General features: G+C 39.5%; 2 protein-coding genes and 1 long non-coding RNA gene across 13 annotated transcripts; 2 read left to right on the top strand and 1 right to left on the bottom strand.

Annotated features, from left to right (window-relative positions):
* Positions 1 to 27,195: 27,195 nt before the first annotated feature.
* On the top strand, positions 27,196 to 141,220 carry ATF7IP (activating transcription factor 7 interacting protein). 10 transcript variants are annotated; one of them, XM_055712550.1, is made up of 16 exons: positions 27,196 to 27,357; positions 85,198 to 86,258; positions 97,679 to 97,768; positions 101,595 to 101,740; positions 102,912 to 103,049; positions 104,909 to 104,974; positions 105,681 to 105,754; positions 106,273 to 106,361; positions 107,692 to 108,327; positions 109,917 to 109,984; positions 111,442 to 111,657; positions 126,408 to 126,486; positions 133,478 to 133,627; positions 134,539 to 134,724; positions 138,398 to 138,510; positions 139,952 to 141,220. In XM_055712550.1, the coding sequence occupies exons 2-16, from the start codon at positions 85,205 to 85,207 to the stop codon at positions 140,366 to 140,368; spliced, it is 3,522 nt and encodes a 1,173-aa protein (XP_055568525.1). In that variant the 5' UTR covers positions 27,196 to 27,357; positions 85,198 to 85,204; the 3' UTR covers positions 140,369 to 141,220. The 10 variants fall into 10 exon arrangements, with proteins under 10 accessions (XP_055568525.1, XP_055568521.1, XP_055568524.1 ...); XM_055712546.1 differs by having other exon boundaries at positions 111,439 to 111,657; XM_055712549.1 differs by having other exon boundaries at positions 27,197 to 27,357; positions 111,439 to 111,657; positions 133,481 to 133,627.
* On the bottom strand, positions 53,487 to 76,784 carry LOC114016415 (uncharacterized). 2 transcript variants are annotated; one of them, XR_008732575.1, is made up of 3 exons: positions 76,594 to 76,784; positions 75,727 to 75,890; positions 53,487 to 70,856 (listed from the first exon to the last, which is right to left on the bottom strand). It is a non-coding gene; the product is annotated as an uncharacterized LOC114016415 (long non-coding RNA). The 2 variants fall into 2 exon arrangements; XR_008732574.1 differs by lacking the exon at positions 76,594 to 76,784 and adding an exon at positions 76,123 to 76,503.
* Positions 111,664 to 120,519, top strand: LOC129736249 (uncharacterized). Its single transcript, XM_055712551.1, has one exon. The coding sequence runs from the start codon at positions 111,748 to 111,750 to the stop codon at positions 112,879 to 112,881; it is 1,134 nt and encodes a 377-aa protein (XP_055568526.1). The 5' UTR covers positions 111,664 to 111,747; the 3' UTR covers positions 112,882 to 120,519.
* Positions 141,221 to 144,179: the final 2,959 nt, after the last annotated feature.

Genomic DNA, 144,179 nt, shown 5'->3' with positions numbered 1-144,179 from the left:
GGACAAGTGCCGTGCGTGGGGAACCTCCCCCAGGGACACCGCGGCCAGGCCCCGTGGCGCCAGGCCAGCTGTCCGACATGCCCAGCACAATCCTTCGGGCACCCGTTGTGCCTCTTCCTGCCCAGCCCGTCCTTCAGCTCTCTGGGCCCGTTTCGGGCCTGTTTTCAAGGCGGGTCCCCACTTCCTCCCCTCCCCCACCACCGCTCCCTTCCCCTCCCCCACTCCAACGGCCGTGCTCCGAACTCTCTAGAGGCTCCTCGTGCCCGCAGCCCCCGTTGCTAAGCAACACGGCTTACCTCATGCGCGTTGCCAGGGTGACAGCTCCCCACGCCCAGCCCCCGTCGGCGGCCCGACAAGGCGGCCCATCGCCGGGAGGCCCCGGGGGCCCTGCAAGGGTGCCTGGCGCGGCCCGCACCTCCGGGCCTGGCAGCCGGCCGCGGGGTAACCCTGGCTGCCCTCCCCTCGGCCTTCTCGCCAGAGGCGCCAAGCCCAGGCGGCACTCCCGGCGCAGCCCTGCACAGTTTCAGGGCCACCAGCTGCTCCGCAGCTCTGAAAAAATACATGAAAAAATGATGTTCACTAAAAGCAGAGACTGGGAATTCAGGCAGGCTGTGCAGCAACCCTTCACCAGCTTCACTGTGGTCATGGTTCAGCTAACAGGCAGACATACTTTGGTTTACTTCCATACATGCCTGATGCGAGAAAATATAGTGAAAAACCTAAAACTCTGCAGGCAGGAGTTGTATAGATAACAGGAACCATCAGCAGGCAGGCAGGATCTTCACTCTCTGCTGAGAGAAGGTCTGGGGCTCGGCCCACTCAACACTTCAAAAGGGACAGTTAGTACAGGTGCAGGTGAGCTCCACAAGAATGTAAATCAGTAGCCTTCTGACAAGGGCGTGCTAATTGCTAAAAGAAAAACCACTGAAGTGGTAAGACTCAAGGACACTAGGATAAAATAATTGTGGTAGTGGGAGATCACAACCTCCCACTCAAATGGCCCCCTCAAAGAGAGTGAATCCCCCGCTCGGGGAGCATGCCCAGTAAATTTAAAATTAACTGTACCTTTACACTGAAGCGAGAAAGCAACTAACCAATAATTAGTTACTATGTGTAGGCTTTGGGCAGAACTAACCAACTTCCCTGTTGTATTGTGAGTACAGCTAGGTGTGCAAGTTAGGTGGAGCGATCCCCCTTGCACCCAGCGTCGCAATAAACGTACCTGCTTTATAACTTATCCTGAGTTATACAGTTTAATTCCACACATCAATTTGGCACTCCAGATGGGACACCTCTCTGCCTGACTGCAAAGTTGGTTGACAGGGGGACGGCCTAGGCTAGGCATGCCCCAGGGATTCTCTGAGGGAGTCCCTTGCTCCTCCAGCTGCTGCAAGGGTAGATAAGGACCATTTACAAGCAAATAAGGTATGTGAATTTTAAATACCTGCAGGGGGGGCAGGGGAAGAACCTATGTTCTTGTGGAGACGTCCCACTTGAAGGTGAGGAGTCATATCGCTGGCCAAGACCCTGTAAGACTTGAGGAGGTATCCCATGTGGGTTGAGGAAGCAATATTTCTCATCCCTTGGTTTTGTTGGGCCCGACAGAATGAGGACCACGCGAGGTGAGGGATCACCGAAGATCTTGTAAGTCGTGGGGGAATGGTAACTTGGGGACTCCTTGCTGGGATAGCTGGAATACTGTGCGGGATAGCTATCATTCTATACATCTGTTACAAGTGTTCGGTACCATGTGTATTTTAACATCAGTGAAAATGCATCTTAGTATCATAAATCCAACACCAAACTGAATAGTGAAAGCACTTTTGTGTGAGAGTGTGTGATAGTGTGGTTGAGACGTGCAATTAAGCACAAAGTGATTGTGGAGTTCTGATCCACGGTTCAGTTCTCCTGTGAGGGAAACAGACGGAGATGAATGAAGCAAGAGGTCATTGTTTAGTGTCACAGATGTAATGTCTTTCTTGTTGTTTAATGTATAGTGGGGAATCAAATGGAAATTTAAGACTTAAATACCAGACACAGGACATGGACTTAGGTGCTTAGGGTGTGGAGAGGTTTTATATCGCTGCTCCTGTGCTCAGTATCTGTCATCACGCTCCCCTCCTTAACCCCGCAGGGATCAGATTGGTATTATAACTCTACTCTGTGGGTGAGAATCTGAATATGATAGGCCACCCCCTATAACAGCACAGGAAAGCTCCGAGGAGTCAAACTCTGATAGCGCCCCTGGAATGCCTGTGGTGTCCCATACTCGGGCCAGGAGAGAGTTAAAATCTGAACCTGAATCCATCTAGACACCCCTGATAGAAGTGGTTGGGCCGGATGGAGGTGCCATAATAATAAAGGTACCCTTTACCTCTTGCCTCGTTGGATTTAGGGCTATAGAACAGACCCTGTAGTGGTGACAAAACATTTCCAGTACTCAGTCAGACAACATAACCCTGATTGAAAAGATATTCAATTAGTGCTAGATCATGGAACTGAAACAAAAAACCAATTAATATTGAAAAAGGCCGAGGAGCTGGCTGAGGACCAACTTAAAAGGTCAAGGGAAGATGTAAAAGATCATTTTCCCCTACAAGACCCCCACTGGGACCTCAGTAGAGCTGTGCAAATGCAACTATTGGAACAATATCGAAATTGGGTAACAAAAGGAATACAGAGAGCTATCCCCAAAACAATAAATTGGTCAACATTATATAGAATTAGATAGAGGCCAAACAAATCTCCATCAGAATTCCTGGAAAAACTTTGGAAAACAATGAGGCAACAAAATCCTTTAGATCCTGAATCAGAGATGGGAATTCAACAGTTAGTCTCGCTTTTTATAGCCCAGTCAGCCAGATACACATGAAAAAACTACAGAAACTGGGAATGCCTGAGGGGCAAAACTTAGAAAAACTTCTCGACCAGGCTTAGAAGTTATTTAATAATAGAGAAGAAGAAGAAAAGAGGAAAGACTGTAAAGCCATGGAGGAGGACAAAAAAGGAAGCAAAAGAGCCTTTATAACAGTTTTACAACGAGGGGGTCCTGAGAAGAAGCAAAAAAAAATAGCGACGACCCCAGAAGGTGGGGACTTTTGGAAACCCCGTTGGGGATGAATCAATGTACATGGTGCAAATGAACAGGACACTGGAAGAAGGATTGTCCTCAAAGGAGACAAGGAAGCAAGAAAATCGTGAACACCCTGAGAACTCAGGCCCCTGTGACAGTAAACTGTGATGATTGATGGAAACCTGGGGAATCTACCCTAGAAGATCCACTGGTTATATTGAAAATAGTGAAACAACAACAAGGGGTAAAATTTTTAGTAGATAGTGGGGCAATGTTTTCAGTCTTAAATCAGGCTTTAACACCTATTAATAATGATTTTGTAACGGTAAAGGGAACTACTAGTCAAAGTGAAAAAACATATTTCCTCCACAATTAGGAATAAAATTTAAGGTAGAGAATAACCAATTAAATCTTTGTAACCACTGGGGTTATATGTTGTAAGTGTACGGTACCTTGTGTATGCTAACATATTGTCTGAGTGATTGAGGGCTAGCCCAGAAAGAGAGAGAGTGTGTGTGAAAGACACATTTTATTGCGAGACAAATATTTTGTGGTCCTTGCGAGGGAGTCTGTTGTTATTTGGAAATAATGGGAGGTAAACAGAGTAAAGGAATATTAAAGAAAAGCCCACTGAGATACATTTTACATCACTGGAAACAAATTGCCGGTTCCCCAGGAGGATGATCCAAAAGGGAAGATCTGATAAAATACTGTAATCAGTAGTGGCCTCTACTTGGAGATTGGAGAAAAATGGCCAGTAAATGGAACTTTGAATTATAATATGTTGTTACAGTTAATGTTGTTTCTAAGACAAGAAAGAAAATGGGATGAAGTAATGTATGCTGATATGTTTTTCACATTAAGACAACGTCCAGAGTGACAGAAAAAGTGTGGAATTAATTTCGCTGCAGTGGATCCTTTAGTTTTGACATTAGAAAAAGATAAAAAGAGCAGTAAAACATTGAAAAATGTTGCTCTTCCTGAAACATAGGGCAGAGGTGTCTAAAATTAACCCGTGAAAAAATAGAAGATTTGGAAATATTAACTGCACCTAGGTTGCAAGTTACAAATGAAAATAATAGTATATGGAATTAGAAACAGTAGGGGAACGGACCCGTACATCTACTCCTGTTTCTAAAAGAACCAGGAGTCAACAACCATCAATAGTGAAAGATCTTTCAAAATCAGCGATTCAAGCCCCTTTGTGGCAGGCGGCAGGGAATGATGGTCCAATGTTTATAAAAGTACCGTTTTCGATTATTGATTTGAGTAATTGGAAAATAGCAGCTGGAAATTATAGGGATGATCCAGAAAAGGTGGCAAGTGCATCTGAAATGATGATTAAAACACAAAACCCAGATTGGCAAGATATAGATGCAATACTGCAGGTATTATTTGACAGTACAGAAAGAGATATGATTTGAAGGGCAGTACTACATTTCCCTTTGACAGATCCCCGATGGAACACTAATGATCAAGATGATAGAGAATTGATAAGACGATATCAAAATTTGGTATTATTTGGAATACGTAATGCCACCCTGAAAGCTGTCAATTGGTTGAAATTATATGAAATAAAGCAAGATAAGAAGGAGTCCCCAACACATTTCTTAAATCAATTAAAGGAAGCAACAAGAAAATATACCACTTTGGATGTTGAATCAGAAAAAGGAAAAGAGCAGTTGACTACTCTGTTTATTGGGCAAGCATCAAATTATATTAGGTGGAAACTGCAAAAACTCCAAGGAATAGAGGCGAGAGATACTAGAAAAATGTTAGATGTTGCATAGACAGTATATCGAAATAGGGATCAACAAAGGAAAAGACTAATGCCAAGTTGATAGCCTTAGAGAGCATTCAGAAGGAACAAGGGAATGATGCTTTCAGAGGAAACTTGCAAAGTAGAATGGGGGCTAGAGGATGAGGAAATGGAGTGTTTGATTGATACTGGAGCTACATATTTGGTTTTGAATACAAAAAGGCATAAATTGAGATCTAACATGATAAAAGTTATTGGTGCCATGGGGGAAGTGAAACAATGGCCTTTCTTTAAACCATTGAAATTTAAAATTAGAAAACAATGGATAACTCATGAATTTCTTACTTACCAGAAGCTCCAAAGCCCATAGGCCAGGATTTATTGGAAAAACTAGAAGATCAAATAATGTTTAAAAATAGGAGTGAAACATGTTACGTAAGTTATAGACGCCCCTTCTATTTCCTACTACCAGGGGAGAATAGAGATAGTTTAGGAGTTAGGATATATGATGACTTTAATCAATATCGGCGGTCCGTTGACACTTCTGTAACAGGTGGTAGTGATCAAACTTGGGGCCAAGGGAAGTGGACCCCTCAACATAACACAACATTATGGACCTGCTACTTGGAACCCCACTGTGTGACTTAACAGTGCTCAAGAACCCATCTGTATTCTAAATCACATTATTCGATTGCAAACTGTCCTAGAGACCATTACTAACAAGACAACACATGCCCTTGATCTGTTGGTGGATCAGGCTGCACAAATGCAATCAGTAATATTGCAACATCTCATGGTTTTCGATTACCTGCTAACAGAAGAAGGATGTGGTTTTGGTAAACTGAATTATTCTAATTGCTGTTTAAAATTGATGATAGTGACAAAATTGTTAAACAGATTACTACAGGAATCCGAAAGCTGGCCCACGTCCCAGTCCAAACCTGGAAGAGCCCAGATTTTGGTAAATGCAAAAGGTTATAGAAATTTTGTATAATCTATACACCATCTAATCGGTCAACGGTTATAGACATTATCTGGGATGCTTTAATTTTTATCTTAACTTTTCATACATCAATATAAGGTTTTAATATTATAGATAATTTTAGGTATTTTAGGTTGTTGTTTGTAAGTATCAACAACTTGCGAGATAAGCCATAAGGTGGGAAAGAAGACAAGAAAGATTGATGCCTAGGCCACGTGCATTTTGTGGCAGGGGTGGGGAAAGCTGTTTTCTTACTGCGCATGCAGACTCCATTTTCAGAATACAGGACCATAACGAGTGGTAACCATCGTCACTCCGCACACCAAAGGCCGAGATGATGGTTGATGCCTTTGAAGTCACCGTGGTAGTGCTCCTAATCCTGATGGTCATTGCAGCAATAATACTATTGTTTACAGCTTCTCTATATATTGATGATTGTAACTATTTTAAGGAAAAATGCTGGTTTTGCTGTCCTGCTTGCACTTCTGTTTGGGAATCCTCTCCCCTCCCCAAGTTATCCCCATGAATTCAGTTACTAGTTAATTGTTGTTAAAGCATTAATTGTGATTGTTGAAATAGTTAAGAGTTCTAGTTGATTGTTCTTATTTTTGTTGTATTGCAGGGGTATAGAAAGCCATTCTTCTGCTGCACAATCTTCAGGGCTTGAGGCACAGTGACCACCAGCTTTGCCCTCTGGTGATGGCACAGAACCAGATGGACTTACCTGCCAAGACCACATCGATGCCTGCAGCTGTGACTACCATCGCCAATCACTGGCTTACATTTGGACTGTTAATAGGACTTAGTCCACATTACATTTCTTGGGTTTCTTGTTCAGGAATTTCCCCCCCCCCCCAACACCCAAAGTTTATACCTCATTCCCTCCTACCTCTGAACCCTTGGAAATGTGAAGTTTATAACATGTTGATATTGAAATACAATTGTTAACTGTTGTTAAATATTATAAAGATACTTAAGAATTTTCAATAATCGGTGCAAATTGTATAGCAAATGCTACGTGTATTTTCTCTTTTCCTTCTTTCTCTCTCTCTCTAACTCTTCTCCTTTCCTTCTTCTCTTTGTCTTCCTCTTTTCTTATCATTTATGCCACCACAGACCACTGTCCCGCAGACAGTAATTTGAGCCACAGGGTGATGTAAGAAGCTGTATCGGTTGTTTATCTCAACATTACTAGGATATTAAACCACAAACCAACACCACTGCCATAGCAGCGAAGCAATGGTCTAACCATCAGACTAGGGGTCTGCTGAGCCTGAATGCAGAGCTGGTTCCAAGAACTCTAACCTAACTCTTACGCATGTGCCCAGACCCCAAGGTTTGGAAGATCAGGCAAGGGGGTGGGGGCAGCGACCCTCGAAGACCACCCAAGACCCCAAGTGATGGTGGTGGACATGCGCAGCACCGCTGGGTGGTGGGTGTGGTTATGAAAACCAGCTTGTGGAATATGCAGAATGGTTCTTCCCCTGCAGCTCGTGGAATATGCAAAATGGTTCTGGAAAAGAATGAATATAGCTGCAGCAGTGATGTAATGTTAATCGGACTGTCAAGAAGCCACAACTCCGAACTGGTAGCCATTACTGTGAACTCTTCTTTCTTTCTCTCTCTCTCTCTCTCTCTCTCTCCTTCTCTCCCCCTCTCCCCCCTCCCCACTTCTCCCTCTCTCTCCCTCTCTTCCCCTCTATCCCTCTCCCTCGCTCCCTCTCTCTTTGCATTCGCAGATTTCTTATTGCTGTGTTAACAAAACCCAAAATATTATATCAAGTATCCCTAGATGATACTTCCTGTGGATTTTATGACCTCTAGAAAAAACTTACTTGTTGGCCACCTAATTTTATGTGACTGAAACAGCTCTTTGTTGTAGTTGTCATAATTACGGTATTAAGATTATTAATTTATATTATGTTATGATGCTTTCTGTGAATGTATAAAAAAAGGGAATAATTATAAAAATGAAAGAAACATAGACTAAGACAAAAGCTAAAAGATGAAAAATATTTTACCAGAATCCATACTACAAATGTTATTGTTTAAGCAAAAGAATTTGCTAAGGAAAAAGAAAATTAGGGGGGCTTGATGCGAGAAAATATAGTGAAAAACCTAAAACTCTGCAGGCAGGAGTTGTATAGATAACAGGAACCATCAGCAGGCAGGCAGGATCTTCACTCTCTGCTGAGAGAAGGTCTGGGGCTCGGCCCACTCAACACTTCAAAAGGGACAGTTAGTACAGGTGCAGGTGAGCTCCACAAGAATGTAAATCAGTAGCCTTCTGACAAGGGCGTGCTAATTGCTAAAAGAAAAACCACTGAAGTGGTAAGACTCAAGGACACTAGGATAAAATAATTGTGGTAGTGGGAGATCACAACCTCCCACTCAAATGGCCCCCTCAAAGAGAGTGAATCCCCCGCTCGGGGAGCATGCCCAGTAAATTTAAAATTAACTGTACCTTTACACTGAAGCGAGAAAGCAACTAACCAATAATTAGTTACTATGTGTAGGCTTTGGGCAGAACTAACCAACTTCCCTGTTGTATTGTGAGTACAGCTAGGTGTGCAAGTTAGGTGGAGCGATCCCCCTTGCACCCAGCGTCGCAATAAACGTACCTGCTTTATAACTTATCCTGAGTTATACAGTTTAATTCCACACATCAATTTGGCACTCCAGATGGGACACCTCTCTGCCTGACTGCAAAGTTGGTTGACAGGGGGACGGCCTAGGCTAGGCATGCCCCAGGGATTCTCTGAGGGAGTCCCTTGCTCCTCCAGCTGCTGCAAGGGTAGATAAGGACCATTTACAAGCAAATAAGGTATGTGAATTTTAAATACCTGCAGGGGGGGGCAGGGGAAGAACCTATGTTCTTGTGGAGACGTCCCACTTGAAGGTGAGGAGTCATATCGCTGGCCAAGACCCTGTAAGACTTGAGGAGGTATCCCATGCAGGTTGAGGAAGTTTAATTCCACAAGTCGCACCATATGTTGGTGGAAGTAGTTTTCTCCAAAGGTGCCTAAGGGAGTTGAGGAGCGTGTTGTGTGCATGCATGCACATGCGTTTGCATGGCCAAAGAGGAGCCATCATGAAGGGATCATTCTGAGTGGGAAATAAAACCCTAAAAGCATTCAGTTTCCTATTCCAGGAAACCACTCTCACCACGGTACTAGTGAACTAGCAAGTAACTAGCAAGTAAAACCATGGTGCTAATCCTTAGCAAGAAGCAGAATGGTGTAATGGAAAACTAAAATCCTTCTAGCAAACGGCATGTTACTTTTGAGTAATTGGAAGAAGCCCCTTCAAAATCAGAGGGAGCAAGGCTGCTAAAAAGAGAAAAAACTGCAAAGCAGAAGAAAATCACTCCTTCAAGCATAACCTGAAACAGGACAAACTTTTTGCCCCTTTGTAACAGGTAGGCAGCTTTCCTGCATAAAAAGCATTGCCTCCTTTTGAGTATTACTGTAGAATAATTCTAATTCTCACAGTTATGCTGGATATACATAAAACAATTCTGATTTTCTGCTGTTCCTCCAGTGCTGTACCTTACAGGTTTGCCAACTGGTAGCTATGTAGTCCCTCACTGGTTTTGCTGTTGCATGACCAAGAATGTGAGTGAACCTGCTCTTTTCTCAACTGATTAGAGAAGCACTGAACACTTGCAAATCTCAGGGAGAAGTGAAAGCCGTGGACAGGCTAGGAAAGGGTAAAGCAAAAGAGAACCTGAGCCTGGAGCAGCTGGAACAGGTGAGACAGAAACAGCACATGCCCTAGGGACACACCTCAGGAGTGAATGAGCTGGACATAAGCAGGAGACAGGTACAAAAGCCAGAACTACACAGGAGACTGGAGAGCTATGCACCTAAAAAGCTCAGTAATTTGGAAGGAGTTGACTATTCACTTGAGGGTTTCATGTCTTTTGTTCAGAGCTTTGTCCCTTGACAGTGACTTATACCCTGAGCTACCTTAAGGAAACACTAAAATGTCAACTTGTAAGACTATAGTAGAATAACACAAACAAAACAAGAGCCAGTAGCAACTTGTTGTAAAAGGAACTGATGTTTCAGCATTTTTATCAAAAAAGCAAAGAATAAAGGAAAATATACAATTTATTATACAATAGGAACTTTGGGCTCTTTTTGGTTTGAGATGGGGGAAGGTGGGAAGGTGTTGGTTTAATTTTTGTTTTTGTTTCTCCCCAAATCTATTTTAATTGGCAATAAATTAAATTAATGTTCCCTAGGTCGAGTCTGTTTTGCCAGCGGCAGTAACTAGTAAGTAATTTCACTGTCTCTATTTTGACTATACTAAGCTTGTCTATCCTATTTTTTCCACCTGTCCTGTTGAAAAGGGATAGTGAGAGAGTGCTGGGTGGGTGTCTGGCTGCTAGACAAGATTAAATCAGCACAGTCCTTTCTGGTGTCTAACATGGTGTTCAAAGAATTTGAGATAATGACAGTAATTGGGAGAGACAATGGACAAAACTCAGACCAGACATTGCCAGGGAGTGGAATAATTTGGGGGAGCTTTGATACTGGTGTTGGGATTTTTTGTTGTGGTGAAGTGATAAGCGGTAGAGCTTTATTGTGTGTATATATTGTTCAGCCTTGTCAGTGTCGTGATGATGTTACTTTGATTTTCATGTGGGGAATTTTTTGTTGAAAGTGAAGTTTGTGAAGGATGTGTGATGAATGTATATTTTAATGATAAAAATTTGTTTCACAAAGGCAAGGGGAAGAATATATTGCACTTAGGTGGTAAGGTTTTGGTAGCAAGGCAGCTGCAGGGGTGGCTTCTGAGAAGAGGTAAGGGACTGCCCTTGCCGGCCACAGCTTATTCCGACCAGCTTTCCCACAGACCCACTGCAGGACACAGCTGAGCCTGTCAGCCAGCCTGGTGGTAGCTCTGGGAAAACATTCTTAAGAAAGGGTAAAACACTGTACAGCAATAGGAGTGAGGAAAAAACACTTGAGTGTGAGAAACAAGCCTGTGAACACCAAGGTCAGAGAAGAAGGAGGGGGAGGAGATGTCCCAGGCCCTGCAGCCCATGGAGAACATGGTGAAGCAGGTATTTCCTGCAGCCTATGGAGAGGACCATGGTGGAACAGATATTCTCTGGAAGCCCATGGGAGATACCATGGTGGAGCAGGTATCCACACTGCAACCCATGAAGGACCCCACACGGTAGCTGGTGGACTTTTTCTGAAGGAACTGCAGTCCATGGAGGACCCATGCCAGAGCAGGTTTATCCCGAAGGACTGCAAGCCATGAAAAGACTTACACAGGAGCAGGGAAAAAGGGTGAGGAGGAAGGAGCAGCACAGAGGAACCGTAATCCTCCATCCTCCCTGCACCACTAGGCAGGCATTAGAGGACTGAGCCTGGAAAAAAGAGGGAGGAGGAGGTATTGGGCGGTTTTTTTGTTTTTGTTTCTCACAACACAAATATATTTTAATTGGCAGCAAATTAAATTAATTTTCCCAAAGTCAAGTCTGTTTTGCCTGTGAGAGTCACTGGAAAGCAATATTCATCTTTATCTTGACCCATGAGCTCTTCCAGCCAATTCTCTCCCCCTGTCCTGTTGTGGAGGGGGAGTAAGAGAGCAGCTGGGTGGACATCTGGCTGCTGGCTACAGCTAACCGACCATAGCAGAGTAGCTTGTGCAGTCATGTCTTGGAATCCAGGACTAAGATTTTTAAGTACTTTCATAAAGGCACACTTAATAATTCCATGTTTTATTTTAATACTATATGCTATTAGAAATTATAGAAAAATTATTTATTATGTATGTATTTTAGACTGGTTATATTGAATAAAACAGCTGCTATACCTGTTCTGTGGCAACTATTTTCTTACCACAGCTTCAGATCAGGTTTCAGCAGGTATTTTCGTAAATAAAATCTTAAGATGCTTTTGCAGGATAGTAGGATAGAAATAGCGTTACGTATTTTCAACTTTAACTCTGACCAGTACCATTTCTGAAGAATGGAAACTAGGAATCTGAACAACACACCCATAGCCATGGAGGGGATAAATCCAGTCCACAACAACAACAAATGATTGATGAACAGCTCAGAATACCCTTTCCCACCTGCTCATGATATTTCAGTCACAAGCAATGGACTGTACAGTTGTAGAGCAGATAACGTCTCATAGCTGTTACGAAAGCAAAATAAAAAAATTTGATAAATAGGTGTCATAATGAATCTTGTCCCCTGAACAATGGAACTGATTGGGAGCAAGGGAAAACAAGCTTTGGTAACACACTTGATTCAGGGCTTACAAGGTATGCAGCCCCTGAACATGAACTGGTAATAGCACTTGCAGATTCTTACCATTTTAGCACGTTTGAGGAACAAAGGCATGCACAAGATTGTCAGAAAAGGAGAAAGATTACAGAATGGAGAAGTGGAAAGAGTAGAAGGAAAGTAGCTTGCAGTTGTGGCAGAGGATGAGGACATTAAGTGTTGGGGTAAATGGAATGAATGGAAAAGATAAATGCTTGGCAGCTCTATTTTCAATCCTACTATTTGTTGTAACCCACTGGTCCCCCTCCTTTTAATTTCCACTCTTCTTGTGTCATAGGCAGGCATCCATCCACTATTCCCAGCCTTCAGAGCCACAGGGAATGGCTGGTATAGAACAGACGCATCTCACACAAAACTGGGAATGGAGAAGTGATTTCAGGTGCCTGTATCATAGGCAATGTCTCATTGAGAAGGCACTGCTACACTGGCAGATGGATAAGACTGTTTCTATGTGTACATGTTAGCCAGATTCTAAGAAGGTATTCTCATCAGTGACTCTTTCATTCAAATTTTGAGGACCATACCTCCCTGGTGAAAGGGGAAGAAGAGGCAACTTAAGCTTCCCTCCCTTCCTCCCTCCCTTCCTCCCTCCCTTCCTTCTTTCCTTTCCTTCCTCTCTCCCTCCCTCCCTCCCTGTATGTGTATATATTACGATATGTAGAACCCCTACCTCAAAAATACAGGAAATACTTTCTCACTTACCACAAGTAAACCAGCATCTGGAGGAATCATCTAAAATTATTCTGCTAAGTCATCGAAATTAAATATGTTATTAAGTAAGATGGTAGTAACTGGCAATGGGTAGGTGCTGAGTTCTCAATTTGTTAATGACTTTAATCAGGATCCGTGAATATCATGTGTTATGGTTAGTTACCTGCCTCAGGATTGGAAAAACTGTTTGATATTTTCTAAGCTGTATTTATACAAGAGATGTTGATCTTGTTTTACCACATAATAAAAAGCACTTATAGAAGGAAGCACTCAGAATGTGGCAAAACATACCAGATGACAACTTAAATCAGTAAAAAACTTGAAAGGCAAGACAATGACTTCTAGCAAAAATAATGGACAACTTAACACTGACAAAGCAGAAAACTTCAAAAGGTTCCTTTTTATTTTTTTTAAGTATGATTGCTCTTTTAGGTTTGGCATAAATATAGTGAGGCTTAAGTTGCCCTTCATTTTCACTTCAAGTCACTGTGGAGAAAATTCAACACAAGCAGGAAATACAATAACGAAATGAAAAGTAATAAATAAATAAACCTAAACAAGCACATTTTTACATTCCACCCATTTTCTGACAGCCAAATTTTTATTTACAAAGCATCCAGCAAGCTAATTCAAGGCTGATCATCCTGTGTTTAAAACAAACAAAAAAAACCCCCAGAGAGACACCTTTCAAAATCTAGTTGAGGAATGTCTGTGGTTTAACCCCAGCCAGTATTTAAGTGCAACATAGCTGCTTCCTTACTCCCTCACCCAGTGTCCTGGTTTCAGTGGGGATAGTGTTAATTTTCTTCTTAGTAGCTGGTGCAGTGCTGTGTTTTGGCTCTGATGTGAGAACAATGTTGATAGGTCACTGATGTTTTTAGTTGTTGCTGGGTGATGTTTATACTAAATCAAGGACCTTTCAGTTCCTTGGGCCCTGCCAGCAAGAGGGCTTGAGTGGCACAGAAAACTGGGAGAGGATATGGCTAGGACAGGTGACCCAAGCTAGTTAAAGAGGTATTCCATACCATATGACATCATGCTGGGTATATAAACTGGGGGAAGAAGAAGGAAGGGGTGGGGTGTGCATCTGGTATTATGGTGTTTGTCTTCCTGAGTAACCCTTACACGTGATGGAGCCTGGCCGTCCTGGGGATGGCTGAACACCTGCCTGCCCATGGGAAGTGGTGAATGAATGCCTTGCTTTGCTTTGCTTGCATATGCAGCTTTTGCTTTACCTATTGAATTGTTCTTATCTCAGCCCTTGAGTTTTACATTCCTTTCCAATTCTCCTCCCCATCCCTCTGGGTGGGGGGGAGTGAGAGGCAGCTGTGTGGTGCTTGGTTGCTGGCTGGGGTTAAACCACGACACCCAGGGGTGTGGGGAGGAGAATCAGAAAGGAATGTAAAACTCCAGGGCTGAGATAAGAGCATTTAATAACTAAGATAAAATAAAAACAAAAGAACAATAATAACAATAACAACAACAACAGTTATAATAAAAGGAGGGAGGGGGGAGAGGAATGAAATCCAAAGCAAAGGGAGAAAACAAGTGATGCATAATACAACTGCTCACCACCTGCTGACCGATGCCCAGCCAGTCCCTGAGCAACAATCAGCCAGCCCCGGCCAGCCCCCACCAGTTTATATACAAAGTATGGCGTCTCATGGTATGGAATGACTCTTTGGCTGGTTCAGGTCAGCTGAACTGGCTGTGTCCCCTCCTGATTTCCTGTGACCCTCCAGCCCTCTCGCTGGAAAGGCCTGAGAAACCAAAAAGTCCCCAACCTATTACAAACACTGCCCAGCAACAATCAAAAACATCGGCATGTTATCAACACCATTCCCATACCAAATCCAAAACACAGCACTGCACTAGCCACCAAGAAGAAAATTAACTCTATCCCAGCTAAACCCAGGACAGAATCCACCCCTTATTTCATACCATTTATGTCATGAAATATTTTCCAATATATAATCACCTCTCCTATCTTTTGACATGAATACACAGATGTCATTCCCTTAGTCTATGGACCATCCCTCTAAAGCCTGTTGAGTTCAGTTAGTCCATGACATTGAGCTCCGTCTGTTATAACAGCCTTTTTAGGCAGGGAAAATGGTACAAGGTGTTGGACTGTTGCATTTTGAAGCCTGTTCTGAGTCTAGTACAGCTGCACTGATCTGGTTTCACCCAAGTCATTTTTCATTGGTGTGGCAGTTGGAAAGGAGTCAGGTTCAGATCTTCCAATCCAAACTGGTAGAGATAGGCACCACACGATGCCCAGTGTACTAATAGGCATATAGAAGTGACAATATACAATGTTATGTAACAATTAACGTAACACAACTCAATTCATTGGCTATTTTCACCCCAAATCAAATCCCCTTGAGACACACGTTGAACTTCCCCATCCTCAAATATTACCCACCAAGCGCACCCAGGTCCTTGAGCAAAAGCAATCCCACAAATAGTTTGCCTTTGTCTGAGGCAGGAATGACCCAGACTCTTTTCCAAGCATATTTTTAAGGTGCACTACCAGAACTTTTCCCCCTTCTACAGTATGTAAAAACTTTGATTGGGCAGGACCACCTCAGCTGGCAGATCCTCTGGTGTTGACTAACCGGGTGGCCTTTGCTCGATGTGTATCCCAATGTTTGAATGTTCCACGACTCGTTGTTTTCAGTGTAGCCTTTAACAGTCTGTTACATCATTCAATTTTCCCAGAGGCTGGTGCATGATAGGGAATGTGGTATATCCACTCAATGCCATACTTTTTGGCCCAAGTGTCTATGAGATTGTTTCAGAAATTAGTTCTTTGTCTGATTCAGTTCTTTCTGGGGTGCCATGTTGTAGAGGAATTATAGAGGACCGTATGAAAAATGTATTTGTAAAAAGGTTGTAATGGTTGTTAAAAACACGAGGTATGAAATGTTAAAAAAAAAGAAGGGGGGGAGGGGGATTGTAGAGGAATGAAGCTGAGTTAATTAACATTGATAATATACAACTGTGGGTTGGTTTCAGAGGCGGTGGGTTGGCCAATGTAGATAAGGTGCAGGTGTGGTTGGTTCTGTTAAGATGTTGGGCAGCCAATGAAGAGAGAGGCAGTCAAGGAAGAAGAGAGAGCAGAAGAAGCAGGAGGAGAGAGAAAACATGCCCTGGATGAGGAGAAGGCAGCAGAGGGGCTGTATGAAGAGTATGCTGGTATGAGATGGTAAAAGACCTTGTCGCAGCTTGATAGTTTGGAGAGTGCTGCAACAATTGGTGCCCTGTGTGAGGCCATTCAGATTATGAGACCAAGTGTAATGAGCAGCAACAGCAATAATGGCTGTGCTGGGGGATGTTTGAAGTTTTGAACAGTGACGGTGGCGCCCAACGTAGCGGAAACAGGCGGGGATAGCCTGTGATCCAGATCACATTGAGATAGGAGGGAAGAGCCTGGGGATCTGGATCAGACACTGGTAAAGGTGAGCTGTTGGGATCAAAGAGAAGGAAGCCTGACTGTTGTGGAGTTAAAGAGACTGAGGCTAACAGGCAATAGCGGCAGAGTACACGGCCAGATGTGGCAGCAGGTCCAGAGCAGGCCTAGCTAGACAGCAGTGATGGCTGTGCTGGGGGAAGGCGCGGGCTCCTGCCATTGCTGCTGCTGCTCAGCCTGGTGGTATTCTTGCCAGCATTTATGTGGTCATCGAAGGTGTCTGCACTTGTAGAAGAAATGGACGACCACAAGGATGTTAAGAAGTTTTTCAGGACACAGAATGATGTGTTAGTGCTGTATTCTAGATCTGCTGCTGCTGAAAGCTCACTCAGGTTACTGTCCAGTGTGACCCAAGAGGTGAAAAGACAAGGCATTATAAGTTCATCAGAACCCCCTTCTGAAGAAATCAAAATCCCAGATGCTAAGAAAGATAAAAAGAAAGGTGATCAACCTGCAGAAGATGAAAACCCCAAGATAAAAGTGAAGAAGGAATATGTATATGAGTTCAGGGACAAGTTGTCCGAACTGTGTGAAAAGTTTATTTGTAAAAAGTTTGTGATGGTTGATAAAAACATGAGGTATGAAATGTTAAGAAGAAAAAAAAACAGTTCAGGGACAAGTTGTCCAGACTGTATGAAAAGTTTATTTGTAAAAAGGTTATGATGATTGTTAAATACCTAAGGTATGAAAAGTTAAAAAGGAAAAGAAAAAAGGGGGGAATTGTAGAGGAATTATAGAGGAGTGTAAGAAAAATTTATTTGTAAAAAGGTTGTAATGAGTGTTACAAACACAAGGTATGAAATGTTAAAAAAAAAGGGGGGGGAATTGTAGAGGAATGAAGTTGGGTTAATTAACATTGATAATATACAGCTGTGGGCTGGCTTCAGGGGTGGTGGGTTGGCTGATGTAGATAAGGTGCAGGTGTGGCTGGTTCTGTTAAGGGGTTGGGCACCAATGAAGAGTATGCTGGTATGTGGTGGTAAAAGACCCTGTTGCAGCTTGATAGTTTGGAGAGTGCTGCAACACCATGTCACCACAGGACTTGTCTTTCAAGGCCCAGGATAGTGTTCTGGGCAGTGGCATGGGGCACAGGATATGTTTCCAGCCATCCAGTGGCTGCTGCCACCATTGTAAGCACATGGTACTTGCCTTGATGGGTCTGTGGAGTATAATATAATCAGTTTGTCAGGTCTCCCCGTATTTATATTTTAGCTATCATCCTCCATACCAAAGAGGCTTTAAGTACTTGTCTCACTTAATTGCAGCACATTGTACAGGAAATCCATGAATGTATAATAGTGTTCATGGCTAAGTCTACCCCTTGATCCCAGATCCATCTGTATGTTTCATCTTTTCCTTAATGGCCTGAATTGTCATAGACCCACTGAGCTATAAATAATACATCTCTATGCTGGCCGTGCAAACCTACCTGAGCCACTTCAATCTTGGCTGCTTGATCTGCCTGCTTGTTGTTTAAATGTTCTTCAGTAGCCTGATTCTTGGGTATGTGAGCATCCACATGGCATACTTTTACAAACCAGGCTCTCCACCCGAGCAGCGACATCTTGCCGTAATGTGGCAGCCCAGATGGGTTTACCTCTGCATTGCCGATTACTCTGCTTCCATTGCTATAACCACCCCCACAGGGCATTTGCCACCATCCATGAGTCAGTATGGAGGTAAAGTATCAGTCACCTTTCTCGTTCAGCAACATCTAAAGCCAGCTGGAAAGCTTTCACCTCTACAAAACAAACTTGATTCACCTTCTCCTTCAGCAGTTTCTGTGACTTGTTGTAGGGAACTCCATACAGCTGCCTTCCACCCCTGATACTTTCCTACAGTATGACAGGACCCATCAGTCAACAAGGCATATTGCTTCTCATGTTCTGGCAGTTCATTATACAATGGGGCTTCTTCAGCATGTGTCACCTCAGGTGACATCCCAAATTCTTTACCTTCTGGCCAGTCTATAATAATTTCCAGGATTCCCGGACAATTGGGATTTCTTATTTGAGCTTGTTGTGTAATTGGCACAACCCGCTTGCTCCCTGTAGCATCAGTTGCATGATGTATGGAGGAAACCCTCCTTTTAAACATCCAGCCCAGCGCTGATAACCAGAACACCAGAAGGAGTTGTGCTTCAGTACCAATCGCTTCCAAAGCAGCTCAAACCCCTTCATAAGCTGCCAACATCTCTTTTTCAGCTGGAGTATAGTGGGCCTTAGAGCCTCTGTATCCCTGGCTGCAAAAGCTCAAGGGTCAGTCTCAGGTCTCCCCTGGTGCTCTGTGCCAGAGGTTCCAGGTAGGGCCATTCTCCCTGGCCGCATGCAGTGTAGAGCACATGCTTTACATCTTGCCCAGTCCAAACTGGCCCAAGGGCCACTGCTTGAACTATCTCTTGTTTAATTTGTTCAAAGGCTTGTCACTGCTCCGGGCCCCATTTAAAATTGGGTCACGTGATGAAGAGGGCTCACAATCATGCTGTGGTTTGGAATGTGCATTCTCCAAAAGCCCAAAACACCTAAGAAGGCCCGAGTTTCTTTCTTATTAGTTGGTGGAGATATAGTTGTTATTTTGTTGATCACATCCATTGGGATCTCACAACATCCATCCTGTGATTTGATTCCCCAAACTTGGATCTCCTGTGCAGGTCCCTTGACTTTACTTTGTTTTAAGGCAAAACTTTCATACTGGCTCTATGGAGCTATTAAAGGGTGAATGGGTCTTGCTGATTGCTCCTTGGCTCTTCAGTCAGCAAATTAGCTTATGGATGGGAATTAAGGAGTCTTGGTTGGTGCAGCATTGCCACTGGTGCACCATTGCAGGAGCGATTGACACCTGTCGTTCTTCACCTTTCAGGATTTCCAGCACAGAGGGGTCTTCTGAAAGGCCAGGCAAAGTAGACAGATGCTTAATTTTCTGTTTCCAAAGCAGCTATACTGAAAGACCACTGATACTCTTTCAGATCCTTGAAATACCCTCTTCTAAGATAGTCTATACCAAGGATACATGGAGCCTCTGGGCCAGTCAAAATGGGATGTTTTTGCCACTTATTCCCAGTCAAGCTTATTTCAGCCTCCAATGCAGTTAGCTGTTGAGATCTCCCCCTGTCACTCCAGAAATACTAATGGGTTCTGCCCCTTCAGAGTTTGGTGGCCTTAAGGGTACACTGTGCACCAGTATTATCTACTAGAGCTTTATATTCCTGTGCGTCTGATGTGCCAGGCCATTGGATCTACACAGTCCAGAAAACCTGGTTATTCCTGTCCTCCACCTGGCTGGAGGCAGGGCCCCCCTAATCCTGGTCCTAGGATTCCCCACCAGGATGGCAAGTGGTGCAAAACGGATGTAGCATAGAGTAGTTCCAATCACTTGCCAGAATGTATTAGAATTCATTTTCACAGGACTGAGAGTGAAGTCAACCTTATCACTCTGTCTGGAAGACTACCCTCTGGAGACTGGAGCAGCAACCTTCCTGAAGACTCCCCATTTGTGATTGTTTTTCCTTGTAGTTCACACACCCATGCCTCCAGGTTTGAGGTAGCTTTTCCATCCCACCTCCTCATTTCCTCTCTGTGGTCCTGCAGGTAAAACCACAGGGTACCCCATGATGTCTCCCTCCCAAACAGAAGGGCATCTATGGTTGATAGCTGAGACGTGGGTCTGTACAGATGGAGAGTGGGATATATCCTCATCAAGTCGCTGGACCAGCCTCTCCGCAGCTGAGATGATGGAGGTAGAGATGCTGTCTTCATAGTCCCAAAGATGGTGAACCACTTCATCCACCATTGATGGTGCGTTGTCTTTCCAACCCATTAATTGCCAATGAGTCAGCATATGGTGATGGTGCACTCTATATCAATTTCTGCCACATGGGTCATGGGCATAGGACTTCATTGGGATCCATGGGCGACTGTGGACTGTCTTGGTCATAATAAATCATCTATTTCATGATTAATTCCGTCAATACTGGATACCTTTCTCTATTGCAGTTTACTTGCCTGGGTGACATGTAATGTTCTCCCTGTAGGGATACTTGTCCTTAATGCTTGACTGGAGTCGCCTCCAGAGGCTGAGGGCTTGTGTTCCCTTTCAAACTGCCTTGTCAATGACCCCTTCTTTAGAAAGTGGTCCCAGGTGCTTGGCTGCCCTACCCTCTAATTCTACACTAGGAGCCCCATTAACCCAGCATCGAAGCAACCAGGTCATAATGAGTTCACCTGATTGATGGGCATAATCTTTCCACATATCCCGCAGTTCATTCAGAGATAGGGATTGAGAGGTTATGTAGAGAGCTTTATGGCAAGTGCTGGAGGCCTTGATGCCTGTGAAGGACATTGACGGCTACAGAAGAAAGTAAGATAAGGTTGGCTGAACACCAGGAAGAAAAACAGGATATGAAGCAAGGCTGGAGTGGATGTGTGATGCCACGTTGGTGGCTGGCTGAGTACATGAAACTCACAGAGATAAGAAGGAAGAGAGAAAAAAAATGCAAGAAGTTCAGTGTAGCCAAGAAGCATGTGAACAGTATTGATTAACCAATGATATTTTAGTATGGTGCACATAAACAGTGAACGAGGATATAAAACCATGGGTTTTGGACTAATAAAAGGTCTTCTGGTCGGATTCAGGAGTCCATGTCTTCATCTCCTCAGGGTTACCTCTTGTTTGCCTTCTTCATCTTGATCCTGTGACGGCCCTGCTTCATCCTCCCCCTTTCCCAAGCAAGCTGTTTTCTGTTTCCATTTCTTCTTCTGTATAGGGGCCAATGATATTGACACGGGCTTGTCTTCTGCATCACTCATTGTGGGGACCAAGGTAGCTGCAGTGCCCGCCACAGGGGCTGAAGCAGCCGCAGAACCTGCTGTGGGGGCTGGAGTAGCCGCAATGCCTGCCGTGGGAGATTGGAGTAGTTGCGGTGCTAGAGCAGCTGTTGTTTCTGCCACGGAGCCTAGAGTAGTTACAATTAGTCGCTTAAACGTCCACCAGGTCCAGGAGATGAAAACCACATTCAGCATTCCTAGCACTAGGGTCAGGACCTGCACTATGGTGCTTCCAATCGACCAAAGATATTCAGAATTTAAAAAAATCCTAAATGCTTCAGTAATTAGCCCTGGGAAGAAGGGGTGTGTGTGGACCCCACCCATAGGCTGACTCTGGAAAAACAATGCTCAATGGCGCAGTTGTTGGCATTTCCTGACAAGGACCACCCGACACACAGGGGCAACAACACTGTGTACACAGTCCAGATTAGCGTTATGACCAGTGAGTCTATCATATCATAAACCAGTATTATATAGTACAACACTATGATAACTTCAGCCTAGGTCCCAAAGAGAAAAAACAGCACAATGGGGAACACATACTGCAAGTAAATTAAATAACGCAACCCTGAGACCATGGGCAGCAACTTCAAGAGCAGAGAAATCAGCACTAATGAATTTATCAGTGGCTAATGATTATAATCTGATCCAATGAATACCAACAACATTTTCATTCTAACACAGTCTGGTTGGACCTATCATTATCTCGACCCTTTGTGCCCCACGTTGGGCACCAAAAAGAACTGTCATAGTTTAACCCCAGCTGGTAATTAAGTGCCACGCAGCCACTCGCTCACTCGCTCCCCTCTCACTCAGGGGGCTGGGGACTAGAATCAGAAAGGGACCTAAAACTTGAGGGTTGAGATAAGAACACTTCAATAACTGAGATAAAATAAAAACAAACGAACAATAATAACAACAACAGCAGTTATAATGAAAAAGAGCGGCAAAGTGGGAGGAATGAAATCTAAAGAGATCTAGTGTGTTACAGTGTAGGTGGAAGGTAGTAAAGGGAGAGGACAACTCAGAAGAAAAAATGACTGGTAGGCATTTAACCTAAACATGTCTGCTCAGTAAATAAATAAGTTAGCTAATATACCACAGAGTAAGTTTGATAACAAAGCAGCTGAGTAGCAAAATGGTAACTTCATGCTTGGTAAAATTCATTTAAAAAAACTATTATGAAGTAAGAGAGGAATGGAGTAGATTTAGGAACTTTCCCCAAATCCTCTTATTACCCTTAAAGGTAATAGATAATACTTTACAAAAGTCACATTATAGGAAGGTAGTTACTCTGTAGTGAAAAGTAACCTAATTTAAAATGCCTTAAATAGCTTTGATTTGTTAGAGTAAAATTTCCTCAAGTATTTTGGTTACATTTACAATGTTTGTGTTCTTTGCCCATTGTTAAGTTTAGGTTTTTAAAAAGTTTAGGAAGTGTCTTAACATATTTTCATAGATTTTTTCCTGCTGGCTGTGCTTTAAGTTTCTGTATTTTTAAAAACGTGCCCCTATATGAAAAAGGAATTTAAATACTCTTGGTTTTCTTCACCAGAAAAGATTCATGCCATCCCTTTTTCAGTGGCATTTTAAGCCTTCCTAGTGAAATTCTTGAAGTCTCAAATGGGTCATTAAATCACAGATTATGTTGTCAGATACTTTTTTTTTTTCTTGCCAGAAGTATTTCTGTTAGTGAAATTACTTTCTGGTATTATGGTGTTCTTTTTGCGCTGTGTAGGAACTGTTTATAATCAGAGAAGCTGTAATCATTCCATCCTATTAGGCTATTACGATGCAATAAATACTTATTAAACTAGTCAATTACCAAGAAAAATTAACATAAATCTTACCGGCTCAAAAGTGTCATCCATATAGCAAGGTGACTTCTTGTAAATACACATTTTCCAGCAATAATTTAAAAATAAAATGTACAAATATTTTTTTCTTTTTTCCACTACTACTATTTCTTATGATTGTATTCTGTTTTCATTAAAAGTCAGTAGTTGTCAGTACATAAAAAGCATATTTTCATACTGAGAACTATACATTCTTTGTGCATCACTTTCCTTTTTACCTTTTAACATTCCCATTTGTGAATCCGTGATGTCTCCATTAGTGTCATTTTTCTAACATAATCTGACATACAGAAAGAACGATCATGTAATCAGCTTACTAGTGATATGTCATTCATAGGTTAGGAGCTGTCCTATGACAGTACCTGGAAATAAGAAAATGAAATGTTGTATGCATACTTCAAGCCTTAAGTTCGGTGGAGAATTGACATCAAGAACTCTCTGTTGCACATAAAATACTCTTTTTCTTTTATTTTTGCAAAGTGCATTGGAATTGATTGTTTTTTTCTGTGTTTACAGCTACAATGCTGGAAAACATTAGCAGAGTCCTCAGACAGGGAAGTGAACTACATGGACATTGACTTTTCTCTGGTGTTACAATTTTAGCATCTTGTCAGTTTTACTCCAGTGTAGTGTTTGCTTTACACATCATTTCCACAGCAAAAAAATAAATGTTGCAAATAAAGCTGCTGAGGTTGTACTTTCTCAACATTTTTTTAATTTTAACTTTCTTCTTGCAAAGAGTCTGAGCAAGATAAACTGATAGCATTACTTTTTCCAGATTTATGACCAGTCTGACTTCAGCAAGAGCACTTGGCAGAAATCTGGACTTTTGCTTCCTCTAATTACTAACCTGATAATTCCAATATGGTCACTGCTCTTCAAATTTAAGGATGTTAGCGTACTGCTTACACTGGTATCTAAAATGACATAGCAGGGCACTTACTTGCTGTAACAACTATATTAATATAACTTTAGAGTTAACACAACTGTGGAGTATGTGAATAAAGTAAATAAAATACAGGCTGTTTAGGGGGTTTTTTTTCTGCTTTTAAGGCTGAACAGGAATACCGCCTGAGAATGAAGTTGAAAAAAGAATACTGACATTAAAAAAAATTGCGGGGTGCATTCTTTAGTTTTTCTACAAACCAATTTTTAAGCAATAATAAATCATTTGATTTGTATTTGTAATGATAGATAATGGCTTCGATATGATGATGAACATATTAACATTATTTGTGCTAAGTAAAGCAAGGAGGAAAATAAATTTTCCATTTTAAAATTGTTTTGATGCTGATTTTCTGATAACCCTTATTGTCCTCAGTGATCAACAACAAATAGTTGCGAAAGCAAAAATAACTGATTCCATTTGTTTGCTTTTTAATAGTTTGTCTTTCTCTGACTGGTTTGGAGCAAAGTTACTATATTCCACTTCTGTCATTGTTGTAAAGCTTTGGTGAAGAACAGGATCACGTTCTGTGTTTGCAGAAAGAACTCATAGACTAAGTTAAATTTCTAGGCAATTCTATGTAAAACTTTGAATGCATTTGTTTCCTGTCACCTTTCAAGTAAGCGTTCAATTCATTAATCATTACAAAAAAACCCAACACCACAACAAAACAAAACACAACACCCACAAAAAATACCTTTCTAAACAGCATTTGAAATATTTATGTGTAATTCTTAAAAAATAGCCATTGGTCTGCTGGGACCTTGCAGAAACTTTCCCATGCTATTTAAATGTGAGATTTCAATGGCAACTTTCATGTTGCTGTATTTTGTTACAGAACTGACTCTCTGGACTACTTTCAGAGGTTTCTTAGTTTCTGTCCTCATGAACAATATATAAAGTCTGGACAGCTGGATTCCTCTGCATTTGAAAGAACAGTTTATAAGCATGTTTATAAGCAGACTTATAAACTCTTCAGAGATTGTCAGCAATCTAGAGGCTGGGGATAATCCAATCAACAGCACCCCATCTCTTCTAGTAGTAATCAATTGATTCCATCAGTTGCTGATTAAAGTGTGTCTTATCACCAAATGGAGATAGATATTAGGCCTGAAAAATAGGATTTTTTTTTAAGCACTCAATTTTTCAGTACTATCTTTTCCTCAGAGATGCAAGAAAGATTTTTGTAATCATTTCTTGGTGTGTTTCTATTTTTTCTATTTATTTGTAACGAAAAAACCATCAAGCTAATAGTAGCAAGTTCACACTAAAATGCAGACTTGACAAACTGTGTATCTTTAGGATGACAAAACTTCTTCATTCTCCCTTTATGTGCACAAAATGCACTGCAATGGACAAAATAGTATGTTGCTGTAATGGCTTCCATACGCAATTAAGTTTGGAATAACACCGATTGTTATCCAAAGAGGTGGCTGTACTAATACCCAGCCTTCTGAAAACACATTTTTTTAGCCACAAAGCATTCACTCCTGATTGACTGTCAAAGGATGTAAATGCATGCACCCTGTAAAAGCAGTTCACCAGCAGTGAAATTTCAAGTTAAACAACAGGCATGGCTAGGAACTGCCCACTTCTGGATAGTTCCAGGCTTTTCTTTCTGAAGTGCCTTGTCCTTTGATTGTATGCAAAAGCTCAGAAGAGAACTGAAATTCAAGTCTTCTTTTTTCCAAGACAAAACATTCCAGTATTGTACTGCAGTGTGATAAAACTAGCTATGAAAGTTTATGAAATTACTGTTGCAGGGGTCTGCCATGCTTTCTCTTAGAAATTGTCATACCTATAGCAAAGACAGCACAGCAAGATGTCAGTTTACATTTCAGCACAGCAGGTTCCCAGGCTAGTACACCTGCTTAAAGCACTGTTGCAGATGCGTTTGCACAAATTTATGGGCATATGTACACATTTCCTTTTTCCATCTTGGCTGTGCAATGGAAATGTAGTAGGGAGGTCAGGCAAACCACTGGGAATGGCAATGTCCTAAAACACTGCCCCTGAGTCTGCCAAGCACATCTGACAGCACTCTCACAATGGTTGTATCATAGGTACTGTTTCACAGCGTACAGGAACAGAGCATCCTGTTGGTCCGCCTGCTCTATATACAACAGACAAAAACTGAATTCATATTTAACATTCTCTTGAAGTGGATAAATCAGGATGCCATTTTTCATGCCTTCAGTAGGAAGATTGCGAACGTTATTTTATATGTATATTAACGAGAAAGGAATGGGACTTGCCATTACAGGGCTAGTAGGAGACTGTTACTTGAATCTCAGCACTAGATTAGCATAAGCAGCATATAAGCACTTCTGCCAATAAAAGCTATACATGTCCTATGCTCTTGTACCTCCTTGCGTACCCAAGGATACAGCCACTGGTCCCTCTGCTAAACCTGACCTGTGCCTCGTGGGACAGGCCAGCTGTTGGCAATGGTCATTCCTGCCTTTGGCTGTGGTACAAAGGGTTAATCTGACTCACATTACAGCAGGTCCTGTAGTTTTTCTCCCCCTCCCACCCGCACCCCTGAAGCAGAAATGGAGCATGGGTGGGAAGCAGCCACTTGCGGGTTTGACTTGCAGCTCATCTGGATAAGCCAGCAGTACTGTTTGGCTTAGTGGCACTCCTGAAACCCAAAGCTGGTTATTAAAAAAAACTCCAAACCCCTGTGTTTTGGTCAGGTGCAGCTTGTCGTAGAGAAAACTTTTAAGTTACCCTGCACACAGCCCAGAATCTAGGCAAGAGGAGTGGTAAGGGAGCTGCAGTGAGGAATACAGGAAGCTGATAATACAAGTTATTTTCAGAGGTACCCAGCAGACCTCGGGCTGACTGTTGAAGATGTCAGAGAGGCTCCAGAACCACACAGCCCACAGCCGCTGTGGCGGGAAGCTGAAAAAGGATGAGGGGAAGGAAAGGAAGAATGGAAGGAAGGAAGGGCCGGTTGCTGCGGCTGCTCCCGCCCTGTCCCTGAGCCCTGCCTCTGGGCCCTGCCCCTGGGCCCCGCCACAGCGCCCCCTGGCAGTGACAGCGGCAGCGTGACCCTCAGCCCCGGCGCGTTATAGCAAATAACCGTCCGCCACCGCCAGACAAGGGGCGGAGCTACCTGCTAATTTAAATAACTCGGTGGTTCATTTGCATGCTGCCAAGATGGACGGCCCTGGGATTGGCCGGCTGCGAGGCAGCCCCCACTGCCGGCCCCTGTGCCCACGGAGGGGGCGGGGTCACCCGAGAGAGGGGAGGGGACATTGGGCTTATTTGCATAACGGCCCCGCGCGTGCGACGGTGGGAGGCGGCGTTGGTGCCTGGAGCGAGTTCCGATTTTGAATCTACGGCGGCAGCACCTGGAAGGCGGGAGCTGCGGCGGGCGCCGAACGCAGAGGCAAGAGCTGCTGCGGGACGCGGGAGCACAGGTACCGCTCGCCCCCCGGGGCCGCGCGCGGCCGGGCAAAGCAGCACTCGGTGCGGAACGCTGCCCCGCGCGGAGGTGGCGGCCGCGGCGTGCGCATGCTCCGGGGCCGCAGCTTTGCACACGCGCCGCTGCGCGCACCCACGCTCGGTCGGAAGCGCAGCGCAGTTGGGGCGCGCTGCATGGGAGCACGTGACCCGGCTCCAGTGCAGGCGGCGGCGCGCATGCGCAGTGCTGTTTTCGCGCAGAGGTGGCAGCAGGTGGGGAGCGGGGAGCTGGGAGGCGCCTTCCTTCGCCCCCCACGTGTGGAGGGATCCCCGCGGCAGCTGCTGCAGGTCACAGGTAGGTCTGGCGTGGGGCAGGGCACTGCTGGTGCACTCTGCTGAGTCCTGCAGGCGCAGAGAGCAGAGCATCAGCAAGTTGTCTGTGTTCCGTATGACGCATCGGCGAGGTGGAGGTGCCACCTGCACCGCGCTGGGCAGGTGTTTGGGTGGGACAGTGGTGCGGCTGGCTGGCACCTCGGAAGCATTTCCTTCCTCTCTGCCTGGACTGGGGATGGTGTGGTGGATGACAGCGGTGGTGCCGCGTGCCACCAGTGGATCTCCTCACACCTGCAGCAGGTGTGGATGTTGAGTGTTGCAGTGGATGGGGTGTAGAAGCAACGAGGGAAAAAACGGGTTTTTTGTTACTGTGCTCAGTGGTGCGCTAATGAACTTCAGATTACAGTTTCTGAAGCGTATGGGCATGCACATTTACTAGAAAGGAGGGTGTTTGAGGGGGGAAGACCTAGCTGTGCCTTATTTATGTGATGTCATCAGTAATCAAGGCCGGAGTGGCTTCTCCAGGTTGTCGTGGAGGCCCACATCAAACAAAATGGCAAAAGTTAATAGGTTAAGTAGTGTGGTAGTGTAAAGAAGGTACGCTTGAACTTCTGATTTTCTTTGAACTTAAGCATTATGAAATATAGTGTTCATGATTAAGTGCCTCACATTTTAATTCATGTGACTTTAAGGCCTGTTAGAGGTGTGGCACTGTCCTCAAGAGGTTTTTTCTTTTAACACATATATATGCTTCTTAGTAGATCTCCTAATCTTTGATAGATACCCAGTGGAAATGCCTACATTAGATTATATTGTTGCATAATAGTAATATTGAAATAAATCTACATGTTGTAATTTGACCGTTAACACAGACTTGTTGAATGGAAAAATCAGATGGAATTGTTGATGGAAAAATATTATCTTAAAATAAAGGAGTGAACAGCTCAACTGTTCTAGGCAGCAGTCAATAACCTTACAAATGCAGCCATCATGCAGTCACAGAAAAATAACACTTGAACATCTAGAGAGCTTATTTAACATGCTAATTTGTGGAAGTAAGAGTATGTTAATAAATACATTTGGTCAATACCCCAGATTGTACAAGAAGATACAATATAATGAATAAATTTATTGGGATTCACATCTGCAAGATAAAGATAATCTGCAGGCATGATGTTTGGCTCTCTTTTGCAAGTTAAAATGTACTTGGGGCCAGTATTTGTTATACCAGTTTGATCTAGTTAGAATTATTACAGTTATTAATATCTACTTCATGTTTTTTAAAATAAAAATGTGAAGAATGCGCTTACCTTCTGTAAGCTCTGCAGAAACAGCAAATATCAATGTGAGAAATATGTTTTTCTCATTAGGTACTGGTTTGTGCAGTCCTGTGGAAAGGTATGAAGGAGAGTATTACCTTGAATATGCAAGAATTCTTTGGAGGGGAAAAAAACTAACACAAAACTTACTGCTATTAGATATGTGAATTTGGGTAGGTAATTTCTGTTTCCAGGTCCCTGAAATGAGACTAATGTTACTGTCAGACCTATTATAAAATTAATTCACTAATGACTGCATGAGGGCTTCTGCAATTCATGAATCATGGCAAATACTCCCAGTATTTATTCCTCGAGTTTGGCAGTTATCTTATTTTGCATGCTCCAGAGGTATCAAATCAAGTTCCTATGTCTATATAATCCAGAAAAGAAATGTACTAATAATTTTGAAAAGCAACACATTTTTTTGATAAACGCCAAATAATTAAAATACAGAAAATCTTGTGTTGTCACTAACTGTTGTAAGTGCTCATTGTGTGTTCTTTTTCAAAGACTCTTAAGAGGTCTTTGTGTTCTCATAGTTATTTTCTCAGTTTAGGAGACTTAATATGTTGCTTCGAATACAAGGCGCTTTATCAGCTGTAACCTTGCTACCAAGTGTAGCAGTGTTGAATCGATGGTTCCTGTGATACTGCGGAACAATATTGTAGTTTGCTGTACGAATAATTAATTTAACAAGACTATCTTGAATGTTGTGTAGGCTTGAAACTGATCATAACAGTTGTTTCAAAGAAGTTGATTCAAAGAAGGATATAATAATTACATAAATCACTTGAAACAGTCATTTTGATGCTCTTATTGAGGGACTTCTTAAATCTGATTTTCTATCCATTACAAAGTCTGTTTTCAAGAAGATGCTAATCCCAGTAGATAGGCATACATGCCATACTCTGCCAGGTTTGCTGATACGTCCTGCTTTAGCTTGTATTGCTATGCCGATTTCAGGTATTTGGGATATCAACATTAACTGTAGTATGTTAGTTTTCCTGTAAAGGCTCTTTTAGTGATGCTTCTGTTCGGGACATAGAGACAGGAAATATGCTATAATATAGACATATGCTTTTCTCCCATCACAGGAATTGATCTTGCTAGCCAAGAGGCTGAACAACCAATGAACAAAAATCGTTTAATTTTAAATACTACTGATTTTACATAATCTGTTGCAAACAGAAACATTTTACACATTAAAAATTTAAGAAATCTTATTTTAGTAACTGATTCCTAATTAGTAAATAAATACTCATTTTTATTGTGTTTGATTGTGGTTTTTGGAAGAAGGCATTTTTTATGTTACAAACGGACAATATTTCCACGGTGAATAGCAGTTGACTAAACCAGATACTGATTTTCTTTCCAAAATGAAAAAAACCCACCCAAGTTTTTCCCCATCTAGATTTTTTTTAATAGTATAATCGCTAATTAGGCTTATCTGGGCTTATTGTCAGAAATTGTATTTATGCCCAAAATCTCAAGATTATTCATAAAATGGAGATATTAAGGCCAACAGACCCTTCACCAGTATGTTGCTCTTCCTTAGTTTGCAGGTTGAATGCATTTTTTTTCCATTTCCTCTCCACTTGATGTTTTTCTGTGTTGTGGGCTAGTTATATGTTTGTTATGAGTTTATTTTGGAAATTACTGCAGTGACACAGATGTACATCACAGTTTTCGTAAGAGTTATTAGATGAGGAAAATGAGTTGCAAGTTATAAAACTTACTATGGTATGTGAATGTTGTGAGGGTTTTGTTTGGTGGGTTTTTTCCTCCCCAGTGTATTTTAATGTAATATTTCTCTTAAATGCAGTGAGATCTAAGATTGTTAATATTTTTCAGTTAAATCTGCAACTGGGCTCTTTACTTCTTTTCAGTACATGTCATTACTTTGAGATTTACCTACACAAAACGATTGGGAACTCATAAGTTGACCAACACAAATGATGGTTTCATGATGTATATTCATCATTCTGGTATTTCAGATATACTTACTGCACTGTGCTCTACTGAATGAAAAAAATGCTCTCCTGTTTCCACCATACTGTAAGAAACTGTTCATCAAGCAGCAGTGACTTATCCAAACACGGAGATAAGATTCTTGTGGAGGAACAAAAAACTAGATTTTTTTTTTTTCCTGACAGCTCATTAAGAAGCAGAGAGAAAGTTAGGTTGTTATCTGAAGTGATCTCTGTAATCAGCTGTTTTTGTCAAGTTGGATAGTTGTAGAGTGTCTTAATATCCGAATAAAGTTTAGATGTGAAATGGGTAATGCTATTTAAAATTTCTATAGCTCAGTCTTGTTTTGGATATTAAAGCCTGATGTCTGATTGCAAAGAAGGTAATTGTAAAGTATTCTAGCTTTGAGATTTTTAGTCAGGAGGATCTGGAGCATAGGTTTTGTCAACCTTTGAGTTCTGGTTATCATTTTAAAAGCAAAATTTTGCATGATGTGCGACTTTAATTTTCATTTCCCTGAAGAGATTTTTTTGCGTCATTTGTGGTGTGTTTAGGTATCTTACCTTTTTTGTTTGGGGATTTTTGTTACTTTAATTTTCCAATAGGGGAAATAGGGGTCAGAAAATCCTTGAGTTCCTGTGTAGAATGTTTAAGTCTCTGGAAGCATCTGATCATTAAAGTTCATTGTCAGTAAACAAAGCATAATACCTTTAATCTTCTGATAACTCATCATATGGTGCTGCCTCTTGGATACAAGCCATCTCCTCAGGCAGTGCTCCAAAATCTCTGCCTTTTGGCAGTCCATGATTTTTTCCAAAATTCCTGGGCAGTTGAGTTTCCCCAGTCGAGCTTGTTGCATGATGAACGCTACTCAGTTACTCTGTATAGCGGTGGTTGCTAGAGGGGATGTGTAGAGAGGATGTTTCCTTTGAACATCCAGTGTAGCACAGGCAACTGTGGTGCCAAAAGGAGATGTGCTCCTGTAACAATAAATTCTGAAGCGTCTCAAAGCCCCTCCTATGCTGGTGGTATCTCTTTTTTCACTTGAGATGTAGTGGGCATCTGTTCTTTGATACCCCCAGCTCCAAAACCCTAGTAGTCAATCTTGAGTTTCTTCTGATGTTTTCTGCCAGAGGCTCCAGGTGAGGCCATGTTCCCCAGCTGCAGTGTAGAGTACATTTTGCACAGCTGGCCCTGTCCTGACAGGCCCAAGAGTTACTGTACGAGTAATTTCCTGTTTGATATGCTCGAAGGCTTGTTGTTGCTCAGGGCCCCACTCAAAATCATTCTTCTTTTGGGTTACTCAATGGAGAGGGCTCAAAGCTGACCCTAAGATGGAATATGCATTCTGCAGAACCCCACAAGGCCTAGGAAAGCTTGTGTTTCCTTCTTGTTAGCTGGTAGAGACACAACTGCTATCTTGTCCACATCCATAGGCAGGTGATGGTGTCCATTCTGCCATTTCATTCTCAAGAACTGAATCTCCTGTGCAGGTCCCTTGACTTTGCTTTTCTCTATGGTGAAATCAGCTTTCAGAAGAACGTAAATTACTTTTTTTCTCAAATACTACTTTTGTCTTGTTGCCACACACAATGACACCATCAGTGTATTGTAGATGTTCAGGGTCATCACCCTTTTCCAGTGCAGTTTGGATTAGTCCATGAAAAATGGTAGGGCTGTGCTTCTACTCCTGGGGCTGTTGATTGCAGGTGTGAATCATCCCTCCATGTGAAAAAAGACTGTGGCTTGCGCTCTGCTGCCAAAGGAATTGAGAAAAATGCATTGGCAGTGTCAATTGTAGCATACTACTTGTCTGCCTTTGACTCCAGTTCATATTGGAGCTCTTAACATGTCTGGTACAGAAGCACTCAGTGGTGGCATTCCTTCATTCAGGCCACAATAGTCTACTGTTAACCTCCACCCTTCATCAGACATCATCAGACTGTTGCACTGGCTGTATGGGACTATTAAAAAAGGTGAGTGAGTCTTGCTGATCACTTCTTGGCTCTCCAGTTGATGAATAAACTCTTGGATGGGAGCCAGGGGGTCTTGGTTTGTGCGATATTGCTGCTGGTGCACTAATCCGGTTGCAGTTGGCACCTCTTTTCTTCAACTTGGAGCAGCTCCACAGTGAAGGGCTCTTCTGAGAGGTCAGGCAGGATAGACAGCTGTTTGATTTTTCTCGGTATTCACAGTGTCTACACCAAAGCCCATCAGTACCCCTTTGGATCCCTGAAGTACCCTCTTCTGAGGTAGCTGGTGCCAAGGATACAAGGGTCCTCTGGGCTTTTCACAATGGAGTGCTTTTCCGACTTGTCCCGTTAAGTTCACTTCAGCCTCCAATACAGCCAATTCTTGGCATCCTGCTGTAACTCCAGAAATCTGGATGGGTTCTGTGCCCCTGTACCCCGATGGCACCAGCATACACTGCACCAGTGTCTACCAAAGACTTACATTTCTGTGGGTCTGAAGTGCCAGGCCATCAAATCCACACAGTGCAGTATACCCAGTCATCCCATCCCTCCTCCTGGCTGAAGGCAGGGACCCTCTATTCCTGTTCCTGGTCAGAGCATTCATTGTTTGACCCTTGCAGTGCCAGACCAGAAGTCCCCTCACCAGGAGCAAGGGAGGTGATTTCAGTTCTTCTGTGTCTGGTAGAGGGTTGATTGCCACCTTGTGTCTCTACAAGCACTGTGCTGACATCTTTCTTGACCCTTTCTTAACGCTGTCTTCCCTCTCAGTCTGCATACACAGGCTTCCAGCTTAAAGGTGGGTTCTCCATCCCACTTAGTCATGTCCTCCCCCGTTTACGCAGGAAGAACCACAGTGCACCATGCAGCATGTGCTAGGGGCCCCCTTTCTCTCTGACTGGAGCAGGAGAGGACTGATTTCCTGGGGCACCCCTGACAGCCAAGGTGCTGGCCTGCAGGTATAAGGAGGTACAAAGACTTTCTTCAAAGTTTTGGAGCCAAGATGACGCTTTCTCCACAATTGATATATCTGTATCCAGGCAATACATTGCTGCCAAGACGTTAGAATATGATGGGGCACTTCGAATTGGATCACCTTCCTCCACATGGCTCATGTGCACAGGACATCCTATGGATCTTTGGAGACCTCATCAAAGTCTAGATCACTGCAGATAACTTCCAGTATCACTATTTCTCTCAGGTACTGGACGCCTTCATCTGCGGTAGTCTGTGTTCCTGGGAAGTTCACATGATCTTCCTTGAATGGATACCATGCCCTCATACGTGAGAGGAGCTGTCTCCAGAGACTGCATATTGCTGCATCTTTTCCAATTTTTCTCTCAGTTCCCCAGTTTCTAGCAAGGAATCTTGGCTGTTGGGCTTCATTGCCTTCTAGTTGCTGACTGTTGGCCCCATCATTGGGGCAGCCAGACAGCAATCCACTCACCTGGATGGTGGCTGTAATATTTCCACACATCTTGAAGTTCTGAGGAGGTCAGGGACTGGGTATTTTCTGCTTCCTGTCTAAATTCTGTCACTCCTTCCTCCTATTTGTTGAAGGACCGGCCTCTTGATCAAACCTTTCCTCCTCTTCCTCCTCCCTTATTAATCGATGATACGGACCCATTGTTTTTCTTGTCCACTGTTTCTTTTTCACTCCTGGGCAATTACTCTAGTTGTTTGTGTCTCTATCTCAACCATGGTGACCTCGGATCCAGTTTGGGTCCCTGTCTCAGGCACAGTCCTCTGAGAGTACTGAACTGTGGCTTGATAGGCACAGGCCAGGCCCATTACAGTACTAAAAGCTGTTGGTTTTCACTGGGGTAGACAAGGCACCCTTCTGTCAGGTGGCACGTCTGTCAGTGTGCCAGGGTTGCTTGCCTGTTCAGGTATGTGAAATCCCAGGTTATGGGAGGTGATAACTGTCCTAGGAATCTGGCCAAATACTTCCACACATCCTAGACCCTGGGACCAGCTGCCTCAGGGCAGATTTCAATATTGCCTCACCTAAAAGTTGCCTTCTCTTACACCAGGATGAGACCAAATTCCCCAAAACCCATAATATGCCAACAGTATTAATTAATAGTATTAAACAGGTCATGTAAGGGTTAGCAAGGACCTTGGGAGCCTACATAACAAAACCATCCACGTCAATCCTGGGCAGGGAGAGGAAAGTGTATTCCCTCATCCTCCCCACAAAATAGCTCCCCCACCACAGCAAGGCCATCGATGCCAGGGCAAAGCACATAGCCATTATTTCTATTAACATGTTCCCAAGCTTAGCAAAATAGAGATAAGCAGTTCAACCAACAAACTCCATGACCCACCCAGCAGCTTGCCACTTAATAACTACTATAGCTATAGCACACTTAATATAAAACTGCTGTTGTCTCGTGCCCCTTGTTGGGCACCAGAAAGGACTGTGGTGAGTTGACCTTGGCTGAACTCCAGGTGCCCATCAAGCCTCTCATTCCCTCCTCCCCTCAGCAGAATGGGGTGGCTGGGGGGCACGGTGAGTAAGATTAAAAAACTTCATGGGTCAAGATAAAGGCAGTTTAATGAAGCAATACCAAAGGTCACGTGTGTGGAAGCAAAGGAAAAGAAAAGATGTTATTCTCTACTTCTCATTAGCAGGCAATGTTCAGCCACTTCCTGGGAAGCAGGGCTTCAGTATGCATAGCGGTTGCTCCAGAAGATGTCATAAATAATAAATATCCCCACTTTCTCCTCCTTTCTTTTGGCTTCCATGTCTAAACAGACATCATATGGTATGGAGTATCCCTTTGGTCAGTTTGGGTCAGCTCTGCTGGCTATGTCCCTTCCCAAGGTCTTGCCCACCCCCAGCCTGCTGGTGATGGGGGGAATGTTGGAGGGACAGCCTTGATACTCTGCAAGTGCTGCTCAGCAGTAGCCAAAATGCTGATGTGTTATCACCCCCTTTCTAGCTACCAGTACAAAGCACAGCACTATGAGGGCTGCTGTGGGGCTCAGACAGACCCAATACATTGATGTTCATGAGAAGGTTGGAAAATGGAAGCTCTGTCTTAAATTTTAACTTATGACTAGAAAATTTAATTTGCTGAGGTGATACTGCATTGTGTTGGCATGTCATCAAAAGAGGGCAGAGATAAGCTTGTTAGGAGTTTTTATTATGTGTTTAAGAGAAAGCTAAACATAACAGGTTAGGTTTAAATTCTGTTCTGAATCTTCTTAAAATGCCTGGTTTTCTAACTTACTTTTTATTTTAGCCAGCCTATATAGCTGCCACCTTAAGCAACAATAAGAAATTGTAGTCCCATGTAAATATAGGAATTCCACATTAGTGGAGGTTAATTAATATTTTCTTGACCAGAGCCTTCTCAGATAAGTTATTTCACTCCTAATATTGTGTTTAATTAAATGTCATTAATTAGTTTGGTATTTTTTAACATATTAACACACCTGTGTATGTTAACTGAAGTACTCTGAAGCGAACTCAAGTAAAGGCATATGGTTTCTTACCATTCAGCTAGACTTTTTGCAGCTAGGTGTCTGTAACATGTCAGTACCTCTGCATGTTCATGAAGCTTTCTGACAAGATAAGAGGACTGACTGCTGCAACTGGAGTGTGACATGGATTCTGTTTTCTCTGGCTCAGTGAAAGTGTTCTCTGATTTATTTATTTTTTTTGCCAAGTAGTTATGCCTATTCAAACCTATTTAAGTCATTGAATTTCCATGTATCAAGTTCCAAGATGGAATTTTAGAGAACGTGGTGGTGTAGAAGCGCAGATCTTGGGTTCTGGATTAGAACCTCCCTAGGTTTTTGTTGAACTTCTAAGACTGGACATCAGAATTAACCTTCTGATATAGGAACCTTGTAGGTGTACTAAACATAGAATTCTATTCAAAACATTGCTACTGTGGAAATGAAAATATATGTATGTTTGCATACAAATGAAATACTAAGTTTGGATTTTGAAATGTTAAAAGTTACTGTCAATCCCTGTAAACTGAAGGTGTTCTATGTATTAAGTTCAGAGTAAGCAACATGGGATTGTAACTGGCTAATAGAAAACATTTCTTTTGAACTTGTTGGAAACTTGATTTCTGATTTAATAGTAGTTCTTGGTGAAGAAAAGCTTTAGTGTAGTGGGTAGTTTTAAATTAATTTTAATGAAGTTGTTCTCCAGGCTTCACAAATTTGAACTTGTCTTTTGGACGTTTGAACTTTAAGCATACTTTAATTTAGTCCTCTAAATCTGTGCAGTATTATCAAAGATTATAATAATCAGTGTAGCCGTTTACATGTATGTGTCATGTGCTTCTTCTTGCATTGCAGATCGTCCTAATACAAGGACGAAAGGAAAAGCCAGATGGTGCATTTCAACATTTTTAAAGTTTGAAATACTGTGGTGCTGATAAGTCTATCAGAGAACTACTGCTGGCATGATTAATCAGTCCTGAAATAACCAACTACAGCTGGCAACACACATGCACAGTTATATAAGTTTATAGATCTTTTCATAAAAGAGGTAGATTGGAGGGCATATTTTCCCACTTTTTTGGGGGGGGCTTACCATGTTGGGTTGATTGTGGGTCATAGGCTGTATTGTGGTAGAAGGTTAGAAATAATTGAACACTAATTCTGTTCAGGATCACCCCATGTGCTCTTGCAGTTACTTTGTTTTAAAATAGCCATGTTTGTTTTTTGTAGAAGAGGTGTACATGGTGAAGTGAGGCAGGTATTGAAGAGTTCCCTCTAGAATTGATCCACTGTTGCCTAGAGAAGAGCACATGATTTGCATTACTGAACAGATATTAGAGAGGAACCTGTATCATATTTAGTCTGATTCCATTAAAATTGTGTATTTGTTTGATAACCCCCCCTACCCACCCCACAGATTCCCAAACCACTTATTTAGGAACATACTACTCAGTATAGTTACAACAAGATTCCAGCAAAATTCCGGATGGGATTCTAGATATGTCTCTTCTTCAAAAAAAATAACATGACATACCATATCATTTATAAAGAATGCTATACTTGATTTCTGTGGGTGCTGAAGTTCTGGAGTGTTCTTGAGGTTTTTTTGCTAGCTTCCTTATTTCTAAAGTGAACTTCCTTCCCCCACCCCCCCTAAGTAAAACTGTTTTATTGGGCAACTAATATTACACAGTATTTCAAAATAGGTGGTGCTGTGAAAAGGTATAGATCAGTTTCTTAAGGGTTGGGTTTGTTGGGGTTTTTTTGGGTGGTGCTGGTGATTATTTTTTTAAGACTGAAATGAGGCTGCTTTTAAAAAGTATTCCCTAATGTTTGTTAGTTCTATGCATGATTTGGCTCTGTATCTGTGGCTGTTAATATGTGACATAAATTCTGAACTGCCTGGAGTCACGAGGGATTTGAAGTATGGGTTACAAATCCTGCATCACAGACCTAGCAGGGCTGCCTCTCTGTGGTTTCTGGTTTATTTTAGTTTTCTCTTTACCAGTGGTGCTCCAAGCAGCTGCAGTGTTGCAGCTGTGCATTAACAGTTTCCTGCCTGTCAAAGAAACCATGCCTTTGCCGCCCCTCTGCCTGTGCAGTTTGTTGCAGTGTGGAAGAGAAGGAGGTGCTCTGCTGTGTAAATATTTTATCCACTGCTCAGTTGTCACTGAGGCTGGTCTTCAGTGCACAATGCAGCCATCTTAATCAGATTTTCAGTGCAGCTGAGACAGTGCAGTTTCAAAATGGCTGACAAAGTGCTCTTCATTGCAGCAGATTAGCTTGACTGTATGCAAATGAACAGAGCTGTTGGCATCATATGCTGCAGACCTTAGAGGTAAGCACCAGCTCTGCTTTGCTAAGACACAATTTCAAACTTTGTTTAGGCAAAACTAACCACTTCTAAGCTGTATAAAATACCTTAAAACTATTCTTCTTTTGTCAACCGGAGGGTGGGTTTGGTGGGGTTTTTGTTTTGGTTTGGTGGTTTTGGGTTTGTAGGGGTTTTTTTGTTTGTTTTCCCTCTCATTGAATTAATTCGTACACCTTTATCCTTTCTCACTTACAGGGTAGGTTGGGTGGGACCAGAGAGGTCAAAGGTCATACACATGTCTTGCAAATCAGTTATTGAATTTTGGCTTACTTCCTTACCAGGCCTTAAGAGCTCTCACTTTATGTTGCCCTTTTTCAAAAAGCTCACCTCAAACATAAAATAAATTTTTTTGTAAACTTTGTTACATTTTTGCAACCAGGTGGTTAGATTTACATTTGATCATCATATTTTCAACATGCAACATTTTCCAATGATAGGTAAGAACTACAAAACCTGTGTTAATACATTGGAATAGCAATGATTATGTAAATTAACTATTGTGCAGGTGGCAGTTATTTGCAGAATTTATAGTAGTGCTACCCTTGAGTAGCAAAAGTACTACAAATGATAGAGTGGAAGTTTCAAGGTAAATTATTCTTTCATTTCTTTTGTATAACTTAACTGAAATCTGCATTTCAAAGTGCTGGTGGTTTCATATGGCCTAGTGCAGGGGTCCTCAAACTACGGCCTGCGGGCCAGATACAGCCCCCCAGGGTCCTCAATCTGGCCCCCGGTATTTACAGACACCACTTCCCCCCCCCCCCCGCCGGGGGTTGGGGGGGGAACCAAGCAGCCGCAGATGACTGCCTGCCACTGCATCCGCGCGCCGGCCCCCTGGTTAAAAGGTTTGAGGATCCCTGGCCTAGTGTTTCCTGTGCATGTTACTGGTTGGTGGCCTAGCTACCTGTCATGCTCAGCACTCACTAGAAGGTAGTTCATAAGTGTCAGTGGCTAAGGGTGAAGTACTGCTCAACTTCTTTCCACTGGGGAGAAGGAGAACAGAAAAGCAGCAGGAGAAAAAAGATATTTTTCTTCACAATTGACTCATTTTCTTGTTTTTTGTCTGTCTCAAAAAGACCTAGTTAAGGTCTTTGTGGGATCTTAAGCTGGATATGAGTTAATTTGAGGGTAATTAGAGAGTTACTTGAAGTTCTTCAGAAAACTATCAGGAGCAGAAAAGAGTTGGATAACTCACAGGATGTAGCTCATAGTATTTTCCTGTGTGAAGCTGAACTTGGTGCTAAGGATGTGTAAAAGGCAGTACTAAACGCCTAAAAGTTTTTAGTCCTTCCTCAATGTTTTTGCACGCGAATTTGATGCTCTTAGCATACTCTCTAACAAAGCACTTGATGGTTAATTTAGTTTTTAAATGTTCCTGTAACTTACCTGCTATAGTTAATGATGGTACGCTGTTTATAAAGAAACAAAGTATTCTGGATAGATAGTGCACATCAGGTTCTTAGGAGACCCGGTTTCTTCATGTTTACCATGTGCATTTGATATGAAGAAACAACAACAACAAAAAGTAAAATACAGAATTTAAACTCCAGGTGGACTGCTGACTTCAGCCACTTGTAAATTTGTAAGTGATTGGTTATAGGATTTTCCTGCTTTAGAATAAAAAATCAGTGGCAGGAATAATGTGAATGTGTGGTCGCAGGTAATGATGAAATGCAGGTACGTAGGTAGTTTTATTACTTGCTTTATTGCTAGTAGAATTTTGTTTAGTGGATTTGATTTAAGGCAGATTTTAGTTCATAGTGGCTTTTCTTGATTGGGTAAGATTAGTTACAGATCCTGAGAACATTTGGGCGCTTTGAAATGTTGGAAAACTCTTGACAACAAATTCTACTTAAATGCATTTGTCTTGATGTGAAGTTTTGCCATATGTTCAACTCATCTAATGAATGCAGATTAATAATGTAGTGAGATTTCATTCTTCCCATCCTCCAAACAATATTTCTGGTTTTCTGCAAGATATTCTGAGTCAAGTCATCTTGACCCCAGTCTTATAAATGATTACTGAGGTTTGTGTTTGTGTGGGTTTTAGTAAGTTATTGTTGTTCATTAATTCCAGATGTTAATAACTCGTTGTTCAAAGCAAATAGAAACATTTTTTTATAATGAGATCCCTGAGCTACTTTGTAATCATTGAAGGGGATGAAATTTTATGTCTAAAACCTATTTACCATACACATCCAATGGTGGTTTTGTTGTTGGCTTTTTCTTGGTTTTGTGTTTTTTAGTTGGTTTTTCAAAATGGTGCATATGAAAATGTTTTTATAACATTTTCATATTGTCAAGTGCTATTGGTTCTGTTGGTTTGGTGGGGTTTTTTAACCCCTTTAATGGGAACATAAAAAGGAAAAGTAGTGTAGCTTTTGACATTCACATGTCATGTGAGGAGTACACACACATGTAAGGAGTGGTTCTTCGCATGTATTACGTTTGAGTAAAACATTGCATGTTCACACCACATCTTTCACACAGTCCTTTTTGGGCCTTTTTTGTTGCCCATGACTTTTCCCTGTGAGCTGAGGAAGCTTACTCCCATTTTACAGAAGAGGCTTGGAGACATTTTCCAGGGTTCAGAGGAAAGCTCTTGTCTTGCTGCCTTCCCTTCCCTTCCCTTTCCTTTGGTTTTGGTTTACTTGGCTCTTTAACAGGCAGTTCTCAAAACAGCATCGTTCTTGGAAGCGGTGTACAGAATGAGTGGCTGAGCAGGGAGCTGCAGTGTTTTGTTCTGTGAGGTGGGTGGGTGGTGTGGTTTGGGTTTTTTTATTTGACTGGTTTTGGTTTGGTTTTGTTTTTTTTTCTTTCCTGAAGTGGGTGTTGGAATGCATGAAGTATGGTAGGTTTTGAAACCTGTGTTGCATATGGAATGTGTTCTTGTTTCCAAAAGTCCAAGTAACTCTAATGTTTGCTGTACCAGTAGTACTGATAGCTGACAGTATGATCTCTTCTCTGTTCCCTCCCACGGTGTTAATAGTGTGTTCTTTAGCAGTCAAAAAGAAAACTAAAAGCACCGATTTACCTGCATGGAAACAAGGCACTTCAGGGGATAAAAAACCCCCACCAACCTACCAATTTTTTATTAAATACATAAATTAGATGTTAATGACTTAAGTTAGAAATAGTTGTGTATAATGAATTAACGACTTCAACTGAATTGATAATTATACATTTTTAATGTGAGATGCATTGTCAGACTCTGCTCGCTGTTCTTGTATCTGCATTTTCTCCACTTCTGACATGTGCTGCATTCTAGAACAGTTAGCCTTTGTACTACTGATAGGTAAATTTGAAGGATAGGTTTTCACAAGTAAATTGCTAATAGGGTAGCAGTCTCAAATACGTGTGACTTTCAAAGAGAAATAGCCAACAATAATTTACTCTGAAGGAGTGTATAGAGGCACATTTTTTTCAATTCATTTTTTGCATTTGGTGTATTTGATTATAAGAAAACAATTCTACTTTATTTTCATTTGTGCTCCAACTATTTGGATAGTTGTCATTACTAAATCATACTTGCTTGGATCCATTCTAACGTGGCTTGATTATTTTTTATGTTCCTCTTAAAACAGAATTGTCTCAATTCATACAGCTGCATCTTCTATTTTGGTAGATATTTTGGGAGCAAACAATTTCAGGCAGGATTCAAAACAAACTGGAATGGACTGCTGAATTAACGCAATACTGCTTAATGCATGCAAATCACTTTCAAACAGCTGACTTGTTTAGTTCCCTACGTACTAGAAATAAATGGTTACCAAGCACTTAGAACTGTTTGGAATCTTAAATACTTAATCACATTATGACTACTGTTAAACAGTTAAATTGGACCTTTATTTTTAGCTTTAACATTTACTGTGTTTTACTGAAGAATGTACTGTCTTCAAAGAAATTATGAGTAAGGCAAGCATTTAATTTTTGTTTGCTGCAGTGTCTCGATTTGCAGGTTAAGATCTGTCAGCTTCGCAGTGTTTGTTTAGTAAGTGACAATTCTTCATGTAAATTTAAGTGAGCAAAACATGTTTTTTCTGAAGTTGATAAGGAGACAAACAGTATTTCCCTTCTAAAAGAAAGGGAGTGCAACATTAAACTGTTACTGGCTGGAAGCTACCTGTTTTAGACACTTTTTCACCCCTTTAAAGCAGATATAACTAGTGTCAGCCATCAGCTCCCCCCTTTCCCCCCCCCTTCCCTGCCTTCCCTGCCCCTTCTGTTGATACATGCTTCTGCTGTAAAATATCTTGAAATAAACCACACTGGCTAAGGTAACGGGTTGATAGACAGTTCTCTATTTCAGAAATGAACATAATTTTCTGTGCCTTTCAAAAACCAGTGTGAGAAAAACTTGGGAACTACCAAACTTCTGGCTGACTTCCATGAATAAAATTTGTTCCGTTTCATGCTTTGGGGAAGAGAAGTCAGAGGGGAAGGGGGTATTTTGAACTCTGTGTGTGTTGCCTACAGAAGGCCCAGGGCCTTTTATTTTCTTTTGCTCTGGGTGTTTTCTTTAGATCAAGCTACTAGTGACAGATTTTATCTTGTTTGTTTGCTTGGTTGGTTTTGGGGGGTGGGTTTTTTTGTTTTTTGGGTTTTTTTACTTTTTTTACAAACTTCGTCAATTAAATGCCTTCATATTTGAAGTTGTGTCTGAATTAGGCAACTTATTCTGTGGCAGATTTTTCTTACCTTTCTATTCTGAGATGAATCAACTGGCATTTAAGATTTGAGGGTGTTTTCTTTGATACATACCAATGAAACCATACAGCTAATAGTAAGGCTGGTTGCATTTGAAATAATTACTAGTTTTTGACTGTAACATTTGCTTTTTAAGGTTGGCTCTGATGAGAGACTAGAAAATTCTGTGTGTTGGAAGAAGAGTCCTGTTAACTGGCTTTGAGAAAGCAGTTATAAAAGCTCTCAGGTGTTTCCACTGACTGCATGCCAAATGTGGGAAAGGCAGGCAGACATTCTGGCTTTTTCTGTAGTGGCAATCACTAGAGAATATAATGGAGTATGCCATTGTTTATCCTCCCAGGTTATGCTCCTGCATTTAAAAAAAAACAACCACACCTAAACCCCAAAAAAGACATGCACACACACACACACACACAGCCCCCCCCTTCCCCCCCCAAAAAAACCCCCCACAATAAAAACCACAAACAAAACTAAACCAACAACCCCAAACCCAAACAAAACTGGAAACAAAGATCCCCAAATATCCCATCTTGGAAGCAGCTTAAGAGGTGCCTGTGCTAGCTGTCAGGGTGGGTTGGTCAGCTCGTACATGGCAGGAGGATGCTGCCCTTGGTGGGGGCTTAGCAAGTCCTCCACTGGCTTGGCCCACCTTGCACTACCCGGCAGCCCTGTGCCCTGTACAGCTGAGTTGGCGCGTTCCTAACTACTCAGCCAGCTGTGCCTCCTTTCCGTAAAAACATTTTGTATTTGAAAACGAGCTTTATCATAGCTAGTGGTGTAAGAGGCAGGGAAAGCACAAAGAGGAAGGTACAGCCGAGGGAGTGTGGGTGACTGCGGGAATGTTCTGGAAGCGAGGTGGTGCCTCCCCCAGACGGTAGGTTGAGAGCTCCCCCTCGGGGCTGCCGGCAAGCTCCGGCTTGGAGTTCCCTGAGCGGACTGGAGCCAAGAATAGAAAATTCTCCCAAGTACAGTCTTTTATTTTGCAGTTTCTGTTTTACTGTGGTGAGAATCGTGCTGTTATTCTGGTATTTGTGCACAAGGCTGTAGAGCTGGGGCAGGGGGTGGCCATATGTGGGGATCACAAAGGTTTTTTTTGTTATTTTTTTTTTTTTTTAAGCAGCATTGGTGCCCTTTATTTTTAAGCTCAGGGGCTATTCATCTGATGATTCATTCTGCAAATGACAACAGCATCAATAAAAGATATGTTCTGCAGAGTGCTTAAATGTGCTAACATACACAAATCTGTCTGAAAGTAAGATAAATCAAAAGATACTGTGACATAAAAGAAGAACAGTACCAGATCACTTGTATAGTTAATGACTGTCATTTTAATGTGGCAGTCATTCAGGAAAAATAATTAATTTTCCCTTACACATCACTTTAGGCTTTTGGATACAACAGCTGAGGAGGAACTGTAACCACCAGTGAAAAGTAATTTGCATTACTAAATACTTTCAGACACAAAATTGCTATCTTTTTGACATTACAGATGAGCAAATTGTGTTACGCTCAAATAACCTAGAACCAGCCATACAGCAAATTAGGTTCACAATGGAAAAGGGGGCATACAACATAATTTGACTATATATAGCCTTGACACTGTTGGCGTTCTAAAGAGGAACAATGCAGGGAACCGGAAGAGACCGGTGGTGAAAAGCAGGCAGGCTCCTCTGGTCCTGAGGGGCTCTGCCTTTGCAGTGCTGGAATCGACAAGCATCGGTGTCTACATCACTTTCCTTTTCCACTAAATGGTGCCAGGCTGCAACTACAGCAGTGTTGCTAGGTGTGTAGCTAGCCAAACATTACTGAGGATTTAACTTGATTTTATTTAGGGTTTCACAAATTGGTTTTTATACTTGCTGTACTAAATAGTATGTTTATTTGCTTTGGGTGGTCTCATGCTCTAAGAGTTTCTTACAAGGCAGCAACTGAGGGGAAAAAGGTTTACATCCTTTACATACACACACTTAATGGTAAGCAAAGCCTGGCTTATTTTTTTCCTCAAAAGGTAAAGTGACTTTTAGAATAAGCATTTGTAAAATGTAATTAATTAATGTAATTGGCCTTTTAACTGGAAGTACAAAAGTAAGAATTGGGAATTAACTATTTGAAATCAGAGTGAGGCTGAAATCCAAGCTTCTGCTTCTAATTTTCACTGTATCTGTTAGGTACTTGGAAAGTTAAAGTCCATAGCTCTGGATGGGGGATTTTTTTCTCCATCTGCCTAATGAAGAAAAATTAAATGTGAAGTGGAAACAGCATATTAAATGGCCAGACATGTTACCTGTCAGCACTAGGTTAAATATGGATCTGCCTTACTTGGAGCTGATACTTACTTACTTGTTATTGGTAGACTGTGAAATATTGGAAATGCCAGTTTAAGAAGAGCGGGTTGCTGAGCATTGAGCATACTCATGTTTTTGGTGTTAATTGCTACTATGTAGGGCTCACCAGAATCACTGTGAACACTGCAGTGTGAAGCATCCTACTAGGACAGGCTTCAGGGTGAAATTTCTTTTGTAGAGACTGTTGTCAGTTTTCATTTATATAAATAGTAAGAGCAGCACTTGACTTCTGACAGGGATCTGGATTATTAGTAAGCAAATAACTAGACGATATATTCTAGAACCCATAGTAGTCTGGTGGGGGCAGGGGGGAAGCTTTGCTCAGCAATATCCTGATGTAATGTAGTCTTGAAATGAGGCCCCCTTTATGTAGATTTTTACTGGACCAGCTAGCTGTAACTGCAGTCTGGCTCCCCGTCGGCAGCAACTAACATGTGTCATGGACTTCTGTGTACAGATTGCAGGAGCACTCTGGTTTCTGTACTGAAAAAACGGCACTGATGCATGTGAAAAGATGTACAGGGAACCTAGGTGTAATTAGATTGCTAGTACGTGAAAATACTGAGGACATTTCAGCTTCTTTTTTTTTTTGTGTGTGTGTGCTGTTCTGTAATAAATTTATGCTTGTTGGTACTACCGTGTGGTATGTGGGAGGTACTTCACTGCACATAGTTGCTGCAGTGCTAATAGTTGGCAGCACAGAAGGCAGCACAAAGAGTCCGACTGAAGGCACTTGCAGTTGCAAGGTTCCCTTGGAGGCTGTGGCATGCTCAGTGAGCTGCAGGGGCACTCCTGACACTTCAGCCACTTGTGTGGAGAAGTGGGAGTTCCAGCAGGCTTTAACAAGTAGAGGTACAACAGCATAGCTCAGACTGGCTAAAAAATAGTACTCATTCTGCTATGTAAACAAAACAAGTTCTTAGTATCAAGATGGCCGACCTGGAAGTCTACTTGTAGCGCGTGATATGCAAATGAGCTACGTGTCAGTGGCTTACTCAGAGGAGGAAGCTCATTTTGCACATGCCACCTTCTCACCAGGTAAGAGAAGTAACTAATTTTCTGCATTAATGTTTTAGAGGCCTTTGAAGTTATTTTTCCACTTAGGTGCCCATCCCCCACTTTGGCATAATGCCAGGAATTAAATTTAAATATGAGGCGTTATCTGGGAAGCCTGGAAGTCATCTGTTCTTGCTGTGATTATTTTTGTGTTGCTGTTGTTACAGGGCACATGAACTAGCAGTTACTGTGAAATGTTTATTTAACTAAAAATGAAGACTTTAAAAAAATACTATAAATTTGAGTATGTAGGTTTTGCTGCTGATGTTACGGGTTTTGTTTGGTTCAAACCTCTACTGTTTTGCCACTGTTATTTTTGTCTCTATAGTGACACCATTTGATGCACATGGAGGCTTAGCAATACTTTAGCTTATTCCTGAAAAGGGTGCGGAGCTAAGAAGGTAGAATACATGCCAGTAGCAGGGGTTTTGGCTTCATGGTCTTATGAAGAAGCTTCGTTACCCTGGTTGTGGTTTGAATTTTCTTCTTTTTGAGGTGGTAAAGTTGTTAAAACTATTGGACACTGAACTGTTGTCCATGTATCTTTTAGTATAAACACACATTCTCAGGTGTATTTATATGACCTTTTAAAAAGTGTATTTGTAAATAGGGTAACAGATCAGAATGTGATATTTATCTGATCTCCTCCTGAGAAGAAAGTAAGTTTGCCTTAGAGCACCAAATATTAACAAAATGACAGTGTTGTTAATTACCTAATATACTGTATTGTATTGTGGTTACGCATGCAGTGCGTGAAATGACAGCATGGGTTAGATGTGCTAGTTCTGTGCAAATGTATTTGCGTTGTTTCTATTTTACAAGTCAAAAAAGTTGTGAAAGGGTGGGAGACTAGAAAGGATTCATGGTGAAAGAAAATGACTGGATCTGGGAGGTCTCTGAGCTAGAAAAAAGATTAATTGGAGATGCATGAACAGGCCAAGGAAAACAAGGTCACTTAAAGGTAGACAGCAGCTCAAGATAGGGATGTGCAACTGGCAGTAGACAGGCCTGGTTCAGTTAAAGGAATAATGAGATTAATTGAAGAGAATAAAACTAAAAAGGTAGAAGGGCAAAGCAGGCAGGTAGATTATAGTCCCTAGCACTGCCATTTTAAACTCAAATAAGTATTGGAGCCATTCTGAAATAGACTATGAATTAAGGCCAATAGAGAAGATGTAAATATGCTAGGAAGGAGAACTCTTAACTGGTTGATACTGAGGAGGGGCAATTTTGGTGGTAATAGAGAAAGGTATACTTCTGCATTGACATGGCACAGTAGAATGCTGCATGCCAACAACTTAGACCAAATGAGCCTTTTTTGGGGGTATGTACTTACTTTGAAACCTTTGATAACTCCTTTTTTTTAGTGATAACTTAAGATTTGACATGTGTGGCAATTTTGCTTGTCATTTAGAAGTCTGGTTATATGCATGTCCAGACTAAAACCAGTACAAAAATGATATGCGTGTGAGAAAGTATGTAAATAGGTATATGGTAGATTTCCACAAATTGCATTAGAAATCACAGTTAACAACTATAAAGGTTGTCCGTAAAAGACAAATTTTGTTAAAATCAGTCTGTTTTCATTGTAATGTGAAGGAAGCAATTCAGGGCCCCTCCTTTTCTGTAAAGTGTAAGTGCGAGGATGGTAGAGGAGACATGGCGTTGAGTGGGGCATGACAAATGTAGAAAACTGATTAAAGGAAACAAGTGTTCCTGAGACAAAACCTTGACTAGTAAAGCAAAGGATAACAAAAGTGAGACAGAATTCTTTCTCAGTTTTTAACAAACAGTAATGTATGTGGCAATGATAACATAATTCATAGTGAAAGAGAAAGTATAAGATTACAGTAAATGTTTTGGGGTTTTTTTAGATAGAATTGAGATTACATTATAATATCTCACAGGTGACGTAAGTCCTTAAAAACTAGAAGTTACAAAGACAATAAAGATTCAATGATAGACGTTTCTTAACAAAGGCTATAAGTAGGTCCTTGTGATCTGTACCCAGGAGTTCTGAAAGAATTGAGTGAGAATCTGTTTCTTTTCTGACATGTCCCTCCCAGTAACTTTAAAATACAATGAAAATTCCAGAAGACCTTGAAGACTTCTTATTTAAAAAGATCAGTCAGGATGATCTAAACAACTATTTAGCTTCACCTCAGTTCTGGGGAAAAATAATGGAGGGACATCTGAAGGATTCAGGAAATGCAGAAGAATAGTATTAGAATTAACGCTGAGGTGGTTTTATGGAAATAAAACTATTTTTGAAAAAATCCTAATGTAATCAGTTTTAGAACAAGCTTCCTTAATGTAAATACCTGCAATATATAGTGCAATCATGACTTGATACAGTCTTTTTCTTAAATACCACACAATTCCCCACCACCCCAAACCCTGTATCAGTTAAACATTAGATTGATTTAAAAGCTTCTTAAACCTTTGGAAGGGGAGAGGGGTAGGAAACATGTTCCAAGTAAAGTTTCTTTGACTGGTATTGTAAAGCAGTTACTTTTACAGAGGTCAGAAAGATCGACTCTTCCAGAATCATCTGGATCGTGTGCTCAGTGGGACCCACTGAGTTACTATTGCACAGCAAAATCTGAAGTTGTACATTTAGAAACCATCTGTTATATGACGTATCTGTTTAACAGAAAACCGTACCCTGAAATTAAGTAGGGATCATAGAGACAAGAAAGTGAGCTAAAGTCCCAAATAGAAAGTTTATGCAGAGGGGCTAAAATTCTGTTGAATACAGAGGAAGACTAAGGAAGTCGTACACTTTATTAATCTGCCTTGAATATTTATACTGATGATGCGAATTCTTCATTAATAAAGGTTACAGTCCTGTTGTCCATAGGAGTGTTTTTTTACAATGTTGAAAAATTAGGAAGGCTACTGGCAAAAGGCACAAAAATCTCTCTGGCTCAAGAACACAAAACTGTAAAATACTGTAAAAGTTAAACTGTTAATTTATGTTGGAAGGGACCTCTGAAGGTCATCTAGTCTAACATCTTCTTCAGAGGAGAGTAACTTCAAAATTAGACCATGTTGCTCCAGGGTTTGTCAAAGTGAGGTTTGAAAATTGGCGAGGATGAAGATTCCACAGCTATTCTGGACAAGCTGTTTCAGTGTTTGACCATCCTTGTGGTGAGGAATTGTTCTCTGTATCTGTCTGGAATTTCTCATGATGCAAGCTGCATCATATTTTATCTTGTCAGTGTGCTGTGCATCTCTGAAAACAGTCTGGCTTTGTCTTTTCTATGAATGCCAATTAGGTTGTTGAAGAGAGCAATTACTTCTCAGCTATCTATTATTCATGCTGTGCAGATTCAGCTTGTTAGTCTCACCTTCTCTGTCATGTTCTCCAGCCCTCAACCATCTTGGTGGTCCTCCACCTGCTTATCAATATCTCTTTTGCATTCAGGGTCCCAAAACTGCATTCAGGTCCTGTACTTCAGATGTAGCTTCACAGGTGCCAAGCAGAGTGGAATAATAATTTCCTTTGATGTGCAGGCTATGTTTTTGTTTACGCAGCCCAGTCTTGAGTTTTAAAAGAAAGAATTAGTATAAAGCAATAATTCCATTGAGTATGTTCCTTCAGAAGGCAAAAATGACTAATAAAATAAGCTATACAATCCAGGGTGGTGGGGTGGCATAAGTAATGGGAAGCTGGAGGCAGACCAACTAACTAATATTTACAAATGGTTTGTTTGGTTGGTTTTTTTTAATTATGCTGTGAAGTAAGGGAAGCAGTGAATTTTGCTTCTTTGTGTTTTGTCTCTTTTGAGAAAGACATCGAGTCTTGATTTGAAGACAGACTTAAAAGAATGGTCAATCTGTGGCACTTAGATGGCATATGGATTTGGAACAGCAGCTAGGTTATGTGGAATAATGCTGGCATGAAGTTTTCTACCTAATCCGAATTTCTGGTTATTTGATACAGATACCTAGTAGGGACTGTTTTTTGACTCAGAGCTGGTTACATGTTTAGTCAAACCATACCTAGCCTTACACTGATGTGATGAGACCCCACAAAAGCTGTTTACATCTTCTGCCTAAGAATAATTTCTGGGCCATCTCATCTTGTGGCTCTTAGCAAGATAAGGTGTTTAGATGATGAGGTCAAGAAAGTTAGCCAGCAGAAAGTTAGTCAGGTGCCTTTCTGGTTCCAACAAATGGATGGCTAAGGGCGTTTAATGGTCTGAGACTAGAAATGGTTCCTTTTATTGTCATGCTTTACAGTGTCTTCCTTAATTCTAGCAGTTCAGAATTTTTCACCAGATCTGTTGCAATGATTCTGGATACTTTTGTTGTTTCCCCCCACCAGCTTCATTCTGAAGGAACAATGGGCAAGGCTTAACTCCATGCAGCAAAACTGTTGAATGAAAACCCTTATGGTCCAGAAAAATAAAATACCTAATAATAATCAGTCATCCTAGTGGTGCATAGTCCGTGACTTTTATCATCCTTTAATTTACAATTGTATTTCTCTTTTGTTGTGGATCTTTTTCTCAATTTGTGGTCAGACCTACTCTAAAATTTCACCTTCTGTGATGCTTTCCTTTTGCACTTAGATCTGCTTTGTTTCGTGTTGTGGTGGTGGTGGTTTTTTTTTAATCAAAGAGAACAATATTTAAAGCTGTGGATGGTGCAACTTTTATACTGCCTTGTTCTAGAACTTCAATGACATGATTAGTCACAAGTGTTAGCTATCAGTTGTAGTACAGGCCTGCACTCTGTGTGTGTTGGGGTGGGAGGGGAAGAACTCTAGTAGATCTGAACTCTACTTAGGAAAGATCAGTTCATCTATGCTGCAAACAATATCTTACCTTTACTGAAAATAGTATACTCATGAAGTTTTCCAGCTTTGGTTGAAATACAGCATCAGCAATTTCCAGTGCCTGTAGTTGGTTTCACTATGGGGCCAGGAAGGGGAAATTACGACGCTCTGTCACACATGGATTTGCCAGCACAAAGTGTGATGGAAAGAGAATTCTGAACATGCTGTAGACCAGGATTTTGTGCTGGCTCTCCTGATGGCATCTATTACATGTTTGACAGCAGCGGGGTGAATGAAACTAATGTCTCGTGAGCTAGTTCTCAAAGTGAGAAAGCTGTAGAATTGCATCTGCTTTCTTTTATTGGCTAGGCTAGGATAATTTGAGTATCAATGCATGCCAGCACAAGACCTGCGTCTGTGTTCCAGGAAGCACTGCTGATGGTAGAAGGCAACTTTTGTAAATAGGTTGTATTCTCCAGGCTAGGAAATGATCACTCAACTCAATAAGGGAGGAGAGGCATTGGAAAACCAAGTCCATGACTGTTCATTTGGCACAGAAAATCCAGCAATCATACCAACTGTCACAGTTAAAATGTTAAAACATTAGTGCCCCTTAAAGTAGATGATGCAGGTTATCAGTTGGTTTGGACATGCTGTTCGTTATTTCTAACTTAGAATGGGAAGTGAGCTTCCTCTAGCGGGAAGGCTTTGCTTCCATAGTCTACAGAGAACTGATTGTTTCTCAGAAAGAACTAGCATTCTTTCATGGAACAGCAGCCTGCAGAATAATGAAAGTACTTCAATGAATACAAACCTGATAAAACACTGGCTAATACATGAGCTGGGAAAAGCTAACATTATTTATCCCTTAATAGCTACAATGCTGTTTGCTTGTATGCAAAATCTGACCAGTTTTTAATCTCTTTAACGCAGTCTTTTCGTTTGGTTTGTCTTTAATGAAAGCAGCATGTATCCCTGACTTATTAGTCCCTGTTTGCTGCTGATTTTTCTTAGAGGAGGATGGAAGTACTTTGGTGATCAGTACTCTAGTTATGGTAAAATGGAGGGGAGAGAGAAAAAAAACCCACCACAACCAGCTGGGTAATTAACAGTTCTGTTCCAATGCAGCATATGTAGTAGTTTGAAAAATGTTACTAGGATCTTTTTCGTCACACGTTGAAGGATTGCTGTAATACTGCTTTAGCTTCTGCATCCTTTGGGAAGGCTTATACTGTTGGCAGCAGCGCTCTGTTTGAGAATTGTGCACTTTGAAAACAAGATGGAAATTCTCAGCATTCCTTGACTTCTTAAAAAAACAAACAAAACCAAACATGTTAGTACCTGTGCTCAAACTTATAGCTGCAGTTGGTTCTGAATAAAAAAAAAACAGCTTGTAATTGTTTGAGAAATTATTTGGGTGTCCAACACAACTGTCATGATGCTCAAGAAGGCTGGTCCATACAGAGTGCCTGCACGGGTACCGAGGTCAGTGAGCACTGTGAACCCGAGTCAATACTATGAACCTGAACCCACAATACTAGTATGTTAAGATGTGGAGCCTAGTGCTTTGAAACTTTAGCATAAGCATACTAGGGCTACCCAAAAACACAACAAGATGTAATCCTAAAATTACAGGGTATCCTTAACATGAAAGGCCAAATGCTTTAAATGGCAGCATCTACTTGTCAGACCTCTTTCGCATTGTGCTGTGCTATATGACTAGTCAGTCAAACACATACATGCATATGTATTGTGGTCTGCATATAATGTCAAGAGATTTCACTAAACTTTTGCATGTGGGTAAATTGTTGTGGGTACAAGAACATTTCTGTGGACAACAAACTAAGCAGACATTTTCTAAGCTATATAGCTTGCTCAAAGAATTGCTTCCTGATTTGCAATATGCTTTAAGTTCTAAGGAATAGAGATGGCTTTGATATAAAGCATTTCCAAGTTGAGAATAACTTATAGCTGGATTCCTATGTAAGATTCACAGGTAGATTGTTATATGTTCTCAGAACATGACAATGTCATGTATTTTACAAAAGATGAAAAGAGGTAGCAGAAAACAAGCTGCTTATCAAGCAGGTGTTTTATTTTATGAATCACTTTTATTACAGTGCATCAAATCACTTTTTTTGGGGGGGTGGGGGGAGAGAACAATCACCAGCTTAGAAGTGTTACACAATTAAAAATATATCATTGAAAGTAAAGTATTCCAGATGAGTGGTTTCTCAAGGTCAAGAGGTAATTTGTTTTCAATTTTTAGTAGAAATGTAATGAAAATCCTTTAATTCTGTTTCAGAAAGATAGGGGACTTTGACACCTTAAAGATTTTAATGCAAAATCTTTTTCTTGGCTCTTCTGAGCTATCATTGTAGAAATTAGATGGAACAAAACTGTAGTGGTGGTGTTTTTCATTCATATAATATGAACTTTGCATGTGAGAGTCCAAGTTGTTGCCCTGTAAAACTGGGCCAGGCTGATGATACTGATCTGCTGAATAGCTTTTCATCCCAGTCCTTTTCAGAGGTTTAAATGAGCCTTCCTTTATGTACAATGTGAAACTTTCATTCACTTGTAACTGTTGCCAAACTAGTACAGCCCATGTAATCTCTGCCCTTTGATGAAGCACAGGGATAATTCTGAATTGGACTTTGCTTTCCATGTATTAAACATATGAAGAAAATGACATTTTAGGGGTTTGGGTCACTTAAAAGTATACCACAAAATATTAGCTTTATTACATGGCTTAGATAGTCCCCAAGAGACTTTCTCTACTGCAGTCAAACCATTTGCTGGGAACTTGGAGAAAGCAAGCAGGCATTTGCTGTGAGTTCCCTACACTTCTGTAATTTGGCATCAGTTAGTTTTCAAGGGTAGGATTCACTTCACAGGCATAGTCATGTAAAGCCGTTTTAGGTGCTCTAGAATGTATTTCTGCATCTCAGCTGTGATTCCAGGAGGGCACTGGCATCTCTAGTTCCTGTGTTACGTCTGCTAGCTTCATGCAGATTCTTGAGCATCAAAACCAGCACTAGTTGCCTGTTGTTAGGCTACTGAGTCTCATCCTTTGTGTTCCTGAACTTTTAAATTTACCAGTTTACTATAATCTCCATCTCTGCATCCTGTTTTCCTTAAAAGTTGGAAGGACTGAGCACTTCAGAACTCTTCAGGTGAAATGCAACATTATACTTCGCTTAAACTAAGATGCATGTGTTTGGGTAATGGAGCACAAGTAGTTCTGTTTTTCCCCGTCAAGATACACTACTTTCTCTGTTCTGTGCTCTCATAAATTTGAATGATTTGATATAGGAAATGGATTCTAGAAGCACTGTCTAAAATTTTTGGTGATTGATGTTTTCTAGAAACTATTTTCAAAGGAGCAGCATTCTGATCCTCAGCAAAAATGCTGAAGCACTGAAAGAGATCTTTTTGCTTTGGTTATTTGGGGGTTTGGTCATGTTTATTTAAACATCCTTATGAAAAAAGACTACACAAACAGTGGCATTTGGAATGAACTTGCAACTTGTGGAATTTCCTTAGAAGCAATGGATTTATTAATGAAAACTTTTCAAAATGAATTCACTGTCTAAATAATGTTCTTAAATAATAGGATAGTCCCTTACTTGGTAAAATACGTCCTTCACAGTGTTACAATGGCCCTAGGATCAAGAATTAAACCCAGGATATTCAGAGTCAATGTTAAGCTTCACAGAAAATTATGCCGGATTTGACAGTCATCTAACCTTACCTTTTCCCTCAAATAATACCATGTACTCTTACAAGAAAAGCATTTCGTGTAGTTTTGTTCCAATATTGCATAATGTGTATTTTCAGATATGAGCAATCTTTCTGTCATTCTTTATATTACTTGAAAAGTAATGATTTTTGTGAGGTGTAGATTTTAAGATTATGATATATGTTCCATATCCATTGTGAACTGGAAATATGTTGTCTTCCTATAAAAGCATAAGCTAGATAAAAGCTGTATTCAAAATAAATTTATTTGCTTTTGTATTTACTTACATTTGTTACTGAGTCTTCTGCTTGTACCTGCTGACTAGCTGAAGCTTTTTTCCTAAGAAAATCCAAGAGATGAGACTCTTCTACATGACTCTGTCATGATTCCTGACTTCTGGCAGTAAAGTTTACAGAAAAAAAACTCATCTCTATCTCACTTTACAGTCAATAAAAAACTGAGGCAGGCGATAATTCTGATTTGATGAGGCTAAACTATTGATCAGTAGTGGAACTGAAATGGAAACATGCTCATCATCAGCACCAGTCTGGTGCTTTATTCTCCAGGTCATACTACCTTGTACTGAGGGAAACTACACATCCTCCTCCATGGTTTGTCGTTGTACATATGCATACACACACAAACAAACATACATGCACTGTGGGTACAAAACAACTATTAGGGTAATCCCAAAGTGTTACTTTTGGGTTGTCCCCACCCCCTCTGCAATTTTATATGTTTGTGAGGAACAGTCATTTGGTGATTTTATTTTATTGTTTTGTTTTGTCCAAAGTCATATTGCATCCATAGGGACATGTATGTGTTGTCCTGCAGCAAACAGGCAGACTTTGCACTGAAACTACATTGACTAGCAAGGCGTAGAGAGTTTGTTGCTACTACGTTATAGTCCCAGAGATTTTTCTTTTGTTCGCTCATTTTTTTTTCTTTCAGTGCCTCTCTGCTTTTACAGACGGGTAGATCTTTGGTAGTGACGTTTTGCTCATGTTTTGCTCAAGTTTGGCATATGGAGACTTTGGAAGCTCCAGGCCTTTGGCCTTCACTGTAGCTGGGAAATAATGTAAATCTTTGCACATTCTCCCTGACTTGACAGATGATGATAATGTATCTGATTCCACTCAGAGCTGAATTCAGTATGCACACTATCTGCTTCATACCACCTTCACTGCCAGGGTAACCTGGAAGATTATGGACTTAGTAGTATTATGGATCTTCATAAGAAATTAAAGCCCTTCCTGTGGAACACCAAATTTGAAGAAGTCTTGAATAGAGAAGCTGAAAAAGCCACACCTTCAAAAGCAGAGAACAGTTTTCCAGAACAAGATGATCATGCAAGAGTCTGCGTATTTTGACTTAATTTTTGAGACTGCCTCTATGCCTAGTCTGTTTATTGATTATCTTTCTGGGAAGTGTAACTTTTAGAAGTGAAGGAAGCCTTATAAACAAAATAGTTCCTTTTCTAGAATAATCTTCCATGTTAAATGTTCTGTTGTTTTTTAGGATTTGATTCTTGGCATGGGAGACTGTTACTTCCTTAGGTGTTCTATATGCAATATTCTGACTATTCCACTGCCCATGTGACTTTGAGGCAGAGAAATGGATCACACCCATATAGTGTCTTAATACCCACCTTAAAACATGTTTCAGATGTTCTTCAGAGTTACGTTCAAGGATATCTTTTAGGATGGTCAGACAAAGGGCATGCATCACTCTCAAGTGAATATGTGGTGGGGATTATGAGATACTGCTTCAGTCGCAAAGAAACTGCCCTTCCCACATGAGAGAGAACCTGCTTCAGCTTGTCTTGTCCCATTTTGTAATTTTCAATGGCACCATCCTCAACCAGAACTGGAGGGGCAGACATGCGTTACCAAGACATACACCTGTCTCTTTCAAGCCTTCAAACAGATTTTCTTACCTCAAGGTAATTCTGATAGGTATAGGAAGTTTTTTCCTGTTACTGTGCAGATGAACACATTTTCTGGACAATGCCAGAGGCAAGGCCTGTCCTTGCTGTCCTCAGACAGTGCAGGAGATATTTTTTTTTATAGCAGACAGCTGGTTTGGGTTCATTGCTTTATCACAGGAGCAGCACAAGCACCATGCTGCTTTTTCAAAGGCAGACCAGCTTGCTGGTACTTCTGCCTTGTACTTTTAGCTTAGATATTGGGAAGCTTTTGGCAATACAATGGACAGAAAAATAACAGTGGACATTCCAAGATGAAATATTTGGTGTGCTGCTGTGATAATCTTATCCATCATAATTTTTCTATTTTTCTCAAATTACTTGGCAAGCCACAGCAAGTTGTTATCCACATTGTTTTAAAAAAAATACGTAACTGCCATGTTATTTGTCAGCCTATAGAAGAGCAGTTCTTTTCTACATGGTGTTGAATTGCTTTTGTGTATTTAATTGATCTATTTCCTCTCCTCTATTTGTGATGGTGTAGTAGAGATGTAAACTCTGCCCTAATAGCTTAGCTTGAGTCCAGATCTTTAGATGAAGTCTTTTTTTGTGTGGCTGTTAGTTTGAGGAGTGGGGGAGGGAGAGTTATTGAAGAGGGTCCCCTGTGAAGAGTCGGCCAAGTCAAGACAATCACACCAATATGGCTACATGCTGTGCTCACTTTATTAAACAAACAGGTCATATTTATAACTTAAACTGACCGCTCACCAGACTTTACACACAGGTGATTGGATAAAAGTCTCTAGGCCACGTGGGGTCCGTGTCACCGACTGGTGAGCATGCTGCAGGCGCCTTAGAGTGTGCCGATGAGAGCATGTTGATTTTGCGGTTCCCAGGACTTGCTCTGCACCTGGCTTCTTGTTTGTGCATAGCTTGTTTTCTTTCTCCCACTGCTTGTTCCCAGGACAATTTGAAGCTGCTCTGCAGCTTCAACTAACAGGCCTGGGTTGTCCAACCCAGACAATGGTAACATATGTCTTTAAAAATCCCTCTACAAGTTATGGCAGGCATATATGTAGTTCAAGTTGTGTTTTCACTGACTAGGATCTCTAAAGAATTATTCTAAGTTTTTTTTCTTCTTGGTCACAGTACTTAACCTTATTTGCAATGTTTCCCTTGATTTTTTTTTTTTTTTGAGCAATTAGTTTCAAGTGCTGAGGCATCTGTACATATATTTGTTTGAGTCTTAATTTTTATTTGTGCTGAACCAAAACTTCATGGATGTTTTTTCAATGGTTGGTTTTCATTACAAAAAAACCCACAAACATTGCATCTACCCAAGAACATCCAAGTTGAATATTGGATTGTTCCAAAGCGTGCAAAGGTGAATCAGTTAAGGATGGTCGTAGCCTCTCTGTTCAGTAGAAGCTGGATCCATTTTCTGGAGTATGTCTCTCACTAAATATTTTTTTCAGGGCAGCTGTTTGGAATTAGGTTAAATATCAAAATGTCTAAAGAAGATACTGTGATGAGTAGAACATGATTCTTTTCAGAACCTCCCCACATAATGTTCTGAAAGTAGTCCATTGGTGAAGCGAGGTGACTGTGGACTTCTTCAAATATAAATCTATAACCATTTAGAATAGTTTTATCAATAAGTGAAATTTGTTCAGATGCAGATTTTTCACCATCTCTGGCTTAATTTTTTGACTTCCTAGCAGTCTTAAAGGAAGACAGAGGTCACTGATAGATCTAGGATGGCTTAGCTTGGGACAGCTTGTGTATTCACTGTTGTTTAGTTGCACAGATTTTTGTGCAGCTTTCTGAATTTTTCTGGTTTGCAGTGACACTTCAAGACAAATTTTTTGCTAGTTTTGGTTTATCATTAAATACCTCCTAATATTGAACAGCTCAGACACATTCGTGGCAGTAAAATTGCCCTGATGAGCCAAAAGCATGAGGTTATTTTTAAATTATTTGTTGTTGAGCATGGAGAAGGGGGTGCACAAGGACACAGAAACTGAGTTCAGTTTTGAGTATGTGGGCATACATGATGGAAAATGCATCTAGACAGCCTAGCTTAAGGAACTTCACACATAGGTAGGCCCATACCACACACACATAGTTGTGGCTTGAGTAGACAGAAAATTAGCTGGAAATAATCTAAGCTATGAAACCAACATTGCTTAAGGAGCCCTTGTAACTTCCTAGTTCTAGCTGTTTCTTCCTAGCCTTTGCTATTCTATTCATGATGTTGGCACAGCAAGAAACTGGATCAGAAAACTGGTATGAAAGGCTACTGGGGGGAAGCTGGTTCAGTAGCTCACTGCTGTGGTTTTTTTTCTGGTTTTGGCTGGGACAGAGTTAATGTTGTTATTAGTAGCTAGTGCAGTGCTGTGGATTTGGTGTAAGAACAGTGCTGATAGCAACAGCTGAAAACATCAGTGTGCTAGGTAGTGTTTGTACTAAGTCAAGGAGGTTTTAGTTTTCTTAGGCCTTGCCAGTGAGAAGGCGGGAGGGGACACAGCCAGGTCAGCTGATCTGAACCAGCCAAAGAGGTGTTCCATACCATGGTATGTCATACAGAGTATATATAAGCTGGGGGAAGAATAAGGAAGAGGACGTTTGAGGTTAGGGCATTTGTCTTGCCAAGTAACTGTTAGGTGTGATGGAGCGCTGCTTTCCTGGAGATGGCCGAGCATCTGCCTGCCGATGGAAAGTAGTGAATGAATTCCTTGTTTTGCTTTACTTGTATGCATGGCTTTTGCTTTACCTATTAAATTGTTCTTATATCAACCACTGAGTTTTACATTCCTTTCCCAATTCTCCCCATCCCTCTGGGTGAGGGGTGGGTGAGCAAGCGGTTGCGTGGTACCTAGTTACCAGCTGGGGTTAAACCACGACAGTTTTACAAACTGTTCTGTCACCATAGTAGAAATAACATGTGGGTGGAAATGAAGGGCTGAGGAATATGGGTGTAGGATTTGTCACTGCAAGAACATGCATTGATCCTTTACTTCAGTGTCAACAATCCTGTAAATACGTGTGGTAACTGTAGAACAGAATTTTCAGTGGTTTCGGGGAAGGGATCATATTTTATGGGACAGAAAAATGAATTCTTGGTTTCCAAGGGCATTAGATAATTTTTGTGTGTTGAAGTTTAGCTTTTGGTTTGGAGGGGGTTGGAGTCTAATCTCTCTTCATGAATTTGGAAAGTAGTATTTTTATGTTGGCTTTGCAGAAAGCTGTGTCCATGTAGAATTACAGTGAGAAAGACCTATAAATGTGTGGAAGTTGTGGTGGTAATGTGAGGTGGTTCTTTCTCACACTGTCATTTTGTCTGACTGAATAAACACTCTTGTATTTCCAAGTCTTGACTTCTGTTGAAATGCTTCTTGCCTTAGGTCTGTCTTCATTTCCTTAGCTTACTCAAATACTTTGTAGAACATGAAGAAAGCCGCAATCAGAGAAGCAAACTAGATTTTGTCTATTCTTAAATTTGAGCACGTAGATGATTCTTCTTTTCTGTTGTTGAAGTCTCAGGTCCTCTAAAGGGTTCTAACAAGCAGAATTTTTTTCAACCTTTTTGAGGAAGGTCTTCCAAGAAGTGCTGGTAGACCCTCTGTTGTAAACCTCCTCTGCTTAAGAGAGAAACAACTCTTCCTTGCCTGAATAAGAGTAGAAAGATGGAAGAACTTGAACAGAATTAAATAGTTACTCGGCTCTTCTGAAGCTAATTTCTCATTAAGGCGCTGATCAACAGGATTCTGCGGCAGAGTAAGAGGCTGTAAAGCTCATTGCTTACTCTTCCTATTAACCTTCATCATCTTTGTGCAGGTTTAAAGTGAACCAGAGCTGTGTCATGCCAGCAATGTCAGTCCCATTGCATCCCATTTGAGAAAGAACTCTGACGGCTAGTTTTGGATCTCATGGTTTAGAGTCTGGTACTCTGGTCATAGGCTGAACACACTCCGACTCTGACAAAGGATCTCCACTGAACAAAGCAGAGGTGTCTAGGAGCCCCTTGTGAAGTCAGTATTTTGAACATGCGTAAGTCTTCAAGTTAAAAAGAGCGCTTGAAAGAATAAACCCAGAGTCCTGTCATCAGAGAACTCCTATCTCAAATTCTGCTCTACATGATAAAAAGAACTGGGAAGGACTAAATTTGGATCTTGCTATGAAGCAAAAAATACGCAGCCCCAGTGTTGCGATTTAACCCCAGCCAGCGACTAAGTACCATGCAGCGGCTTGCTCACTCCCCCTCTCTACAACACACCCCCCCACCTGGTCGGATGGGGAGTGGAAGAGGAAAAAGGTAAAACTCATGGGTTGAGATCAGAACAATTTAATAATTGAAATAAAGCGAGGGGAAAAAATATAACCAAATGATACACAGAACAGTTGCTCACCACCTGCTGACCAATGCCCAACCAGTCCCTGAGCAGCGATTGGCCCCTCCTGGCCAACTCTCCCCCAGTTTATATATTGAGCATGATGTTCTTTAGTATGGAATAACCCATTGGGTAGTTCGGGATAGCTGTCCTGGCTGTGCTCCCTCCTGGCTTCTTGTGCATCTCCTTTTTGGCAGAGCATGGGAAACTGAAAAGTCCTTGACTTGTTTGCCAAGTAATGCTTATTCTAACTAAAACATCAGTGTGTTATCAATATTAGTCTCATACTCAATCCAAAACACAGCACTGTACCACCTACTAAGAAGAAAATTAACTCTATCCAAGCCAAAACAGGACACCCAGCAAAAAGGATAGAAAAAGGATTGTCCCCTTCTTCAACTACTCTGTGATAGAGAGTGAGAAAATCCACCAAAGTCTGATTGACAAACTCAATGAGATAAACAGCAAAAGAAGCAGTTTTCTGTCACTGTCATGAGGATTTTGCTAAAACATGCTAAGCGGACTCTGTTTCTCTCTGTTAGCATCTTGGAGAGAATATCCTAACACTGTCCATCAAAGTCTACCTCCAGTTCTGATCCAGTTCCAGAGAGAAAGGTACTTGGCAGGGCAGAGTGTGTCATCCTTATCAAACTATTCAGTATTAAAAAAAAAACAAAACAGTGTTGATAAGGATATATCTGCAAAAGTGGAAAAGCATTCTACTCATCCAGTTGGTGGTAGAGTCCTCATTCAGTATCATTCTTTTTTAGAATAAAAAAACTTCACATTTGGGATGAAGGCTTCTTCCAGGCAAAAATGAAAGACTGATATGTATTATAATTATACTCTTTAATTCAAAGTAAGATTATTTATCCCTCCACAAAATGTATGTGCTGATGCAGAAAAAAGACCTATTGCCAAGCTACCTCATAAACAGAATAAAAAAACTGGTATTTTTCATTATTTCAAGGGTTATCTGTGATTTACACTATTGTAGCCACATTTAGTATTATAATCACTTCATTTTTTGGACTTAGCATACTAGCATAAATAAGTAATCCAGCATCTGCTAAAAGGTGGGGGGAAATTTAACCATTAATCTAGGCTTGATGCCAGAAAGGAATCCTCAGATTCTGTATTTATAGTCAATTCAATTTTACACTAGTTCATTGCCATTATCATACCTGTGAGGTCTTGCCTTTGAGGAAGAGTACTGTGAGCATTTTAGGTTTGCTGTCTTGTTAATTAACATCTTAATGTCATCCTTTTGGATGGCTTATTTTTGAAGGGGTTTTTTGGAATCAAAATGTCACAGGTATAGAGTGTTCCATTAACAGTTTTCTCATAAATGGGGGTGAGGGGTGTCTATCCACTATCCTGGCATACTGTCTTCAGTACTCACAGAAGACTTCACAGAAATGTGTATTATTTTCAAGGGAGAAAACAGAACTTACCGGGAAAGTTGTCCACTCAAACCAAATAGGTTTTTTTTTAAATGACCTTTCAAGGATCAATAGTTTCTTGTGCAGACAGTTTTTCACTGTACAAGATTTTAAAGAAGCTAGTAACAGCTTCCAAAGAAAACTGATTAGAAGGATTCTTGGGAGGTTATCCAGTTCAATCTTCTGCTACCCACTCCTCAGTGTTCTATTATTTAGCAAAATTCTTCCCCAAGAAGGTCCCAAAGTGACAAATTAATATGACCTGGTTAATAGTCACCTTTTGGTAAGTAAGATAGTTTTGTCATCACAAATACAAAGTTGGAGAGAGATGGTCATATATACAGAATCATCAGGAGAGTCTGGAGTTGGTCTGCAAAATGATCAGGAAACAGCTCAGCTATGTTATGTGCCAGCTCGTGAAGAAAGGCTGTATACTGATGTCTTCAGTCATTCAAAGAGAAATTTAGCCTTTGATTTTTTTTTAGGATAAGGTGAAACTGCAGGCCTTTATTTACAGGAAACAAGCAAACAAGCATTGTGGCTTGCTGGTTCATCAGGCGAAAGTCGGCCTCTGGAGGAGCTATACTCAAGGTATTACTTTTGTTCTTAAAGGTTTCAGAGTAGAACCTTTGTGGAGGTTGAGCTATTACAACTGAACTTAAATGGTCAAAATTTAAGACAGCTTTCCTTTGAAGTTTTTATACCATTTGTCAGTAGAGAGGTACTCCTGAGTATAATTCATACTGTATACTTCTGGCATCCAACTCTGGGTGGCATTTGGGAAGCACTGTAGACAAGAAAAATGAAGTTTATTGTAGGTGATCAGAGTGACTCTGTGCAGATACATTTTTCTCTGTATAATTTTCTATGGAGTTTGGGAAGGCAAGCAGTCTAAAACAGCTGTATAAATTCTACATGTACTTCTGTGTTTGGAATGATAGTGCTCCTGGATTGTTGCTTCATCAGCTGCTTTTCTCACTCCTACAATGGTAAGATTAAGGATGTTTTTTGTAGAGCTATTTTGAGCTCTTCAGACAGCAGTTTGGAGAAGTCTTTTATAGACCAGGTATTAACCACTACTGAACTTGCTGGCAGTATCACTGTAGCCTGGCCATTGTTTTTTAGGTCCAGGATCAAAATATTTGTAGATGGTAGATTTGTAATGGTAAAATCATTGTCAAATAATGTATCAATTAAGCTAAACTTGCAGCTTCTTTTTTTGGTATTGTATACTACTGTGAACGCTAGTTTGATCTTTTATGCAAACTGTCAATGCTTTGTGATTTCATAATGTTGTCTTGTTTTCTTTATTTTTTAAGATTTGCACTAGCAAGCAAAACAATTACATCATTACTAGAAGAAATGTGGTTTGCTTTTGTTTACTTCCATCTTTTCCACTTAGGAATGCAACACTGGTATTGGAGGTGTCTCTAGACCTGCCCTTTCTGAGCAGGAGGAAGCAATGGTCCTAGGAGGACTGTATTTCTAGATGTATTTCTCTGGTTCACTAGGCTAGTATCTATGATCTTCCCAGTCAGCATCAACAAAACGTTGCTGGCCGGCTACTTCTGTCCCCAAGTTCACTGCCAGCTACCATGCACAGTTGATGGTGTTCAGTGACTGCAAACTGAGACTCATAGCTGTCTTTGAAAATAATTCCACAGGGAAAAACCTTAAAACCCATCGTCCTAGGTGTGAAGTTTAAAGCCAGGAGTGCCTTTGAGCATGTTTCTTGTGCGTCCTGCATAATTGCAAGCCTCATTGGTGTCGTTAGTCAAAAGCCTTTTAACTCAAGACATAGAAATACTTCTGGAAGTCTAAGCTGATCTTAAGCTGATCTCATTTGAGGCCTGTATCTTACTCTAAAAGGCAGAGGCCTTCATTTTTCAGGTGGAAGATCACTGCAGTCTTCTCTTTTTTGTTTTGTTTTGTTTTTTTCATTTGTATCCTGTAAGAATCCAAGCCCAAGAAAACCTGCAGCCTGCTGTGTTTGAGAGGACATTTTACGTACAACATTTTTCTACTTTCTTCTTCAAGGACCTTTGTCTAAGAAATTGAGGAAACACAAAGATGGATTCTTTCTTGGTCATAGAGAAGAGATGCCTTCAGACTATAGATTTTAATTTCATTTTCTTATATTTAAAAGTCCACGTTCTTTTGTAATATTAAAAGTAAGCTGTAATTCACAGAAAACACTTCAGAATCCTAGTACTACTTTTGCTACAGGTGTGACTGTTGACATTTGATCATCCTGCAACAGAAAATGATAAATGCAAGCTACTTGGTAGCTAGAGCACCTTGTTTGTAGAGGCTGGTGATTGCAAGGTTAATTCAAGTGACATAAGCCTTGTAAGTAACCAGCTTCCGCTGAATAATTTTAATGATCTTTATGGTTTAATGATCACAGAAATCCAGTCTTCAAAGGGACCTGTGTCAACATGAATTTGCAAGAAAAAATGACTAACTGAAGGAAAGCTTTTTAATAAAGAGATAATGCCAAAAGTATACTTAATTTGCTGGACTTACTCATGCAGCTGAATGAAGCAATATGCCGGATTTCAGAAGTCCTCCACAGAAGTACCTCCATGCAAAAAAAAATTTTAGAGTGGATTTTATCTAGACTAGAGACTTTAAAATGTCAGCTGCAAGCATCCCATCAAACCCTTTCTTGTCAAATGGGTGAAAAAATAACACATGTAACATTAGCCATCCTTTACCCTTATCAAGGCGTTTGAGAAGGACACTTCCAGCTAGAGATGGGCAATGTAGCTATATCATCTTTAAAATCATGGGATTTCTTTTTCCCTGAAGATGCTTAATAATGTTCTGGGAAATAAGGTCCTCTAACTGATCTGCCAGGCAATCCTGCCTTCCTGTGAGAGAGCTCAGGTAGTGACAGCATAACAGCAGTGGGGTTTATATATTCATGGAAAGAGAAGAACCAAGTCCTTCTTTCAGAAAGCCATTATATCTGGATCATGAAGCAAGGTAGTGTTCTCTGACTGGTATTTCTGGGAGGTTATCCAGAAGTGTCTCTGAACCATCGCTTTCCTTGAAGACTACAGTTCATGTATGCCTCTCAACACAGAAGATCCCAAAACAAAACAAAGGCTGCAATAAACTTAAAATTGGTCATGCAGTTTCTGTACAGACAAATTAACCACTTCATTCGCAGTGTCTGTCTGGTTGATGTGGTCTGGCAGTATCCACCAGAAGGTTCTACTGTAAGTCCTGAACTAGACTTAATTATATAAGAAATAAAAATTGAAACCCTCTTTCTCTGCAGTGTTGCCTTTGTCAATCTGATACTGCTTTGAAATGTTCTATGACTTCCAACTTGATAGCATGATACAAAACTCTGTAGTTGACTTTATTAAGATTTGTATTGCAAGTTGAGGAAGTGCAATAGCTGGATCACTTTTGTCTAAATTTTTTTTACTCTGCATCCTTGAGACATCTGTGTAACATTAGTTAGATTTGTCATCTATTTCAAATGGTTAACTAAGCAGTTGCTTTTTTCCCCTGATCAGTTTAAGGCTGTGATTTGATGAGCCTAAAGTGCATGCATGATTCCACTTAATTTAGTATTTCATAAAAATACAGCTATGTACAGTTCTCATCCCAAAAGCCTACACCTAATTATTAGAACTTCATTCTCTCCTCTTCAATCCTTACTGAACCTAAAGGGAAATGTCATGGCATATAGTTCACGTAACAGAACCGTTACTACAAGACAATCTGTGGAATACTTAATGCTTAAATGCTGCTTAATAAGGTCAGGAGAGAGTTTGTGAGAACGGGAATCTGTATGAATATTGACTATAAACTATTTGAAATGGTGTTGCATAGCAATGGTAGTGCTTATTCTGCTAGAATTCTGGAAAACTTATTGCCTCTGAATACCATTACTGTATTCAAAGTGTGCATAATAACCGTACGGGGCATAGGATGCTGTGCTGTAAGGCATTGTTCAGTAAGAAGCCTCTCTGGGTTAGATGACAATCTGTGTGGACAGTCTCTCAAGGAGCAGTTACCTCATAGCAGTATTATCCGCAGAAATACACTGACTGCATGGATTTTTGCAGTCTCTTTTCTTTTTCTGCCACTGTGGAATCTGCTGCTTGATATCTGCATGTTGGTAGAGTCACTGAAGATTATTTGGATTGGTCTTTTTTTTTTTTTTTTTATAAGATAGGAGAACATGTATAGGTTCATGTGTGATATTCTTTGATTGAGAGGGTTCAGTCTCATTTATGGACTATATGTATTCTATAAATAGAATAAATGTAGATAATATGCTAAGTGCTCTGGGGTTTGAATTTTTTTATTATTGTTGTTACTGTGTAAGGCTCTAATTTATGTTCTTGCTTACCTTATAGTGGAGAAACTAGAAATCAGAAAAGGAAAGACAGTTGCTGAAACTGAGTGGGGTTTCTGTAGCACTATTATAACTTTCTTGCCACATGAAAATATTCTAAGATATTTTATCTGCAGTAGATACACATGGATATTTACAAAAGCATAGCAGACAAGAGGGTTTTCCCTCTTTCTGCTGCTTCCCCCCCACCTCCCCCCTTTTGCTCTGCCTTTGATTTTTTTTGACTCCCTAATGTGCAGACTTGGGGGAAAAGTCTGTATGGGAGAGGATCACCAAAACAGAATTGCATAGGCAGATTCCTGTACATAAATAAAAAGCACTCACCGGTGCCTGAAAAACCAATTCAATTGCATTTCATAAAACGGTTGTGAAAACTTCGTTTTTTCACTTGGTATCTGATGTTACATAATCAGGACATTACAGATCTTTAGAAAAGGAGAAGAATGAGATGGGGTTATTAAAAGACTGTTAGGTTCTGGTGAATATTCCCAAATGGCAAATGTCAAAATTGAGATGAAGCTCAGAGATGTTGCTTAGCAACTGTGGTAGTCTCTGGTGGCCACAGGTGAATACAGTGAGTGTTTACAGCAGCAGTGCTGCTGTAAAGTTGATTGTGAAGAAGGATTTCTAAAAAAGCTGGTTTTCCTCATGAAATTCAGTAGTAACTTCTTCCTCATTCCGGTGAATCTTCAAACTGCCTTTGTCAGGGATGGGAAACAACAATGTGGCAATAAATGCGATTTTGCAAATTGATGATTTCCTAGTGGTAAACAACACTCTGTATAAAGTATGTTGGTATTATGTTTTGTAATATCTTAGCAGTAAACTCTAGTATTTCTGTTCCTTGACTTGTCCTTCAGAATTCGAGGCAGGATTATACTGGATTACTTGTACATAGGCTATTGTAGCAGAACTGGGAGAAAAAAATATTAACTGTATCGAAGGATAAATTGCTTTCAATACCTTTTTTTCCTGTTGCATCAGCTGTAGTATCCTCTGTGACCCTTGCAACACTCCCTGCTGCGTATCTATTCAACTGTATTGTGTGGTCTTAGAAGTTCAGCAAACCCTACCGGCAGCAGCTTCACTTTATCTCTCCCTTCACTTAAAGATTTCCTAGTGCAAACATATTTTGAAATAGAATTTCTTACTTAGGCAGCTTGTGAACTGTTTTGAACATTATTCGGAAATGAAATTTTGCAGGTGGAAGATTAATATGAGTAAATGGAATGTGAAGGTTGAAACCTATATGTGAAAGTACAGTCTAAATTTGCAGAAATGTTAACAGTACTCATTTTGATCAAGTTTTGTAGGGGTGAGGATCTGAATCAAAAATTCATTGCATTACGTTGCACTTCCAGTTCATCCTGATTTTTTTTTTGCTTCAGTTCTTTGAATTTTTAAAAAAACAACAACAAAACAACCAAAAAACACGCAAAGAAGTGCTGTTTTTGACAGGCACTTTGAAGTCTGTGTCAGTTGCTCAGTATCTTCTAGTCTGGACTTGTGAAAATACCCTCCTTCCCTTTGCAGAATGGTGTCCTGGTTTTGGCTTAGAATTAATTTTCTTCTTAGTAGCTGGTACATTGCTGGTTTTGGGTTGAGCTTGAGAATAACTTTGATAGCATACGGATGTTCTAGTTGTTGCTAAGCAGTGCTTACTGTAAGTCAAGGACTTCTCAGTTTCCCATGCTCTGTTGGTGAGCAGGTGCACAATAAGCTGGGAGGGAGCACAGCCAGGACAGCTGACCTGATACCCAAAGGGCTAGACCATACCATGGAACATCATGCTCTGTAAAAATTGGGAGGAGTTGGCGGAGAGACACGGATCGCTGCTCTGGGACTGGCTGGGTATTGGTCAGCAGGTGGTCTGCAGTTGTACTGTGCATCACTTATTTTTCTTGGGTTTTATTCCTCTCTCTCTATTTTCTCCTTTTTCATTATTATTTTAATTATTAAACTGTTCTTACCACAACCCACAGGTTCTACCTTTCTTCCTGTTCTCCTCCCTGTCTCATGGGGGAGGGGTGGTGGTGCAGCAGGAGAGCAGTGAGCAAGCAACTGCATGGTACTTAAGTTCCTGGCTGGGGCTGAACCACAACAAATGGGATCTTTTAAGCCTTGCAGTGTACCTTGCCCTTAAAACAATGACATTCATAGTAGTGTTTATTTGACATCCTGTTTAGCTACATTTTTATGTAGGGTATTCCTAAATAAAAACAAATTCTGCTGCATACCCTCTCTTCATCACTTCTGCTTCACCCTCAAATATTAAAAACACTGTCTTTGTCTACTTGCATCTTGTAGAATTTTGTAAGATCCTGTTAAACTTGGTATTCCTTGAAATGTCTTCAAGTATATTTCTCTATATTTTTATCAACAGCATTTACTGAATGAATGGCTTATTTTATCTCACCATGTCACAACAGTACACAGTCAAAAAATGAATTCTAGAAGAAGATGCTAAATGAAGCTCTAATCATATTGGTTGACTAAAGAAATGGAAATCGGGTACTTGGAATTCAGCTCTCAGGTCTGATAGAAGTCTTGTGTTATATCCTATAAATTAGAAATTACATTTCGGAAGCAGAGTCTTCAGTTTATCAGTTTTTTGTGTATCTGACCAGAGGTGCTAAACAACCTGAGGTTTTTTTTCCAGGGAGGAAGCTGGCTAAAGATAAGTTCACTGCTGCCTATTTCAGTGTGATCTCATACTGACTGCATATTGGTTTTAAGCTTCCATATACAATAATTACATTTAAAACCCTATGTAAATAAAACTAGATCCTTAAGTTCACAACCTAATTACCATCTTCTAGACTTTCTATTATAAGCCAACTGATCACATTTGCTCCAACCATATATATCTATATAAATACAAATATATGGAGTATATAAAATATATATGTGTGTATGCATATAACATAATCCGAGTAGAACTTTTAAAATGGTTTAGCTTACTAGTAGAAGATTGTGTAGCTTGAAAGGTATCTTCTTAATTCTGCAGCTGCGTCTCTCTTACTGAAGATGTAGCATTCCTGCAGAGGACTGGTGGACTAGTCATCTGTCCATCTTCTAAAGGTCCCATTTTAGAGGGTTTTTTAATGCCTAGCAGCTAATGCTGATCTTTTGGTCACAAAATCAGTCCTAAGGCAAAGTTCATAGAATAGCCCAGGCTGGAAGTCATCTCAAAAGATCATCTGGTAGGGAAGCCTAGATGCGATACCTAACACCCTGTCCAATCCCATCTTGAAAACCTCCAGCGACGGGGATTTTACCACACACCTGGGGAGGCTGTTCCAGTGAATCATTACTCTCCCTGTAAAAAAAAAAAAAATAAATAAATAATAATTATCTTGTATTGAGACACAAGTTCTTCCTTTATATGATTTTGTTGTTGTTACGCACCAACTGATTTCAGCCAAACTTTAAAGGTATCAAAACTGTAAAGTTGGCTTCTACAAGCTGTATGAGAATTGTTGATTGGATAGAAGTAGAAGGAATCAAGTCAGTGTTCCTACTGAGGTACAGGTAGGGCTTTTAGACAGTCACTTCTGTTTAGTAGCAGCTGGCTCATCAACTGGCACATGTATAACTTCAGAAAAGTCAGAGGACATACTTTTGTCAATACAGGCTTTGGAGTTCTATCAGGAAAGAAAAGAAAGCAAGTTATGCAGAACTGGAAAAATCTCCTATTTTCATACTTTTGTTTGTTATTTTTTTAATGTGAAAATATGTAGAAAAGAATTCCTGATTTTCTGTGTATATATGTTTTTTCTGCCTGCTTGTTATTTTTTCTTACTCATAACCACTTTTTGAAGGTGGTCTGCAATGGTATCAACAGAAATAAAGCTTTTCCATCTTGCCTTTTTGTTCTGGACAATACCAGAGAATAGAAGTGTAAATGCTTACATTGCATCTTTTGGAGTCACTACTTATTTCTTCAGATAATACCAGTTTCCTTTAGAATAATCTAACCTCATGCAAGACCTGCCATTACAAACAGAGTCAGTTTGGCAAGTAACTAGTTTGCTCGTGTTTTACTGTTATTTTTGATCAAGACAAAGCATAAATGTTATGAAGGTAGGAGAGACTTGAGAATCGCACATTGTGTGCGGGTTCTTACTGTTGTGCTTGGTTGGTTGGGTTTATTTCTAGGCTTTTCATCAGATCTTGAGTAGGCCAGTTAGCATGCCTTCTCTATGGCTCAGTTCTCCATCAGTGAAGTAAGTGCAAAATGTATGCAAGCAGTAGAGAAATAACCCAGGTCTTTGTTTAGCAGAGGAGTCAGAAAGTATCAAGCATAATAAAAGTTAATTTAACTGCTGGCTCACTCTGGTCAGAATTTTTTTCATAATGCAGTTGGAATTCAGATTCCTATCTCCCATCTGTCTCTTTCTGTCCTGTCCATATCTGTGTCTCCCCTCCACCATGTTTTTACTTCCCCTGCATGAACTAAGTGTTTTTCTTTCTCTGGCAGCTAAGTCTAGGAAATACTGGTGTTCTCAAGGAAGTGTGTGCAAGGACAGAAAAAATAAACAGGGTAAAACAGCTTTGTTTACAATTGGTTTTGGAGGGAAATTTTACTGGCTTTTTGTATGCATTAAAATTTATCTGTTTAAAGGCATTACTGTTGAATTCATGCATAACTTATTGTCTGTACCTGGTTTCAGATTTGGTACTTCAGTGTCTGAAATTCTTCTTTAGGGATTCAAGGAGTGAATGCAATCAGTTGAGATCAGAATGATCATATCTACAATATTTATTGAAAATTATTTTAGTATTATGTGACAGAATTTATGCATGCCTTGTTCAAGATCAATATTTGATACTTGGGTTGAAGACAGGTGTGACTGCAGGTAACCAGTCAAAGAAGAGACTCATCTAATCCAAACTGGTTTGCCAGTAGGTGTATTTGAAGTGCTGTGCTCCAAACTTCTCTACTTTTATGTGCTATTGTTTGAAGCTTGTGTCCCCAGATGGTTAGATGGGTCTCTGAATGGTCAGCTCTCCTGAGACACGAAAGCTGCATCAAATTTGAATTCCTACTGTGTTTATACATGACTTTTGGCAACTTAGTACAACTATATTATAGTATGCTTAGGTTAGTTTCATTGTTGTTCTAGAGTGTGTAACGTCCAAGATAATTTGAAAATACACAGAAGTTATTTTAATCCCAAGATACTACATGCTGATAAGCTGCACAGGAAGGTAAATTTATTATTGGTATGTACTGTGGAGTCATACTGTACTATGTAATGAAAAAACACAAATTATTACCTGTAAGCTGGCTTTAATACTTAGTGAAGATGTTTAGATAAGCAAAAACTCCAATTGTTTGGTATATGCCAAGCAGAGCTAGTGTTTGGGGAGTTTTATTCTGTGGGGTTTTTTCCTAATACTGTTTCTCAAATTGTTGGGTTTTTTTTAAATCGGTTTTCTGTCTTTGTAGCAAAAATGACTGGGGGGGGCCAACACACACTTTAATGCTGTCAACCTCTGCTAAAGATCAGAAATTTGAGTATTGAGATAATCTGTGACACCTTAAGGGGTTACTTCTCCCTGTTGGTCCTTGTCACAAATGACTATTCTCTTTGATTGTCAAATGCAGACACGTGAATTTTGCAAATCATGTTTATGTAAGATGTAATTGGTTTTAGGCTAAGTCATTTCAAGCTTCAATAGTTATATCCCTTAAGGATACTCTGGCACACTAGACAGGGAATTTTCTCAGCAGTGTGACCTTTTTAGTTGATGCAATACTCACTTTGTGTTTGTTTGGGATAACTGAATATTAAGTAGAGCCATCCAAACCAGCTGTAGGTTATAAATATACTCTTTCTTAATTCATTTTCCTGGTATGTTTAAAATAGATACCAGGTCACTAAATTAATGGGGAATTCAAATAGATATGTGAGTAGAGAATTTCCACAGAAAATTTCTACAGCTCAAATGCATGTAACTCTGGCTTTATGTGACCAGAAAATCTTGAAAAATATTATGGAATAAAGTTGGTCATCCAGTTTAAAGCACCAAAGTAATGTTGACTAATAACATACTTCATGGTAATAAAGTCAGTTGGCAAAAAGCTTAGTGTCTATATATATTTATATGAGCCAGCACAAATATTTTTTCCCCTTTTTTTAATAGAGATTTACACATACTGCAGGATGTTCATTGAAATGTTTTTAAAGGGATGGGCTAGTATGGATTTATGTATTTTCTGTACTAATACACATGGTATTGAATTCATAATACTGAGTATATTCAACATTTGTTATCTGTAATTGAGCATATAAGCCTGGAAATATTTAAATAAAGTTGCACATTAAGAGCTTGGTATTGTCCACAGAGCAGAGGGCGATTTTTGTCTCCATTTCTTAATACTCTGTCCAAAAGCAGTGTGTGTTTTGAAGTCCTTCCACCACTGTATAATCTAGCACAGCTCAAAACCAGAGGTTAAATTAGATCTTTAATCTGCTGCTTTACTTTATTTTGGAAGCTTTTGAGAAATAATTACCTAATTATTGCACCTATTGCTTTTTTCAGAGTAGTAGTTATGAGCATTTAAAAATAATAAAGACATACACTTGAAGATATGAAATACTTTTTTCATTATGGGAACAGCTTCCTTGCCCTGTCCCTAAAAAGCCTGAATAACCAGATGAAGCTGACTTTATGGGACATCTGTAGTGCTTTGTCAACCTCTGGGTCTCCCATCCATTACAGCAAGCCCTTGACATACATTCACACCCAGAAAAACCAGGGCTGTTCTGTTGCACGTTCTCGTGCAGCAGCCCTGATGTTCCTGTGATTGTTTTGTCAGCCAGTTCAAGGAGCTGAGTTTAATAAAGCACCGATCCTACCAAACATAGCTCAGTGCTGTAGTTGTACAGGTAATACAAGTTGATATTGAAAGACTGGTATGCCACACACTAGTCTTGAAGCTGTTCTCTGTTCCTCCTTCTGCCCCATCTTGTGCTGGCTTAACTGTTAAAAGCAGCTTCATGGTTAACAGCATCAGACAACTCATCTGGGCTGAGATTTATTTTACTTGCTGGGTTGTTTTGTATTTGCTGGGGTAAACTAAAAGGTTAGCTTCAACATGACTGAGGTCCCTAACCTGAATTCACATGCCAGTGCTTGCTTCATATTCTTGCTTTATTTCATCCTTCATATGCAAACGTGACTGCATACTGTGTAATGTAATAACATACTTTATGTGGAGTGAACGCAATTTTGTTCTTAATGTTCACTCAAAAACATTGATAGGAAGAATAAACTTAAAAAAATCTAAAAAGCCAAGGACATTTTCCCATCAAGTGAGTGATTACTTTCAGAACATTCCTCTGGTCCTCCTTTACTTCTATTCAGATATCTTTGTCTTGGAGTGTATAACTGAGTTGACATGAGTATATTAGCATTAGGTATACGTCAGCACCTCAGAAATCAATAGGGCATCTCATGCTTTGCTGCTTGTTTAAGGTGCTGCTGATGCAGATAAATACAACTGTGCCACATACAACTAATGTGACATTATTTCAAAATCTTTACCTACTTGCATTGAATTTTAAGTGTGGCAAGAAGATACCAAAGAGAAAATAGTCTCTCACATGGTAACAAATCTTAAGATCTTGCATTTGGTCTCAAAACAACTTGGGTAAATGGAGTATAGCGAAATCATTAAGTCATCTGACTATGCAGCAAGTATAGTGAGAAAAGGGAGGGAGTATGTTGAAGGTTCTAGAAAGGAAGAATACAGCAAGAATCAGTACCATTTCTGGCTACTTTCTGTCATCAAAACACCCTTCAGAACTAGTTCTGTTGTTCTTAACATTTATGTCCTTGATTGGAACTACATAAAGAAACCATCTTGGCGATTGTTGGCTTTCTGTTTCCTGTTCTTTGGTCAGTTTAGCAAAGAATTGAAGTCTGCCAATCTGTGTCTGCAGAACTTGTCCGAAGCATGCTGAAGTTGAAGAATCATCTATGCTATGATGACTTTTGGCTTCCTTCACTTTAACCTTCCTATTGGGATTTCTTGTTAATTTTTGTGATTGTTTTGTCAAGTCATTCAGAAGCTATCAGCCATTGTCAGTGGTCACTCTGTGACCATCAGTGTTGGCCACTTTTCTTCCATTCACCTTATTTAGTTGTGACAGCTTTGTAGAAAACACATTTTTACATACCAGAGGTGCTTATGTATACTTTACATATCAGATGGTGCTTTTCCTGCTGCTGAAGTCCTGGATTAGGCAGCCATATATGTCCCATGTTGCACTGGGTGCTGCTGTCACCCATCTTGCTGTGTTGGCTTTCCACTTGCCTTTGACCCGTTCCATGAAATGGAAACCTGGGGGCAGATGTGGTCAACAAAAAAGCCTGAAAACCTCTTTATTTGCTTCTGCTGCAGTCAGAAGAGTTTATGCTGTCAGTTCAGTAGTACTGAAAACCAAACTTGTGTAGGCAGTATCTGTTTTGTAGGTTGAAAATGGTAAAATACTGTACATGTAAATCACTGCTGTAGTTATTCATAATAGAACATGTATTTACATAATAACTCTGAAATGGTGTGCTGTACTTACCCCATTTTGTATGTAGGTTTTATTCTCAAGATGTCTGATCTGTTTACAGAGCTTCTTTTATTGGTTCAGTTTACATGCATTCCCCTCCCCCCCCCCCCAGTTTGAGCACACCAGTTACATGGGTGTGTCTCTGGTGACGCACCTTTAGCAAGGGGTAACTCGGAAGCCAAGAAGTCTGTAACTTCCTGTGTTTGAGTCCACATGTGATGACAATTCAATGACATCAGTTGCGGGTGAGTCAATTTTCACCTCACCAAACTGACATGGGATACCAGACAGATCAAGAAAAATTGTTTCTGCTCCAGCTCACTTTGAAATGAAGGTGAGACTGAAAGATGTGCAGATTATAATAGTTAATATTTAGATTTGAAAAGGGAATTACTTAAGAATATTTTTTCTATTTTAAAAAAAAACAAAAACAAACCAAAAAAAACACACACCAAAGACCCGTGAGAGTTCAGTGTGCCGTACCCGCACATAATGCCTCTGCCGCTGGCACAAAGCAGGAAGCTTGGGCGCCCCTTCGTTCCTCGTGTTTGCAGAGTGACCGTTTCCCGGCGCCGCGCCGGCAGCTGCAGCGGCGCGGACGCACGTTCCGCGGGAGGGGGCGGGCCTGTAAGTGCGTCTCGCCCGCGCCCGGCTCGCTGACGCCCTGCGGCGCTCGGTTTATTTTTAGTCTGTTGCCGGGTGGATTTGCACGGGCCCCTGGCGTGGCTCCGCCTCGCGGCGGCGGATTTACTTATGCAAAGCAAGTGTCCTGTAGCCAGTCCCGAGCAGGCATGCAAATTCCCCGTAGTCTGCAGCCATGAGGCGAGAAGTCTGTCTGCGCTGGTCTGGGAGCTGGTGAGGGGCAAGATGGCCGCAGGGGCTGCCTGCTAGTCTCCCTCCCACCGTCACAGGAGAAAATGTGGCCTTTCATGTGGGAAAAAGGCAAATTGTCTTCTTGCCCCCAAAATCTGAAGATTGTAGAAAGTCTCCACCAGGCTTCAATTAAGTGAATTTATGAAACTGTTGGTTCCATCACATACTTGAAGACCAGCCTCCACCAACCTGAGGCGATGCACCGGGCAGGAATTCAGCAGGGACTTCTGTATGTGGAACTGGTCTGAGCAAGGAACAAGCAAGCAAGGCAGCAGGTGCACCACACTCCCTTGAGAAGGGATATCTTCCCTAGAGGAAATACTGGTAATATTTTATGAAACAGCAGGTTCCTACAGCCAACTAATCAACTGCTGTTTTAGTTCCATTTTAAATTGTTGCTTTTTTGTTACTTCTAAAAGGCACTTGTGTATGCATGACAATGTTTTAATGCAGCATCACCTTTTTTCTTGCAAGTTTTTTCACTTTTGTTTCTTCTGGCATTTGAGAAGTGAGCTCAGGGTACCACTGTTAGCATTAGATAGCTCGCCTCTGAAGTCTGATGTCACCAAGTTGCAAGTGTTTGAAAGCTGAAATTACATCACAGCAGCTACTTGCATATGTAATATGTGAACCAGTTTAGAAAATACTTTCCAGAATGTTATGGGTAAATATATAATTTTTTTCATTGGAATAGTGTTATTCTACATTTTATCTAACAGAACACTTGTATTAAGAGATCTGCCTTAAAAGGATGCAGTTCTGCATACGTGAGTGATAACTTGCTACAGCTGTAGCTTGTTGAAGTTTCACATCAAAATTTCACCTATAAAAGGGAAAAATGCTGTATTTTACAATGCACAGAAAACCCTAAACATGAGCAGAACATCTTGCCTTTTAATGATTTTTTTTTCAGTTTCTCATTTTTTGGTTTGCTTGTACGTGAACAGTTAATTCAGGTTGTTGAGGTTTTAAATTTGGAATATCAGAAGTCAGGTAACTTTTTAATTGTAGATGTGTTCTGGAAGTTAGCGTCCACTTCTATAGAAGTATTAGCTCCTCTTATTTAACGATTATGGTAACTGTTAATCCTGTTCCAAAGGTGGAAAGGCAGTATAACATCTAAACTGCATATAATAGAAATACTCTACAAATATTCAGCTTTATATAAACTTTAGTAAATCCTTTTTTTTTTCTTTACAGAAAGAAACATACTTAGTCCTTTAGCTTGTGCTAAAAAAAAAAAAGCAAGAAAGCTGAATTTTGCTTTTGTTACAGATTATTTCAAACAGCAGTACTTGTTTAGTGTTAGGAAACTTCACAGCTGAATTGAAAGCTTATGTTTTGAGTTGTTGATGAAAGTTGAAATATGACACTTGTGGGAAGTACCACAGTTGCTCCAGCTGAGCTCCACTCAAGCAGTTAACTGATGTAATGACCTAAATGGCTGTTAAAATTTAGTTTACAGAAAAAAACAGAACTCTTTTTGGAGAATGAGCTTAAACTTCACTTGCTAAAGACTGGGTGTTTCTAAGGCACTTGAGTTGTTTGTTTTAATGAAGCATTGTATAGGAAAGATTCTTGCTTGTTTTCCATTCTTCCATCTTCAAAAGTATGCGTTTTATGTATAGCAGTTATCAAGGCATAAATTGATGAGCCATGTAAGGACAATTCTGCAAAGCCACCATCAGATGAAAGATCTTAGTTGTGTAAATAGACCTGACAGTTCTTTTTTCCTATGAGGAATCAGTTTTTTCCACAAGGTATGGTAGCCTCATGGGAAAAGAACTCTAAAGTGACTATTTTAATATGAGAAACATGTTTGTGAGCCAAAGTCAAAGGTGCTATTAGTCTTTGGAGGCAGAGAAAACACAGGACAACTGCTTAATTCACTGTGATGCCAAAGTCGTGAGAGTGTAGTTTGAGTTTGTACCTGAAGTTACCAATCAAGTACAGTACACAAGACCACATAACCTGTTTGAAACGTCTACTGTGAAATTACTCTGGTTTACCAAGCCTGTAACTGTGCGTTCAGGGTGTTTTTCTTCAGCGTAGATACACATGTGGACTTCAGAAGGCGGTTTGCAAGGGTGGGAGAGAATGGCCTCTGTTTTCAAGGTAGAAATCATATTGCACTCCTGAAAAAATACTGATTTTTTGCTGCTTCTGTGTTGGGACACTAGAAAAGCATGGGTGCTGCACATTATGTCAGAAAAGGAAAGGTTACCAGCTGGCATGCTTGAATCCGGGTTGAAGTTCAGTAGTGGTTTTGATTCAATATTTAACATCGTATTAATTCAGTGGTTGTAATTAACATAGACTAAAAACGCACCTGCATGTTAAACGCTGCACCGTTCTTGCGGCCGTGCACCCCGTGTGCACTGCACTCGTGTGTTTGTGCTTTTGTGCAGCTCCAGCTTTTAAACTGAAAACCCGTAACACATTTCTTACGTCATTTACCAGCAATTTGGAAAATGTTGATGCCGCTCGCCTGGGCCGTGGGCCCCTGTGCGTGTGTTTGTGTCCTGGCCGACCTGCCGATGGCCTCGTGGGGTTTGTTGCTGGGCGGAATTTAAGGGGCTGCTGTGTGATTGGCTGCCGTGCAGCTGCTCCTTCCAGCCAATCGGAGGCGGGGCTCGAGTCCGCGCTCCCGCAGCGCCGAGGCGAGGGCTGCGGCCCGGCACGTCCCGCGGGGAGAGGAGGGTGCAGGGTCGCGGCGGGCTCCCCTTCGGGCGCGCTCGCGAAATTACAGGGCACTGCTGCAGGGAAGAATGCTGCTTGTTTGTTAAACCGCAAACATCAATAATGGATATTAAACACGGGGGGGAAATAGAAGCTAAAGTTTTGGATCTTTTTCTTTTAAATTACAGTGGACCTTGTTTTGCTGTTATGTGCGCTGCATGAAATAGGACAGGATAGTGGTGTAATTTTTTCTTAGAAAATGGCATGTTCGTCTTAGCTTTGTTCAGCCAACACTAACATAATTCTAGTCTAAAAGGAAAAATCAATCAGGTGTGCTAGAAGAAATATAATTTGCACTTATCATATGTTCTGTTTATTAAATTTTAAAATAAAGGTATATTTGTATGTGGATCTCAGTGGGCTGGTGGTTTGCGTCTTGCATTAGTGGTAGGAAAATTATTAGCACATTATTTCCACGCATATTCTGTAAGAATAGATCACAAATGGAGGGTTTTTTTCAATTTGAAAACAGTTTTTAAATTTTTGACAATTTATATCGACATTTCTATAGAGGACTTCAACTGAAAAGTGCTTTTTATGAATTACTACTTAAAAGGTAGGTTCTGTTCACCACTTTCATTCTCTGGGACTGTCCATCTAGAACAAAATACTCCTGACCATTTGCTGCCGCACTTCCTTGATTTGGCTATGCTACATTATAAGCAGACATGCATATTGAAGCAGTGTTTTTCATGATTCAAAGCTTTACTTCCTTCATCTAGTTAGTGTGCTTTGGCAAACGTGTCATGCTTGCGCTTTTGGTTAGCACTGCGTGCACTTCAGGAACCCTGCACCAATGCTGTTCTAGACCAGTGGTATTATGCAAACCCCATTGTGCGCTATTGTTTAGATTGCAACTACTCCCTCCCCCCCTTCCGCTCCCCCGCCGTTTTCGTGATCTTTTCTTTGTCTGCTGCCTGTTACCGGGCAGGATTCAGGCAGCTGCTTGCTGATTGGCTAACATTTCCAGAGGCTCTTGGGTTGCTCATATGAGCACACGGTTATAGGCTAATCCGTAGCAGCTAAACTAATACCTTCCCTTGTAGTTTCACAGCAGTGATCTCTCTACAGACTAATAATATTAATAAATAAATAAATAAAAAATAGCGGGAATACTTTTTAATTGGCTAAGAGAGGAGTCCTTTGCATATTCCTAGCTACACTGGGTACGTTTTGGTTTTACCATGTAGAACACATTTGGTCAAGGGAAAGAAATCTCCAGGTATTACTGGAGGGAGGTGCCTATTGATGTGTTTGTGCCTCTCCTGCTGAAGTATCTATGACTTTCAAGCTTTAAATGAAAAAGGGAATTTTCCTAAATTATATCTAAACAAATACAATTTGTGTGGTGGTCATTCAAAAAATGATTATTCAAAGCAAAAAAAGCAACCAAAAACCTACCAACTACACACTTAACTGTACATACTGGAGTAATTTTATCTGTTCCATACAAATGCCTTTCTTTGAAATAAAAATGCCCTTCTTTGAAATAAAAATGCCCCTCATTGGCTTGATGCCTGGACCACTCACTTCCTCCTTGTGACTTGGTCACATGATGAGTAAAAACTGAAAATACCCAAGCATCAGATGAGGGAAGTGCATAGCAAATGTAGTTAAACATTGTTTTAATTGTTAAGTGTAAAGGGAGATTACCAACATACATTCATTTAGCACAGTACTAATTTTAAATGTTTTATTTGTGCAAGACTGAACTCGCGAAACCGGCTCTGGAGTTGGTCTCTGAAGGGCAACTTCCTTACCCCTTTGAAAGACTGGAAGGCAGTATTTATCAGATGGCTGCTGATTGGCTTGCACCGGTATGACCAAACCTGTCTGGACTGGTTACCGATTTATTTGTTTCTTTTACTCTGATCTCACATGAGATCTGTTACTGGCTGCAGTGTGCTCCCTTGTGGGTATGGGCTGGAAACACTTTAAGGCTGTCTGCAGTGATACATGATATTTAGCTGTTAACCGGTGTTTGGTATTCATGTTTTAATTTTATCTGTGCTTGTAATTTTGTCACTTATGGTAGCTTTTATTGGATATTGTTTGGTTGCAGGAGATTGTGGGATTGAGCTGAAAATATGCATGAGTTACTCAAATAACCATCTAACAATGGAATTTTATGAGAAGCCTTTTTTCCATATAGGTTCACTGTTGAACTGTATCAGAGCTTTGTTCTTAAACTAGATTTTGGATAATATCCTAAGATACAAAGTAAATGTAATTTCGGAATATATTAAAAATTCAAGCTTATTCATTCAGTATTTTAAGAAAAAAAGTAAGGATGCATCAATATAAAGGTATTCTGATGTTTGATTTTTTTTTAAGACTCTTGGCAAATTTAAGAAGGAAGTGCCCTTCATTGTGCTCTGTATTTATGATATTTTATGTTAAAAATATGAATGAAAGACTGCCTAGATAATTAAGGAAACTAGAGCAGAAAATACTTGTTTATAAAATTATATTTTGTGATTACTCAAGTGATGCAACTATTAGTTTAATTTTAAGTTGTCTGAATATTTTATTAATCTATTAGTGTATCTTCAGGTCATAGGAAAACAGGATTGTGAATTTTGTAATATAAGAACTTTTACATTCTGGGTAATGCTTATAAAAGAAAGCATTGCAGTCCAGGACATCAAACTACTTGTCTGTCTTAATTTTGATACAAAGGCCCTGTATCTTTGTAGAGTATTAACAGAAGACTGGTCAGCTATTATGAGATCTTTCAATTGTTCATCATTAGTCGAGCCTGGAATTTTCTGGTTTTTTTTCCAAATTGGCTCTACATCTGTAACAGCATGCATGTTGCTTGTAGGGGATTACATGCATGGAATGCAAATTGGATGATTAGTACTGTTACATGACAGTCTGATATATGCGTTTATAGTGACATGAAAAAACATGCTTTACATTCCAGGTTCTTGGGAAGAAGGAAGGGATGTGCTTTCAAAAACTGCATGCACATTTCTGAAATACTAGAGGTTTTTTATATGCTGCTTCTAACTTCAGGACTAGAATTACTGTGCTAACTGTATTATCTTCTGGAGGAATATGAAGACAAGAAGATGTAGCATGTAGATAGCTCTGGAAGGTTGTTAACAGCTCACCCTGGAGTTTGTATTTCAACTGACTGTAAATGGTTATGTGATGAGAGTATTTTCTGAAAACAAATAGGTGTTTCAAATCAGTGTTTCTGTAGGTGTTATATTTTGCTCCTACTAGTGGCAATGCAGTAACAGGCAATCCTGCTCAGAAAATGTAGTTCAGACTAATTCATTTTGTATTGGTATTACTGAGAGTCTGTAAATAGAGCTGATACAACCTTTTGTTCATCTGTTCCTGAGGTGTGAATTGAAGTGTTATTTAAGCACCATCAGTTACTGGAGTAGAAGGATTCAGAACTGAAGTGGAAGGGAATCTCAATGTTATGTTAAAAGGAAATGCAAAACGAGTAGAAAACCCACTGTTTTTTAAAAAAATCATGTTTATTTCTATTTTGCTCATATTTTTATCCGTTTATGTTAACTAAGTGTATAAGAAGCCTTTTGTAAAATACAGTATGTCATGATTGTAAGGTATAGAGTTGTCTTGGTAGTTGAATACATATTGTACCTTAGAATACAAATTCATATCTTACTGTATAAAATTTTAGTTGGGCAACGCATAAATATTAAATAATGTCCTTCGTAAACAAACTGTTCCAAGTAAGCTAGGAAGGATCCAGCAGAGAACTACCAGAATGATAGGAGGCTAAAGCACATGACTTACAATGAGATGCTGAGGAAGCTTGACAAGTTTAATCTGAAGAGAAGGCTAAAGGGTAATTTTAGGGCTGCCTAAATAAAACTTGCAGGCAAGGTTAGTTACAAAGAGGGTGGAGTCATTAGAGACAGTGGAGTATCTGTTTTGTGAATTTTATGGCTTGGTTATACAACCCATTGCTGATCTAAGCTATGTTGGTGATAGTTCTGCTTTTTTATATATTAAAAAAAAAACCAACAAGAAAATATATCCCATCTGAAAAGACAGTGTGGTTTATTAATTAATTTCTCAGCTCTGTGAATGAAAGTAGGTTGGGGAAAGATGCAAAATTAACTGTATTAAATATTTAAAATGCATCCTTTGTGTAATAATTCTGCTATATCAGTGATATAAACATTTGCTTATCTGGTGCTTGTGGAAAAAATAAAATTCATATAGAGATAACTGCCTCATTCATTTTCTTTATTTTTTCTACTTGCTGTAATAACTTTTAACTACTATTACCTAAGTGACTTTTTGCATGTTTTGTCAAACTTAAGGCGTAACTTATGGTGTAGTAGCTTCAGTAGAGTTAAATTCGTTAGCATCAGCTGATTCAAGATCATAGTTGCTGAGTTTCATTTAGGATGTACTCAGTTCCTTAACTGCTTTCCGCTTCTGAACAATATTACCATATCTAATTCTTTAAAACTGGGTCCGAAAACAAGACCACATGGGGAAAAAATATAGTTAAAGAATCCCTATGGATTTCTTGGTTTTGGTGAATGGAAACAAAGAAATAAGATTTTTGTTTTATTTCAACAGAATTATTTTAACTTCCTAGGTGATGCGTGATTTAAGTCTGTTCGTTTGATAAAGTAAATTGTCACACATATATTAAAAAATTAAGAAAAATTATTATTTATCTTATTTTTCTTGATATTTGCCTGGGTGGATGGAATAAATAAAATTACATGGAGGGCAAAAACGTCATTTTTCCTTGAAAAAGGAAATTGTTCTAAAGGGAGGTACAAAATCATAGTTTATAGGAGCACAACTGATCTAGTGAAATATTATTGCAAATTGAATGAAAATGCTCTGAAATTCCAAGTTTAGTTAACCATTGTATTAATATGGAGGATGAAGGTCTATTTTATCTATACAGGAGAACAAAAGTATCTTAATGACACATGCAGAAATTCTTTCAATATATTGACGTTTTCTTAAAAGTTACTTGATATAAAAATCTTTTTATGTACCTCCGTTGTTAATTCTATTTGGAACATGAAATTACATGGTTTTATGAAGATAAAATAAATGTAAACTGGTGGACTAAGAATATTTTGTACTTTTTTACAAGAAGAGTGGCTGCTGGCTCTTACATTAGTATAATTTCTGTTTCTAGCTAGAAAAAACTCATTACGGCGCTTTGCTATAATAATACAAGATGCCTGGTCTAAAATGTGTAGTTGGAATATTACTACATTATGTTATAGTATAATCTCAGTGGTCTTTACATACATGTGTTTGTGCAGCATACATAGAAACTTGTATTTGTTTTTCCTGAGGACACACAAAATTTAAGTCTGTTGTGGGATGTTTGTAGGTACAGTTAAACCAGTTTCCTTGAAAACATGCTAAATGCTACTACAGTCTTTTTTAGGAACACTGTAATACGATAATAAAATGTTACCTTGACAATTTTTTCTGTACTTTGTTTTTAAGGGTCAAGATGGATAGCGCAGATGAACCTCAGAAAAAAGTCTTCAAAGCACGAAAAACAATGAGAGTAAGCGATCGACAACAACTTGAAGCTGTCTATAAGGTTAAGGAGGAGCTGTTGAAGACAACTGAAGTTAAACTGGTAAATGGCAAGCATGAGAATGGAGATTCTGATTTAAATTCCCCTTTAAGCAATACAGACTGTATGGAGGACAAGAGGGAAGTTAATGGCCTAGTGGACTTGTGTGTTAATTCTGAAGAAGGAAAAACAGCTTATGATGAAAACAGTGAAGCCAAAAGCCCTGAAAGTAGGGCGGGGAACATAGTTAATGACATGGAACTCAAACCTCTAACACTGTCGGCAGAGAAGTCTGCACTGTCTCCTGAGCAAGATAAAGATACTGATACTGCTTTAGCTTGTGAGGCTGAAACTGGAGTGCTTGCTAGCAATAAAGATAACTTCCATGAAGAAAATACAAAAGATCATTTGGACCAAAGAGAGAGTGACAGCCCATCAGAAGGTGGAAGTAAATCAATCTGTGTTACTAGTGACCCTTCTGAAGAGAAGGGAGAAACATATGATGTAACTGTTAATTCCAATTCATCTGGTGAGGAGAAGAGGACAGAAGTAACTGTTGAAGATGCTGTTGGAGAAGAAGCCATCTCTAGCAGTATTGAAGCTGACCAGGAACCAAAGGACAAACACGACGGCACTGCTGATCTTTCAGAAACCACTGTTCAGAAGACAGTAGATGAGCCAAGTGAAGGTATCTTGGACAATGCTGACTCTATGGAAACAGATGAAATTATTCCAATTTTGGAAAAACTAGCCCCTGCTGAAGACGAACTGAGCTGTTTTTCTAAAAGTTCTCTGCTTCCAGTGGATGACACAGTCCCAGATTTAGAAGAGAAAATGGACAACAGTTTGGGTTCACCATCCAAGCAGGAAAGCAATGAAAGTCTGCCAAAAGAGGCTTTCTTGGTACTGTCTGATGAAGAGGAACCCTGTGATGAGAAGGAGGAATGTGCTGAAGCAATACTACCAAACAAGTCAAGTCTTCCAGGTAAGAATTTTCTAAATGGGTAGTTTTGATTCAAGTCTGGGACTTTGTTCATTTCTTGGAATGACAGACCTGTGACTTTTTTTTAAATCAAAAAGGCAGTCTTACCCACCAATTCTGTGTTACATAGTCTTGCAGTTTTTAAGGATGGAATTTGAGGCCCAGAAAGAAATGAAAGTAACGCCAAAAAAAAGTCATCTTCAAGATCTGGTTTGTTTTGGGGTGGTTCTTCTTTCATACTCTGCAGACTGGGGTGGGGTGGCGGATGGAAGAATAGGAAAGAAGAATAATTGCCAGACATGGAACAGAAAGATTTGTGGGAAGAAAAGTGTCTTCATTTACTGTTCTTGAGGGGAAGAAAGAATTTCAGCTTTCTTTAACATGTAAATAAATAGTAAGAATGAAAACATGCTGATAATCCAGGCATGCCACAAGTCCCATTTGTTTCAAATTTCTCTTTGCCAAAAGACAGTATTGGAAAGGTTTAATGAATAACGCAAGTCATGTATAGTTTTCATGTCATATAGCTTTTATTCATTTAACTCATAGTAGTTTTTCTCCAACTTTCATCTGGTCACTATGCAAGCTGGTTAATGTTTGAAAGCCTTAAATGTAGGAAGCTGGTAAGCTGGTACTTCAGTCTCTTCATGTAATTATCAGAAGAAATTTTTTTTTGGTGTTAAACAGAATGGATGTCTTCTACATTATCGTCATACAGTTTTGTAAGCATTTTTTTTTTTTACATAGAGCACTCATTGTCATACTTATATATATTATGTATATATACAACTACATGTATTTCTGAAAAATAAACCAGGTGAATAATTTACAGATAAGTTGATGCTGTTCTTCTATCTGTAATTAAGAAAGCTGATGTTTCAATGATCTTGGGGTTTGTTTCTCCCCACCCCACCCACCCCCCTAGTTTTTTATGATAATGATGACCATGCTACCCCAAATGTGTTTACACATGCTTGACTGGGTGGGAATTTCATAGGTTAAACAAGATCTAGGTGTCTTTCAGTCTCTGGGATGTTAGTAACTATAGTTTCTCAACTCTTGTTTAACTAATCATGAAACTATTTCACTAATTTGTGATGGCATTCTGAGTCTTCAGTCTCTAAACAGCTAGAGAAAGAGAGAGATAAGAATGTGTCTACTAAGCCATGTTCTGACTCTTCTGTCTTTTCTGGTATTTACTTTTAAATTTATGCCAGTTAACCAGGAAAAGGGTAGGTTCCATGGTTCCTTCTAAGGATCTTATTTAGGTGTCAGGTGTTGCATTGAGATTGCAAAAGTAATACCATTGTTGTGTAATTAAAGTTTTCCAGAATTTATCTGGATTTGGAGGGTGGCAGGGAGAAAGAACATTGTATGTACACGTGTCAAAATCGGAGTGTATTATGAATTCCTTTTAAAATGTACATTACAAACAAATTGATGATCCTTGTTCTTAGGGCAGTTTTAAGGGTTCTTTAATTGGATGTGAATGAAAAGCACGAAAGGTTGCTTTTTTCATCTTGCCCAATGAGGAAAACACAGTGTGGGTACAGAGGAATTTTTATTCCGGTACAAAAAGACCAAAATGAATATTAAACGTTGGACTATAGTTGCAGAAGTCTAAAATTGTGTCCGGTGATATTTTTTTTTTTCTGATTTACAGTTCTGGTGATGGGAAAAATTCCTTTAACTTATTGTTTTATTTATTGGCTATAACAGTTTGACTTTTACAGTTGCATGGCTGTAACTGAGACTGTTCAAGAAAACTGGCCACTATGAAATATATTCCGTACTTATCCAGTAGTTACCTGTTAATTTCTGCATTCTAAGTTTCATAAAGCTTGCCCATTAAGTTGCGGAGGATGGAATTGTAAGTTTTTCTGAATAGTACATTCTGTGTGAAATAATTAAAGCAAATCTTTTGGGACCCATTTTGTACTAAATTTAACATGGTATGAATACAAAAATTTTGCAGTCCTTTCACCAATTTTAATCTTTCAATAACAAAGATAATAGCAAAGTGGTTGCAGGGGCAGGAAACAATTATATGAGAAAACAGGTAGAGTTGCCTTAGAAGATAAAGGTTAACTTTTAACTTTTAGAAAGAGTTTGAGAGAACTAAATCTGTGGAGGCTGCATGGAGATCATTTGAAGTGCTGTATTGGAGGGAGGCACAGGTGCAAGCTGTTCGATTTAAAAGTACAGTTTTCAAAAAGCCCAGATAAAAACTGGCATGGTTACCAATGATGTAAAGCATGACACTAGAAGACTTTCTTCAAATGATCAGATCAATAGAATCTTTTTCTCAAATAGAATTACTAAATATAACATCTATGTTGGCACTTAAGATTTTTGTAATGAAAGATCATGCATTAGAAAATCTTGGAACTCTTTGGGTAAGTAAACAAGCACATGCAAGGAAGACCTGATTGATGTATTTGAATTTTTTTGGATATCCAAACACAAGTGATTTCTTATGAAGAACTTTTGGAAACTGGACTGTCTTCAGGTAAGTTGGAAAGTCCTTGTGAAGGAAATGATCATTTGAAGAATGGAAATCTACATTGATCTGTTCCAGAGGCTACACTGTCCAACAGAAGTAATAATTTACCTAAAATGAAGGGTGACTAGCAAGGTGACAGTTTGCTGATGGTGCTATGGTACTGATGGTACTATGAAGAACTGTAGAAGAGTCTTAAAATGCTGAATGACTGAGGTATAAAAATGGCAGATGAAGCTCATTGTCGTTAACTACAAAGTGGTACAGATGAGTATGAAAATGTTCATAACGACAGAACTGACTTACTATTCAAGAACAGTTTTCCATTATAATAGGTATTTTTGTGAAAACATTCATACAGTAGCAGTTGAAGAAACCAAATAAAGAATGCTGGAAATAAATTAAGAAATTGAGGAAAACTTCACTTATGGGACAGCAAGCTCTTAAGTGTTTTGTATAATTCTGTTTCTTTCCCCCTGCTTATATTAAAGAAGACGTCACAGAACTGGAAAAGGTACATGAAAGAGTAACAGGGAAGATGATGGAATTGCATTGTAATTTTAATTCAACCCTCTGATGGTCTTTATTCCAACCTCCTACTCAAAGCAGGTCCAGTTATATCGGGTGGCTCGGGAACCTTGGCAGTTTACTTCTGTGCATCTCCAAGGATGGATATACCAAAGCTGCTTCTTGGGTAGCCTAATATTTAACTAAACACAATAGTGGAAAACTTCCTTCTGAATTGGAATCTTCTGTGTTCCAACTTGGTCCATTGCCTCCTGTCCTGTTGCTGTGCACTATAAAGGGTCTCTGCCCTCCCATTATGTAATGGAAGGCAGTGATACAATCTCCAGTTAAGTCTTCACTTGCTAAGGCTGAGTAAAGCCAGTTCTGTCATCTGCTCCTCATATAGCATGTACTTCATCCCCTTGACCTTTCTGGTGACCCTTTTACTGGACTTGTGGTGTTGCCAGTGCCTTTCTAGGACTGGGGATGCAAAAACTGGACATAGTGCTCCATATGTGCATTTTTCAAGTGCTGAACAAAGGAGAACCATTTCCCTTATCCTGCTGGACGCATTTCTTGTTAATACGGCCTGAAATACTATTGAACTTACTTCGTATTGCCAGCTAATGTTCAAATTGTCTTCCACCAGGAGTCGAGGCCCTGTTCTACAAAGCTACATTCTAGTCAATCGCCAGCCTGTCCTGTTGCATAGGGTTATTCTATCCCAGATGTAGGAACTTCACATTTGCACTTGCCACACTTTGCATTAGACCATTTTTCCAGCCTGCCAGTGTGCTTCTGTATAGCAGCTATGCACTGCAGAATATTTACTGCCACCCCTCAGTTTGTATCTACAAACTTTTCAAGTGTGATCTCCTGCCCACAGGTTCAGGTCATTAGTAAATATGGTAAACTGTGTGAGCCCAGTATGGATCCCTGAAGACTACCTCGAGTGCCAAGTCACCAGGTAGAATATATACTATTAATGCCAGTTATTTAAGAGCATTGTAAAAAGCTATTAGATCTGTCAGGCATGATCTGCTGTTACTAAATCCAAGCTAACTACTCCTGGTCACCCTCCTCTCCTTTGTGTGCTTGGCAGTGTCTTCCTGTGAGTCTTTGGAGTTTTTTTCATAACCTCCCCCAGATGCCAGGTGAGACCAACCAGACTGTAGTTTCCCTGACTTACCCTCCTTGACTGTCTTGAAGATGGCTCTGACATTTCCCTTTTTCAAGTCATTGGGAGCTTCCCTTTGCCATGAAGATGGTAGAGAGAGGCCTCACAATGCCAGCAACCTCCCTCCCTCCCTCAACATGCTTGGGTACATCTCATCTGTTCCTGTGGAATTCTTTATACCCACCTGGTTCAAGTGTGCCCTAGCTTTATCTGCTTGACTGTGGATAGCACTTCTGCAGACTGCCAGGGCCTCCCTCTGCTCTCGGGCACTTAGGAGGGAAGCTTGCCAGTGAAAAATGGAGACTTCAGAAAAATTGAATACTTCAGTATTTTCAGTGTCCTCAGTCATTAGGTTGCCTGCCCCAATGAGCAGTGGCCCCACAATTTTCCTTAGTCTTCCTTTTGCTGCCATTGTAGTTACAGAAGTCCTCCTTGCCCTCGATATCCCTCACTAGCCTCAATCCCTGTTGAGCTTTGGCTTTTCTTACTCCATTCCTGCACAACTGGACAATATCCCTATATTCCTCTTACTTCCTTCTCCTGTGTAATTTTTCTTTACATAAGAGCTCTCTCAGGCGGTCCCTGTTCACCCATACTGGCTCTACATTCTGCACATGGAAATGAACTGCTGTCATGCTTCAAGGAAGCTGTCGTTGAAGAACAGCCGGGTCTCCTGGGTCTGTTTGCTTTCCAGGGCAGCTCCCTTTGGGATACTAGCAAGTAGGTCCTGAACAAGGTGAAATCTGCTGTGCTGAGGGCAAGGACTATAATTATATTTGTCCTGCTGACCTATTGCAGATTAATTCCACAGTCCTCATGGTTGCTGCAGGTGAACCAACTCTTGACCTTCATGTCCCAGACCACTTCTTCCTTGTTTGTGGATAACACACCCAACAGAGCATCCCCCCTAGTTGACTCATCAATTGCCTGTTTCAAGAACTTTTTTTGGCATACTCCAGAAACCACTTGGATTCTGCCCAGTCATATAGTCCTTCCAGTTAAAGTACCCTGAGTCAATCCTAAAGCTTGTGATTAAGATTGCTGTATTGACTTTCTCTCCTTAATCCTAAGTAGTCTGTAGTACCTTACACAACAGCCTGTGTTGCTTTGCCACCTTTCCTTGCCCACAAGCGCTCAACTGGCTCATCACCTGTCCCATGGCAAAGCTCTGGGTACACCTCTCCATAAAGCACAACCCCTCTTCACCTTTCCACCCTGCCTTTCCTGAAAAGACTGTGTTCATCTGGTGCAACACTGAAGTAATTTTGGCTATCCCACCATGTGTCTCTAATCCAAATGAAGATAGAATTTTGCAGTTGTATGGACTAGTAATTCTTGTTTCTTTTGCTGCATTCATTTGTTTACATATATTTGAGATGGAGCCCTGTGTCACAGTGCTTTCACAGAGGACAAGCAAGTACCTTCCCTGTCATGCTGTTCCCCATGTGTTTCCTCAGTGTATCCCATACCTCAATTTCAGGTTATGACAACCATTCCCTACCATACCTAGTTTCAGGTCTTCCTCATTAGGTTAGCAAGTCTGCTTGCAGAACTCTTGTTCAGCTTTGTCAGATGGATTCAGTCCCTACTCAGTAATTCTTGATCATCAGAGATTACCACAGTGGAAGGTGTGAAAACCTTGCCTGCAACATCTGTCATTCAGCCAGGTGTTCATATTCTGGGTGTATGCACTCTTACTAGAACTTTTTTGTGTGTGTCCCAGTTCATTGGGAGGATTGGTGATTTGGGCCCTTATGCCCTTCACCTGTTTCTGCAGAGATCCATTGTCACTCTTGGTATGCTTAGAATTGCTTCTGGGTAGTAGTGTTGATGCCCATGTGGATAAGCACAAGGGGTAATAGGCTGAGGACCAGATGAGCCTTTGCAGTCTCTTTGCAACACTGGAGATGCAGGCTCTCAGCAAGAAGCTAATGTCTTGAGGCATCAGGCCAGGTTACTAGGTGGGTACCTCCTGTGGGAGGGAGTCCCTGGTGACAATCACCGGTCTCTCTCTCTTTCATGCAGGTGGTTGGTTCAGACTCAGCTGGCTTTGATGTCTCCGTTAATAGAAGATTTTCCTCTTAATGTGTTCTGTCAGTGCTATACCTGTTCAATAACTGCAGATTTGCAGGTAGAGGAGGAGTCTTTGCTCTGTTGCTGGAAGTCACAGGCTGCTTACCTCCTCCATTTGTAGCCATTTTGGATATAGACTCTAGTTGTCCCTGTTTCCTTTCACTGTGGGATTTGGGGTTTTGTCTGTGCAGAATGATAGTTTATCTCCTCTTTGTCCATTCTACGGTCAGCTCATCGCCTCCTACAGCTTCCTCACTTTCTGACTCTGATCAGAGAGAGAACTTTTAGACAAGGAGGGACTGTATTTTATAGTAGGATCTTTCAGTGTGAAAAAAGGGAGGAGAGAGATGACAAAGATCTGTAGACAGTAAGTGGTATGGAGAATGGGTATTTGCTGTCTTCCTTTACAAGAGTATAATGTATCAGATGGAAGAAAGGAAAAAACCTGTGAGGCAGGATCAAGGCATGGAAGAAGAGAGAGTTTTCCATGTGGAGAACTAGAGCTCCTTATTGGCAGCATTGTGACTGCTAAAAGTTTACCTGTATTCATCTCTGGAAGAGGGATTTTTTTGAGGGCTATCATTCCAGAAGCCCTGAGGCTTTGAAGGTCATTCACCAGCAATTTTTCAGAAAGCTGAGGAAATTGTCTGGGACTGCGTAACTATGTTCTTTTCACCTTATATTCTTTCCTACTTGATCATCTACTGTTGACATGAAAGAGTTGGAGATAGTATCTTGGATTAGATGAGCTGTTGGTTTTACCTAGTGCAGCTGTTGCTATGTTCACTCTCTGTACACTCAAGTTTGACCAGATGAGTATGTCTGTCAAAGCAAATGTGAAGTCTTTCTTTCTCAGAGTTGCTAGCACCTGGACTCCATTCTAGACACCTTGATTCTAGACTTCTCTACAGCAATGGCATTTCATGTCCTCCAGGGATAGTTTGAAAGAGAACTTGTAACTGATCTTTGTTATGGGAGTCTGAAGTCAAGCAGTACACCCGAGTACAACCTGTTAAGAATAAAGATTGCAGTTAATATTTAAGAGAGTACAACTTGTCTTCTAGAAAGTAGTGTTTGAAGAGAACTTCAGAGCATGTGAATGGCAGATAAACAATTAAACATGAACTTTTGTTTCTGTGTTGTGATAGAATTAGCCATCAAAATTCTTGAATTAACAAACAGGAAAATAAGCTATACCTAAATGGCACTGATTAAACTACTTGTCTGCAATAATATTTCTACTTCTGATTTTTCCTTGAATAAAGGGATAATGAAAGGCTTTCAGACACTTGCTGCAAAAAAAATTACATCATTTGGGAAGCAAACTTTATACTGGAAAGCTTAAAAGAACATAAGTTTGGTTTACCCGATAGAAGATTAAAGAGGTCTAAAATATCTGCAAATAGGTGCTAAATAATGGTGGAAAGAGGTTTATTTAATGTAGCACACAGACACAACTGCAGCATTTTTGGTCCACTGGATTTTGCAAATGGGAAATGAGGAACACTTCTGCCCAACAGGCTTCGGAGAACCAATTGATGGATGTTGGATTTATCAGTTGCAATCTTGAAAATCTTTAGGGATTTTTTTTTTCCAACTAAAATGTGGTAATAAATAATTTGTCCTGGTTTTGGCTGGAACAGAGTTAATTTTTTTTTTAAGTAGCTAGTAGTGTGCTGTGTTTTGGATTTAGTGTGAGAACAATGTTGATAGGACACTGATGATTTTAGTTGTTGCTGGGTAATGTTTATACTAAATCAAGGGTTTTTTAGTTTCTTGGGCCCTGCCAGCAAGAGGGCTGGAGGGGCACGGGAAACTGGGAGGGGACACAGCCAGGACAGATGACCCGAACTAGCCAAAGGGATATTCCATACCATATGACATCATGCTGAGTATATAAACTTGGGGAAGAAGGAAGTGGGCACATTTGGCTTTATGGGGTTTGTCTTCCCAAGTAACCGTTACATGTGATGGAGCCCTGCTATCCTGGGGATGGCTGAACACCTGCCTGCCAATGGACAGCAGTGAATTAATTCCTTGTTTTGATTTGCTTGCATATGCGGTTTTTGCTTTACCTATTAAATTGTTCTTACCTCAACCCTTGAGTTTTACACTGCTTTCCAGTTCTCCTCCCCATCCCTCTGGGTGAGAGGGAGTGAGCAGGCGGCTCTGTGGTGCTTGGTTGCCAGCTGGGGTTAAACCACGACATAACTGAAGAAGAGAATACTGTGCTTTGTGCTCAAATCACTTGATAACTTTATATATATATATATATAATTTTTTTTTATGATAGGCAGGAAGGAGTTGTGACCAAATAATAGAGGGGTTCAGGTTGGGAGGGACCTCAAGAGGTCTGTAGTCTAGCCTCCTGCTCAAAACAGGGTCAGCTGTGAAATTAGACAAGGTAGCTCAGAACTTTATCCAGTTAGGTCTTGAAAACTTTCATTGATGAAGACTGGACAACTGCTCTGGGCAACCTGTTCCAATGACACTCTTCAACGTTGGAATTGTTTTTCTTTCTGTCAGTTGGAATGTTTCTGCTTACATGTGCTGTCTCCTATCCTTTGCTATGCACCTTTACGATCAGTCTGGCTCAGTCTTCTCAGAAGCCACCTTACAGGTATTGGAAAGCTGTTTTTAAGTCCCCATTAAGCTTTATCTTCTGCATGCTGAACAAGCCCAGCTCCCTCAGCCTCTCTTACAGGTCATGTTCACCAGCCCAGTAGCAGTCTTTTGCTCCTCATTGAGAGATGGCATAATGAGTGCCAAGTAAAGGACAATAACCACTTCTTATCATATACTGGCTCTGTTCCTGTAAATGTAGCTCAGGATGCTGTGGTTCTCCTTTGCTGCCAGGGCACGCTGTTGGCTCATGTTTTCCTTGGTGTCTATGCAAGTCCTCGAAGTAGAGCTTCTCCCCAGCCATGCGGACCCTAGCCTGTGTCATTGCAAGGGCTCTGGCTTCGCAGGTGTAGAACTTTTTTATCTGTCCTTGTTGAGTATCACATAAAGCATTTGTCATCCCATTCCTCTAGCTTTTCAAGGTCCTCATGATTCCTTCGAAAATATGTGAATCTATGATTTCTTCCTGAACAAAAATAGGCAGATCCCGTTATGTTTGATGGGGAAAAAAATATCTGTATTTCTGTTTTATAATAACTTTACGGTTAAGTTTGATCAAAACTTCACTGCTCACAAAGGCTGTGGTTTTGTACTTTCTTGTGATTACTGTCTGTGCACATCAGTTCTAGCCAATGTATGAGGAGAATGTTGCAGTGACAGGATTGTGGAATTGTGAAGGTATGACTGTGTGGTCCAAAGTAACTTGCAGATACTGTTCAGATGTTCCTAGGCTTACTCACTATTTTTATTTCCATTTATATGTATATTTTGGCAGAACTAACAGCCAAATGCATATCCAGTCAGTCACTAAGCAGATCTAAATGTTTGCAGCTGTAGAAATTATTAAAAACTATTGTCGACTGTTCAGTGACAGGAAAACACCTAGTTAAAGAAAAAACAAACATCAACAAACACCTATGCATTCAGATCCACAGCCATCAACATGACTTAAGACAACTCTGTGATAAATATGGTGATAACTTAATTTTTTTTTTCCCAAGTAATTGCATTCATTGCTTCTGCCTGTCTAGTAGCAGGATAACAAGATCACACCTAATCAGTGAAAAATAAACATATAACCAATTGTAAAATTATCTCTGTATTATGGTTCAAACCTTCTTAACTAGAGAGGTTTAGCTGGCCATCGTTTTTAGCTAAACAAGCTAAATTTGTTCACAGAGTGCTGGAAGTTTGTAAGGGAGGAACTTCCTTGTCCCTGAAATTGCTTTCTTCTCTACATAGAACTCAAAAAGCTCAGCTTTGAAGCTTGTAACGTGGTATTTTAAAGATCTTCTAGGTATGTGTATCTTTCCACAGAATATTAGTATCCTTCAGTTGAATATTTTAAATTTGTAAATTGTGGAAAAAGTACTCTTAAATTTAACAACTCTCCTTTAGATTCCTAAGTAAATGAGTCCTCTTAATTGATAACAGTTAAATACATGAAGCTCATCTATAAGTCTTAAAAATCAGGTGGTATAGGCAGTATGCCCTTTTATTACCCTAGAAGTAAATCAGATTGGGTATAAAGAATTTTATTAATATTATTTATTGCATATGAATATTATTTCTTGCATAAATTAACAAAATTTAAAAACTTATAATTTTGGGGTTTGGTTTTCTGACTCCTTATTTTTTCTGATTAGGTGACTTAAATTATTCAAATGTGCTTCATCATAGAAGTAAAATTTAGTGTTAAGAGAGCATCAAACATATTTTCGTGGCTAGAACTTTCTCTAACAATGCTAGTAAACTGCTGTAATAGCCAAATGAAAATAGGAAATTGGAGAAGTGTACAGATCAAGACGTGCATGACTTCTGACTTACTCTGTGTTTTGAATAGATTTTAATGTAATAAAATAATAGTTTTATCTAGCAAGCACAGGAGGTGACAAATACAGCCTGTATGAAACACGTAATGGAAGTTCATGGAATGTATAATAAAAGTTTTCAGGAAGTGTTGCATTTTTTCATTTTAACCTGTGTGCATTTGAGGGTGTTATTTCAGACTTTTCTTTATTTAAGAATTTCCTTAACTGTATGTTTTTAAATGACTAATCTGAAATTGTGATACTTTAAATGAAAAGTCATATTTGTTAAGAAAATAAGAATCCAGGCCTTTTCTGTCATAAAGGTTATGGGTGAATTTGCCAGTTGTAAATACACAAAAATATTAGTATTTTGTTACTGACATTTTTATGCTTTTTCTCTAGGTGAAAAAACTAAATTTATTGAGAACTAAGTACATAAATACATAAATAAAAATTTATTTCATTTCAGAGGTAACTTTAAGGTATTCTGTTGATTTTAAAGCTAAACAAATCCACAAGTGAATCTTACTGTGTTGTATGGTGGTTCAAACTTTTGCTCTGAAGCTGTCTTCTCATTTTTTCATCTCTGCATTCAATCTGTCATACTTACTTCTCCCACCTTCCCCAACATGGTTTTTCGTAAGTATTCTAAAAGTTTGCTAGTCAAAGTAGGATGCTTATGAGACTTTTGTAGGTCCAAGTAACACATGGACTTTTTTTCTTCTATTTGTAGAAGAGGTGGAGGAGGAGAGAAGAAAGGATTGCGAGGAGTATAAAGAAGGAGAAGAGGCCCATGGAGAAGGGGAGAAACACACAGAGAGAAGTACGTAATGTTAAAACTAATATGTTTCACTGGTGCCATATGTTAAAAACAGAATAATTGAGGTTGGAAGGGACCTTTGGAGATTATCTAGTCCAAATCCTCTGCTCTAAACCAGGTCAACTAGAGCAGTTTGCTCAGAACAGTGCCCAGACAAGTTTTAAGTATCTCCACAGATGGAAATTCCACAGCCTTCCAGTGTTCCTCTTCCAGCGTTTGACCACGTTCGCAGTTAAAAGTTTTGATATGTTTGAATGGAATTTCCTGTGTTTCAATTTACGTCCAATTCTTTCGTCTTTTCACTGGTACTCACTAAGAGTCTTGTTCTGTCTTTTTTTACTCTTCATCCTTCAGGTAATGTACTCACATTATAAAATCTCCCCTAGCAGCCTTCTCCAACTGAACAGTGCCAGCTGTCATTTCCTCATATGAAGATTTTAGTGTTGGTACCAGTATAATCTGCTGGTGTATGTTACTAGTGACAAGCTCCAAATGGACTTTGTGCTGCTAATCACAGCTCTTGGAGCCCAGCAGTTGAGCCAGTCCATTTATCCAGCCCATACATGAGTTCATCTCTGAGGATGTTTTGGTGTCAAAAGCATTACTAAAGGTAAAGCATCCACTGCTCTCCCATCATCCACCAAGCCAGTCATCTCATCATAAAAGGCTGTCAGGCTGATGAAGCATGATTTCCCCTTTATAAATCCATTCTGACTCTTCCCCAGTGCCTTCCTCTTAATATGTTTAAAGACAATTTCTGGAATTACTTGCTTCATCATGTTCCCAGGGATTGAGTTGAGGCTGACCATCGCGCAATTCCTCAGGTCTTTCTTGCCCTTCTTGAAGATTAGAAGAAAGCAAATGTCACTCCAGTCCTCAGGATCCTCCTGCTATTGCCACAACCTTTCAGGGATTGAGAGTGGCCTTGCAGCCACCTCAGCCAGCTCCCTTGGCACTTGTGAGTGCATCACTCTGGCTTGGATGGACTTGTGTATGTCCAATTTGTTTAAATGTTAACTCTGCTTCTTCACTGAGAGCAAGTCTGCCCTTGTTCCAGACTGTCTCACAAGTCTCAGGGAGCTGGCATTGCTGAAGGCAAGTCTTCTCATTAAAGTCTGATGCAAAAAAGCATTGAGTGCCTGGGCTTTTTCTGTGTCCTTTTGTCACTTGCTCCCCTGCTTCATTCAGCAGGGGGGATGTATTTTCCCTAGTTTTCCTTTTGCTGATGGTATACTAGTAGAAGCCTTTCATGTCCCTCACCAGATTCAGCTTAAGGTGAGCTTTGGCTTTTCTAACCCTGCTCCCACCCATGTAGTGCCTTTATTTTTCTTGTAGGTCACCTGTCCCTAGCAGATGGGGGCCTCCACCCCCTACAGGCAGGGAGCCATTTGCTACTGATAAACGGTGCTACTGGATGGCTCAGGCGTGGCCAGTTCAGATATTTCACTGGGCACAGCTCTCAGCCCCATATCTGCTGTGAGGACACTGAACTAAATCTGTCATTGTCCTGTACATCTGCAGGCAGAGCGGGAGCTGCTGTCCTGGTGCTTCCAGCCCTTGTCATCACGGGAATCTCCACTTCCCATCTGGATAAGCTCAGGCTCTGACTGTACCTCCTTTGGTACAGCTGGGGGTTGCAGTTCTTGAGGCCTCAGGATCTTGGGGTATATCCAGTCAGTCTGTCTGTCATCATTTCTGATGCTGTGCCATCCCCTGACCTCCTTCCATAGCTCTTCTAACTTGGCAACACAGCTCTTTCACTAGGTTGCATCTTCTGTAGCCAAGAAGCTCATCTGTCAGCCAGAATAGGCAGCCCTAGATAATCCCTGCAGCGCAAGACTTGCAAAACCATATCTTCCCCCAAAATAGCTCAGTGTGGGTGGAGTCTCTGACATTACCAGTAGAGTTGTTCTGTTCCGCTGGCTGCTGGGAGACCACACTATGTGCCATGTCACCACTATTACTGAATGCAGGGACCATTCCCCTTCTGTGCACCCTACTGTGCAAAGGCCTATGTTTGTTAGTTGCTCTTTGAGAGCTGCACTCTAGCCCCAGCAGTAATACAGGCCTCTCATCGTACCTACTGAAAGGGTGTTTGAGCATCCATAAGGAGCCAGCTGGAACTGAAGCACAGAGCACCCTTTGATTAAGAACAGCTGATGCAGCTCATCAGAAGCTGCTGGAGTTTTGTAGAAGTCACAGCCTTGTTTAGGTATCCTTTCCACTAGTAGTAAGCAGCCTGAAGCTCTTCAAAGAAAATCTAACTGCAGTAAAATTAGATGTTAGCATCTGCTTAAGAACAAATTAACTTGAACATTAAACATGTTCTGTAAAATATGTAAATAGCTCTTGCATGTAACAAACTATTTGTATTATTCAGTGGTTAGGCATTTTCTAAACAGACTGATTGGAAGTAGGAAAGAATTGTATGGAAGATCCTAATAAACTTGTCTTCAGTAGTCTGGGACTAGTGTTCTAACTATTCAGATTTTTCCTTTTATTCCTGCAAGTTTTTCTGATGGATGGAAGAAAGCTGGAGATGTAGCTTCTTTTTCTACCCACCCCCCTTCATTTTCACACTGTCTACTTGAATTCTGGGTAAAAAAATGAAAAACTCATACCTTAAACATTTATACTTTTTTTAATAAATATGATTTGTAAATATTTAGCATTCTGCAAATGTTTATGAAGAGCCCCATGGCCCTGTAAAACTTAACTAACATTTAACCATGTATGCTTTCACAGACTTTTAAAAATAACCTAGGTTGTCATGCAGATTTTAAAATACTACCTTTAACTTTTAGTACATTAGTGCGTTTTAGTGCAACTCTTAAAAACAACAAAGTCTGAAAACATCAGAAAACCAGATCAGACTGAAGCCATCAGAAATCTAACCATCAAAGTAATCAGATTATAAGAAATTAGTGAAGTTAGAAATAAGTCTTGCAGTGTATGTAATACAAGTAAAGAAAAAATGGCAGTGGAAGATAATTATTTGTTATGCTGTTTCAGTCTCCAGTGAATCTTCATTGATGTACTACTAATTCTGTCTTTCTGTATCATCCTCAAGTTTGGGGCTGGGGGCTGTGGTCTTTGTTTTGGTGGTGGTCAGGTTCCACAGTATGCTGTGTAGCTCCCTTCCTGATAATGTACCTCTGCTTCTTGTTTCGTATGTGGACCTCTAGAGGACACACTGCCAGGAGCTAGAGGAGTGAATGAGGTCTCTTTTGTGCTTCATCGTTGTGTTGAAAATGACTTTTATAATATAGTTCTGAGCTGGTTCTTTTGTTAGATTTCTACTTTCTTTCTTATCCAAGAAGTAAAAAAAAGGTTTGAATGTTTTTTCAGTCAGGGATTGGATGTATAGGTTAAAACTTATGGCAGATAGAGAAAGTTCGTTGCTGACACAGCCAGAATGAGATGTAGTCTTATTTGGCTGTAATCCTGAAAAGAGGATTTCTTTTTCAGAGGAGGGTTTTGTTTTTCTTCTCAGAAGCCATATTTCATTATAGGATGGTGCTGGTAGGTGCAGGAAGAACAGGAGGCAAGTTCTGGGGAAGGGAATGGTGGTACTGGAGCTATTCTGCATTTGGGGTGATGATTTGCTGAATCATAAAGCAAACTAACTAATGAAGCAGCAAGGACCAAAGGGCCTGTTGTTCTGCTTTGATGTCATCAAACATCATGTTTTCCCAAAGGCTTTCTTACGTGTTTCATATGGAAAAACTTAAACTGGGGACAAAAGAAACTTCATAATAATCACAGCATTCCTCAGATACCTGTTTTTTTTCAAGAGTTCCTCACAAGCAGTTGTATCCAATCGTTCCAGGTGAAGTGTCAAGGAGAAAGCGTTCCAAATCTGAGGATATGGACAGTGTTCATTCTAAACGTCGTCGGTACATGGGAGAAGATTACGAAGCAGAGCTCCAAGTAAAAATTACAGCCAGAAAGGATGTTGACCAAAAATTACAAAAGGTAGAATGGATGTGCAGAGCAAAGTTGGCAAGCACACACCTGTCATTTGTCTTACTATGTGTGAATTTAGCTATCCTTCCCCCACACTCTCCCTGCCCCTCACACCCCCACCAAACACTTTCTCTTTTTTGTGGTTGAAAATTGAACATAAATCAAATAACAAATGTGGCTTAATTCATATAAAGTCCTGTATAGCCCTACTTTCAAGAATAGACCAAATATTACATTTGAAATATGTTACGTTTGAAATGCGTTAAATAGTTAAACTCTTCAGTCTTATGTGACTATAGATTGAGAATCTTAGCAAAGGAGGTGTTTCAGCATGGTAGACATTTATATGTGGCACTTTATGTCCCTAGGCAGAAAATCTGTCTCCAAACAAGTACAATTGACATACATTTTACAGATTTTTTTATAGAGCTGTTATAATTGCCTGATTGCACTATTGGCATGTAAAGAAACTTACGGTCTTGAAAAAAAAAATGTTCCATTCTTCCATTAGGTAGTTAGCTAGTGTGTGTTGTAATTTCATTTATGTAGGATGCAGAAAAATGAACCATATTTGTTGCTTGTTTGTTTTTGTTGCCTAAGGAAAAATTTTCACTGCAATCAGTAGAGGGTGGGAGAAGAAATTTAAATAAGTATATCAAGTAAATTTTGTGGCAATCGGTCTCTTTCCATTTTTAGCTTCTGCAACAAAAGCAGTACTGCATTTCTGCCACAGGAAAATGTATCTCAGAAATAAAATTTTGATGAATGTCTTTAGTTTCTGTTCTTTGAATACCAGTGTCCCTCTCGAGAACAGAAAAGTAAGAGGAAAAAATAATTTGTATGAACACAGCACTTCATGAAAATCTCTTCTGTTGTTAAGGTTCTTACATGTGATAAAGTTTTGTACACTTACCATACTGCAATGAAATTAATTTCTTGAATTAATGGCAAAGAGGGACTATTTATATTTGCCAAAATCAGATGTAGAAACTTTCCTTAACTGCAACCACATGCTTATTGGTGACTATAGATACATTTGATTGACAGGGGACAGCCATTGTCATTGTTCTGTTTGTAGCAGGATACTTGTTGAAGAGTTGAGAATGTTTTCATAGATGATCTCTCAGATTCTGGGATTGCATTGTTTTTTTTCTTTTTTTGTTTTATAATGATTTTGCAGGTTATCCAGAGACTGTTAGAAGAAAAACTTACTGCTTTACAGTGTGCTGTATTTGACAAGACTCTGGCAGACTTGAAAACCCGAATAGAGAAAGTAGAATGTAACAAGAGGCATAAAACTGTGCTTACTGAACTACAAGTGAGTGTTTGTGTGTTGAACTGCATGCTGGAGTCAATTTAAAAAAATAAGCTCCTTAACATCTAGTATTAAGTCTCTTGTAGTTGTCAGTAGGGAAGCTGTTTTAACTCCACAAAGGAAAGAGGGGGAGAGCAGCAAATACTAATGTTGCTTTTGAGTTGTAAAATTCTCTTCCCTACTCAGAAAGAAGCAAACAACCAATTAATCATCAAAAAACTTGAAAGCAAATCTTCCTTCTGGCAAACTGAATTTTTAGCTGTTAGGGAACTGCCTTTCCACTCTTCCATTCCATTTAGACATTCTCCAAATTTAGAAATTCTTCAAAGATACTTCTTCAAAAATATATTTTTATATTAGATTTTAGGTACTAGAAAATATTTTAGATGCTAGAAAATATCTACTGCCTCTATGAAGCTAGAAATTTGCTTAAAAACAAAAAAGTGCAGAAAGGAGAGGACAATAGCACTGGATTTTATAGAATGTTCAAACAAGGAAACATCACGTGATACCTACCTCCAGAAACTGATTTTGTTCTAGCAAGGAAATAAATAGCTAGTGTTGAACACAGTACACTTTCTTGCATTCTTTGTAGCAATGAACGTATGTAGTGGTGACATGTGGAACATCACAAAAATAATTTTTGAGGTGGCAAGGACAATTAAGAGCTTATGTCATAACTAATTCAAACAAGGCCATTTTACTTGCAACATAAAGTGGAGTTTGCCAGACCAGTTTGTACTGCATAGCTCTTTCCCCTTGCTACCCCAGACATTTTATGTTACTTTTGTTAACAGCTTAAGACTTTCAGTATACTTGTTTGTCAGTGTCTTTAGCCGTCTAACATCTAGTGTCAGATTAACATCATAGAAGGCTGTGATTGTGTTGATGTTAATATAGTGGCAGTCTAAGCTTACATGGTTTTATTTGCAAGGTGCTCCAAAACAGCTCGAGGTTGTAAAAGGTAACAGAAATTAAAATGTAATTTAAGGCAGACTATAATTGTAGCCTGTCATATTGCTTTGTGAAAATGTGAAAGAGGTGAGATTTCTAGATGGACCAGCTCCTTTTAGATAAAAAGTTCTGAAATCATGGTATATGAAACTTGCCAATTTTTTTTTTTAAATTCCATTCTGCTAGTGCTCACCTAGTGTTTTTAGGAATTCTTAAAAAGAATTTAACTTCTTTCCGTGGAGGAGAAAAAAACCAAAACACCTGCTTAGAACAAGTGGCACAGCTACTGCCTCCAGAGTAAGTCAGCCATCAGAACTGCAACCTAGACAAGGTACATTAGGATCTTGTAATGATGAGGTAATTACTGAAAGAACGGTCACCAAATAGTGTATCGAGGGAAGCACAAGAGGTAAAAACGGTGCTTAAGAAGATAATGAACCTGACAGCTAAACATCAAATATCTGACAGTAAGACGTGTGTGATATGTAGTGTATCTCTGAGAGGCAAAAATAGGATAAATGGGGGAAGACAAAATAACATAAAAAGCAAAAAGGGGTGCATTTTTCAATATGGTTGATACAAAAGGCATTAAAACAGGTGCTCACAGTTGCCTTAATTCTTGCAGAATATTGCGTGAACTTCTGAAAGATGGATTGTTTGTGTAGCTGTGAATAGGAAGGAAAATAATTCAAGTTGTCTGTAAGATACCTTGTTTGTGATACATGTGTATTTTTCTGTTGCTCTGAAGTAATATAGTTGTACTGTATTTCAGAGAAGAGTTACTTCCCCTGATACGAAAATAGCCTTTGACTTGATTTCTTAATTATGTATCTCTTACTTTGTATAATCATTTTGATGGTTCTTGGGGAGGATATTTATGAGTTTGTTTTCATCTTCTTCCCATTTAGGCTAAAATTGCTAGATTGACAAAGCGGTTTGGAGCAGCCAGGGAGGACTTGAAGAAAAGACAGGAAGTAAGAACTAGATTTGTTATGTTTGTTTTTCTGAGTTAGCCTAAACCTTGTGTGAAAAACGAAGAAATTTTACATGCAGAAATAAATGACCTGGTTGTTCAGTGGCATTCACAAAAATTTGTCTTGTTTGATTAAAGGCAGTGATATGAAAGAATAGTCTTAACATCTGTTATGTAATTTTGAATTGTACAGAAGGTTTTTTAGGTATCATTGATGTGAAAGCACCATAAATGGTATGTAAATAAATCTAACTTAGTGCAATATGAAGAGTACAGAGTAAGTAAGAGTGAGTCCCAGTTAATTGCATTTTGGAGGGGGAGGAGGGGAGAGGAATGGATACAAACAATAGTATTTCTCTATGTCTAGAATATTTTGGATTAATTAATGTGAAGAAGTGGAAGCTATAAGTCCATTAATGTTCAAGAAGAAATTTTTACGCTCATGCTATACAAACCTGAAGGCAAGTGACTTATAAAAAGGGAGGATGTAGGAGTGGGAGGCACATAGGACCAAGGAGGTTTTGAGGAGTTGTAAAACATGTCAAGTTCTCCTGCAGTAGTGGCTCCAGAAAATCTGTATCTCACACACAAATGGATGAATATGAAATACAATGAAAGCATAAGTTTGCAAGTTGACTTACGGTTGTTTTGTTGTGGCTTCTCTCCCCTTGGTGTTTGTGGTTGTGTTTTGGTTTTTTGTTTTTTAGAATTCACCAAATGCACCTCTGTCTCCAGGGAAAGCAGCAACTGACACTGCAAACACAAATAATGTGACATATCGGTAAGCAAACCACATCACTGTGACCATGTTAAAAATCTGCAGTAGGACACTTGAGATACCTGATGTATCCCTATATTTAATATAATACCCTATATTTTATATTTTTAATTAAAATGCTTTTCCTTCATTGCTTTTCAATTGTAGAATTCTGGTTTCTTTCACAGAAGTCATAAATAGACAGTATTGAATCTATTCTTAGGTAAAGTGAGATGAGTGGTGTTTCAGTAGTTAAAAAATAATAGATAAAAATGGAAGTTTAATTGCAAGGAAGGGAAAATTGTCATGGTGAAGGCAAACTTGGTGCAAGCGCTTAAAAATTTACAAATAATTCTGCATAATTTTTTTTTGTAGGGGAATATCCAAAGTTAACTTGCATGGGGGGCAGAAAATAAGTGGGTTTAGAAAAGCTCAGTTAAAAGAATAGCTGTAAAATAAGGGGGGAGTTCATCATTGTACTGTTAATAGTTATGCTTGGTGTGGCTCAATGAGAAATGCTAACTGTATCGTTTGTTCCCTAGACATGCTGGCACAGTGAGACAGATGCTAGAGTCAAAGAGGAATATAGGAGAGAGCACACCGGGAACTTCTCAAGCCCCTGTGAACGCTGGTAAGAAACTGCCTATGAACTGTAAACACACTTAAAAGTTTTATTGGTTCCCATTAAATAAGTAACTAGTGGAGCAAAACTGGGGTTTATGATTTTTTTTTTTCTTTTCTGACATCAAAAAACACTGGTTTTATCTCCCTACCACATTACCAGTTTATATTTGTGAGGTGTGCTTACCAAGTAAAGGGGAAAAAATGTGTTTATTTGGCCAACCAGACTGTGTGGGTAACAGAGATGCTTCAGCAGACTGCTTGCGGGGTATGGCAGCAAAACTTGCATCTTTTAGTTTCTGAGAGATGAAACACATGGCTCGTGGGCCATTTTTTGTACTTGATCATAGTAGGATGCTGATATCTTCCCCTCTGCCTAATGGCTACAGAAGTTGAGAGGGGAACTAAATGAAGTCATAAGCCTCATTTCTTTAATGGAATCTAGTTGGAAATTGGTATTTCTAGACTAGAATTTTATAAGGAATGTAGAATCAAACCCACTATTAATGACATTAATTGTGGTCATACCATCCTTGCTTTTAAAAATAGTTTACCTAACACTGAATGTTGAATCTCTTCAACTGAATCATCTAATAGTAGGCATATCCTGACTTTCTGTAGTGTATTATGCTTCTGATCTTTTGATGTAATCCAGGAACTTTGTCACATAAAAGCGAGTATCTTCTCTAACACATTAATCCTTGGTTTCAGTAGAACCTTCTGGCTATAGGTTTCTACCTATACAAAGCAAGTTAGTCAAAACTGACTTGGCTTTTCTTGTGTCAAAGGACCAGTTGTTCGATCATTTCTGTAACTAGTGTTTAAAATGCTATATTTCGTGTGTTTTCAACAGTTAAATCTTGGAGTCTTCTTCAAACCTGTTTGTGTCACAGTTCTTTGTATATCGTATTTTTTTGGCATTTATATATAGTTTGTTCAAACAGAAATACGTTATTGACTGTGTCTTTAACTAGGCTTTTGAATTTCAGAGTACTCACCAGAAAAAGAGTATCTATAGCCTTTCTTTTCAAAAAAAGTTAATTATTATACCATGTGTTTCACAGAATCATAGAATGGTTTGAGTTGGAAGGGACCTTTTAAAGATCACCTAGTCCACCACCCCCCTGCCATGGGCCAGGACATCTTTCACTAGATCAGGTTGCTCAAAGCCCCATCCAGCCTGACTTTGAATACTTACAATGATAGGGCATTCAAACTTCTCTGGACAACATGTTCTGGTGACTTACCACCTTCATCATAAATCATTTCCATTTGGAGTGTTGGAGTGAAACTTCCCACTCGGTTCAAATACTTTTTTTTTTTTTTTTTTTTTTGTGTAGTGCCAGCTTCTACCCTTGCTGCTCCTCCAGCAGTTGCCAGTGGACATCCTAAGCCTCAGACTCCAGTGACTTCCACGAGTTCTTTGACAACAGTTCTTCCCACAGCTAACACTGCTACAGTTGTAGGCACTAACCAAGTGCCCAGTGGCAGCACTCAGTCAGTGTCTGTCTCGTTGCAGTCTTTGCCTGTAATCTTGCATGTACCTGTTGCAGTGTCATCCCAGCCTCAGCTCCTGCAAGGCCACACAGGGACTTTGGTCACTAACCAACAGTCAGGCAGCGTTGAATTTATATCCGTACAAAGCTCATCCACGGTTGGCAGCCTTACCAAAACTACAATGTCTTTGGCACCAGCTAACCCAACTAAACCAAATAACAGCCCATCTGTGCCCAGTCCTGGTATTCAGAGGAACTCTCCAGGCAGTGCTGGGCCAGTAAGCACAACGTTGGCAGTACAGGCTGTTACTACTGCACATCCTGTTGCCCAGGCCACAAGGACTTCTTTGCCCACAGTGGGTACTTCAGGACTTTATAATGCTACCAGCAGTCGAGCCCCCCTACAGATGAAGATTCCTCTCTCTGCATTTAATAGTACAGCTCCTACTGAACCTCCCACCATTACGGCACCCAGAGTTGGTAAGTTATGCTTGAATGTTGACACTGGGAAAGGAAAATAGTTGTCAAAGGGAAAATTACACTCCTGTGGAAATCTGTGAGCTTATTTTACTGATATGTTTCTCCTGCGTTGTCTTTCTGTTGAAATTGTCAAGATCAAAATCATCTGTCATAGATGTGTCTCAGCCATTGTTGAAAATAATCTCTCCTTAGAAGGAGTCAGCAGTGTGGCTTTGTAAGCTTTTGTTTTATTTAGAACTTTATTTATATAATTCCTAGCACGAAGTCAGAAACTCCTATTTTACCATTAACAATTTGGTATTTATCTTTAATACAGTCTCTCAAAATATTGTGACTGCCTTGCTAAGCAAAGACATACTGAAAGGAAAGTATAATCACTAACTTTTTTTTCATAATGCTTAAAAGTAAATAAAATGAGAGCAAAACGCAACTGAATACTAACCTAATCCCAAAGTAGTACATTTATTGTACTTAAAATTAAGTCTCTGAACACAATGAATGTTCAAATAACAGTATCGAGACTTAACTATTTTAAAATACTTTCTTTCCATCTTTGGCCATGCCGTGATGATTTTCTGCATTTCTGATTGTACATATCTTGAAAATTTTTTTCTAAGAGGTCCTTGAGGTTTCTAAGTGAATCGGAATTACAGCATGTTTCTCGCTGGCACAATGTAATGTTAAAATGAACTGAAGCAGAGCTTGACATCGAAACTAGTTTTATTTCTCCTTCCGATTTCTAAGTTACCTGTTTTAAAATGTCTTCTGTAGAGTTGGACAGCTTTGTATTGATTTTTAGCTCTAAAGCTAATATAATCATTATAACAAAACATAAAAAGGGTTGTGACACATGAGGCACAGTGACCAAAGGAAGGGCCTATGTGCATCTAAAAAATGTGCCTCATTTTATGCAGTCCACGTAGCCTTAGTGTATACCCTAGTGGTTTTCTCATCAGAATTTTGAAACACTGCTTTGAGCCAGCACTGTTGCTCATAAGCTCTGGTTAAACTGAAGTGAGAACAGAGAATTTGGATTTAGATGTCTACATCAAATATTCAAGCAACTTCTGTTTAAACTGCTAGTTTAGATATGTGACTGAGCTAATAAATATACTCAGTCTGTCTGGATAAATTCTCAGTTACGTATTTTGCAGTCTGTTTAACCATCCATTGTTCAGTCAATTCTTTGTACAAAAATGTTGAAAAATTTTAATATTTTTCAATTTAATACCTTGTCAGCTTACATAGGGAGGAGAGGTTGAAGTTACGCTTTGTCCTCAGATAGGCAAGTAAAGTGATCATAAAGTATTTTGAATACACTGTATTCTTTCAAGGAAGGGAACATACACTGCTTCTAGGCTGGAAAGTGCTGTTTTGGTTTTCTGTATTGTCTGTTCCCTCTGAAAAATTATAGTAATCAAGCTTTTGAATACTTACAATTGAAAATTAGGGCTGAAAAATGTTAAATGTGCCACATACTGAATGTCTAGTATCAAACAATTTCGAATATTGGCTCCAAATTTGTATAGTGGATAGCAGTATTAAGTACTGATTAGATACTGCAAATGAACAATTTCTTGACCCCTCAGAAAACCAGACAAGCAAGCCACCAACAGATACTTCGGCAAACAAGCGAACTGCTGAGGGAACAACACAGGTAGGTTGCTGATTTTTTTCTATATAAAATTCTAAAGTTACAATCCACAGGAGAAAAGTTCTTTTACCTTTATTGCTCATAATGAAACAATTTTAGTTTCTTTTTTTGTGCCATCCTTTCTAGTTTCTGTCCATTTGTATTTTTCTTCTTCCTCTGATCCAGAGTATTACTTGAAGCATGAGCTTCTGATAGTCTTTTCAGAAGTTTTCTGATGGGGTTTGTGTAAGCAGATGTGTTAGTAATTCGGGAGCACCCTAAAAACTTGTCTGATAAAACAGAGCAAACGTACAAAAGAAAATTCTGCCCAGTTTTTGTCTGAAGGGCTCGAACTTAAAGCTGTACAAATATTTTGTAAATTATTGCAGTGCTCTCATTTCCACACTAATCCAGAAGTTAAGAAGTATTTGAGTTCTAATATTGCTTTGCCGTATGTCATAGAAAAAAGAAAAGGAAAAGAAACTTTCTACAGGAATAACTACTTCATGATAAAAGAGAACTTGCATTACTTCTGGATTGCTCTTCTAAAATTTGTTGCACTTGCTTTGAAATTAAACTATTTATAATTATTATAATAAATTTTCTTTCTGCGTACAGATATTTCACAAAGCACCTCATACTTACATTGCTGTTAACTGGCAGTCGTTTTATTAAGGAGAATAAAACTAATTTCTTCTAGCCAAAATTTCCATATTTAATAGCGTTTCAAGGTACAGTTAAATCTGAATTGTATTTTAAAGCAAGAAGAAAACATACTGGACAAGATTCTGTCTTTCACCTGTCACGGAAATAGTCTGGTAAAGATAACCAGTATTGCAGAGTCTAAACTATGCTTCACTCTACCTATTTATTAAGGCATTTCATAAAGAATGGCCGTTTGGAACTTCATTTTTCAAAGATACCTGTGGATTATAGCTATTAAAACATTTGTCAGTACTTGATATATAGGAAATTCAGTACCAGAATGTATGACAGATGTACAGTTTTAAGATCTAATTTTCAGTATAGGATGCGTATTTTGGGATTTTTCTTCTTCGGTAGAGCCTGAAACCCGGAAAAGATTTTGGAAAAACATGATTGTGTGTGATAGCGGTACTTAGCAATGGAAGGTGAGCAAGGAGGAGGGAAATAAAAGACACATGATGCTTTCCGGTTTTCAGTCTTCTGTTACAGCATATGTTTCTAGGTTTGCTTTAAGTCAAATCAGTTAAAGCATGTGTAATGCCATGGTTAATAAAGAAGGACCTGATGCATTTTAATTGGCTAGTGAGGTATGGAATTGTCATGCCATATCATATGAAAAATCCAGTTAATGCCACCTGCTTTTTGTTATGTAAAATCCAAAATATTATGTATTACTCCGCACTTCACAGCTCTCAGATCAAAAAGTAGTTCGCTGTGTGCCGTATACCTGTGGCATATTTGATGGTACAACTTTGATCAATTGTTTCAAAAAGCAGTTGAAACAGGAAGAGACTTCATCAGAAAATAAAGAAGCAGTAGAAGCAGCACAGACGAATTTTAACTTCCCCGAGGATGTCCTTTTTGGCTTGGAGGAAGAGGAAGAGGATGCTAAGAGCATCAAAAACACCCACAAGCAGACTGGCTGGGCAGCTAACCTATTAAAACAATGGCTGGCCAAAAATGGCAAGGATCCTAGCTTTGAATTGGTCCCAGTAAGTGAACTCAATGATATCTTAAGAGAGTTTTATTATACAATAAGGAATCATGATGGGAATACCTACAGTGTGGCAAGCTACAAGTCCATGCGTGCTGGCTTAAACCGGCATCTCAAAATGCCACCTTATAATCGTCAGATTTGCTTAATGAAGGACAAAGAGTTTGCTAGTGCAAACATGGTATTTGTGAGCGTGCTGAAGATGCTACGCATGCAGGGAAAGGATGAGACTCACCACCATCCTCCTATAGCTGCTGAGGACTTACGTAAGATTAAACAGTCTGGTGTGCTGGGATTGCACAGTCCACTGGCGCTCGTCAACAAGGTGTGGTTTGATTTGCAGTTGCATTTTGCCAAACGAGGGAGGGAAATTTTAAGAGATCTGGCTCCAGATGCTTTTGTTGTTGAGAAGGACAAGAATGGGCGTCGATACGCTATGTTTAGGTATCCTGGCAAAGGAAAAAATGGAGAAGATCCTCATAAAATGGGTAAAATGTATGATATGCCAGGGGACCCAAACTGTCCTGTTTTATCCCTGGAGCTTTATTTGTCTAAGTTGCCTCCGGAGCCCCCTGCCTTTTACCTGCATCCTTTAAAGCTAACGTCAGAGCAAATGCAAGAACAGCCTGTCTGGTACAAAAGAGAACCGATGGGTGTGAACTACTTAGGTACCATGATGCCCAGGATAAGTGTGGCAGCCAGGCTCTCTCAACGATACACCAATCATTCTCTCCGAACTACCACCATCCAGCTACTGTGTGAAGCAGGACTGGGGCCTAGAGAAATAATGGCAGTGACAGGCCATCGCTCCGAGTCTGCTATTAGACACTACTGGGGAGCTGCAGAAGTACGCTACAGGGCTTGGTCAGATACAATGGAGAATAACACCCCCAATTACCTATATAGCAAGATCCCAAATGAAGTGATAAAAGAATCACTATCTGGTGCCTCCACCTCTTCTATAAACCATGTTGTTCTAGAACAAAGCAAAATTTTATTCCCTAAGAAATCTGTGGTGCCACCTGGCACTAATTGTGTGACTTTAGTCCCTGAGGGACACCCAGCTCTGAATTTCAAAAGCCCTGTCCCGGTGAACCACAGTTCCAAGGTGTTTATCCCCAAGAGCACGGCCAGTGGGAGCCTAACTGCCAGTCCCCTTCAAGGCTGTTGTAATGAACCTGTCTTTATAAAGCGTGTGATAAAACAGGAACCAATGACCTGATGCTTCTGTAATGGAACTGATTTCAAATGAATTGCTAAAATGGAAAAATTAACAGATTTGTTTTTTCACTTGGTCTACTAAGAAAATTTCTTAATGGTCTAGTTCAGCAAGAAGTATCCTGTTCACACTCCTGAAGTGAGCTATGGAACAGAAACTTAAACAGAGTAGGGCTTGGAGTTTGTATGACAGTGTGGCAGCTGGGACTCTCCAAGTGGCTGTGCAGAGCTATTTTAAAAAAAATTAAAGAAAGATATTGATTTCCACTTAGCTGAAGAGCTATGCTTTCTTCACTGAGTGCATGGCTTTTATATTTTGTGAAGAGTGTGTTTATTATAACATTCTGTGCCTGCTGGCACTAATGTAGCATCCTACAAATCAAATACTTGATTACTAAAGAGCACGGAGAAAGTAGAAGCTGAATGAAATACGCAGATACACTACAAATACATACATATGCATGAAAACACCTGGAATTGCTTGACTGCTGTCACCCTCTCTGTTCAAATTATTATCGGACCTACCAGAGAATTGTGCCTTTTTTTGTTTGGTTGTTTTTCTCAAACGTTCTTCTAAATTGATTCTTTCTGTGAGCTACAAATTTTTATTGCAGGTCTTTCCTTTTCCTATCTAATATTTCTGGCTAAGATTTTAGTCATTCTGTTCTCCAAAGGCACTAGTTGATACAAATTATATTAAAATCGGGATCTCCAGTTGTGCACGAAATGGGGAAGACGTTCTCAAAAGAGTTGAGGACAGGTTTGTTGCTTAAATGGCAAGTAATTAGAGTTGAAGTGTTGTCTCTGTATGTTCTTAGCTTGTGAGAGGATTTTTTTGTATTTCCTCTCACCTACCCTTTCCATTACATTTCACATTGTCTTTGCAGTATAGTCTTTGTCAGTATAGTATGATTCACAAGCAGCACATCCTGTTCTTCCACACCAAACCCGATCCGAATATTTTGAGCTTTAACTTCTTCAGATTAGTTCCCTGTAGTAAACTGATCCTATCACTACATTTTCCATAGGAGATTTTTACAGATCAGAATTTCTCAGGATAGTGGATGTGAATTTTGTCAGAGAAATGAGGCTGTAGTTTTAAAGGTTCTTTAATGAAAAAAAAAAACCTAGTTTGTCTGCTATTCTGTGCCATAATTTTTGTCAGATTCTGACAAATCTAGTATCTTCCTGTAAGTAAAAATGGAAAACTGGTCATCAAATCACAAATTATGGTAGGTCCACTTTGGAAGAAGAAAGAGTGTAGTATTTAAACCTGTTTTCCATTATATTAATTACAAAAAAATAAGAATGGCTTTGTCTTTTTGAAATCTGTGTGCATGTGTGTGTACACACATGTCCACACACACAGTTTGTCATACTAAGGACTTCACTGGAAGTGTTCATGTTGCTCAGCAGTGGACAAAATAGAGAAAAATCCCAGCTGAAATAAAAAGTGGATGGTGATAAACTCTTTAATTCTGTGGAGGACTTCCTTGCTGGGAAAGGCTTTCAAATAATGAATGAGATTTATCACTTTGTTATAGTCTGAACAGAGGACTTGATGCCTGAACTTTAGTTTTGATCTTGGCTGATAATGTTTACCTTTGTGGCCTTGGGTAGGTTATTCATACTTACTGCATCAATTTTCCAAAGTGTGAGACGAGCACAGTGTTCCATTTTTTGATGAATCATGTTAACGATTAAAAGGATTTGAAAGTGCTGTAATCATCGTACATATTGTGTTTACAGGTTTTTATTTGCTGATATGATGATTGAGGTAGTTGATCAGATAGAATTGTTAATATAAAAATTACTTCTGCACAATCCTGTAATTTCTTAGTTGCAGCATTAAATTACAACATTGATGACTACAGGAAGGAAATAATGGATCCAGGATTATCACTTTGTCAAGCCTAGAGTAAATCAAATGGAAATGGTAAAGAAAGTAATCCTTTCTAACAGCTATAAAGAAGAAAAATTGAAAAAAACAAAGGGCAGAAGTTCTCAAAATACAGGAGAACTATGCAGTAACTTATTCTAGGATATTTTAAAGTAATGTAGTTTTCCAAATTTCAGGATTTATAGAATTCAGAATTCAGCCAGACTGGCAAATTTAATTTCTCATTTGAAGAGATTTATTCCAAACTCCACAAAATATTCCCGTCTTCATCTCAGGTGATTGCTTGTTCAGGCATACTGGCATTGAATATTTATCCTGCAGAAACAAGAAAAGTATTTTGCCAGAAGATGATTCTATTTTGTTGCCTCTTGCTGCATATTTGGGACCAGAGCATGCCCTGCTGTGGTCCCAACTGCATCTAGGTGACTTAGTGCAATAGCATATTGCTAATTGTTTCATTCCTTAATGCAAATCTAGTTGGTGATTTAAATGGAAAAAAGGACTCTTTTGGCCAATCTGGGCATGTCCCTGATGCTTTTTAATTATCATTTGGCTTTTAACTTGAATTTCATTCTGTTGGCTCATGATAGGGTATTTTTGGCTTCTCATTTGTTAAATTCTAATTCTATTGGCACCATTTATACAATGTTCTCTTACAACCTTCACCTTCATTTTGAACCTGATACTTCAAAGCTACTGACTGCAGTATTACTACCTAATTATTTTTGTATGGGAGACATTTTTTTTTGAAAATGAGAAAAAAGCATTCCTGGTGTGGGCTGGAAGTGTTACTGCTTCACAGGAGCTGGAGTCAGTGTTCACTAAGCTTTCTGCTAATATCTGATTAATTGTAATCAATAGAACATATTTCTAACCTTCCAGAACCAAAAAATCTTTCTCCTGTTCCCACTCCCACCCAAAGTGTTAAATGACTCTTTCCTACACGTATTTTCTTTCTAGAAGTGCTGAAGCAGGCAAGCAGAATGGGTGTTTTGCTGCTTTTGTAAAGTCAGCTTTGGTTATGTGTACAGTAATATGGGGAGCAGGGGGTCTTTTTCCCTTTTTTTCCTCCTTTTTTTCTTTTTTTTTTTTATTTTTTAAACTGTGAAATAAGATTTCAAGTCAGTCCTGTTCATTGCAGTACACGTTATGCTGTATGAATATTATGAATTCTACCAAAATGGACATGAATTGGACTCCTTAGTGGCAGTATAAGCAGAGAACTTCAAACAGCAGGATAACTGAGTTTCTGAGTGTGGTTTTGTTTTTTTTTCCTCTTTCCACTATAGGTAAGGCATGTTGGTGAACCAGCAGGTTAAGTTGGTTAAACAGTTAAGACAAACTGTTTGTCTAAACTTCAATTTAGATTTAAGCTGTAAACTTAACACAAACTTGTTAATCATTTAAAATTCACTTGAAAAATCTGAATAAAACAAATACACTTTGAAAGAAATCTATCATCTGTCACTTTTGATTTTTCTGTTTAGATCTTTTCCTAAAATAGTCTATTTCAGTTGGGGAGAAAAAACCCAACCACCAGTACTTAGCCTTAACTAAGTCAACTAAACTAATTTTTTCATTAATCACTACCATACATTGATTAAATTCCATTTCTCTTGATGGAGATTACTCTGAAAACAGTGGGGAATGACTGGAACCTAATATAATACAACCATATGTTTAGCTTGGCATCTAATTTTCATAGTGAAGCTTTGATATTGGTGCTGTAAATCTAGAACTTGTATTTTCTGTGCTTTTTCCTGGTAAGTTTGGAAATCTCTGCTTTTACTTCAAGGAGTACCCTAATTACTTTTTATTTTTATGAAGTTGGCACAGTATCTTATGGTATGTTAATTATTTTTTTTATTCTTTTATTGCTATTTAAGTAATTCATCCCCACCATAAGGTACTGTGATCTACAGTGTGGGAGATCTAGAAGGGTAAATGTTTTATACTATGTGCACCTTCTCTGTGACCCTGAAGAGCTCCATTGTGCACGGTGTCAAGTAACTGAAGGCACTGGAAGATTGCTTTGAAACTTAATGTTGTCTTGGTTTTGTTGTGATTTTAGTCTGGTACATCTCTTGGGTTATCCTGAACTATACAGCTTCTAAATAGTTGTATATTGTTTAGATCAGTATACTCAAAGTTTTCAGTAAGCAGCTTGGACATATGATTTTGCTGTATGACTGCTTCTCCTTTTCCAGCCTTCCTCTGCTTCTTGCTCCAGAAGGAATGGCCACAGGGATGCAGGAGGGGACATCTTACTATGTTTGTGTTAGTCTCTCAACTTCAGCTTTTTTCTGCATACACAGAAATTTAAGGTTTATTATTCAATCCCAGTCATTTTACCAATAGCCATTCCAGTGCCTCGGGTCCTAGAATTGCATTTCTGAAGACATGACAAGGACTTTTAATGTGTTGGGGTAAATATTACTGTTACAGAGGCAAAGGTGTTTTTAATTATATAACAGATCTTTAGAATGGTTTTTAAGTATTTTATTATGAATCCCAGTTATAGATACAGGATCTATATATATTATATATGATATATAAATATAGCTATGGTATACCGAGAGACTCTATGAAAGCAATTTTTATTACGTTGTGACATAAAATAACTGAACACATTTGAATGGGGTTGGATGTGTTAAAAATGGCTGGCATAAAGTCAATCTGTTCAAGAGTGATTACATTATATTTACTAAAACACCAGGTCAGGTGAATAGTATTTTTTTCCCTGTTCCCCACTCCAGGTGCGCCTTATGCTCTTACAGAGTAAATCTTTTTTCAGTCTAAATTTCATCTGTGCATTTTGCCTTTTCAGCTAATACTAGTTTTTTTTAAAAAAAAAAAAGTAAATCCACCAGTGTTGTATCCATTTCTCATTTTCTGACATGCCTTGATTTGTTTGGTTGAACTACAGTTTAATTGAAGCTATTTTGCTGACTTGGAAATTCGTCTGGTAAAATGTTAATCAAGTACACTTATAACTCCTATCCCTTTGCTTTGTAATGTGTAATAAACTTTGTGACTGTCTGTTGGGAAACAATGTGAACAAAGTGGGTATGTCAGCCTACAATTTATAAGCAGCTATTAAGTCTATGTTGTTGAAGCATTCTTGATTAATATGTTTCCTTGCATTTCATGGTTTTGTCACTGAAAATAAACATGCATAATTATATATGTAAAATGGGCTACTTGATTTTTGTCTCTGACCCTGGGGTTATGTTTGTGCTGTTTAAAATGCAACTAGCTGTCATCCGTGAGGTGGAACCTTTGCCTGAGACTAATTGTAAATCTAAATTACAAAGATGTTAGCAGGAGGACAGTTGAAAAGATAAATTAAAAAATAATAATAATAATCTGAAGAATTCCCAACAGGACATCACATAGCTGAATTGGGTAGTTGTTGTAAGGAACAAAATTCAAGTGAATCCATTCTTGTATGACTTCTAAAGTGATTTGGCTGTCCCCGAGAGCTTATCTATGTTACCTAAACCACTTCCAGTTACTATGAGCAGCTTTCTGTAAGTAAATATACTTGTGTTTTGTAGGCTTCAATTTGTCATTTGGAGCAAAAAATTGGAAAGGAATACTAAAACAATCTAACTGATGATGTCATAACACCAGATGTGGATAATAGCTTTTAAAAGCGACATTAAACTAATTAGGAAAGGGATATAAATATATTTGCTGATTAATAAGGTGATCTTCCATCATCCAAGATGGACATCCCACATAATACTGTTGGGAAACTGTCAGTGGGCTTTGGGGAAACAAGGTATATGTCTCACCTTAAGAGTAAAAACCAGTAGATGTACATGTGTGTGCATGCATGTATGTATGTTTATTATATACCCTTTCAGCTGTTTGAGGAAAACCAAAATCACAGCAGTAGATAAATACTTCAGGCATTTTATCATGTTCCTTTATAGCTTTTAGTTGGAATTATGATTGGTGGAGCCTAAACACGAATCTCTTGATAGACTTCTGAATTTATGAATCTTACTAATAGGGGTAGCAGAGCCAATATCTACTCTTTGTACTAAAGTAATGAGAGGGTATATAATACATAGGGATTACTAAGACTGGTTATTCTTTTTTTTTCCCCATGCTTGTATTGTTCTTGTTCTGTAGGAAGTGTTGCACAGTACCAGTTAAGGATAAGTGGAACAGAGCAATCTTGTAAATGCAATACGTAAAATGTCTGTTAATAGTGTTTGAGTGTAATACAAGTATGCAATCACACAGTTAGCAAAACATATATTGCAGCCCTGTGAAATTTTGCTTGTGCAAACTATGATCTTGGTAAACCTCTAACTTTATTGCATTAATGTTTTCATTTTTATCATGGTAAGACATGGCAAATACATTTGGTACGTGTTCAAATAAATTTTCATGACAGCTTTTCAAGGCTGGGATAATTATTTCAATTCTGTGGGAGTTACTGCATTGGAAAAAAAATAACTGTTGAGGAGTGATAAGTCTGACATTAAGGCAGTTAATGACTGGAATATACTCAAAAATGTGTTTAAAAAAAATTTTTCCATAGCTGCTTAGACTGCTTGAAATTTGTAGTTCTGTGTATGGGTGACTAAAAACATAATATGGGCCTTATAATTATGCATACAAACACAATATCACTACCCTCCCCAAACACACCCCATTCCCAGAACATTTTTTTAACATTGCTTTCCATAATTTAAGATCAATTTTGCTATTATATAACGCCTTGGTGCGTCATGTATGATTGTGGTGGTGTGATCCTTCATGGACTGTCTGTTTTACAACCCCCAGAATTGTTTCTGTTTTGATACTGTAGAAACTGTTAATAATAAAATTGTCTGCACTGTGTCATTGTACCACACATGATCTTCAGAATTTTGATCTTTACTACCCAGGAATTAATTTTTATTTTGCACTGTATTTTTGTTGCATTTTCCCACACACACTTCATTTGTCACTTCTACATACTGAAATTTGCCTTTTTGAAAAGCAGGTGGCATTACAATGAATAGCATTGCTATCTCTATGTGATGAACTGAACCATGGCGTTATATAATACCAAAACCTTTTTTTTAATTGTATGTATTATATATGAATAGAGAAGAGCATACTCAGAACTTTCTCCAAAATACCGACATACACCTTTTGGTTTTTCATGTTGTAGAATACATGTGCGTGTTGGTGTATGTGTGCTGTTACACAAAATGATGTAACAGGTAACATTTGCTGTTCAGTTTGAGTTTTAGAGATTTCCTTCCCGATTTTGTTCAGTAGTTTGCCGTTGACATGTATATGCTGTGGTGATGTAACTACTACTTCCTGTGTGAAATTTCAAAATTTTAGTTACAGTGGGAGAGACCTCCTTTTCTCAACATGATGTCTACTGTATGTGCTTTGGCCTTTAAATTCAGTCTCTTTGCTTGTATTTGTTTTCCTCATGGAATTGGACTAGCTTTTTTTCCTCCCATCATCCCCAACCCTTTTTTCTTTCTTTTCAAAATTACAAATTATACATCAACCTAATCGCAGCAGTGCTGATCTGAAAACATTGCTTGATAGCAAAACTAAGATGATATTCTTTCTCTGCTACAGGGTGTTTTACAACAGTGTAAAATGGTCTCAGTGCATGGAAAAACATAAAAAGATAGTAGCTGGTCTCAATCTCCCTACTTTCCCAGAGGCAGACGAGTAAACTGCTTCAGAGTCACTTCAACACCAGAGACAGCTCTTTATTTTATTAAGAGGCTGATTCCTTTCTGTTTTTTCTTTTATTAATTTAATGTTGACTAGTGTGTAGAATAATTGTTAGATACTGAAGTCAGTGACATACGGGACATAATGACAGTCTTCCAAAAGAAGAAAGTTCATTCTTAATTATAAAGCCTTTACATTAGTTTTACTGCAAATCTTCACTGTGACTTCAGCTTCAGGTGACACTGTTCACTGTGTTTATGCACTTTTAACAAGTTCCAGGATTTTTATTACCTCTAAGAACTTTTTTCTATTACACTTCTTTTTTAAATTTCTCTAATACCCGTATGGCATTGGTTCTAGAAAGTCACTGTACCATTCTTTTCTTCCTCAAGGGAAAATGTATTATTGCTGATTGTTCCTAGCACTTCTTCCCATAAGTATATCTTACTTGTCAGTGCATCTATTTCTCAGCACTTTCTTTAATTGTTAAAAAGACTTTAGTGGTTGGGATTGGAAGAAAGCAGCTGTTATGTTGTTACAATATGTGCAGTAGAAAATGCATGAAATTCCGAGTATAGGTCATTTTTACCAATCTTTTGTAAAAAGCCCGGAACTGAAGCATAATTACTGTAATATGAATAGAGATTTTATGTACAAAAATCAAACAAAGTCTGTTTCTAGTAGTTTTCATGGTTAAAAAAAATCTGAAAATATTACTGAGAAGAATCAGTACTATATGTCACTTTTCAGCAAAAATGTTGCAACTACTAGAACACGCAGAAATACCAATTTCTAATACTAATTTAAGTGAGAAAAATGCACAAATATGAATAATTGCATCAAACATACTTTTCATTATTTTATCTTCCATATGCACTATAAAGCAGTTTACAGTCTGATTGATTAAGTGGTGTTTAGAAGATGTTATGACTTGGCCTCTGTTTCAGGACTTAGCAGGTTTCACTTCAGATATTTGAAAGGGATGAGGATTTACTTTTTTGATTTTGCCCCTGTTGTAGGATCTTTTAGTCACTGTTTTCACAAGTTACATGCTTGGCATTAAAGTATGTTTCCTTCACACTTGCCAAGTGAGATGCTTGCCTGGGGCATTTGGCATACAGACAGAGCCCAGGGATAGTTACATATTGGTAAATGTGGTAGGTGCAAACATTACTTTGCAAACTGAAGAAGCTGGGGCAGAGGGCCTGCAGTTTTTCTTCAAGATCTTTCAGGATTTTCTTTAAGAACAAACTTTTCAAAACAGATCAAGATTGTAAATGCAAACCATCTTCTCCTTGGCTGGCTGTTTGAGGAAAAATGTGCAGTGCCGGGTGAGAGTAGCAGAGCAGCATTACAGTACTTACACCATCCTTCCATATGTATGCTGGTGCCCATTTAGCTGTAATTTGCTTTTCCCCTGCTGCCTTTTTTCCTTCCCCTGCTTCCTGTTCCCACATTTGTTTCTGCTCTTAATCATACATTCCATTCTTCTTTCCCCTACTTCAGCTAGTGTTTTGCCTTTCAACACCAAGTTGGAATACATCTTCCAGAGCTGGATCTACATTAGATTTTAGTATGAAATGTCCAGTAACAGCACACATTGTTTTTATGCAGAACATATTAATTACAAATGGAAGTTCACCAACAAGATGAAGAATAAAGATGTGGCTGTATTAAAATTAGGAAGTCAGGAAAAGATGAAGTCTTGTATTTTTCTTGCTTTCTTCCTAAAAAATTTTTGTGTGTGTTTATCTTTAAAAGTGTGATATTTCAGAGCAGTATTTGGTAGGTTTAGGGGTTTTATTCCATTTTAAATATTTTTATTGTTGTTGCATTGTTTTGTGTTAAGGTTGTTACACTGCTGGCTGCTGTGTGAAAGCAGAGAAAGATGTGAAATAAGGCAGCTCAGGTACAGTTGTGGTTAACTAAATGGTTCAGTTCATGATGTTGCTCCTTCCAGGTTGCACAAAGTTACCTCATCAGCTATGGACAAAAGAGGTCCAAAATGGCAGTGTGAATGACAATATTTTGGAGGATTTCTGCTTACTTGGAATTTAAAGGCATATACGTTCAGATATGTGAGCAGTTAAGGAGGATGGAAAAGGGAGTTTGGCAGTTTGTATTTCTTTTAAATCTCAATATAAACTTTCTTCTGTTTGATTACGGGAATTACCTAGATGCTGTTGTAAATAATCAGATTTAAGTGCTACTTCTGCTCTTACTGGACACTGGTGCTCTGGTTCTGACAAATGATGAAAAGGTGGTTTTGGGGCTTACGGGGTTTTTTTGCAACTGTGATCTTTAAATAGAGATCCCTTTATATTGCTGTGGGTATTTTGTGTCTGTTCCAGCTTATATGATATTCTAAGGTGACTGAGTCTTCTGTTTCTCAGACTTGCTAGGCAATATGTGAATGAAATCGCCAGGCATGTTTTGGGTTCTCATTAAATGGTTTTATTTCAGTAGCGTGACTATGCTGATGAAAATGTTACGATTGCATCATCTTGCTCTTCAGCAGAGATCAGATGAAGCAGGTTCAGGCTGTTGGCTTCCTGTGTTTGGAGAAAGCTGAAAACTGATAGCAGATCAGAATGCCTTGACTTTGCTTTCCTCCGTTACCTGCTTCTGCCCAGATGCTTGCTGAAATCTGATATTAGGAGCTGAAAAACTTGTTCTTATATTTCAATTTTTGACATAAATGTGACTGTTGTTCATACATGACTGAAAGTCCAACATCAGGCTTCCCTTTGCCTTTACCAGGGCTCAAGTCTTCTTAAGCTGGTTTCTAATTTTGCTCAGAGCAACACATCTGAATCTTCTCTTCTGATGTGTGACATGGCAATCTCCTCCTCAGAATCCCATTACCTTCTGTTTACAAAAGCAATAGCAGTTGTTTCTGTCTGGCCTTTCCTCAAACATAGCTCTGTTGTAAACTGTAGTTTTCACAAGTCCTTTGAAATACTCCTGAATTTCTGAATAACATAGTCATGATACTCAAAAGGAGTGTTTTTATTTTCTTTATGAGTTGGGCACAGGTTTTTCTGAAAACCATATATTACTTGCTTTTGGAAGGGATAATTCCAAATGGTTCCATTTGTAGGTCTTAACCATTCAGGTGGTCCAGAAACACCTGGGACTGGGAGATAAAGCTGCTGTCTCAAATCGCGGAGATGCTTAATTTCACCATGAGAAAGTAGTATGGACCAGTCTTCTAATACCTGATTCCCAGTTCTTCCTGAATCTTCTTTTCTTTCCTGGATTTCAGATACGTACAAGTACCTGAAAACTATGTGTCAACACCACAGGATATAGCAATGGATACTCCCCCTCCTGTTGAACGTAGGTGGATGCTCTGAATAGTCAAAATCCTGACCTTTATGGCAGGCATAATGAGCAGTCTGTTCTGTATGGGGGATACTCTACCTACACCACACACCCCTAGCTAGGAAACACAAGGTGCAGCGTTTTCAGTGTTTCCAGTTCCCTTAAAATTTTCCTGTACTCCTAAATTTCATTCAAGGGAGATGCATGGTTGGTGAACTAGGGGGATCTGGCTGGGTAGGCTGGGGAGTCAGGACTTCAGGGTGTGCTGTGTGTGGAGTACCACATCTTCTCGGACTAGCTGGAGTGTGTGCCCTGGAACCAGGACTGGGGGATGTACCACAGAGCACCACTCAAGACGCTGCCCTACAGATCTGCAACTTCTAGTGTGGGCTGTGGAAAGAACCTCACTACTTGCAGATAGTTCCTGTTGAGGAGATTGCTACCAGGGTTGTTTAGTAGAAAACATTGATTAGTGTGGCTAACTACAGGTTGGTCTTCACTCCTGAGAAGTGCAGGTATGAGACCTTGTTGGCTGATTTGATGTATCGTTTCATAGTTGCCTGTTTAACTCAAGATTTTGGCCTTCCAGGCACACCAAAGTAAAAAAATGCATGCAGTGACACTTGCTGACTTGGAAGTTCAATGAACTTTCTCAACTGGTGTAGTTAAGTAGGGATTCAAAACAGTTAGCTCTCATACAGAGTATTTTTCTAAGGATTTAGATGTCCCTGCAGAGGAAGAATTGAAAGGAAATTATACTCAGATTAATGTATTTTATAGTGGGGATAAATGAATAGCTTAGTGTTTTTTTCTTTTTCCAGTTCTTTATAAATCCCCCCCTCCATTTTTCAATCCGCTTTCTGCTGGCAGAGCGCACCATATTTCAAAATACACATTGTTGACTGGGAAGATTATCAAATTGGAATGATATTCCTCTTGACTTCATGCTAATCAAGTAATCATTGATTATTTGATTGGGCCTTTTATCTTAAGCTTCAAGTGGGTAAATCAGCTCATCATACTAAGAAAACTGAAGCTGGAAAGTTTTAAATAGAAATCGCTCAACAGAATTCCATGATTAACAAATCTGAAAGATGTTTCTCTGTATAGCAAAGATAGAGTCCTTATAGAGGTCTCTTCTATTGCCTGTGAACATAAGTAGTTAGATATTTCTTACTGAAATTGTGTATCATGTAGGTTAATAGCAGAATTTCATCAGTGGCAGCATCAGGACTTAAGGCAAGAAGAAATCAGGTTGTAATAATGCATAATGAGGATATCAGTCGTGTCAGGCATTCCACATTCAGTGACTGATAATTTGGAGACAGCTTTTGTTTGCATTTAGTAATCACGTATCTTTTTTTCTTCTCCTCAAAACCTTGCCTGTGTGAGAATTGTCTTTAGGACCTCCTTAAAGGCTTAGTTTTACCCAAATGAAAGGTCATAGAGCAGACAGTCTTAGTGCTTAGGCTTTTTGCATCTGTCCCCATGTGACTGCACAGAGAAACATGTAATCTTCCTAGGTTTTATCATATTGGCATTTGTACAAGGCATGTGGAGCTGGTAACTATTATGCTTTTTTCCATGTTAGTTGTTAAGAGATGTGATAATTAGATTGGCTTTCAACCTTTTATTTGTCCTAAGGAACCTGATTTACTCTAATCCATAAATTGGTAGCAGTTCAGTTCAACAATGAATTATCATCTCTTCTACAAAACCAGAAAAACCCTAATTTTTGCAGGAAGCTTAAGGAACTAGAAAGTGACATAATTCAGGATCTTTCTTCTGGAAAGTACATTTAAAAGCCCAGAAATATATAGGACCTCCCCCAGTATTTTTTCCATCACCTAAAGGAAAATGTTGGTCCCTCCAGTCTGAACAGCCAAGGGACAGCAGTTGATTCAGAAGATGTTTGATGGTACTCTAGGGGTGTTTTATAACATTTAGTCCTCTCAATAGCTTGAACGATCCCTATATCCTCTCTAAAGAGACGGTTACAAACATAGAATAATAGAATGCTAAAACTTATGATGAGGGATGACAATTCTTTGAAGAGCTAGAGAGTTTTTTGATGGCTTTTGATGACACGTTTTAGAAGGACACAGGTCCCAGTGTAGCTTGCTTTCTTCATTACTGTGAAGTCAGTTTCTTTATAGGCACTTAGGCCGAGCTGTCTCAAGATAAGTAATACTGTTGTCCTGGTGACTGTTCTGCCAAAAGGTTGTACTACTATAGAGGAAAGCACAGATTACAACCGGAATGAAATGTTAAGAGTCATGATTGAAAGATACTCTGTAACACCAAATTTTTACTTATTTACCTGTAAAATAACAATATGCTATGGGTCATCAGGTTTTTTTACTCCTTACAAAGCTAAAAGTAGTCTAATATTTGATACCGCAATACAGTCATTTGGTTATTGCCTCGTTTTCAAGTCCTGGGAAATTTGTCTGAAGTTTCCTCCTCCTGCTCATTTCATCGGTTCCTTTCTAATAAGTGTATCGGTTCTGAGACCTGTCCTTCTGAATGTTCAATTTGTACCCCTTTTCCACCTGTGTTCCCCTGGATTTGCTTTTGCAAAATGAAGGAGTTTTGTCTTTCAGAGCGGGAAGGTCACAGGAAGTGATTCAGGAGGTGTCATTGATCTTACACTGGATGAAGAGGATGATGGTTCTTCTCAAGGTAGGTGAAAAATACTTTGCTAGCTGCAGAGGTAATTGAGCTTCAAGTATTACTCATTCTGTGAATGACAGAAAGGAAAAAAATTCTGTTTCAGCTTAGTGTATTTTATTCTTTGGCGTTTCAGTTAACAGGATTGCTGTTAAAGAATTCTTATAGGCATTAAATAAAATTTATTATTAACTTGCTTTTTTACTGTAAAACAGTTTATTTAGATTTTTACCTTTCCCTTAATGTAGGCATTGTCGCTGTCTATGCGTAAATCTGTTAGGCTTGGGAAATAACTGGAAACATTTGAATTCTTTATTATATTTTGGAAAGTTCTTCTAGATGTATTTCACTTTTCTGTTTACTGATTAATTAAAGACCTTTTAATTTTACAGATGGTATTCAGGCAAGAGATTACTACAGCTTCTGATCCTTTGTTTAACTAAAAAAACCTTGTGTGCAAGCGTTTAAATACCAAATGCTGATCTGTTCTTTGCTTTAGGACTGTATGCCAAGATGAAATATAGTTGTGCTCTTGCATCCTTTGGCAGTTCAGATGCACTTCATCTTTTAAAAGAATACTTTTTTTTTTATACATCTTGTGTAAATGTGGGCAGGTCTTATTATAATTAGCATTGGTTTAACGAAGAATTACAGTATTTCAGAGAAGTAATGAGCCTGTACTTAAGACCATGTATTGCGCTGTCATCTTAACTGAAAATTTTATATTTCTTCTATTAAGAGATAAAATTTTAGTTCTGCATGGTTTCTAAATGCATGCCCCTGTGCTGCATTCTGAAGTCCAGTCACCAAGAAGTTTCATTCCTCTATAGAACCTCAGTAGCGCTCTCTAGCTAGTGCATTCATGTTCTACACATACATTTTTAATAGCTTCACTTGTTCTGTATTTGTATTACACAAATGTAGAAAAATCGTATTGGCATGTTGTAGCAGTTCTTTCAGTGAAGAAGAAATGTAATATTACCAGCAAAAGTAGGGGCTGCATGTGGTATACATGTATTAGAGACGCATGATGCAATTCAGGTAGCTGACAGTCCTGTTCTTTTGCCAGTAGAGGTTGTATGGTGGACACTGGATTGATCATGAGACAACAGCGTGTTCTCATTTAAATTTAAGTTCGTATTCCCCCCACATTGATGCTAGTGGGACCACAGATGAAATACAGTGTCCAATTTTGGTTTCCCCTTCCTTGAATTCAGAACAATTGTGGTAGCACTGGGGAGGGCCCAATAGGTGGTGTCAGGGTGTTTGGGGCCTGGAGTACGTGACCTGTGAGAAGACATCAACAGACCATGGCATGTTGGGCAAAGAGTAAACTGAGAGACAGTGGAATAGCAGCCTACAACTGCTTGGAGGATAGTTATAAAGATGATGGAGCAGCAGTGCCAGATGATGTATCGAGGGGCAGTGGCCATGAATGACAAGTTCAGGAGGTTCAAGTTGAACTTGAGGGGAAAGCAAATCACAGTAGGAAGGTAGTGGAGCACAGAGGGATGGTAGAAACTCCTCTTTTGAATATTTTTAAGATTCAGCTGTGCAAAACCAGAACTCATTTGAATTAGAGTTGGTGACAGTCCAGCTCAACAAGAGGTTGGATTACATGACCACCAAAGATCCTTTTAAGCCAGGATTTTGATGGTCTGCGAATTTTTTAGCTGAGTGTCAGAATAACATAGGGAATCAAGATTTTACAGCTGTCATCTCTTCTGAGGGTTAGTTCTTAAAAAGATGGCTGCACTTGGACTGTAGAAATTTGTCACGTAAGGTTAAACTCCCCAGTACTACTAAATATTCTGTAAAAGACACCCACAGATCTAAATGGATTTATATGTTCTAAAGTAGTATGTCACAGTATTGTAATGTATTTCAGATAATCCTTTTCTGTCAAAAATAACATTTTCCAGAGAGATTTTTCCTCCATGATAGTATAAAGTATGTCTTCACCTCACAATGACCATAAAAGATCAACACCTCGGTTGCATGGGCAGCTATAAGAATGCTCCTCTAGATAGAAGTGCTAGCAGCCACGGCAGAGTTGTAGCTGCATTACAGTGTGGTAACTTAATTCTTTCTCTTGCCTTTTTTTTAGGGGCTTGAGCCAGTATCTTAACAGTTTTCTCCTGTGGGATATTCTGAGATTCTTTCTCCTTAGTTGTCGTGTTTTAGAAAATTGTCCTTTCATTAGGAGGAAGGTTAGTGGGGTACTTTCAGGCTGGGTTAGTTCCTCTGTGTCTTTTCACTGCAAAGCAGAAGTGAGACTCTAATAGTCTGCAGCCTTGCAGATTAGTTTGTGTTTAGAGTTTGTGTGAGTTGTTAGTACCTTTCATATAAGCTGTATAGACTAAAAACCCCAATAAAAGTTTGAATTTCACCATGCAGTAAAAACACCTCTAGGATTTTTCAGCAAGTTTCTTGGGAAATAATTCATGTTCTGATAATAACATTCAGGTTAAAAAGAGGAAGAGTGCACTTCTGACAGTTCTTGCATAATCATGTGCATGTTTATACCTTTTGCCAAATATTTTTTTCACTGCACTTTGTTTACAGCAATTGTGGAGCAAGTTTTACTTTGTTCTGGATTTACTGGCACAACCTCAGAATAGAAAGTACCTCCAGCGTTATGGTGTTATGCTGGAATACCAGTTCAGTACTAATTCAAATAGAAGGGTAACACTTCTATGGTGTTCTTGGGAGCATCAGATCCTGATTATTTTGCTTAAAGCACTGTCACCCACATACTAAGTAAACCTAGTTCTGGTACTTACAAAAGGTGTTTAAATAGATGTTAATATCTGAAGAGATGTCTGTTATGTGCTTCCTTTTAATTGTCTTCTGGTACAACTAGGAAACAAAAGTCACGCTGTTTTGGTAGTATGCAACTACGATGTGTTTCTGGTTGAAATCACTAAAGATTCAGGTTGAGAGTAAATATTAACACTGTGGTAGATTTTTAACCTTGTTCATTTAATTACGCTCCGTCCCTTCCTTTTTCCAATGAAGTTCCTATTTGGATCAATAATTAGTATCTGTAATACTGTATACCAAAGTATGCATAGAGGGCAAATTAGACTTAATCTTTAGGTTAAGAATAATGGAATTTTTAGGTGTTTTGTTTTTGTGAGCTTATTAAACTGAAATCACAGTTTCTGTATTGGATCATGGAAGAGCAGACCTGTATAGACTGTCATCAAGCCTAGTCTTCAGTCATGGTAGAAGACAAAACCCTGTGCGTTATTTTTGAGAGCTAATCATGTTGGGGGAGAAGGGGGCACAGACGGTATTTGTTTAGTTGTTTTTCAAGGTGGATTTTTTGTTTGTTTTTTAGTGTCACAGTGACTAGGACCTCTAATCATGTGTTTGAGCCCGCAGTACTCATACAAAACAGTGTACCTGTCCTTCAACAGCTGTTGGTTTGGCATTTTGAAACTCTTAAACACAGAAACACCAACTTCCAAGCCCTTTTTTACAGCGCTTCATTCAAATAGTGCTTCATGTAGTGGGGAAAAAAAGTATTACTGTCACATTGTGGAAACACCCATTACAACCTAGATGTGAGTTTTCTTTCTTTATCAGACAAGCAACGCACAGATGTACCATAATTAACAACATATGCAGGTTTTCCTGATGATCTTCACTGCCCCCACACATGATTTCCTAAATTAATAGTAGAAGTTCTTATCAATTCCTAAACGGCTGATGTTGCACTCTCTACTATCATATTCTTTTTTATAGCTCTCAAGTCTTAGCTTTGTTCCTGTGTGATACTTTGATGCACCTCCATACTGGTGGCATCTTCCAGTTTAGTACACTGGCAACTGAGTTCAGTGCACACCTTCTGACATGGCAAAAATTATGAATGAAAATGTTGTGTAACAATTGTGAAACAGTGGTGTTAATTTCTGTTCAGAACAGATGATGTCATCCTTTTATCAAAGAGTAATCTACTTTCCTGTTTACAAGTACCTTGTACAGTCCCCTTGCTGTCCTTGTTATTAAATACTTGTGTAGCACACTGCATCAAATTATTTCATAAAAATGCTAAAACAACTAATAGATTTAGCTGATGCCTATCCCTAGTCTAAAGTGGATTTGTAATCCAAGAAAGATACACAAGTGTACTCTTCAAAAACAGCCATGTTCCACATATTTTATCTTTTTTAGAAAAAATATTAAATACATACAGTATCGTTATTTTATAAGATGTCTTGTCCGATTAACAAATCTGTAGTTTTCTGTATCATTTTTTGTCTTAAACTTGATCATGTATATGGTATGTTTGCTGTTCTGTAATCCCATTATACCACTTCTGAATTAGTATGCTGATTAAAACTCCTTCCTGGTATAACTGCAGTGTTGTAGGCCCATTTTCTGGCATGGAAATTAGCCCCTCTTTTTTTCTATTTTCTGTATTAGATTTGGAGTTTTGCTTATAAATCCAGTAGTAATTATTTCCATTTTATGCTCATTTCTGTAAGTCAGATTGTCCTGTCTCCTCCAGGTCCAGATCTTCAATGAGTGTGATGCTATGTTCATTTAGCTTTGGACCTGTTCCTGTATTACTTTTAACCTTAGTCCTGTGCTTACTGTGCACCTAGTCTTCCTGTTTTCCTTGCTGATTTGTTACTTACATAGCTAAATTAGCCTTTGCTATTTGTTTCCATTTATTTAGTGAAGCCTATTTGGTTATCTTTCACCATTTCTTGCAGCTGGTGCAATCCTGACCTAGTTTTCAGCAACTGGAATCTCAGCCAGGCTTTTGATTTCTCAGGGACAAATGAACTTGCTTCTATGTGACACTAAAAACAAAACCATAAAAGCTCTCACATTTGTCCAGACTGTCATTTTTTTTACTTGAACTACATTTTTACAGCAGTAGTGTATCTGGGTTTTTACCAGTTGGATCATGAGCACACCTTCTCTAGGTCATGGCTAAGAATGCATTTGCATCATTTACGTTATCCAATAGCAGCTGAAATGTGCATCAGTCTGTAAATATTCAAAGTAAACAGGTGTATGCACCTCTGTAGGAATCTCTTCAGAGACAAGTGATTTGTTGGAAAACGGAAAAGTCTCATACTCGTACAACATAAAGGAAGCTTGAACTTATCACAAGACCTGTTAGTTGATGGAAGAGCAGAAAACATCTCACCTTCTGTTTTCGAAATGAGCATCCCTTTACTGCTCCTTTTATAGACTTTAAAAAAAGAAAGGAAAGAAAGTTATGTTTAAGAAGTTTCTCCACCCTAGCTATCCTGTAGCAGAGTCTTGGGTAGAATCGCAATTAATTTATTCAGTTCAGCAGTGTGATGGAGCTCAAGCTGGGTGCCTCTGGAGATGGACCCCAAAGAAAGAAATCCCTGGGTAATTGTACCCTTACAATCTAAGTTTTCCCACCCCTCACATGACAGTTCGGTCCAGTAATAAAATTAGTGTCTGGGATCTCCTTGGTCTTCATTGGGTCTCGTCATTGTCTCTAGGCAGGCCATTTCTTCTCTTATCTCTGAGGTTGCAGCTTCTGCTAGCAGCATGAGTGGCCTTCCTTGCTTCCATATTTCTCACTGTGAACCAGCTCTGAGGCCTCCTTTTACTTAAGCAGGCAAAAGTTTCAGCCTGTCTAGGTGAAGGTTTGCAGCTTGCAGCCTAAGGCTTCAGCAAATTTAGCTTCTAATGCTAAGCCATTAACTCCAGCCGGTTTCAGTCCAGCATTACTTAACAGTTTTCATCAAATTACATCAGTGAAGTATCTCAGCTATTCAGTCTACAGAAAGACAATATGGTCTGCAGTTTATATTGTATTTTATTTCTGAGGTCTTTAATTGTACTTAATTTATCATATAGCAGTTCATGAAGGATACTGCTACTTCAGGATATTATTAGCTGGTGTTAAAGACAGCTCAGTGAGACCATCAAAATAGTCTCCACCTGCTAAAAAACCCAACACTTTGAGCTACGCTGCCATTACCCCTCTGTTCTTAGTGCTTTGAAATCTAGTGTATGTAACAGTTTCTAAATGCGTTCTTCAATATAGTGTTGGTATGTTTTCTCAAGAGTAAAATACATATTAACATCTTTGTTACATTTTGTGTTCTTTTACTAAATCAGTAGCTGCTCCATGGACAATTTTATTAGGGCAAATCTTTTTTTGAATGAGTGCCCTTAAAAACTACTCTTATCTTGTGTTTTTTAGTTTTTGGTGGTGCCTCCTCTGCCTGCTACTATTCTAATCTAGCTGAAATATCCGGGAAAGAGCGTCTCAATTCTTCTTTACTCAACTTGTGCACAGGCTTTATTACATACAGACTTGCACTTGAATGTTTTATGTTGTCACAAACAAACTAAAGCCGGAGGAGAATACTGCCATAGTAAACTACAGATACAGACACTATTTGTTACTTCTCACAAGTCAGTAAGTCATGTTGAGGAGGGTGTCAGTGTAAGAAAACAAGTTCTTAAAGTTTTCAAATAGTAAGCGATTCCCCTTTTTTAAGAAAATAGCGGGAAAATTCAAAACAGCAACAAACAGTTTGAACAAAGTAAAGAGTCACCAAATAAGAAAAGGGTGTAAGTATCAACAGTGGTAGACAAGATATATTTATGCAGCTCTGTCACAAATTGAGTACAGCAGTGTTTAGGCCTTTTTAAGGTTTTAGGCTGTTCTTTTTTTTTTTTTTTTAATAGAAACTTGTAAAGACTTTGGCATAGTGTTCCATTAAATTCAGGTTTCCAAATTTTGCTGAAATATGCAGAATTCATTATGATAGAATGAAATGTTACGGAGTATAGAGAGGGTAGATTGAGATGATGAAAGTGAGGGGAACTGAATGGATTTTCTACAGTTTTGTTTGCGGAATGAAAAGATCAAAGAAATCTCATGCTAGGAGATATTCTTTGCCACTCTTGTTAATGACGGGGAAATATTATTTAAAAACTCTGTGCTGTTCTAATTTCTGTTTGCAATTGTCTATAACTTTATTTTGTTTTAAAGCAGATAGCAAGAAGCAGAACCAGACACCTGTTACAGGCTTGAGCATATCTACCCAACCCTTGGCTCAACCTTTGCAGCCAAACCCTGTGCAGCAGCCAGGTGTGCCAACAAGTGGACCTTCCCAGACCACCATACATGTATTATCCACAGGTAACTCCATTTTACATCATAATGTGAATGCAGTGACTGCTTTTTCTTTCTTAAACTAGACTCTCGTGTGTTCTACATTGTGGTAATCTTTTCAGGTGAATATTTAGAACGTTTGAGTCACTTTTTAATCTTCTGCTCCAGTCAGTTTCCCTTTTTTTTTTTTTTTCCTCTTAACTGATAAATTATAAGGAAAAGATAGTCCTGTTGGTTTGGAAAGAATTCAGGATCAAATTAATTTCATGGAGAGGAAGAAATCCTACTAAGGATGGTCATGGAAATTATTAAATATACTGTTAGTGAAGAAACCTGTAGCAGTTGCATTATTTAAGTAATAGGGGGAAAAAAAATTAGCAACATCACTCCTAGCTCGGTCCACCTGCACTTGGCAATTAATCTTTTTGGCAGAGTGAATGGCAAGGCTGACACTGCAGTTCCATCCCTAGTTAAATGTTATTTTGTCTGTGGTGTGACTTCCCCCCCCTTTCCTTTCTAACATTTTTTTTTCTTTATTTTACTCTCTTCTTCTGTAGATGATTGCTGAAGATTAGTTGGCATTGGAATTGTCTTATGACTGATCTGTTTGATAGACTCTTTTGTGGCAGGTTTTATATTCTCCACAGCTGTTGCTTACGTTCAGAAACTTTTTTTTCCTTTCTTTCTTCTTTTTTTTTTTTTCTTCCCCCAGGGGTGTGTATTACATTTATTTGTTCTGTTTGGAATTTGTATATTTATAGGCATTGTTATTTCTGGTGAAAATTACTGTTTGGTTAGGCTGGGTTTTTTGTGTTATCAAAAGCAGATAGAATTTCACAGAGACAGTTTTCCAAAGGAGGTATGTACTCTGGAATAGGCATATGAGCTTAATGTCATGGAATTCCATTCTAGGTTGTGGTCTGTCTGTCTTTTTCCAGCTGTGACAACAGTGAATGTAACTCATCGACCAGTGACTCAAACTGCTACAAAACTTCCTATACCAAGAGCCACTGCTAACCATCAGGTGGTCTATACCACTCTTCCTGCACCACCAGCTCAGAATCCTGTAAGAGGAGCCATCATGCCAAGTCCAGGTTTAAGGCCAGTCAACCCACAAACTGGAGGTAGAGTTGCTTTCTTCATGTACATTTTAGTACAACACAGCTTGATATGATCTACGTGATGGATGTGTGATTTGCTTTTCTGTTTTGGGTTTGTTGGTTGGTTGGTTTTTTTTTTACAATGCTCATGCAAATTATAGAAGTTAGGGTTTTTTTCCAGCTTACAGATTTGGGAAAATCTTACTTAAAAAGTAATCATTCCCCCTGCAGCCATGTGGATGAGGAAAAAAGTGGATTTAAGTCATTTCAGGCACTAGCTCTGCCAATTAAGTATCTCTGGATGATACGTCCAATACTTTACAAGGCAGCAGAAAGTAGTATGATCGGATGATGAGCACCACTGTTTTGTAGAAAGGTAGTTAGAGACCATTTTGTTACTGTGGAGTAAGATTAAAACACCTAAGCACGTAATAAGTCATGATTGATTTCCTATCTAAAAGTTACATTTGTATCAGGCATCCTAATGTAATTCCTTAACAATTTCTTTTGTCCTGTGCCCAGCAAATCGTATTCTCTCTAGGCCTGGACAGATGAAATTTCTCACCAAATGTATCAGAAATTGATGCATGCTTGAGTTTCCTTGATTAGAGATGTCAGCAAGTTCATCTTGACTTTTGCAAATGTGTAACTGGAATCTTCCCATAGCAGTAAACTCGTTTTCTGAAATTAGTAGTAGATGTCAAAAATAATAGCAGTAAACTCGTTTTCTGAAATTAGTAGTAGATGTCAAAAATAAAGACCTTAAAGTTAAATGATAGTTCACATTTTGTTACGAAGCGGTGGATTTTAACTATTCTTTTAGCTACCCATAATTTCTACACTATAGTTATTTTAACAGCAGTATGTTAAACATTAATTTCGCTGTTGTAGTGCACTGAGTATGAGCCTACTTCTGTGATATAGAGGTAGTGATTTTTTTTTTTTTAGATGCTGTCTGTATAAGCCAGACTCGCAACACTGCATGCTTGAGCCATGTAAGACTGTATGTATGTAGGTTCGTGCAGAATTGATTTATTCATTGTTCTGAAATGATAGCTTTTGGAAAGGAAATATCCATGTATGTTTGTAACAATTTAATTCTAAGCACGTCTTGCTACTGGATTCAGGTACAAAGCCATAGGCTGTGAAAAATGAGCTGTGCTAGCTTAAACAGAAGTTCATCAGACAGTTTTTGAGCTCTCTCTATGAAACATCAGGGTGTACAGAAATTGCTGTTCTTTTTGGAGTACTTGTTCATATTTCTTAAAAGTTCTTATACTCCTGTGCCACATGCCACAAGTTCAGGTTCTTCTGACCAGCAGTATCTTTTGAGGGGCATGTCTGCATCTTGTGTTCCTGTTGGCAAAAGGCCATAAAAAGCAAGGTAACTTCAGCCCATGCTTAGTATTCATCAGCGTTACCCTTAGCTACAAGTTAGGGGGGTGTGATCTACCTGTTGTTTTGGAAGGAATTTTGACTACTTAACCATGCGTTCACTTACGTTAATTATTTCTGATAGTATTTTCTTCTTTTTGTATCAAAATACATGTTTTTGTCTGAATCTACTACTTGTTAGAGCAGTTACTATAACTACACATCACTAGTGTTAATATCTACAGAATACCTTTTAGTGTTAGACATGCAAGATCACCGATTGTGTTGCTGAAGAACATATAATAGGTAATGTGCTATTTTAAGGCCTTCTCTAGGAGAACTCAATGAGGTAGGGAATTCATGTGGTTTTTGGGCAAGGTCACCCAACAACAGATCTGTGTAATGTGCTTCAGACCTGATGGTCCAATGATACAATGAATGCTTATCCCTCAGTTACCTGCTTACAAATTCTCAGAAATCAAGGCAGATTTCCACCAAAATAATGAATGCAACTTGACCAGGCCCTGAGTAACCTCAAGGAAGAGCATTCATTCAGTAGAAGGTTGGAGCAGATCATCTCCAGAGGTCCCTTCAAACCTGGACTTTCCTGTGATTCTGTTACAGGCAGTTCTGTTAGTCTGGCTTGAAAAGTACGTCTGTACGTTGTACAGAACTGTTGTCTGACAGGCCCCATAAAACATTAAGAAAGTGATGATATTGTGCATTCCCTGTACCTCAGGACAAGGAAGCCAGATGGTTAGCCCGAGTAGGTAAAAGACTAGTTTCGTTAGAATACAGATTATTTCAAGGCTTCATATTTGCATACTGGGTAGAGAGTTTTCACAGGTTGTTAACAAAAAAGCAGTCTGTTTCTTGATCCCTTTTAGATCTAGTGAGTTTTCGTCTTTCAGTCAGTCGTCTTTGTTATACAGCTTTCAGAAGTGCTGCTACTGATGTGCATTGGTTAATACTATCGTAGAAACAGTCTTTAGTGTCAGTAGCCGATGCTTCAGGAGTAAGATCTCTGCACTTGGTCTTTGGAAGATTAACTGTGAGAGCTCATCCAGAGTTCTTTGCAAACTGTAGTTTTGTACTTCTGCCTCAACTTAGTAGCATGCCTACCTAGAAATAATGCTGAATTTGTACCTTGTATCTTACTGAGGCATTTCTGTCTGTCTGTCTTCAGGTTGTTGTAACTTATTGAGATAGCATCACAATCATGCTAAAACAGCATATCTGGTTGGATTCTTATAGATGACAAATAGCCAGTTTGTGTGACTGTCCTACAGGAGTTTGCACATCTTCAATAGCTTGCTAGATAGATGTGCCAATAGGAAAAAGATGTGGAGCAGCTGCCTAGAGTTCAGCACTTTATAATAAAAGCATTAAGATTTAGCCATCTGACCTCCCTGCCTCAGACTCACAAATTACATAGACTTCTGATACTCATCACCTATGGTCATAGCTTGATGACTGTTTATATAGAGAAGAAATTACTGTACAATAGCTGTGGTTTCCTGACACGTGTCACTGTGCAAGTTTCTCTTCTGGAGTATTAGAATGATTCAGCCTCATACAAGCGTGGAACTGGGGGGGGGGCTGTCGGGGAGGAGGTTGCCCTAAGTCTTGTATTTCTAGACAGAAACAGAGGGACACTCTAGGCAACCCATAACAATGAGCAAAAGCTTTGAGCCCACAGAACACATATGTTCCAGCAGTAAAGCTTGGTAGTTTGCAAGAGTTCCGGATTTTACCTAAAAAGCTATAAAATTACCTTGTTTATTCCTGCCAGTCATGTCAGTTTGTTGTGGGAATGAATGAAATGGTAACACCTGTGAGTAACATCCATTGTGGTATCTGTTCTGTGAGGGAAGGCAAGCTTCTTATACAGTGACAGCTTTTTTGGGTTTGGTGCCATGCGCAGCCTTCTGGCATTTGAATACTGAGTGGATATCATTCTGCTGCAGCAGCATTTATCTTTTCCTTTCTGAATTCCAAAGTGATGTGATTTTTCTTTTCATATTTAACCTCCCTGTATCTCCCACACTTCCTCTCCCCACCTGTTTCTTTCATGCTACAAATTATTAAAACATCATTCTGTCTCCTCTGCAGACAAGCACTTGCTCTCTTTCACTTTTACAGCTTCAGAGGATGGGAGGTGGTTTTGTTGTGCATTTCTTCATCAGTCTGCTGGCAATTTGAGGAGAGTGTCAGTTTGAAATTTGGTGTCATCCTGCTGAACCAAGGAGCTGGTCTTCCAGTGTTCTGTTTAGCTGATTTTAAGTATTGAACACTCAAAGTATTCACTGTGCTTCTTGTATAGGTATGACGGTACGAATGCCTCAAACAACTGCATATGTTGTGAACAACGGACTAACCCTTGGATCTGGAGCACCTCAGCTTACAGTGCATCATCGACCACCACAAATGCATGTTGTGAGTAGTCCTTTGAAATAACTTAATGCAGTTTACAAGCTTGTCTCTGCATTAATGTCTTTAAGGTTGCTTCTTAGTGTGGACTCCAGAATAGTGAAATGCTTGTAGACACTTTGCAGCCAGTTCACATGCATAGCACCACTCTATCACCTACAGCAACTTCTGCCAAGAACGATAAAAGCTATGCAATCTGTTAGCTTACCTCAGAGCTCTCCAGATCACCAGTAGCACATATTAAAAAATGGTGCGTGAATGGTCTGCACGCGGAGTACCCTTGTGGAGTCAGGGATGCAGAAGAACTGCCACTAAAAGTTTAGTCATGGTTTGGCTACAAATTAGATGACTAGTTTCTCAGTACAGCTGTTTGCAAAACTGAGGTAGGAGAACAAGGTACAGACAATATCCTCAACATTGCCAGCTCCCAAATTTCAGAGGGTGTTGCAATCACTGTTGGGAATGATTTACTTCTGCAACACCTCAGACCCTTTTTTGTAAGTATTTCAGAATTATTGCTCTAACTCTTTTCATATGGTTTTGTTGCTGAGACCAAACCAAACATACTGCCTGCATACTCACTGTTGAGCAGTCACATCACTCATGATGTCCTGAAATGGTGAATATATTACCAACAAGGTGGCTCACCATTCTTTCAATCTAGACACCATTCAACTTAATGCATTATTCAGTGTTAAATAATGTGAATAAATCAAGCCAGTATCACACAGAACACTTAAGATGGCAAAAACTGCTTCAGATTCCAACCTGAAAGGCCCCTGGCTTGAAGAATTAACAAAATTTTGTACTCATGGTAACCGCATTCCTAAATTCATCTTAACTAACATAAATGAGAGATCTAGGACTGTTTCTGTAGTATAGGGGGGAAAATATCAGTGGAAAGCCACATTTGCACCCTTATTTAAAAATTTTCTGGAAACTGAGGCTGAGCTTCTGTGATCAATTTAAAGTGGTAAAATCCATGTGGCACTGTTACCCATTGTTCCTTTTGACTGAAAACCTGCCTGTTGAAAACGATGAGTTATCAGCTTAATCTACTGTCTGGGGTGTTTTGGGAATGTAGGAACAGCAACTTAGATGTAGATCAGCGCAAAGTCATTGTGAACCTGCCTGCTCAGCCTGGCAAAGGTCACAGTATTCAGTCTGTCACCTCCTGGGTGGGAAGCAGAGGATATAGTAACTATGGCAACCATCATCTGTACAGCTAGGGATTTGTATATGAATACTGAGAACTTATGGCATCCTTGGTCCCACCCTTTCTCACATTTGCTGCCAGTCTCTTGCCTGTGCACACAGGACTTAAAATTGTGGTGTCTGGGTGATTGCAGGCTCATTTGCTTCCATTTGCCCAGGGAATGATGAATTAAAGCCTCCTTCTACTGCTGTAGACTCTGACCTTTCCCTTAACTGCTCTTACATTGCTTAGGAGCCACCACGCCCTGTACATCCTGCCCCGCTCCCAGATGCACCACAGCCACCACGTCTGCCCCCTGAAGCTGCCAACACTTCTCTGCCTCAAAAGCCACAGTTGAAGCTGGCACGGGTACAGAGCCAGAATGGTATTGTGCTGTCATGGAGTGTCATGGAAGTGGACCGGAGCTGTGCCACTGTGGACAGTTACCATCTCTACGCCTACCACGAGGACCCGAGTGCCACTATGCCATCCCAGTGGAAGAAGATCGGGGAAGTGAAGGCCCTTCCACTGCCTATGGCATGCACTCTTACACAATTTGTGTCTGGCAGCAAGTACTACTTTGCGGTCCGTGCTAAGGACATCTATGGACGATTTGGACCCTTCTGTGACCCCCAGTCCACAGATGTGATCTCTTCCCAGAGCAGTTAAGCTAGAGATCTTTGGAGCCTTTAAACCTGTCCTGCTACCAAGAATTACCCCAGTTTTGGGGGGTTGATCCCATGCATGAAATTCACTTTGAAATCCACTCTCTGCAGGATTATTTTAGACAGTTGTGTGATACACTACATGCATTCAGAACCAAAAGAAAAATAAAGTATCACCTGTGGCAAGAGAACCTGTTTTTTCTGGATAGCTCGAGTCATGGGCCATTTGAAAATTCCATTTTCCCTTCCATGACAGCTGTTCCACCTAGATACCTACGTACCCTTTATCGAAGGGCACCCTGTATGCCTGGGATTCTGCTTCAGAGTGGGAACAATAATAAATTATAGTTTGTCTGAAGCAAAATATACACATCTGTAATATCTGTCAGGGCACTAACATGAGGGCAACGACAGATTTGCCTCTTGCCCCCCACCACTCTGTGAGCAGGCTGTGAAGTGAAGGGTGATTTAGGGTACCACTTTCGTACTGGAACATTGAGTGGTCTGGTCTTATTTTACAAACTGTAATGAGCTCTCTGAGGGGACCGGAGGAACTTGAGTCTGGCCGAGGAGCCAATATGTGTGTAAATTTGGAGGTGCTGGGGGGGAAAAGAAATACATCACTCCACTACCTCCTACCTCTCCTAAGTAAAAACACTCCTCTACTGTCACCATCCTCCCCCATTCACACTGGGAGCATTCCCAAGTCAGATGTGAAACTGGATTGTAGAGACTGTATTCATACCTCTCCAGCTCAAGATAATTTCTCTGCCCCTCCCCTCATACATCCAGCCCTATTTTTTAGATTTATTTTGTGCCTTAAAGAATAATTCCAGAAATAAAATGTAGCCAGATACCTTGTGGTGTTCTTTTATTTGCTTGGAGTTACTGTTCCCTTTACCCTTCAAGCCTTTCATTAGTGCTTCTGGTTTTCCTGGTCTGCAGTAACTATTATTTCTGTAAAGACCAGGAAGTGTAACATCTGCTGATACCGGATTTGTTTATATCTGCCGCATCATTCAACCCTTTCCTCACTGTAATTCTTGAGTAGTTGGTTTTGTCCTGTCAATAATCTTAGAGTATACAGACAGTATTTTCCACGAGAAACTTTTGCTGTTCTTTTGGAAAAGCTGTATGCTGCAGTTCAGCCAAAGAAGAAACCTCTGTGTTGTGGCACCATGGAAGCTTCTAGCTGTTCACACTCAGTTTGGATGTTCAGTTAGTACAAAAAGATAACCAGTTGGCTTCCCAGTGTTAGTACAGAAAGTTAAGAAGTTGACTTCCCTGTCCTCTCTCTCGTCGCCTGCCTGCCTCTGCAGAAAGCTGACATACCTGAAGCAGTGTCTATTTTAGACACTGGCCTAAAAATTGTGAGCAATTGCAAATGTTAATAGATGCTTTCCTGATGCTTCTGAGCTGAGAAAAGAAATGGGTATATCTACCCCACTGTTGCAGTCATGTTAAACTTTTTGCAGAACCAAATAGTGACACACCTGGACAAGAAAGTATATGTAAGCTTTTTATTTTGGCACTTTTCAGTCGCATCCCTGCCCAGCGGAACAAAATAGTGGATTTAGAAGGGAAAGTCTTGGGTTTGGTGTTTTTTTCATCCACTTTGCCACATAGCAAAGCTGTGGAAGATGACATTTTTTCATTTCAGTGCTTGCTTTCTTAAAACCAACATTTTTAAATATAAAGCAAGGTTGAAAAGGGGCAGGAAAATCAAGTCCCAAAACATGGCTGGTGAAATATGCTATGAGATTATGCGTTCTTTAGTTCTGTTCCCTTTGAGAACTTTTGCAGTGCAAGAAACTACATTGCCAACTTTTGTCTATGCTATTTTACTGCACTCCATGTAGCTGGGATTGTCACTTCTGTCAGGAGAGTAACATAACCTTCCCTTTGAGTAACAGTTGTCCCTGTATTACTGGTGCCAATAATCAATAATGCCTTGAATTTTTCTATGTTGAATTAAATGTCTTGTCTGGCTATTTCAAGGAATAATTACTTAATGCATTTAGTCTACTTATGGAAAGTTGGGTCCTTACAAAGCCAGTTCTGTAGTAGAGGTTAGAGCAGTTCATTCCAGTTGATGGCTGTCAAGTCCTCCTCGGGCAATTTTTTTAATGTGTCTTTGAGATGGTACCAAAGGGCCATTGGCGGTACCAGTACATTGAGGTTTTACAGTTTGAAAGTTAAAATAAATATTAGAATACAGCCTAGAACTTACACTGCTTATTTGGCTGTGATTCCAGCCCAAACTATACATGAGCTTTTCTACGGTTTGTGCGTAGGTCAGGATTGTTTTTAGCTTTGTCTTGCTTGGGATAGGCAGGGGGTGAGGGTCCTGTGTAAGGTGGTGGTTTTCTTTCTCCAAAGGAGGCGTTAGGGTTGGTCTGGGTGTTGTGTTTGGAGGTCTTACAGGCGGTATCTTTACAGAAAGACTCGTCTTTATTTGCAGAAGAAAGATACAGTTCTCAACCGAACTGATTGTAAAAACTGGTTTCTGGCTTCATAGATCCATTTCTGCTGTGTATGGCAAAGTGTGGTTGATTTTTTGTGAACAGATTAAATAAGCCAGCTACTGTTGTTGACTGACCCCATCACAGCCGTGGGGTGAAAGCTGCTTTCTCTTTTGTTTCATGCTAGCAGAGCTGTTAAAGGTTCAATTTCAGAATATTAAGCAAGTAGTGGTGGTAAAGTATGTAATAAAGCACAGCCTGACTTTCACATACCGCAGCTCTGTTTGAAGCTCTTAACAGTCCTTAAATCAGTGAAACACAAAGAGAGAACTATGCCGTTTCTGCAAAATCGTGTCCATGGTGGAGCAGATCTCTGCAGTGAGTATTTACCCCTTACACTAACAAACCAGAGTATTGTTTCATTCCTCAACTCATGGCACTTTTTCCCTTTGTTGTGGGGTGACTGGTTGTTTTGCTGTCCTTTACCTCCCAGAAACAGTAAAACTATTGAGATGCTAAATTTCTGCTAGCAAAAAATATTCAGAAATAATTGATTTCATTTAACAGACTTTATTTGAAAGGATTACCAAAACATCTGGGACCATTCAGTACAGGTCTGTTAACACTGTGCTTCTAGACTGGACTCCTCCAATAATCCACTTGTAAATATGCTAAAAACTATCTGGCTTTTAAGTGGAGGGGTTTGTTTTCATTTCTACTCTGTACTTGGTCCAAGTTTTTCCATCTTACTTTCAGTAGGCTGGTATAAAGTTGTTTCTGACTTAGTGTTTTGCTGTTGCCACAGGGCACATGACGTTTCAGCAGTACCACCCTCCCCATGTTTTAACAAACACAGCATTAATCCTACAGCTGTTTTTTCTATCCTCGTTTACTCTCTGGGTAAGTTTGATTTGTTTTCTCTGTGGGATACAAGGGCATCAGGATGTCCACTTAGCTCAGTTTCTGGTTGGAAAGGGGCCTTGCTCTGGAGTGCTGATGGCAAAACACCATTCCTTTCCACTGCCACCCTCCGAGTTACAGCTCACTGGCCTCTTTTATTTCATTATATGTCAAAAACGCTTTATTGGATTCAAATAACTAAACCCTAGGAAGGGGGCAGACTGTAGGTATAGCTATGTGTGCTGCATCTGCAGTGGCAGCTTCAGAAAACACGAGGGTGCACAGGCACATTCCCCATAGCTTGGACTTACTTCAATGCTCTGACCAGTTTCCTTAGGAGTAGTAGTTGCTCTTACACTTTGCTCCTTTCAGTTATTTGTGCTACCATTGGCCGCATTAGATCATGGAGCACAAGCACCAAGACACCCAACCCAAAGTTTTTAGCACAAGGCT

The sequence above is a fragment of the Falco cherrug genome, chromosome 5 (genome assembly GCF_023634085.1).
Source record: "Falco cherrug isolate bFalChe1 chromosome 5, bFalChe1.pri, whole genome shotgun sequence".
NCBI lineage: Eukaryota > Metazoa > Chordata > Aves > Falconiformes > Falconidae > Falco > Falco cherrug.
The sequence above is the reverse complement of the archived record's forward strand: the minus strand, read 5'-3'. Positions and strand labels throughout refer to the sequence as shown.

Bases quoted from the DNA above. Each gene is read 5' to 3' on its own strand.
- ATF7IP (XM_055712546.1), top strand. From the start codon at position 85,205: ATGGATAGCGCAGATGAACCTCAGAAAAAAGTCTTCAAAGCACGAAAA. The intron at 97,769-101,594 runs GTACGTAATGTT...CAATCGTTCCAG, and splicing joins GGAGAAACACACAGAGAGAA to GTGAAGTGTCAAGGAGAAAG. The intron at 104,975-105,680 runs GTAAGAACTAGA...TTTGTTTTTTAG, and splicing joins ACTTGAAGAAAAGACAGGAA to AATTCACCAAATGCACCTCT.
- LOC129736249 (XM_055712551.1), top strand. From the start codon at position 111,748: ATGCGTGCTGGCTTAAACCGGCATCTCAAAATGCCACCTTATAATCGT.